This window comes from Caretta caretta, chromosome 7 (assembly GCF_965140235.1).
Source record: "Caretta caretta isolate rCarCar2 chromosome 7, rCarCar1.hap1, whole genome shotgun sequence".
Lineage (NCBI taxonomy): Eukaryota > Metazoa > Chordata > Testudines > Cheloniidae > Caretta > Caretta caretta.
Genome location: NC_134212.1, coordinates 35145050 through 35266292, shown reverse-complemented (window position 1 = coordinate 35266292; position 121243 = coordinate 35145050). Strand labels below are relative to the sequence as shown.

At 42.9% G+C, this 121243-nt stretch overlaps 2 protein-coding genes across 6 annotated transcripts; both read right to left on the bottom strand.

Annotated features, from left to right (window-relative positions):
- Window positions 1–12246: 12246 nt before the first annotated feature.
- Window positions 12247–19545, bottom strand: LOC125639746 (tripartite motif-containing protein 54-like). The gene is made up of 4 exons (XM_048857380.1): window positions 19372–19545; window positions 18033–18191; window positions 16048–16218; window positions 12247–12888 (listed from the first exon to the last, which is right to left on the bottom strand). Exons 1-4 carry the CDS (start codon window positions 19543–19545, stop codon window positions 12247–12249), a joined length of 1146 nt encoding a protein of 381 aa, XP_048713337.1.
- A 24947-nt stretch (window positions 19546–44492) lies between these two features.
- On the bottom strand, window positions 44493–94703 carry PTPDC1 (protein tyrosine phosphatase domain containing 1). Of its 5 annotated transcripts, none has more exons than XM_048858437.2 (11): window positions 94582–94703; window positions 93568–93648; window positions 66194–66286; window positions 62505–62676; window positions 61612–61692; window positions 61270–61388; window positions 60356–60493; window positions 56236–57440; window positions 54558–54743; window positions 51392–51502; window positions 44493–45612 (listed from the first exon to the last, which is right to left on the bottom strand). In XM_048858437.2, the coding sequence occupies exons 3-11, from the start codon at window positions 66276–66278 to the stop codon at window positions 45496–45498; spliced, it is 2214 nt and encodes a 737-aa protein (XP_048714394.1). In that variant the 5' UTR covers window positions 66279–66286; window positions 93568–93648; window positions 94582–94703; the 3' UTR covers window positions 44493–45495. The 5 variants fall into 5 exon arrangements, with proteins under 5 accessions (XP_048714394.1, XP_048714395.1, XP_048714392.1 ...); XM_048858438.2 differs by having other exon boundaries at window positions 93568–93644; window positions 94582–94660; XM_048858435.2 differs by lacking the exons at window positions 93568–93648; window positions 94582–94703 and adding an exon at window positions 83075–83092.
- Between the last annotated feature and the right edge of the window lie 26540 nt (window positions 94704–121243).

Below are 121243 nucleotides of genomic sequence, written 5' to 3'. Positions count from 1 at the left end.
CCCCATTCGCCCTAGGGCCGCCAGCCCCGGAAGCCTTTAGCCGGGCGCTGCCCTGCGAGCCATGGCGGCGCTGCAGCCCCATTACCTGCTGCAGGCTGACCCGGAGCGACGCCCAGGACCCGGATAGAGTCGCTCGTCGCAGCTGCCCTGTGGCCGCTCGTCGCGATGCATCACGGGAAGGGGGGCAATATCGCGTCGCCCCGCTCATTGGAGAAGAGGGCGGCAGGCACCGCCCCCGTTACGTTGCCGGGGGTGGTAGAGCGAGCCGTCCCTCACCGGAGATTCTCCACTCTCATTGGACCGAAGACCGGGTGACACCGCCTTTGTCGAGGAGACTGGTCTCCCATTGGAGGAGAGCCCCGCCGCACACTTGCCTACTACCTAACTGGAAGGGGGACGAGGGTGGCTCCAGCCCCCGCGCCCGCCGCCGAAACTCGGAGGAGGAGCCGAGTTCTCGAATCGCGGCACGCGGCTTCAGCTTCTGTTCCCTCCCCGCTCCGGGAGCCGAAGGGGCCGGAGCTCAGACCCTCCCTCGTGGGGGAGCGGGGTGGGGCGGGGCTCGCTCGCGCGCGCGCGCTCTCGCTCTTTCTCAGTCGCACACAATGCGGGGAAGGGGGGATTTGCATTCCGCACCCTGCTGGAGGCAGAGCAAATCCAGTCTGGGGAGCTGCCCTTCTCCAGGGATGCTGGGACCATTTGTATAGTGGGGGTGCTGAGAGCCATGGAACCAAATAAACCCTATATATAATGGAAACCACGTCAAGCCCAGGGGTGCGGGAGCATGTCCCACGCCCCTAGGTCCCATCCCTCTGTCCCAGTTTTTCCAGGACAGTCTGTGTGCCGTCTCTCATCGTGTTGAGTTGCCCTGTTAAGAGCCAGGTAATTGGGATCATGAGGCACGCTCTCTTTAGCCGAGAGCACCTTGCACTCACTTGAGGAAACAGGACGTTAGCGTCACAGTTCTGAGACTAATAAAAAGGTATTTTCATTGTCTAGCATGAGTGTCCCGGGATCTACTGTTCTGTAAAATCTGTGGCCCTGAATTCCTCCACCTTTGTACGTTCAGAACATGTGTTCATAACCAGAACGGCAGGATTTGTCCTTCGGAGGAAAAAGGAACATTAGTCCATTTCATCAGTCTTATGATCAGCCTTGGTCCAACCTACAGAGCTGGCTCCCAATAATCCAAGCCTTTAATCCAAAAATCAGTTTGAGAAACGGGAATGATTGTATTTTAAATTGGCTTGTGCAAAGAGTAAGTTGTATGCTGATGTGCAGCCCTGCCATTAAAGTAGTTCAAAACAGGAAGAGGAGCTGCCATCACAGGTCTCAGTGCTATGTGGTGATGCTATGTTGCATCATTCTGTATAATGGCAAGAAGGGGAAAATGGGGTCAGAGAAAAAATATATTCTGAGAGAAGTTAACGACTCCAGCAGCCTTGCAAACGTACATGTGCATGGGCACGTACACCCGTGGAGTGTACAGTGCTAGGTAGGGCCACACCCCTCATCCACCACAACTCTATTCTATATATGTAGGGCCCTACCAAATTCACAGCCATGAAAAACACATCATGAACCATGAAATCTGTTCTTTTGTGTGCTTTTATGCTATACTATACATCAGAGGTCCCCAACCTTTCTGATGCAATAGCATATTCTTGTTCCCAGAAAAGTGTGGTGGGCACTGGACAACATGCTGCCGAAATGCTGCAGAGAAGCAGCCTCATCACAAAGTGTCGCTGCCGAGAAGCGGCAATGCCAAGAAGCTTCTCGGCGGCATTTCGGCGGCTGGTTGTCCGGTGGAAGCGCTCCCTTGTCAGTAGGCGGGAGCACATAAATGCCCTGGTGGGCACCATGGCGCCCGCGGGCACCGCGTTGGGGACCCCTGCTATACATATTTCACAGGGAAACCAGTGTTTCTCAAATTAGGGGCCCTGACCTAAAAGTAAGTTGCAGGGGGGTCACAAGGTTATTTTAGTTAAGATCGTGGTATTGCCACCCTTACTTCTGTGCTGTCTTCAGAGCTGGGCGGCCTGAGCACAGCAGCTGCTGGTCTAGGGCCCAACTCTGAAGGCAGCACCCTGTCAGCAGCAGCACAGAAGTAAGGGTGGAAATACCATACCATGCCACCCTTACTTCTGCGTTGCTGCTGGCGGCAGCTCTGCCTTCATACTTTCCCTCTCGGAAGCACAGAGTCCAAGTGTAGCAAAAACTTTTAATAAAAGGAGGGAAGTAACTAAGCATTAATTTGGGAAAACACCACAACTAGGGTTCATAAACATAAACCATGAGCAACAGACCCACCCCGAAGTAAGTTGGGCAATGTCCATTTCCCCTCAGGTTCTTAAGTCCAGCAACCCAAAAGTCCCTTTAACGTTCCCGTCCCTTCTCTGTACCCCACTCACAGTTGCTGTCCTTGGCCAGTGCAGCCCCAGAGTTCAGAGGTTCATCTGCAAAGTTCACCTACCCCATGCAGAGGAGGTGGTAAGAAGGCACCTTACACACAGGCAGTCACTCATCACCCCAACAGCTGATTGTCACGCCTCTCAGCAGGGCTCTGCTCTGGTCCTCTTTGCTAGCCACTCACCAAGATGTCCCCACTTAACACAGCTCTCAGTGATTTCAGCTGTTAGTGGGAAAGCCTCACGGCTAGTGCACACTAGGCAACCTCTTGCAATAAACACACTGTCCCAAAGTAGGTCTAATCCTTAAACCTAGGTATCAGTGATTTCAGCTCCAAAGAGTACAATACTCTCAACTGAATCTAAATTAGCTCATTTATTATACCATGACAAATCAACTGACATCCATAACTCTTCCCACTCATTAAGCTTTGGAATGTATGTTCCCTGTCTACCAAGTGCCATTCAGCTGAGGAAGAGTCCCTCCATCAGGGTATGCCAGGTACGGCTCTGCTGCCCTCGGTTCACACAACAAGGATAACAACGCTTTATTACTCCTGCACAAATAACAAGCAGACTGGGGATCTAGCACCAGCCACAAGTGATCATTTGGGCAAGCAATCCCACCATGCTGAGCACCTAGGCAGGGTGGGTGTGTCCATGCAAACAAGATCAGCTCAAGTCTTTTTCCACAGCTCACCACTAGATGTCAAGGGAGAGCTCATTCAGACTCTGCTTACATTTGTATAAGCATGAATTTTGTTGAAGTTTGGATTTTAGGACACAAACGCTCATATAAATAAAATGACTTGGTGAGCATATTTTCCTTTCTCTGTCAAGGTTCATGTCTGACAGCCCTCATATTGGAATGTAGATAGTGATGAGAGGCAAGGGAGGAAGCTTAAAAAGAAGGGGCTGCTGCATTTTTCACAAGAGTCTGCGGGGGAGGGGTTGTTTGTTTGTTTGTCATCCCAGCTTGGAGTTTCAAGGTAAAACTTTCAAAAGTGCCTACGTGGCTTAGACTCCTAAGTCCCACTGAAAGTCAACTACATTGAAAATGTTACTGATTGCCAAATAATTTCATGATATGTCATGGCTAATTTCTCAGTTGGAGCAGAAGCTCTGGATCTGGAACAGTTTGCCTCATTTCTTCATGTGACTGCAATATTCTGAATCACAAGCTTTTAAGGTGTGTGAATTGTATTAAACACAATTCACACACCTAACTATAAACCTCTGATATTTTGTTTCTCTCACTAATACAACCGGGCAGAATATTTTTCTCACAGATTTGCCCAGCTGTTTAGACCTGCATTAACCCCCTGAATTCCAGCATATGCCATGTCTTTTTTTGCATGTTTCTGGAATTGGAAGAAAATGAAGAATTATGTCCTGAGACCTGTGGAAAGTGGTATAACTCCCTCTGGTGAGATTAAGATGATAGTATCTTGATGAAAGATAGGATTTGATCTTCAATAGAAAAGGCTGGTAATTCAGATACTTTTCTCACTGACATCATGGCTGTGAAGAGGGTAACTTTTAGTTTTGATAAATATAGTTATTAATTGAAATAGTTCAGTTGTTGACTTTAACAGAGTTTGCAGAACTGTATTTAAGTTCCATGTTGAAAATCTGTGGCTGATGTGTGGATTCAGGAGAGTCATGCTTTGAGAAATTTGGAAACCCAGTGTTATGATGGCAAGGTATGATCTTGCTTTATGGGCTGTGAAAATATTGTACAATGAAGCTGCATGAACTAACCATGAACTAACTAACAAGGAACTCCTTGCCTGAGGAGGTTGTGAAGGCTAGGACTATAACAGGGTTTAAAAGAGAACTGGATAAATTCATGGAGGCTAAGTCCATTAATGGCTATTAGCCAGGATGGGTAAGGAATGGTGTCCCTAGCCTCTGTTTGTCAGAGGGTGAAGATGGATGGCAGGCACTGATCATTACCTGTTAGGTTCACTCCCTCTGGGGCAGCTGGCATTGGCCACTGTTGGTAGACAGGATACTGGGCTGGATGGACCTTTGGTCTGACCCAGTATGGCCATTCTTATGTTCTTAAGCTTTACTTTGCTCTTGGAACTTTAGAGTATTGTGAATTTTGGCAGCATTTGTTTGCACACTGTTCTCTCTACACACACACACACACACACACCCCATACTTGAATTTTATCCAAATTCTAGCATATGGTTTTAAACTAGATTGTTTCCTAGGTAACATGGATGTGTTGCTGACTTGATCAGAGTAGCTTTTCCACTGACTAGATGCCCAAAAAGCTACAATTGAAGACTAAAGCCATATTGGTTAAAAAACTGACCTTGTTTGGAGGAGAAGTGAAGGCAGCTATAAAATTAAAATTATAAAATTAAAAAATAATAAATAGCAAATGGAAGAAATTGGAAGTTGATAGTAATGAATATAAATCAGAAGATAGGAATAGTAGAAAACTAATAAGGGAAGCAAAGGAACAGAAGGAGAAATTGATGTCTAGCAGTGTTAAGGACAACAAGAAGGTATTTTTAAAGTATATTTGGAACAAAATGAATCCTGACAACGGTGTTAGTCCATTACTATCGGGAAATAGTACATTTATCAATAATAATGCAGAAAAGACAGAAGCGTTCAATAAATATTTCTGTTCTGTATTTGGGAAAAAAACAGATGGATGTAATCTCATCATATGATGATGGTAACATGCTTTCCATTTCACTAGTATCTCAGGAGTATGTTAAACAGCAGCTACTAAAGTTAGACATTTTTAAATCCCCAGATCCAGATAAACTTGCATCCAAGAGTTTAAAAGAGCTGGCTGAGGAGCTCACCGGACCATTAATGTTTATTTTCAATAAGTCTTCTGGAACTTCCCTGGTGTTCTAAGACTGGAAGAAAGCTAAAGTTGTGATAATACTTTAAAAAGAGTAAAATAGGATGACCCAGGTAATTATAAGTCTGTCAGCCAGACATCAAGCCCAGGCCAGTGAATGGAGCAGCTGATATTGGACTTGATTAATAAAGAAGTAAAGAAGAGTAATATAATTAATGCCAATCAACATGAGTTTATGGAAAATGAATGCATTCAAACTAGATTTCTTTATGAGATTACAAGTTTGGTTGATAAAGGTAATATTGTTGAAGTAATATACTTGGACTTCTGCAAGGCATTTGACTTCATGCCACCTAACATTTTTATTGAAAAACTAGAGTGATATAAAATGCATACAGCATACATTAAAGGGATTAAAAGCTTGCTAACTGATAGGTCTCAAAATGTAATTGTTATATGGAGAATCATCATCAAGCAGTGTGTTTCTAGTGGGGTCCTCCAGAGATTGTTCTTGGCCCTATGCAATTTAAAATTTTTATCAGTGACCTGGAAGAACGTAAAATCATCATTGTTCAAGTTTGCAAATGACATAAAAATTGGGGGAGTGGTAAATAAGGAAGATGAGAGGCCATTAATACAAAGCTATCTAGATTTCTTGGTAAACTAAGTGCAAACAAATAATATGTGTTTTAATACAGCTAAATGTATGCATCTAATGATAAAAAATGTAGGCCATACTTACAGGATGGTGGACTCTATCCTGGTAAGCAGTGACTCTGAAAAGGATTTGGGGGTTAGGGTGGATAATCAGCGGAACATGAGCCCCCAGTGCAACACTGTGGCTTAAAGGGCTCATATGATCCGTGGATGCATAAGAAGGGGAATCTCAACTAGGAGTTGAGAAGTTATTTGACTTCTGTATTTGGCACTGGTGCAACCACTGCTGGAGTACCGTGTCCACTTCTGCCATCCACATTTTAGGAAGGATGTTGAAAAATTGGGGATGGTTCAGAAAAGAATTATGAAAGGATTAGAAAGCATGCCTTATAGTGATAGACTCAAAGAGCTTAATCTATTTAGCTTAACACAGAGAAGGTTAAGGAGTGACTTGATTACAGTCTATAAGTACTTACATGAGGAACAAATATTTAATAATGGGCCGTTTAATCTAACAGAGAAAGGTATAACACGATCCAATGGCTGGAAGTTGAAGCTAGACACATTCAGATTAGAAATAAGGTGTACATTTTTAACTGTGAGAGTAATTCAGCCTTGGAACAATTACCAAGAGCTGTGGTGGATTCTCCATCATTGACAATTTTTAAATCAAGATGGGATGTTTTTCTAAAAGATCTGCTCTAGGAATTATTTTAGGGGAATTCTATGACCTGTATTATATAGGAAGTCAGTCTAGATTATCACATGGGTCCCTTCTGGCCTTGAAATCTATGACGTCCCATGTAGTCATCAGGAAGTTTTGGGAGTATGTTGAGAATAGAGCCCTGTGAAAACAGATCTTCTCAGACTGGGAGCTTTTCTGGTTTTCTCACTCATAAGTGTATCTGAAAACAAGGGTCTCTCTTGGACCAGTCATGAAGGTAAATGCTATAATTATGTGTAATACATATTTTAAGCAGTGACATGGTATCTATGTTCTGTGCCCCTCAATTTTCTGTAAGATCATTAGGCTCAACAAAGGCAGTCCCTGGGAAAACGTGTAGATGCAGCTGGAGTCTCATGAATCTTTGTAAGTGCTTTTCCAGCTTTTAGAACTTTAGGAAAGAAATCAATGATCAATTTTTGGGAGATCAACTTAATCAGACTTGTTCCTAGGAATATTGTAGTATTCCATATTCTGTATGTTGCATCTCTTCTATTTAGCGAAGAAATCTCACTCTTTTTTGACTATACCCTGATTGAAAGAGGAGTGGAATGCTTACATTCAGTTTAACTGGTAGAGGGCAAATGTTTCCCTTTCTTTCTGGTTTTAGAGTACTTTTCATCGTTTGATCTTGTCCTTTGAGTTTTGTCTGGTCTTTATGACCTTTCTAACTCATTTAATACAATTTCCCTTGGAAACCGTGGCCTAGGTCTCATTATCTAACCTTTCTGATTCATCTTCTTTTTAGAGGAGAATGAGTCAGGAAGCATGGAGGTGGAAGAGCAGTGATAGTGTATCTTGGTTTGTCAGTTTTATCATTCTCTTTTATTAGGCTCTGTGCATGAGAGGAGAGAGGAGCTAGAACTGAGGTACCAGTAGGATTTTTTTGTGTCTGTCTCTTTGTTTGGGTACAAGTAGAGAAACTGACAATATATTTGTCAGCCACAGAAAGGGAAAAGAGGGTCTGTGCCTGGGTTTTAATGAGCAAAGCAATAATTCACCTAGGAAATTATTTGTATGATAAGTGGGAGAGGGCAGAGGCCTGTGGGGTTGCTGTCTTCGCCATGCGGATGGGAGGCATTGCTCTGCATGCAGCTGGAAGGCCGCTCCCAGTTCTGCCTTTCACTGAGCTTCAGCCCCAATGTCAGTGGGAACGGTATCCCCAACTCTACTCCTATCCCCAGGCTCCCAGCCTGATGGATTGCCTTGGGCCAAGTACGATAATGCCAGAGGCAGTGACAGTGGGATCTGGCCCCAGCTGGGGTGCGTGAGTGAGTTGCTCCCTGCAGTGTTGATGGTGGGCACCAAACCTGAGCGGTGCTGCCACTCTGTGTGCCAGGTTGCAATGCCACCCACTTAAATTTGGCCCAGCCACCCCACCATCATTTTGGTGCCTTCGCAAACAGGAGGCCTGGGGGAAACTGCCCCTGTCCCAGGCAGCTCTATGTTCAGTATGAGAAACAATAAGAACGTAAGAATGGCCATACGGGGTCAGACCAATGGTCCATCTAGCTCAGTATTTTGTCCTCCGACAGTGATCAGTGCCAGATGGTTCAGCAGGAATGAACAGAACAGGGCAGTTTGAGTGATCCATCCCCAGTCATCCAGTCCCAGGTTCTGGCAGTCAGAGCTTTAGGTACACCAGGAGCATGGGGTTCCATTTTGGCTAATAGCCAATACCAAGGGGAATCTTTTAAGGTTGCCCCTCCCCCCAGATGAAGGAAGCAGTTGAAAAATGATTAATCCATGAAGCTGAGTGTCTGTCAGGGCTGTCTTGGTGAGCAGTTTCAGGTGATTGTCCATCATCCCTTTGATATCGTTTTCACCAATCCCTGCTGTTTAGGGATGAGATAGCTTTCATTCTGGTGTCTGTCCTGCTGCCTGAGCGAGCCTTTTGGTTTAGCCTTAAATTAGGGATGCGTTCATGGTGTTTCTTAGGCTGACTTGACACCTCCCTGGGTGAGGCTGCCATCTTGGAAGTAGAACAAGTTAAGCTCTGATGCCTCTGTTGAGTGCCCAAAACCAAGCTAAAATTCAATCTCTCTCACACGGCAGGCAAAGCTGTGTCCCAAACAGACTGCCTGTTGCCAAGATACCTTTTGTCTTTACACTTGGTTGTAAATTGATACATTTTGCCCTGCATACAGAGGGAGTGGTTTTGCTGCAGTGCCAGAAACTTCGGTTTGGGTTGGATTAAGGCTCTGCTGTATGACTGACAGATCCTGCAGTTCTGCCTGTGGTCACAAGATGGAGTGTGAATACCCAGTAGAGAGACTTGCCAATAGTGGCATTCAATGGTGAAATACAGTCTCTCAGAACCAGTATCCTCACTTCTTGAGCCATGTGCCTTCCCCCTGGCCTACAATAACTCATTACTGGCTTGGAAACAAGAACTGACTCACCGAAGAAAAATAGTTGTTACATTTTATATTATTTTGCATGAGTCACAGTGAGCAAGAGTTCAGTTAAGTGATGTATCTCCCTCGAGGGGTTCCTAACCAAATTTCTGACAGCTAATGTGTCACACAGTCCAATGCCATATATTGGATATTTCTGGAGGGCCCTGTGGGATGTTTAATGTGCCATGCTGATGTCAATGGAACAAAATGCTCCTAAGGAAAAAGGTCTCCTTCTGCTAGATGAATGATGGAGTGGACCTATGGTATTCCTCAAAAATGAAGAGTTCCATAGCTGAAGCGTTTCTTTCCAAAGCAGGAAATATTTATTCAGTGACTGTACTCTACTGAGGCTGTCACTTTGACTGATGGCCATGGCTTCATCACTGACAATTGCTCACTATGTCCTAATTAGAAAGTTTCATTTCTATTGTCTTAGGGAATAGAACTGGTCTGCACTTCATTCAGTCATAAACTACCCTGCTACTGAAGTGTTTGTTTTTTCCTCAGAGAGTGAATAATTTTTTTATCAATTTCTGGTTGGCTGAAGTTCTTGTTTGTTTGTTTTTAAAGAAGGGACAGCTGTTCATCAATCCTGTTGGTCAGCCTGAATTTAATTTTGAGTTGAGAAGTTTACTGTTTAGCACCAATATTTTTAAAATGGTATTGATGGAGGGACTAAGAAATTATAGTTTAAGTATAAAATATTAGGGAAGACTCCCTAGCATGGATTCTCAGCTTGGGAGTCACAATCCACAGGGAGATTGCCAACAATTCTAAGGGTTTTTTTGACCACCCTCCCTTTCTTTATGGCGTGGGTGCCTAAAACTTTTTTCCTTTTCATACATACGGAGGTATGGAAAAGGTCGACTATACTAAAATTAGGCTGGGTACTGAGAAAATCAGCGAATTCATAGGGATGATGAAGAAAATGCAGAGTCTGATCCTCATCTGGTATAAATTGGCACACTGCCATTAACTGCTGTGGAGCTACATCAATTTATACCATCTGAGGATCTGGCTGACGATCTACTTACACAGTCGTATTAAAGAGTATGCAAGATTAGAAATTATTATTAAAACATTATTAAAAATTGACCTAATAACCATTGTCGGGGAGCAGTAGTAAGTGGACACAGATAGTGCTCTCAGTATTCTGAAATTCTCATCACCTATTGAATACAATTTCCAATAGGAATAAAGAGTGCTCAGCACCTTAGCAGCTCACATGTAAGAAAAAAAGTGACTGATGAAAGGACCACAGGAATGGGTGTTAGTCCTAATCTTGTTCACTCTATACAACAATGGCCTGTAGGAGGAAGATGTATAACTTGTCGGTGATACAAAACTCAGAGCTTTGGTCAAACTGCCAAAGAGGAGGAAGAATGGTATCTAGGAGACCTCGACAGGGTAGACATGGGAGGCAAAGCATCTCAAACTAATGAATATGGAGAAGATGTAAATTGGTGACTTGAGAAATGGCTCTACTGTCATTGGTGACACTCAAGATAGTGATTGAGGAAAAAAGGTGGTAGTGTGTGTGAACTTGAAAGAATCTATGGCAGCAGTTAGGAAACCAAGAGCAATAACTTTGAGACAATTGTATGCAAAATAGGTTCATGTTCTTAAATCCCTCTCCTTAGAATTAATTCCACCCTTTTTTGGCACTCCCTCCCTTATGCCCATCCACTCATTTCACAAAGAGCTATAAAAGGGTAACAACTTTTAGACCCAGATCTTTCAAGCTGCTCTACATAGGTGACACACGTAGGCCCATATGAAGATCCGTGGGTTGCTTGTGGACACAGGGGTCTGACCATACAGAGCAGCATGCAGGATTGGAGCTTTGGTCATTACCAGTTCTGGGCCTGATTTGAAATGGCATGCTACAGGGGTAGCCTTTATATACTACTATCAATCCCCTGACTCCTCCAGTCCTCTGCCCACACCAAATAGTGTTGTTTGAGCTTATTCTTTACTTGTTACAATTCTGTACTGTCTTTCGTGAATATCAACTGGTATTCATGGGATGGCTCTCTACAACTCTTGAAACCTGTGGTAAAGATAATGAAGTCCCAAAGTGTGGGGAGGAGAGGGATTCTTACAAATTACTCATATGAAGTTCTGAGACTTGTAGCCATATTTCAAAAGCCTTCCTCTGTAGCATGGGGCACAGGTCACTTGCTGGAGGATTCTCTGCTCCTTGAAGTCTTTAAACCACAATTTGAGGACTTCAATAGCTCAGACATAGGTGAGAGGTTTTTCGCAGGAGTGGGTGGGTGAGATTCTGTGGCCTGCGTTGTGCAGGAGGTCGGACTAGACGATCATAATGGTCCCTTCTGACCTTAGTATCTATGAATCTGTAAGTGTCTGGGTATAAAATTCATGAGCCAATGGAAACCCAAGCTCATAAGCTCAATAATGTTTTGCTCACAGAAAACCCACGTAGACAGCAAGCAGGCATTACCTTGTCTATCAGGAATGCATATATTCTGATTTATTAATTAATATAAGGAAAAAAGGGGGGAATGGACACTGTACTCAGCAAATAAAATGTAAAATCACACATGTTCAGAATAATATACTTGTGGCTCTTGTGTGCTCCAGCAGTGGAAAAGGACGATCAGAGAGAAATACACACTGCGGACTGCCATATATACAGTAGGCTGGTCCCTTTCTTTCTTTCCTGAGACATACATTTTAAATAATGTTGACACTTCCTTCATGGACCACATTCATTTGCATTAATAGGTAAATTTATGAGCAATTCATTGTGCTTGGCCAAATATGGCGAGTCAGAATAAGTTTCCAAGGGCTCAAACATAAGCATTAAACTTCTGATTTTTTTCCAGAGGTGCTGAGCACCTGCAGTTCCCATTGTCTGCAGTTCCCATTGTTTGTGGTTGCTCAGCACTTACAAAAATGAGGCCACAGTGAGAAATGTTATACATACTACAGTTTGCTGCACAGAATCTGTTTCTTCTGCTTAATTTTTCTAAATTAACTTGTAACTTATTCCACCTTCTTTTAGGTTGCTTTCCTACCACAGCCTTCCAAACAATGTTATTCTGTGAAATAATAATGAAGCAATAAGGCACACAAGAGGGTATGTGTCAATTCAACCTGTTTACATTTACAACTATTTTATTTTTTGGTTTGTAGGAAACATAGGCAGCATATATGATTGGCAAATTCCAACAAGTAAACTGCAGGAGATTTTTTTTTTTAGTATTTTACATTTTTGACTCATCTTTCAAGAGTGAAGAATCAACGCTAGTACCTGGTGTACTGCTACAGTCAGGACAGGATGCTTTTGTGAAAAGATCTTGCTCCTTGCTACCTGATTTCTCAAATAAGCCTAATACTCTTTTGCAGAAGGACTGATCAGGACTTTCACCTGAAAAAGCAAAAGCAGGGCATTCTGGCCTGCATGCTTCATACAGGTCACTAGTACTTGCAAACATTTCATCTGATGTAGTAGAGATATACTCCTTGATGTTGATTCCTCTGATCAATTCTTCAAAATATCGTCTCACTGAAATTTTATACTTTGATGGATCCTGGTACAATGACCTTCCTTCGATAAGTTTTTCCATCTTGTTCCTGAGTTTTTTATCCTCTTGAAGAAACTGTACTGAATTTGAATGTTGTTCCAAAAGAGTTTTCATTTGCTGATAAAGCTGCCTGGGGGCTTCACTTTCACTCTCTAGTAGGTGCAGTTTTTCTAATTTTGTTGAATAGTCCTTGTGTAATTTTGTCTTCAGTTCTGCAATTCTGCACCTTATCCCTTTCAGTAAACTGATCCCAACTGTGTCAATCATTACCTTGGTGTCTGTAGTGCTGGATAGGAGTTCACTGATCAGCTTTTCTGTTTCCTGTTTAAAAAAAGTTTATGCAAGGTTTCTTAGTAATGTCCACAAGTAGTATTCAAAATAGTTAAAAGTGTGAGAAGTTATTTTAACTTTCAAACATAATTTCGGATCTAGATATACATTTTAGGCCTTAAATTTTAAAGTGGTTTCAACTTTGCCTCTCATTTATGCTCAAAAGCAGTTATAGTTGTAAATAATTGCGATTACATTTTATAGCACTTTGCTTTCAGAGTTTTGCTAAGGTCAGGCAGGCCCTTAGGCCTTTTCAAGGGCAAATAGTTTCCTGATTGTATTGTGTACAACTCACAGTCTTTAAGGCCACAAGGGACCATCATGATCACCTTCTCTAACCTCCTGCACATTGCAGGCCGCAATACCTCACCCATCCACTCCTACAGAAGGCCCTAACCTGGCTGAATTACTGAAGTCTCAAATCTTGATTTAAAGACTGCAAGTTTCAGAGCATCTAGTTCAAACCCGCAAGTGATATTTGCCCCATGCTGCAGAGGAAGGCAAAAGAAAAAATCCCAGAGTCTCTACCAATCAGACCTGGGGGAAAAATTCTTCCTGACCCTATATGGCAATCCATACACCCTGAACGTGTGGGCAAGACCTGCCAGTCAGACACCAGGGATAGAATTCTTTATAGTAACTCAGAGGCCTCCTCATCTAGAGTCCCACCTCTGGTCATCGGAGATATTTGCTAAATCAATCACCAATGGTTCATATGCCATCGTAGGTGACCTCATAAACTGCCCCCGCCCCCAAACTTATCAAGCTCAGTCTTGAAACAAGCTAGGTTTTTTGCCCCTAGTACTCCTTTTGGAAGCCAGTTCCAAAACTTTACTCCTCTGAGGGTTAGAAATCTTGGTTGAATTTCAAGCCTAAACTTGTTGATACCCAGTTTATATTCATTTGTTCTTATGCCAGCATTAGCCATTAACTTAAGTAACTCATCTTCATCCCTGGTGCTTATCTCTGTGATGTATTTATAGAGAGTAATCATATCATATCTCCCCTCAGCCTTCAGTTTATTAGGCTAAACAAGTCAAGCTCCATACATTTCCTCTCTTAAGGCAGGTTCTCCATTCCTCTGATCATCCCAGTAGCCCTTTTCTGCACATATTACAGTTTGAATCCATCTTTCTTAAACATGGGAGACCAGAATTGCACACAGTATTCCGAATGAGGGCTCACCAGTGCCTTGTACAATGGTAATAATGCTTCCCTAGCTCTACTGGAATTATCTTGCCTAATGCATCCTAGGATTGCACAAGACTTTTTCACTGCTGCAGTGCACTGGTGGCTCATAGTCATCCTATGATCAATCAATACACCCAGTCTTTCTTTTCCTTTATCACTTCCAATTGGTAAGTTCCCAGCTTCTAGCAAAAACTCTTGTTGTTAGTCCTTAAGTGGATGACCGTGCACTTTGTACTATTTAATTTCATCCCATTTCTGTTACTCCAGCTTTCAAGGTCATCCAAATCTTCTTGTGTGACTCTCTATATCCCAGCCAAGTGGAGGTCAGGCATCCACAGAAGATTGAGAAGCTGGGAAGGAATAGGGTTAGCAAGCTCACATGACCCCAAATAGCAAGGGACAAAGTAAAGTCACCAGGGAAGCCTCCCATACCATTAACTCTTGCAAAATTGTCATCAAATTTTGCCAAGCCACATACAATCTACATGCCTACCCTTCTGATGTTGACAATGAAAAATCTAAAGATATTTTAGGCACTCTTTCAGAGGGTCAGTTGGCCCTTCAAGAAGGTTGGGGATCAGCTGCACTGGTGTCAGATTTAGTGTCAGATGAGTGAAGTCACATGACAAATGGTCAGGTGACTAAGGGTAGTCTTTCTAGGAAAATAAGAGCAGCCTGCAGTTGTAAGAGGGAGCCAACTGTGAGGGACTCCAGGGAAAATAGCCTTTGGAGTTTGTGATTTATAAAAGACCAGGAGGGCTCGAGAGTATAGGAAGTGGCCCTGGGAAGAAGCCAGGTGGGTTGAGGCTACTTGGGGGCAGACAGACTAATTGTTTAGAGCTCCCAGGGCCAGGAACCCAAAAGCTTGCCTCCAGTCAAGCAAGCAAGTATAAATATAAAAGGCTGGATTGCTGTCAGTTGAATGTAGTGTTATCTTTGTTAAGCCAAAGGAGGGGCTGGCCAGGCAAACAAGAAGAGTTCCAGACTACTGGATCCTGGAGCCAGTGATTATATGCATCCTGCAAATAACTAGGCTCAGAAAACGAAAGCACACTCTACTGCGTGCACCAGCGAGGGCTGTATATTCTCTTGGACCTGCAAATAAATCCTTTGCTTCAAGGTGTAACAAGATTGCCACAAGGATCAGGTAGGATTCCCATTCCCTCCCCCCCCCCCCACCCAATGTACAGCATTATACATTTGCCTTATAGCTTTTTTGCCTTTCTCTAAGACATCAGACACTGGTCATTGCTGAAGTCAGGATATTGGGCTCGATACTAGTGGTGTACAAACTGCAGGGTTAACGATGGGCCGCACAAACTGAACCCTGCAGGGTCCATTCAGAGAATTTCCAACCCTTCCCTCAGAGTGTGCTCTACCAACTCTCCAGAGCCACTCACTCCTTCCAGACCTGGGATCTATCCAACCTTGGATGATTTTGGGTGGGGGCCTGGCTCCAATTTGCTCCTCCCAAGGGCCTTCAGGTGTACTGGGTGGCCTCTCCCAAACCTGCTGCACCAGGTAAAGACCATGGCCTCTGCTACCCCACTGAGGTTATTCTGGAGGACAGGGTTGCATGTACCTGCTTTGCAAATAGCATCAGCCAAGGTGTGTGACTGTTCATGACTCTGAGTTCTATGATAATACTTAAAACTTCATCATCAAAGTGTTTGATAGGCATTGATTAATTAATCTTCCTCACACTCCTGTGAGGTAAGCTTTATGAACTCCATTTTTCCTATGGGGAAACTAAAGGCAAAGCAGTTATGTGATTTGGCAACATCACAAAAGGAGTCAAGAGTCAGGAATACAACTTAGTCTCACGCTCACACCACTAAACCACATCATTTTATATAACTTAATCCTTTCCTAAGGGCTATCTACCTACACTTGTATCAAACATCAGGTCATGTCATTCTGTTAATAAAACCGAAAGAAAGTGAGTCACTTGTACTATACCTTCCTAGATTGTACTGTGTCTTCAGATTTCTGAAGCAACAAGTCTATATCTTTAATAAAAGTAATTTTTCTTGCTGTGTAAGCTTCAGACATTTTTGCAACACTGTGATGCTCATGGTTTCCAAAGAGCTTGCAGATTGCACAAATTGGTTCATCATCAGTCAGACACATCTGAGAAAAGAACACAGTCATTTTCTAGTACAGCCATGTATGCTTACATGTTGTTAGCTACGTAGCACACTGACCCAGGACATTAGGCTCGGTCTGCTAAGTAAATACTGGTTCAACTGTCGAAAACAAATGTTCAGAATGAAGCTGAGATGGTTGTCTTCAAAAGGGAGAAATTCATGCTGCAGCAACCTTCAGTTCTATTGGCATTCTCCTGTGGAACCTTATTAATCCAAACTCCTCCAAGCGACACACATTAGATTTTCTACCCCAAAAGAAATACTCTCTCCCTACTTCTTAAAAAATTCTTAAGAACAGATCCTGTAAGGAGGTTAATTGTTACTCAAGCTATGTTGCACTTTACGTTCAACAGGCATTTTGCAAGTACTACATACATCACAGTAGTGCCCACCCATAATTAGGGATTGTAGTAAGTGTTGCACAAGCACATATGAAATCACAATCACTGCCCTGAAGACCTTATTGTCTTAGAAGACAAGTAATGTATAAAGTTTGGAGGGGGGAGACACAGATTTTATACACTTTAGATTTATAATTGTCAGGAAACAAAATTACGGAAGGAGGTGAAGTTGAACTGTTCTCATTGGTCCATCAAGTCTTTATTAAATGGTTGATTTCTTATATGCATCATGGCAAAAATAGGTCTTTCGGTTGGAAAAGAACAGTGATTTACAGATTTGTTCATGAAGGGTATTCTGTGCCTGGAGGAAGGCACAGAATTGTCTGTGCGAGAAGCGGCTGAACAGGTGGATATGAGTGGCTTCACTGGTGCAGTGACTTGGTAAGGGATAAAAGCAGACGAGCAGGGAGCGGCAAATTTATTAAGGGCTTGGAGTGTGAGGATAAGAAACTTGAACTAGATGCTGTGAAATAGGAAGCCAGTGGAAAGTTTCTAAGTGGTGGTGTGGCTCTCAAATTAAATGGGCAATGTACATCTTCTGAAGAGTTTTTCCTTGTTTTTTGGGTTCATTCAGTTACTAATTCTCAAACTACAGTAATTTTTAGTGGGTCTCCCAATTGTTGGAGTGAGTGAGGTTTTAGTGTCTCTTGAACTAAATAATTTAGTACTGTTTTGATGCCCTTTTGTCTAATGTCGTTGCAGGAGTGACAGTTGTTGCTTGTTGTTGGGCCATTGAGAAGGTGTGAGAGGTCCAGTGGCCTGACCACAGGAATGAGAGCTAGGAAATCCTGAGCTATTGACTTCAGTGCGACTACTCATGTGCTTCTAGCTAGGCACATGTTTATGTAACATTCTGAGTTGTGGCCTCTGTGGGTAGCCCCACAGAAATCAGTAGGACTGCTTGTGGAATAAAGCACTACTCAATGTGACTACAGGTAGCAAAACTCTGTCCCTAATTAGTAAATCACTTAATCTTTGTGCAGTGCTTTGAAAATGTAAAGCACTAATTAATAATGATCTCTTTTATATAATTATGTTTTGTTTTTGCAGGGTGAATTTCATTTCATGAATTTCATTAGGAGGCTGATAGTTCTTCCAACTGCAAACCACCAACTAGACTCCTCATCTAGATGGAAGTTATCCATTTGGGAAAGAAACAATTCAAATGGTAGGATTTGCCCTTTACTTGTGTTTTTATAGTCTAAAATTCAAATGATGTGGTTTATTCGTCACTGAACATGGTATAAAGGACTAGCTTGTTTAGAATATGACCATTCTGCTACAAGATCCAACCAATAGAATTCATTTTGATTAAGTGAATATTGAACATTTACAGGACAGATTTGGTGTGCAAATAACTAAATAAAGGAAAAATAAGAAATATGTAAATGTATACCAAATTCATATTTTCCCCATGTTCTTCACATATTTGGGACAGCTGGTTTTGCTCCTGGGCACGAATGTTTTCAAGTTCATCCTTAAATTTTTCCAATATACTTTCAACCAGAATATTTCTCGGTAATCCAATTATTCCTCTGCCCCTCAAATATATGACCTAAAAGTGAGGAAAAACTGTTACATACTATTTGAGAGATGCAGGAGACACTTTGCTTTTTTGATAGTTTCATAGCTGTGTAATGTAGAAACAGTGCATCAGCATTCTTCAGTTGTGGTTTATATTAATTTGATCTTGTACTGAAATACAGTACTGCAGCTAAATGATCTAGACAGCAATTTCCTCCTAATGTATACCTTATAAATCTAAGGCTCATGAACATCAGTGGTCCAAATTCTGCCTTTGAATAAGTGTGTGCAAAACCCACATTTGGAACTGAATGTGCGCTCCCACATGCAGAATTAGCCCCTTGTACTTAAGCAGAGACCCTTGCATGGCTTCTGTTAATAGTTAAACAAAAACCCCTCATTCAGAGCTAAATCCTGAAGGCTTGACTGAGGTTCCAGTCCAGGAGCTCTTACTATTTAAATCAATGGGATCATTCATATGAATAAGAGCTGCAGGACAGACTCCTCCATTCTTACTTGGGCAAAACATCATTGAAGTCAGTGGGAGTTTTGCTCCAGTAAGAACTATGTAAAAACCTAGGACCAGATTTTGTCACCATTTTTCACACAGCGTAGCACCACTTGAGAAGTAAAGTATTGCTCCATGTGAATAATGGTAGCAGATTCTGACTCTAAAAGAGGGGCTTCAATTAACTTGCTAAAGTCTATAAAACCACAGGAGTATTATGCTAGCTACAGTCTAAATTAATGCAAGAGAAGGAATTAATTTACATGTGATATAAGCACAAGTCCTGTAGATTTTGAAAAAACAACGTCAAGGAAACATGCTGTTTGACTAAAATCCATGGAAATGTTTAGTTTATGACTTACATTTTATAGCAAGTGTTCCAGCATATCCTTGTTCCATATCTTTCCTTTTAAAACATGTTTGCCAACAATTTAAGTAACATTTTCTGAAAGACTTTAAGAATCGTCCTGCCAGGTTCTTGTGATTGGATCAGGATAGAACATTACATGCTTGGACCTATAGTCTCCATGGGAAGTCACAACCATCTGCTCCATCTTATTAAATTAAACTAGGCATGGCCTAAGGCTTCTTGCAAGTTGGCAATGTGCCCCTTCAGTTGGGAACAGTTTGGGCAGACCCTTGTCTTGCAAATAAAGAGAAGAGCTCTGACTACAGAGAAGATTAAACGAGCGTCTCTACTTACTTTCCTGCACATAGGGCAGCAGAACTGTCCATTGACGTGACTGCAGTTCTGGCGGATGAGGATCTTTTCCAGGCATTGCTTGCAGAAGTTGTGAGCACAAGTTAGGACCAGTACTGGTGGAGTGAACAGCTCCAAGCACACTGGGCAGGAAAGCGCCTCTCCCAAAGCCTCCATGGTACTGCTGCACCTCATGAGTAAAGCCTTCTAAGAGACCAGGTGCAGCTACCCCTTTCTTCCTGTAGCTGGTCGCCATCCAGGTTCTAGAACAACTCGGAAACCTCTGTGACAGCAGCTCCATGACGACAAGCACCAACAATCTGTGCAGCCTTTGAAGGATCATGCTCCTCCAGGTTTCTGTAACAGATGAGGGGGCAGACAACCAGTCCCAGATGTCTCCTTTGGGACAGTGATGTTTAGCTGAGACTCTCAGATTTTTGATTATCCCAAGCACACATATTGTCATGAAAGCACCCCTCATGTTCTCATTTCTCTTGGAATGCTCGAGTCTGTCTTGATTTAAGTCTATAGGTGGTGAAACAGGGTAGGGGTGGACAGCACACAATACTCCAAATTTAATAGATTTGCATCCAGATGCTTCTATTAAAACAAGTTCCTTTTGATTTTTAATTCAGATTTCTCTCCCCTTTCCTTTCTTTGATCCATCTCTGTTAAATTTTCCTTTAGCTCACATTAGAAGCTGCTTGGTCAGACTCTTTCTTTTCACCTAGCTTCCTTTGTAATTGTGAACTTATTTAAAATGCATTCTTTTAGAAAATTGAGTAACTTATAATACTGAAAGCTAGCAACCTCTTTTTAAGGAACATTCAGATTACAATAGTTTCTGTTTTGTGGTCATATACTGGCAGATCTTGGACTTTAATTGAAGCCTTTATGGGCATAATCGTGTAGGATATAAACTGGTCTTTGGGAAGTTTAGACTTGAAATTAGATGAAGGTTTCTAACCATCAGAGGAGTGAAGTTTTGGAATAGCCTTCCAAAGGAAGCAGTGGGGGCAAAAGACCTATCTGGCTTTAAGATTAAACTCGATTAGTTTATGGAGGAGATGGTATGACGGGATAACTTGATTTTGGTAATTAATTGATCTTTAAATATTCATGGTAAATAGGCCCAATGGCCTGTGATGGGATGTTAGATGGGGTGGGATCTGAGTTACTATAGAAAATTCTTTTCTGGGTATCTGGCTGGTGAATCTTGCCCATATGCTCAGGGTTTAGCTGATCGCCATATTTGGGGTCAGGAAGGAATTTTCCTCCAGGGCAGACTGGAAGAGGCCCTGGAGGTTTTTCACCTTCCTCTGTAGCATGGGGCACGGGTCACTTGCTGGAGGATTCTCTGCTCCTTGAAATCTTTAAACCACGATTTGAGGACTTCAATAGCTCAGACATAGGCGAGAGGTTTTTCGCAGGAGTGAATGGGTGAGATTCTGTGGCCTGCGTTGTGTAGGAGGTCAGACTAGATAATCATAATGGTCCCTTCTGACTTTAGTATCTATGAATCTAAAACTCTTGCTACAGAAATCTTTCATATACAGTACCGTAGTTAGGAAATTAGAGTGAGATGAAAAATGACCAAAGGAAATTAAGGTAGTTGTACCATCCTCTTATTACGGTTTTATGTATCTGTGTATGTGCTGAGACTGCATGCATACAGCACTTTTGTTTCTAAACATAAAGTCAGTTAACCTGCCATAATATAAAATGTCTTAATATCTTATCAATGTTTTCTAGAAAATAGAGCAGGGGTCTGAAAGTCAGGACTTGGGTTCAATTCCTAACTGGAACTGACGTCCTGTAGGTCCCTGGGTAAATCACTTTCAATCACTCCACCACAGTTAAATTGGGGATAATAGTAGTTCCTACTTCAGAAAGGTGTAGTGTGGCTTGTTTAATGTTTGGCACTCTGAGATCCTTGGATGAAGGGATCAGAAAGAGTTAACTACAAGTGTTGATTTAATGTCTGACGTTTAGCGCTTTTCAGTTTTTGCTATATCAAAGACTTCAGATGTCTATATAGTATATAGTTGGATAAGAAAGCTGTATAGGGCCAGATTTTTAATGGTATATAGGTTCCTAAAGATGCAGATAGGCAGCTAGGCACTTCTGAAAATCCCACTAGATACCTAACTGCCTCTTTAGGTACCTAAACGCTAAAAACCTGACCTATAATGCCTTTCTTCAGAGGGTGTCAAAGTGCTTCACCTACAAAGAACAGAGTATTTGGCTTAAAATATTATCCCCAGTCTATCACTGAGGCAGAGATTTTAAGTAACTTATACACATCGTAATCAATCAATGGCAGAACCACAAAAAGAACCTAATTCTCCTGACTCTCAATCTCCTTCTGTAACTGTCTCCTTAGTAGTACATATTATTCCTTACATGATAAGCCACCTCCATGGCTGAAAGCAGACAGACACAACAGAAACCAGGAGTCACTATGGTCTGAGAAGCAGAACTGAGAATCCTCAGTTTAAAAAAGGCTTCTGCCACTTGAGCTAAAGGAGAATTCCCTTCAGCTCTCTCTAATGTTTGGGCTTTTATTCTCTTTCTGAGCTAGTCCCTAGAGAGGGCAAAATAATCACAAACACTCAGGCAGACCGGGCCAGGCAGGGATGTACACATACATAACAGCCAGTGCATTGCCCCTTATGGGAGTTAACATGGCAAATGTTCCACATCTTTTATTATGACATTTCCTAGACCAAGCCCAGCTATTGGGACACTGAGCTCAAGTCAGTGCTCAGACTGGCCTCAGAGAGAGCTGCCTGGTGCTATGCTGTATTGCAGGTATTCTGGAAATTCCTGCTTTCTTGGTCTTGAGATTTGGCTTTCAGGCCTTAGGGAGAAGTGCATTTTCTCATGTAGCCAACAACATAGAATTGTATAAGTTCAATATGAATTGTCATAAGCGGATCTCAGTCTAGTTGTTAATGTGTGTTTCAAGTGTTTTTTCCCTGCCTATCTGAAACAAGATTATTCCCACGGGAAATAAGAGGAATAAATAGAAGGTGGCAGGTTAGGAAATTGAGAATGTCCACTGGGACGTTAAGTCCGATTGTAATATAGTTGGAATTTTCTAGTCACTTATTCCCAAACTTTATTAAATACAAAATCCCCTGTCTTGAATTAAAGCCCTTCTCTTTGGATTTAAGGCATGGCCCATGTGATGGGGCTGTGATGCAGCTGGGATCCCAGGGGGAATTCTGGCTAACTCAGGTTTTGGAAGTTAAATTAGGGAGACAGGACTCCTGGGTTCCATTCTCACTTCAACTATTAATTTGCTGTGGTTCTTGGGCAAGCCTCTTATATTAACCGTGCCTCAGTTTATTCACCTTTTAAAACACAGGTAATGCTAACCTACCTGACCTGGGTTTGGATGACTGAATTATTGTTTGGCACCTTGAGATACTTGGACACAAGTTGTTATGTTATGGCCTGATACAAATCCTACTGCAGTCTATGGAGAGACCCTATGGCAGGGGTGGGCAAACTACGGCCCGCGGGCCCATCTGGCCCACTAACCGTTTTAATCCGCCCTTGAGTTCCCGCTGGGGAGCGGGCTCCGGGGCTTGCCCTGCTCTGGTGTTCCAACCAGAAAGCAGGATCTGGAGCTGCTCCGCGCAGCTCCTGGAAACAACGGCATGTCCCCACCTCTGGCTACTACGCATAGGGACAGCCAGGGGGCTCTGCTCCACATGCTGCCCGTGTCCCAAGCACCACCCCCGCAGCTCCGATTGGTTGGGAACTGCAGCCAATTGGAGCTGCAGGGGCGGCACCTGCGGACAGGGCAGCACACAGTAGAGCCGCCTAGCCACGCCTCTGTGTAGGAGCTGGAGAGAGAACATGCCGCTGCTTCCTGGAGCTGCTTCAGGTAAGCGCCACCCACTGCCTGATCCCTTGAACCACCCCCCATGCCCCAGCTCCCTGCCCCAGCCCTGATCCCCCTCCCACCCACCGAACACCTCGATCCCAGCCCAGAACACCCTCCAACGCCCTGAACTCCTCATTTCTGGCCCCACCGCAGAGCTCAAACCCCCAGCCAGAGCCCTCACCCCTCCCCGCACCCCAATCCCAATTTTGTGAGTATTCATGGCCCACCATACAATTTCTATACCCAGATGTGGCCCTCAGGCCACAAAGTTTGCCCACCCCTGCCCTATGGACTATGTTGGACTTTCAGTGAGACAGATAATAAATGCAAACCATGTTACTCATCTAAATAAGTGATGCAGTCAATGTTTGATAGTTAACAGGATATATATGAATATTAATTCTCACTGTCCCTGAGTTTATCCATCTTTAAAATGGAGATAATACCTACTCTGGGTGGTGTGTTTTGTGGCTTACTTATTGTTTTGCACATATTGATCTTTGGAAGCCAGGTGCTATCTTAGTGCAGACACTAATACTATTATAAATAAATATGATGCTTTAAATTAAAAGTTCAATATGTATAAGGATATTTATCAATATTTTTAAAATGTATCAACATATTGATATTTATATTGGGCTTCGATAGACCTTGTGGGCTACTCTCTAGAGAGGGTAATATGTCACAAACACTTGAGCAAGAGAAGCAGAAATGTGCACATAATTAAGTCAGTGCATTGCACTTTTATGGAGCTATTACCTGGTTGTCATGGCATTTATTCCCCCCTCATTATGACATCACCTGACCCAAGCACAGCAATCTATGCATTGAACTCAAGTCAGTACTCAGTCTGACATTGGGAAGAGCTGGTTGATGCTGTCCTGTATGGCAGCTATTCTGGAAATTCCTACTATACTGGATTCAAGATCTGGCATTCAAGCCTTGGCTAGAAGTGAGTGATTCTTTTCTCGCTTTTCCAGTGTAAGAGAACTAGGGTTCTGTTATTTTTGAATTGAGTTGTGGGATGACATGGCTTTCACCCCAGTTCTTTGTGGATATAAGCCTTGTTTTGGACTTGTCCTAAAAGAACTACCGCATTGCCACCTTACTTTACTGGGTGCTTCTACTGGGAATTCCCTTAATTATAACTATTATATGAGATAGGGAAGCAGTTTTACTGCCATAGCCAGCTACAGAGATCACAGCATTATCTGATAAATTCCCCTCCTTTGTCATTAAAGAGCTCGTGACCAACTAGGAAAATAGTCTTCTATTCCAATGTCAATTTTAATCCTCTGTCTAGCTAGTGATAGTAGGTATTTATATAGAACCAATCACCACAGTATCTATATATCTTGCTTCTTCAAAGGATGGTGATAATGAGACAAGATGATGGTCATGATGAGAAACCTAAACTTTCAGCACTGGGCTCCTGGATGGTTAGGATTTAATGGGATTTAGTAGTTCATTCACTCCAACCCCTTGCATCATTTAGGATTCTTCACTGTATTAATCCCACTATAAATCTGTCTACCCTAGTGCTTCTTTAGGCAGTTTACTCCCATTGTTAGGTCATCTCTCTTTAACTGCATAGAAGATAGCCCGAATGTGAATGTCTCTGTTTTTGTCCATTTAAGGTATGAGGATCATGAACTATATGGAATAAATGGCGGCTTGTTGTTAAGAAAAGAGTTTTGCACTGCAGATGTTGTACTGTGTATGCGATGTTGGGAGAGAATGGTGAGTTTTCGGGACACCACAGTTAACCTAAAGAACCTCAGTTGGTCACGTAGGCCACATAAAATGTTCAGAAAGAGCCCTGTAAGCAGTTCTGGTTAAACTGATAGTATATCATATCTCCTCCTTAACCCCTTGACTGTTTTGTAATTGAATGCCTAGGCTCCTCTGAGAAATCCCTGCTTTGTCAACTGTTTTTTCTAGGTGCCTCAGAGACTCATTATGACCTTTTTTACATGGAGTTTGCAGCTAACTGCTAGAGTCATCACATGCCCCCGCATTGCATTACTGATTGGTACCATATTATTTTCAGGCCCTCTCAGACCTCTTGTCTGTGATTTTTACACAGTGATACGTAATAATAAACATACTGCACGTTTCCAGCATACACGAATGCACTCTGACTCCTTTCAGCGTCTCACTCTGGGCAGACTGGCTTTCAGGTTTCTGCTAATAAGATGCAGTGTTTACACGAAGAGGGAGGGAAGGAGGGTTAATGCTGATGTTTCTGATAGGTGGAGTTAATGGGGAAGGCGGTGTTCGTACATGTAACAGCAAAGGGAAATTGTGCAGCTGCAACTAATATTTTGTTTCCATTTCACTTAGGATGGAGACTCCATTTAGGGCTAGTCCATGTATCTGCAGCAAATTTGCTGCTTCTTTTCGGCCCCTCATCTACTTCTTCTTTTCAAAGGAAGCATCTTCGTCAGTTATAAAGGCAGGTCAGCCCTCATTCCGCAGGTAATTCTGGGATCAGCCCTCTTTCCTGAGGGTACAGTACTTGGAGCATGCAGCTATAGAACAGGGTTCCCACCTGTCTGAAAATGTAGATGCAGTCCGGTTAAAAAAAAACAAACACCTCTTTCACAGCCAGAGGTCTGCGTCCTCACTATACCCCAGTAAAGTGCAGGTTTAAGAGACTGAGAATACTCAGGCCTGCCGCCTTGGACCCATTTTTCTAGGTTTTTGAGGCCCCTCTCTAGAAAGAAGGGAGTTATGAATATAATATGCAGCAATCACATCTCTAGTGTGAATACAGCATCCCTCTCTGTATTTCACTGAAACCATAGGGCAGGCTGGGGTGAGGACCACTTCCAATATGATGAGAATGGATTGATATAGGTATTTCACTGTCCACTATGAGGAAAAGGGCCTGACAGCTCCTCCAAAGATCCCTATAATCACTTGTAAGGAGAACATTGCCTAAAATCTGTTGCCTATGGGTAACGTAATGCTCCATCCCTGATCAGATGGAATTTCTTTTCTCCTGTAATGACCAAGGCCAAGAACAATATGTGATGGAACAAAGCACTTGGTAAGGTGGTTGAAAGTCAAACAGGGATTAGGTCGCCATGGAGCTCACTGTTGTTCCTCTGTCTCACCCAGTTAGGTGGTGTGAGAATGTAGGAACATGCTGGAGCCCAGTTTCCCAAATCAGGTTTGAAATTCTGCTGATAAAACAATCCAGATTTTACTGGAAGATAAAAGGGAGGTGAATTAGTAATCTTACTGGGATATGGGGTCATGGGACATTATTAATATAGATTATGGCTAAGGTTAAGCTTTTGTCATCGTTATTTTTAGTAAAAGTCACAGACAGGATGCGGGCAATAAACAAAAATTCACAGAAGCCTGTGACCTGTCTGTGACTTTTACTAAAAATAATGGGGGGGTGGGGTGGGCGCTGACAGGGGGTGACTAAAGCCTGAGCGGGCAAGGGATGAGAGCCTGAGCCCCACTGTGGGAGGGGGGAGTCCAACACCCGCTCCGACACATGCCAGCTGACAGCTGCTGGGCCCCCCACAGTGGCTTAGAGCTGTGGGGCCCGCCGCTGGCTGACAGCTCCGGCCCTGCTGCCCTGGCACTGAAGCAGAAAATGTCATGGAAGTCTCTGAAAGTCACAGAATCTGTGACCTCTTTGACATAATCTTATCTTTAATTATGGCTTAAGTGCAGGAAGGTACAGGAGAAGATGCTCAGCTGGTGCTAATATTTCTTTTCATTCATCTCACTTTAGGATGAGTGCTCCATCACGGTCCAGTTTAATGGGTGACCACCCACTGATTTCCCTATATTGTCTGATGCTTACTTCCTATTGTTGTATGAGGCTTTCCTAGGACAGAATGGATGATCTATCATTGAGTGAGTATTAGCATTCCTTCTGTTTTTGCCTGAGTACTTTTGGGAAGATGTATGTGTTTGTGTGAATAGATACAGGGCTCTGGATGCAGACATGGAATTCATTTGCCAATTTTAAAATGTAAATGCGAGACAACTAATTCTATGCAGTCACTGGGAGGAAGAACAAAATTCTGTCTCACTTAGGGCACTGTCTGACTAATAATAGGCCCCAGTAATTCCTCCTCGTGTCTTGCAGCCCAAACAGTCTGTTCCGTCCCATCTAGCTTCGCCCTGTAATATCTATGGAATGTTTGTCATATTCTCCGCTATCCCTGCCCTTGGATGGTGGCAGTTATGGGGAATGTCGTGTCCATTTTTTACTTATAGTTTTTGTATAGGGGATCTGTCATAAATATAAAGGGAAGGGTAAACCCCTTTGAAATCCCTCCTGGCCAGGGGAAAGCTCCTCTCACCTGTAAAGGGTTAAGAAGCTAAAGGTAACCTCGCTGGCACCTGACCAAAATGACCAATGAGGAGACAAGATACTTTCAAAAGCTGGGAGGAGGGAGAGAAACAAAGGGTCTCTGTCTGTCTATATGCTGTTTCTGCCGGGGATAGACCACGAATGGAGTCTTAGAACTTTTAGTAAGTAATCTAGCTAGGTACGTGTTAGATTATGATTTCTTTAAATGGCTGAGAAAAGAATTGTGCTGAATAGAATAACTATTTCTGTCTGTGTATCTTTTTTGTAACTTAAGTTTTTGCCTAGAAGGATTCTCTATGTTTTGAATCTAATTACCCTGTAAGGTATCTACCATCCTGATTTTACAGAGGTGATTTCTTTACTTCTATTTACTTCTATTTCTATTAAAAGTCTTCTTGTAAGAAAACTGAATGCTTTTTCATTGTTCTCAGATCCAAGGGTTTGGGTCTGTGGTCACCTATGCAAATTGGTGAGGCTTTTTATCCAACATTTCCCAGGAAAGGGGGGGTGCAAGTGTTGGGAGGATTGTTCATTGTTCTTAAGATCCAAGGGTCTGGGTCTGTAGTCACCTAGGCAAATTGGTGAGGCTTTTTACCAAACTTTGCCCAGGAAGTGGGGTGCAAGGTTTTGGGAAGTATTTTGGGGGGAAAGACGTTTCCAAACAGCTCTTCCCTAGTAACCAGTATTTGTTTGGTGGTCATAGCGGCCAATCCAAGGACAAAGGGTGGAATATTTTGTACCTTGGGGAAGTTTTGACCTAAGCTGGTAAAGATAAGCTTAGGAGGTTTTTCATGCAGGTCCCCACATCTGTACCCTAGCGTTCAGAGTGGGGAAGGAACCTTGACAGGATCTAAGACTCAGTCATGTCTATGGCAGATGGAGTTCACAGCTATTTCATAGAGTTGAAACTTGGATCTGCCCTGTTATGTATAATCCTGAATCCCATGACCTAGGACCTATTACATTTATTTTCAGCTACTTGTTTGGATATTTCATGTGAACTCTGTTGCCACACTGAGTATTGAACACATTTTTTTGGATACAGTGGCGTTTGTTCTTTTCCTAGCCACTATTCTTTACTTGCTTAAACAGCCCTAGCCAGGACAGAGATGCTTTGAACTTACCCCTTTTAAAACCATGAATGTTTTTAGAAGTCTCAGAGAAGGAAGCATACAGATTTTACTGACAGATGGGTTTAGGTGTGTGTTATTAGAGACCATAATAGCATATTGGATAGAGGTGCATATGAGAAATGTTCAGCTGTGAATAATATTTTGTATCTACTTTTCTTATTTTAGGACACTGTCTACACGATCAGAAAACTTGGAATCTCACAGCCAGTCACTGGCCCCTTAAGGGTCAGTCTGGCCATGTAATCCCAACCTCTTCCTCCATTCAGTCAGTATTAAAGTTCTTCTTAGGTCAAGCTACATTAAGGATGGTGGAGAGAGGGGTCTCTAAAAGCTCAAAGGCATACAAGGAATAGTGCTTTCAGAAAATATAGGCTGATCCTCTCATTTCAAGCATTGTCAGGAGGCACCATTCTCTCTCACATGGAGCACTGTCTGACTAACAAATATCCCTGACTCTTCCTCCTCCTCTTAACAGTCACATCTACTGCAAATAGCCCCCATCCTTTCCTATGTATAGTTCCAACAGTGCCTTACACAGAAGGATGAAGACCCAGGTCTCTACCTTGGAGATTCTACAATCTCTACGATGTTCTGGTAAAAGGTGTAAAGCCCGTTGCTCCTCTTCCTGCAGTTCTTTGCCCACTGCTTCTGCCTCAGCAGAGGGGCCCCTCTTTGCCTCCCTTAAAACAATACCCATTTTAGTAGGGAAGGGAGGAGGATCAATACAGATAAGGATCAATTATGGATTGACAGGGCTGAAAAGGGGGATTGCTTTGCAGCTGCTGACATTTCAGCTCAGCTCTTTACTAACACATGGAGGCAGCTGAAGACCCCTGTTATGCCCCACACCTGCCTCAGAGGTCTGGGCTGGGGCTTTCCTGAATAAGAGTTGTCCCTCTACTTCCACCCAGTGAGTACTGGGAGTCTCATCCATTCTGTCCTGAGTGAATATCAGAGATGGGAGTGTTGTGTGTGCTTGTACAGAGCTTTGCATGCAGGTGTAAGCGGGGAAATGGTCCCGCTATTATGCGGAACTTCCCTGGCTTATACGCTACCCCGGTGAAATGGACTAGTGAAAGGGTCTGAGTCCTCGCTCCCACTTCCTTTACCCAGAGGTCTGCCTGACCTCGAGGCCTCCCCTTCCACTCTCCTGTGTGGCAGAGTCCACGTAACCCCAACAAGACTGGGCCCAGGATTCCTGGGGGGCTCGACCCCCAACCTTGTCATGGTCACTTAGGGCGGGGGCTAGGGTGTCCCCACTGCAGGTTGCTCTCTCTGCACTGGATGCTTCCCTGACCCATTGATCATTACATAGAGTTCAAAGCTAATACAATTTATTAAACAGCAATGAATATTAAAAAATAAGGAAAAAATGGGAAAAGTTAAAGGAAAACACATCACCCCGTTCTGGCACCGGGACACCACAACCAGACATCTCTGGAATGTAAGGGAAGTTCAGTCTGTTCCTCACAAGTCCCAGGCCTCCTTCTCAGGTCCTGATTGTGCTGCAGGGATGCTGTGGGTCGGACACTTGCTCTGGCGGTGGCCACACACCCTCAGGCTTTAGGTGGCAGAACCCTTCTTCCCAGCGTTGCCCCCACCGCATTGGGGTTATGATCCCCCTCCATGCAAGGCCTCTTGCCTGGGGGCATCTCCCTTCGCTGGGCCCTCTGCCCAAGGTCCCTCTCCCTTTCCCCAGCTGCTCACCGCACGCAGCTCTGGACTTCTCCAGCCCCAGCTGCAGCCCCAGCTCTCTGCCTCAGCATGGCTGTTGCTTTGCCTCCAGCTCCCTGGGCTGCTTCTCTGGCCCCTCTGGCTCTGGTTGCTGCAGCTCTCCTCCCAGGACAGGTCTGCTCTGTGGCTCTGCTCCCAGCATTGACTTGCTCCCTCTGGGCTGCTTCTCTGGCCCCTCTGGGTGCTCCCCAGCTCAGCTCAGACCCCTGCTCTCTCCTTAGCTCACTAGGACCTACTCTGTCTGACCCAGGCAATTCCAGCTCATACAGAGGATGGGACCCGCCCTGGCCTCCTGACTCCCTCATTAGCCTGCCCGCCCTGTCAATCAGGCTGACCTGGAGCATTGGCCGCTCCCCAGTATTCCTGGGGACTGTTAGTCTCAGGGTCCTAATTTCCCATCGGCCCTTCCCCTTTCTTTTGGTACTAGGAACTAGCCAACCAAAAAAACCCCCACTGGGTTTTAGTAAGGGGACAATGGCATGCAATCAGGTAGCCTTCTTCCTGAAAACGAAAATTCAGATCAACTAGACTCTACAGACATTGGGAGGAGGCACCAAACTCTGGTTCACTCTAGGCATTGTCTGACCTATGCCCAGACCCGATCATTCTCATGTAATGGGACTAAATGCTTTGCCTCCCTGCTATTGCCACACTGTTAATATCTCTGCAATGTTTATACATGTTCCTTTACTCCTTGGCTGTGGTATGGGAGACTGCTGCCTTTCTTTTATTATTGACTAGACAACTCCACGGTTAGATGAAATTTATTGTTAAATCAGAGAGCTGGGATTGTGTGCCCAATTCCTCCTCCTTTCCAAACACATCTGGTCTGTGACTGTTGATTCTTTGGGGTTGGGATTAGAGGTTTATGCAGCAGCTTCCTTGGATTGTCCTCTGTGGGCTTCTCTAGAAGGAAGGACATGCATGTCATTAGTCTTCACTCCCTGCAAGAATGCAAGCACTGCAAGATACATTGGCATCTACTGCTGGATACCCATTACTCCTTTACTGGCTTGCTTCTGCCCCACTGTGGGCAGAGAGACTGTGCATTTTTCTCCTGTAATTTATTAGGAGGGAGGATTCATTGTGATCTAGCTGGTATGAGGGGTTCCAGGAATATCTCGGGCACAGAATGAGATTTTTCAGCTTCTACTGAATATCTTATTTCTTTTTCTCTTCTTTTAGGTTTCCCGCTTCTGGCAGTTTATCAGTGCTTAGATTCTTGACTGACCCTGTGATGTCTGAGTACAATCTTTTAATCTGGAAAGAGGCTTAAAGTGAGTATTGCAGTTCTCTTTAGTGTTTCCTTCCTTTAGAAGCTGTTTTTGTGGTGAGAAGGAAATGCTGGGCCAGGACACTATAATTATCTTTTGCTGGGTTTTAAAAAGTGCAGTGGATCATTAATTTCCACTTCACAATCTGGAGAGCTAGTGCGAAAAAGTTGGGTTTCAAGATGATTTTTCTCAATCATAATATCATCAATGTGGTGGGAAGCTGCTTGTCTCTCAAAGGGCCATGTGTCTATTTGTTCTGGCTTCTGCCATTGTCATCCTTAATTAAAGGAAATTATGATGTTCTCCTTGTGGCTGTTATCCTCTAGGACACATTCTGAAAAGGTGAGAGGTATTTAGGTTTTTCCCCAGTGCCTCTGCCTTAGTCACTAGTCACTTCTGTAAGAGACTGTGGAAAAGTGAGATATTGGGGGGTCTCTATTTATTTCCCACCAGTGATTTCCTAAGCAGTTTTGTTCAGTGTCTGATTTCCCGTGTTCAGAGGTATCTTATCCATGCTGAGTCTGGCAGAGGAGAGAGCTGAACTGGCATTTTCTGATGGCAAAACTGGGCAAGTTAGAGCCACGATATGACTGAACTGAGAAAATCAAGTTTGAGGTGGAAGGGTAGGAAAATCTTGTGCCTGAGAATTAGTCTACACTACAAAGTTTTGCTGGGATAGTTATGCCAACTGGGAGTGTAACCCCCACTCCCCTGTCTCTCTTGGAGACTAATCCTGCATTCAGATTGGAAGGATTTTGTGATATAACAGTTATCTGCCTTTCTTCTAGTTCTCTGGATAGTGAGCAGACACCCAAAGATAGACTCAAGAGCCCTCAGCATAGCAACCAGGTAACAGCACAAACACTGCAATAGAAAAATATTTGTTTTACATCTCTAGACTCGGGCATTCTAGTAGCAGGAAACTACTGAGGACAAAAGTTGGGAATCCCAGTTTAAAGCTGCTAATTGGTGAAAATCAGCTAGTGACTAAGTACTGGAAAATACTGCAGTTGAAGTCAAACTTCTGTGGAGTTCTAGGTTCATTAGGGCACAGGATTGAAAAAAGAGAGGGATTAATCCCGTGCTTTATCCTGCATATGGAAACTCTGCAGGTGCTATATTTCACTGGTAAAGTAGTGCAGGCTGGGAGCAAAGAACACCTCTAATATGACAACAATGTATTCATTAAGACTTTTCACTGTCCACTGTGAGGAAGAGGGGACCTGACAGCTCCTCTAAAGATCCAGTAATCATTTGTAAGGGGAATATTGCCTAAAATTCTTTGCCTATGTGTAAGGGAACACCCCATCTCTGATCAGATGCAATTTATTTTCTCCTCTAATAGTGACGAAGATCAACACCAACAACAGATGGAATAAAGCACCTGGTGGGGCGGTTGAAGGCGAAGTAGGAACTGGGCAGCCTTGGGGCTCATTCATGTTCTTCTCTCGCACCCAGTTATATGAAAATGTATGAATATGCATTTCACTTATCAAAATTAATTATTTATATGGGGCCCAGACTAAGGCTTTCCAGACACTTGCTCACCCCTGTTATGACCGAGGCTCATCTTGCTTGTGTGAACACTGAGGCGTAGGTGTGTGTGCATATGTATGTATGACGTATATATACAGACATGGAATAGGTTACCACTTTGCTGAACATGTAAACACAGATTGCACATGGTGTAAGGAGGCACCAAATTGTGTCTCACCAACAGGCACTGTCGATTACGCATCATTCTCATCGAATAGGCGTTCTTTCCTAATTAGTATTATTTATATGGTACCAACATTGCACTAGACATTTAGCGGACAAGTATGTGAGTCAAATACATTTGCCCCAGACAGCTTACACAATCTGTGTACCCAAAGTACAGAAAGATGGGGTGCTCCCTCTCTCCTGTCCACAGCTTTTTGGGGGGGTTGGAGGGGTGGGGGGCTTTCCTGCCTCTGCTGCTGCACTCTGGCCAAAGATACTTCAACATTTCTCCTTCAAAATGGTATCACTGGATTATAATAAAAGTTGGAGGGAAAGTGCAAGGATTCCTACAGATCCAATATCTATGGGGTTTGGGTTGGTAGTGATGATCTTGATAGAAAAGAAGAATTTTCAGCAGCCGCAATATGTCAATTCCACTTCTCTTCTTTTAGGACAAGGGCTGTGTCAATGGACAGTTTATTATTCACAGATTATTGGATATGCACCAGACTGATGTCATAATCCATCAGGGGACTTTCTTGAATCAGAGTGGGGTGACTTTTGTAGGGTGAGAATGGGGATCACATCGGTTATTGCCTCTGTGTAGATAAAGGGTATGTGTAGGGGAGAGGAGCTGTGTGTGTCAGCATGGCCCCGGGCTGCCATGTTCATGGGAATGCAGGATGATTCCAAGACTTCAGGCATTACGAAAGGCACCAAGTTCTGCCTCAGCCAAAATTGTCTGGCCACCACACCACCCCAGCCATGACTTCTCATCACGTCACCCTCCTCTAATGTGGCTAGTCTTTCCCTACCCATATCTTTTGAGATTTTTATCACATTCTCCTTTTCCCCTGACATGTGCAGGACTGCCTCACTTCCCTGCTTTTTCATGTATGGGCGCCAATAACGAGTTGGCTCTTATTTTAGATGGAGATTACTGCCAGAGTCTGTTGCCATCTATGTGCAGTGTTTGTTAGATGTCAATCTCCATGCTTTCTGAACATTGTGGAAATTACATAAAGGTTATTTGAAAAGGCCTGGAAATTGATTCTGTTCTTCCCATTCTGGGACTGGCTATTTACGTAAATCTCTCCCTGCCTTTCTCCTACTCAACACACTTTTCTTGTTTCTTTTGCTCCCTCCTGGACCAAAAAGCTTTGCATTTGCTCCTTTAAAACAATGTGAAAGTTTGCAGGAAGGAAGGCAGATTAATACAGGTTTAGCTGGTGGATGCAATATTAGGGGCATACAAATAGAGATTATAATATTCTCCATTTCTGTTCTTTTCGGATGAAGACAATCAACTTTACCATTTCTGTCCTAGGATCTGCCACTTTCAGGATTCAGGCCCACAACATTGGCAGAAATAGCCTCTGTCCTCTATCTTCACATTGTAGGTAAAGGCATCTCCCCACTTCTGGCATGTGGGAATTTAAGAGGCAGGGTTTTGGGGGCATACACAGAAGGATTCTGTCTCCAAGTGGAGTTTGTTTCCTTTGTTATAAGAAAGGAGGTTAGGAGTCAATTTACAGGAGTGGATGGGTGAGGTTCTGTGGCCTACAATGTGCAGGAGGTCAGACTAGATGATCATGATGGTCCCTTCTGACCTTAAAGTCTATGAGTTTAAGACCTTAAAGACAGAAGTTTAAGTCTCTACCATAAAATTCAGGGATTCTCAATCTTTGTCCTTGTGAGTCATCTCCTCCTCCCCCATTCCCCCTCAACATGCAGTAACAACTCCACAGCCCACTCGTGCCACAACGGTCTTTCAGTAGATTAAAAGCCAGGGCAGGCATTGGGGGGTAGCAAGCACAGCAGTTGCCCAGGGCCCCAGTGAGTCTAATGCAGGCCCAACAAAGCAAAGTTGCTCAGGCTTCAGTTTCATCCTGGGGAGGAGGGACTCTGACTTCAGCCTCAAGGAGCGGGGCTCAGGATTTGGCTTTCTGCCCTGGGCCCCAGTGAGTCTAATGCAAGCCCTACGCTCTGGTTTATTTTGGCAGACCCCTGAAACCTGCTTGTAGCCTCCCCAGGGGGCCCCAGTCCCCTGGTTGAGAACCACTGACTTAATTCATGCAGTTTTCAATGGGTAAAGCCCAGTCCAATAATTATTATTTGTATTCAGTTTTGTTGTTTGGAGAGTCCAGCTCATGGGATTCCTCCATCTAATCTGTTGCATTTCAGCAGGAGGGTGTTGGGGACATTCCTTCCAGTTTCAAAAGACAGAACATTGATGGTAAGAGCTTAATGGAATAAAACAGCTATCTCCTGATTGCATTACAGGCCAGGTTCATGTGTTCATCAGATTATCCTTGAGCCTGGGGATAACATGCAGGCCAGTGCCCATCACATCAGTAAGAAAACAGGCTGGTGACTGAAGAAGATTCAGGTGTTTAAATACAATAGGCAGCAGTAGCTCTATATAGACTCTTCTTTGTATTATTTTCTCAAATAATTTAAAAATGAGTGAGATGCTGATAGCGCAGGGACTATATGCCAACTATATCTATTCCTCCTGCGGGAGAAGTCCTGCCTGAGACTAGGGGGGAAAAGACCACTGCTGGGTGGTCTGTGCTTTCAAAGGCTTCTTTTGGGTTACCGGGGTATGTATGCTGAGGGACTTAGTGGTGTTACAGTCTACAGTTTGTCTGCTCAGCGAACAGGCTCTGGCCGTCAAACGGGGGGTCCTGAATTGTTTGCTGAACTTCTGGGGGGAGACCTGAAGACTGGAGCCAGGCATTTCGCCTCATTGCGATACCCAATGCCAGGGTACACGCTGCAGAGTCTGCGGCATCCAAAGAACCCTGGAGGGAAGTCCGGGCTACAATTCTACCCTCCTCAGCGATGGCCCCCAGTTCAGACCTGGACTCGGACGGGAGGAGCTCTTTAAACTTTTGAACCGCAGACCATGAGTTATAACTGTACCAGCTCAGGATTGCGAGCTGGTTAGTGATCCGGAGAGAAAGGCCCTCCGATGAATAAACCTTTCTCCCAAACAAATCAAGGTGTTTAGCATCTCTTGATTTGGGTGTGGGCCCCTGCTGACCCTGCCTCTCTTTATCGTTCACTGCATCCGCAACAAGGGAACACGGAGGGGGGTGAGTGAAAAGATATTTGTACCCGTTAGTAGGGACAAAGTACTTCCGTTCGGCCCCTTTGGCTGTAGGGGGAATGGAGGCAGGCACTTGCCAAATAGTTTTGGCATTAGACAGGATAGTCTTTAGCATGGGTAAGGCCACCCTTGAGGGACCCTCTGGTGCCAGGATGTCCACCACAGGGTCCTTGTCCTCTACCACCTCCTCCACCTGGAGGTTCATATTTAGGGCCACCCTTTGAAGGAGCTCCTGCAGGGCCCTGTAGTTCATGGGTGGTGGACGAGGATGTGGAGGTACCCGCCACCACCTCGTCAGGGGAGGACAAGGAAGACGCCACCGCCACATGGAAGCCTCCGGATCCTCCAGGATCGGATTCTCCCAAGCCCCGGGTGTAGCCTCCACGAGAGGTGGGGTTGGATCCGGGTTTTGCGAGGGATCCTGAGGTGGGTGGCTGATGGCTGCCTCGGGGAGGTGAGACCCCGAACGGGATAGTGGGGGAACTTCGGGGGGTGGGCACCTTGGGCCTGATGGTACGCCCAAGGGGTCCAGAATTGCCACTGATGTTGCCAGTGGGGCACTGAAGCATCCTGTCTAAGACTTCCTGGCCCAGATCTAGGCACTTCCAATGCCCCTGTTGCTCTGCCTGACCTGAAGGAAGCTGACCTTCACGGGACGGCCAGGGGGTGGTGGCGGCGCGGGACTGCCCCACGGAGGCCTCCTCCTCCTCAAACGAACGGGATGAGTGCTGTGGGGAATGATGAGGGCCAGACGGTGACCGGTGGTGTCACTGTGGGGAATGGCGGCGAGATGCAGAGCGGTGCCGGGAGGTCGATCAGCGCCGCAAGGTGGAGCTCCGCCTTGGTGGAGAGCGGTACTGCAATCGAGGACCTTGCCAAAGCGGGGACCATTGTCCGGAATGGGATCTGGAACGTTGCCACGAACGGGAGTGGTGCTGTGCCGGGGTGTGGTGCCGCGTTGGAGAGCAGTGCCTAGATGGGGTGCGGTGCTGCGACGCAGAGCGGTACTGCTGCATACAGCAGTGCTGATCCATCGAGCGATGACTGGGAAGTACAGCCCGAGGTCGATGCGAGCGGTGCCACCAGGTCACAGATTGGGATCTGGACCTCGAGCGGGACCAGGACCTATCAGCCGATGACCACCTCGAGCGGGAACGGCTCTGAGGGTCGGGGCTGAGAGACCAGTGCTGCGAGTTGGACCGGTGCCGCGAGTCAGACCGACGTGGGGGCATATGTACGGTGACAGGACTCAGAGTGGCGTCGAGACCCCGAGTGACACGGAGATCCTGGTCGGGGGGCAGATGGCCCGAACATAGCCAGTTTGCCTCTTGAAGTTGCCAGGCCTTGGGGTAGTGGAGGCCTTGAGACTGGAGACTTGGGTGCCATCATTTCCATAAGCCCCGTAGCGGCCTCAAAAGTGTCCGGTGTGGAGGGTAGCGTGACCTCTTCCACCTGCAGGGGAGCCCAGGAGTGTGGGCTTCCTGAGAAGACGGGGGCCCGTGGAGGTTAAGCCCAACCAGAGGGTCTGTCAGCTGTAGGCCCATACTCCTCAGCATGCCCTGCCGAGGCTGTGGTTTCCGTAACAGGCCATTGTGGAGGCTTGTCATTGGCCTACTTCTTGCAGGCAACCAGCAAATCGGAGCAGTGCCGAGGGGATTGCTTCTGGGCCCCGGGAGACCACCAACCCCTGGGAGGGTGTGCGCAGTCCGTTTTCGGTGCCGCGGACAGCACCACTGGAGGAGCACTCCACACCGAGGTGCTCGGGGCCGGGTCCTGCTGCGGATGGAGGAAAGACTCCATGAGGAATTGTTTTAGATGAATGTCCCTCTCCTTTCTAGTGCGAGGCTTGAAGGCCTTGCAGATCTTGCATTTATCTGCCTGATGGGCTTCTCCCAGACACCAGAGACAGGAGTCATGGGGATCACCCGTGGGCATAGGCTTGGCACAGGAGCTACAGGGTTTGAAGCCCTGGGACGGCATGCCCCGGAGCCCCACAGGGCACTCGTTGAAGGGGGAAAAAACCCAATCACTAAAGACTACAATTACCAGCTAGAAGAGAATGATTAACTAACAATGGGTAACTATATACAAGGCTAAGCAGAAGAGCTAGGGATTAGTGGAGCACTTGTGAGCAAGAGACCACTGTTCCAACAACCGTCACTGGTGGTAAGAAGGAACTGAAGGGAGGTTGGGCCGGCAGGGTCATATATATAGTGCGCCATACCGGCGCCACTCCAGGGACTCCACAGCCAGCCCAATGGGTAGCTGCTCGGGAAACGTTTCCGACAGCCATGCACGCGGCGTGTGCACACACCTCACTGGAATTGATATGAGCAAGCACTTGAAGAAGAACAATGTTTCATCTTCAAAGTGCTTCAGAAACATCAGCTAACTAAATCTCACAACGTACCTCAAAATCATACATGAGACCTAAGCAAACTCATTCTTCCCCCTGCCCAAGAGGCACATAGACATACACGTAGCATTTTGACAGGTCCAGGGTGCGAACAAGCAGGCTTCATATCTGAGGCATAGTGCAGGCTCAGCTCTGCGTTCACATGCTATTTTGTAGGTAGGGGGGTGGACAGCCAGAAAAAGACTAGTGTAAAAATTCAACAATATTCCCTAGAGCAACACTCTGTTCACGAGAGACACGTGGAGCTGAATATAGGAAGTAGCAAGGGAAACGTGTTGTCCAAATGAGGATCGCTTTTGCTGCCTTCTTCACAAGTAAAGGCTCATCACTTGTGCTCCTGAATGATCCATTTTGTACTTTTTCTCAAGTGCAGGGGTGTTAGCTCAGGTGTCTTAGCCAAGTTCCAATGTAGGTTTTTACAAGCTGCCTTCCTAAAGGAAATCAGCTCCAACAGCACCGTTCCCCCATACTGAAAATCCATATATAAAATAAATTGGGAAATTGAAATCTAAATATTTTTCTGCCTCTTTCTCCTCCACATCCTAAATTGCTATAGTATGTGATAGTTATTAAGAATCAGTGGTTCTACACCAAACAAGAAAAGCATCTCGCAGGAGGGCAACGGTAACTATTTTTCTCCCCTTCTCCAGCCAGGAATATAACCATCAATACAGGCCTCAAACACACACAAAGTTTAAAGATGGATGGTCTGCTTTATGGCCATGACATCTGCATGTGTCAGTTCTAGCTTTCTCAGGCATATCAACTCCTGTACAGAATCCCAGCTGTCTTGTCAGAGACTACTTGGTTTGGCTGGATCTCTCTAATCCTCATTCACACCAAGCACACACATCTTTGCTAGAGAACACTATCACATTCCCTATCCCTCCCTAAGTGCTGCAGGGCATGAAGAACTTCCCAGCAGGCACACTGAGATGGAGGAAAAAGTGTGTGTTAAGTATCTCCCAGCACACTAGCATGAGAAAAGGGAGACTGTGAAAAGTCTCCTGGAAGCTCCTCCACCAGACACCCAAACCAATTCAACCTCCCTCCCCAATAACCAAAATCACCTCAGCTCCCCCACACAGTTGCACCCCAGTGACCAAAATCACCTCAGCTCTGCCCCCCGCCCCGCCCACAATCTTCCCCTCAACCAAAATCATCTCAGCTCCTCCCACAGTGCACCTCAGCGACCAAATCATGTCAGTGCATCCCAGGAACCAAAACCAATTCAACCGCTCTCCTCTCTGCACCCTTTGCGACCAAGAGCAATTCAGCGCCCCCGCATGCACCTCAGTGACTAAATCAATTCATCATCTCTTGTCAATGCATCCCAGCAACCCAAACCCATTCACCTCCCGCCACACCTCTTGCCCCCAATACACACCAGCACTCAAAAATCCAATCAGCTCCCAGGAACCCTGGTGACTGAAAGCAATTCTACTTCTTCCTCCCACAATGCACCCCAGACACCATAAACTAGTCAACACTCCCCTCCCGCCCTCCAGCTCATTCCAGGCAACCAAAACAAATTCAACTGCACCATGCATGCCAGACACTCCCAGAGACCCAAATCTCACACCCTCCCCCCACCCCGCTGCTCTGCACCTCAGTGCCCAAAGCCAACAGATGAGTACAAAAGCTCCCAGCAACCAAAACCAATGCACTTTGGTCTCCCTTGTACCTATTTGTAGTCTCGTATTCATGGCTACATACTGGTTGCTTGATACTTTGGGCCCCTCCTCTTCAACCCCTCACCAGGGATGAGGGAGCCATTAGGGGCTTGCACACACACACACCCCTGGCAGCCAGGAGAGGGGAGGGAGATGCCCAGCTCAACCACCTCTCAGGGTCTTCAAATTTCCCCACCCTCAACCCAGGACTCAAGGGAGGGTGGGTGGTCCTTCACCACCAGGCTTCCCAGGCTGCTGGGAAGGTCCACGCTGGGTAGGGCTTAGGCAACTTCCCTCACTGGCTCCGGCCCTGCCGTGCATTCTGGGGCACTCTGAGCTGTGGGCACTTCAAAGCGAAGCAGGGTAGCATGTGCCTGCTTTCCTGCACGTGTCCCCTGGGGAGTGAGACCCCAAAGGGGCCCACACTGCTATATGGTTTAAAAAGCCAGCATCTATCTCCTTTATCACACAGGCAAAAACTAAAAAGATGTCATTGGCTGGCTGGGGCCAGGAGATTTCCTAGTAGCTAGTTTTAAAATCACAACTTTGCAAGCCCTAACCCTCTCCCACACAGCAGGCACTTCCACTGCATTATGGAGTGTTACAGCCAGCTAGGGTCTGATCACACCTCATATTTCAAGCTACCTTGTAAATAAGCGCCCCCACTCCCCCAAACACACACACATGCTTTTGTAAGCCTTGTGGCCTGGTGTTGGAATAAGCCAGTCTCTGCACTATCTGCTAGTGAACAGAAGGAAGCATAGCAACAAAGCAAGACCTTCATTTGCATATGGTTTCTACCCAGAATTCCTTTAGTAACATTTTGAGAGTGACCATCACTACAAAGTCAGAATTGTTAGGGTAATGGAACTGAGTGCAGAGGGAAAATAAGAGAAATCTTTTTTAAAAAGAATTATTATTGTTGTTATTATTTAAGTTGGGGGAACAAAGAGCTTAGCCATGCGCAATTCTTCTGTTCAGAGGTCCTATGTGCTCCTGCTTTTTCTTTCTAAAGAATTCTGGTTTTGGAGAGGGATTTTTCCGGTAAGACATGCTATAGACTGAGGATTTCACTACAAGAGCTGTTACAGAAAGCTTTGCAACTAGAGATAACGCAAAGGTGGCTCCTTGACCAAGTACAAGTTAGAGAAGGCTTTTTGAACTCCAGTGAGGTCCCTTCAACCCACCACTAACTAAAACTGAAATAAGTCTATGTGGGTTAGGTGGGGGAACCTCAGAACCAGGCAGCACTTCCCAAGAGACTGGAGACAAGTCCGTTCAGATGCACCTCAAGACTCTGCAACTATGATATCCACTGACACCAAACCATGCGTGGCATTTAACAGATGGGGTAAAGGTTAGTTGGTCATCTTTGCTCACCCAGTGTGAGTGTCCAATAGGCAGAGTTAATGGACTATTGCCACAGTTACCATTGGGAAGTGCTTGATTTGTCATTTAGTTACATGTAGTGTTGCTGTGTTTTCTCAAGTTGATGCTGTGTCCCCTTTCCCACTAATAACATTTTCCTTGTTTCATCTTAGACTCCGTGCTTGTAAATGGGGAAGTACTGTCTGTGAAGAGCACAGAGGGAAGGCAGTTAGTGTTTCTAAAAATTGTGGGTAAGGACTCAAGATGGTGGTGTTTGTTCATTTTACGAAGGACTCCTAGCTATTTGAACCTGGCCCTCATTGCTGCCTCATTGCTAGTAGAAGGGTTATACTTCCTATGTTTTCACTGTTGTCTTATTGGCAACTATGATCAGTTCTGAAAATTAAGGACCTAAAAATTAGCTCATTTTAATATATTTTGCTAACTATCTCATGTTTGTTTCCATCCATCTGACCAACAACATCTCCTATCACCACAAAGCTTCACCTCAAGGTAGGTACTGAAATTGGGTTCTGCAAAATGGGTTGTAAAATGGTCAATAAATCAACCTTTTAGAAAATGCTGCATGATTCTGCTGCCTCCTTGAAGCCAACAGGGAAAGGGATAGGATTGAGGATGGCCCAGTACTAGAACAGGAGATGCAGTGCAGGCCTTGAGCTGCTCCTGGGCTAATTAGCTGACAACCCCTGCAGCTCAGCTCCAGAAGCCTCTTAGAAGTTCTCTTCTAGGGCTGGCTGGCTGCCTAGCTCAGAACCAGAGCTTTGGTCAGTGAACTAGCTGTGCTCCTATTAACTCATGACCCCTGGCTCTCCTCAAATCCCACCACTGTCCCAAGCCTTCCCCCCCACATTCTGCTACTTCATAATCTCCAATGCACAACCAGATAACCTCAACTCTTCTACAGCCTACACCCCCTCACCTCAATCTCTGCCACTGTACATCTGCAGATGCCCTTTTCCCCATTATTCCTACTGTATCACGTTCCCACCCCTAATTTCTGCCTGCCTCCCTTCTCCCCAACAGCAGAGTCCACATAAAGTTCAGGGCAAGTACACATTTTCATACAGGTAAACATTTAGAAATGTAACCCGCTTGTCTTTGCTCAGCCTGAGATTTGCATGGGCTTGTGCTGGTGCACAGTATGCCCTCTCTCTCTCCAGAACTATGCTCCCCTCAACCCAAATGCTCACCTACCAGAGCCCTGCTCGCTGCGCATCCTACCCTGACACAGTGTCACTCTTACTGTGTTCATGGTATGGGGCCCTAATGCTCCCTCATCAGCTACCCCGTGATGCCACATTGCTAACGCACCTTTCCTTTCTTCCCCTGTGCCAACTGACTGAGCCCTGCTTCCCAACACCTGTCCTCCCTCTTGTTCCATCAGATTTCTGCTCCTGTATGATTCCCTCTCCCCCATGTCCCCAAATAGAGCCCTACTACCCCCCAAATTTGTCCTCTCTTCCATCTCATCTCTTCCATTTCTGCCATGGGCTTTCAGCTAATAACCATACTTACACTTCCTCCACCCAGTGCTCCCACAATTCACTCCTGGGGCCTTCGGTAGGGGGCACAGTGGTAATTAGCCACACTCCTCCAACCATCCTCTGGGTGTGGCCAGCAAGCCTGCATCCACCATACAACCAATCACAGTGCAGACATCTGGTTCCTCAAACATGGGCCTAACCTTAACATCAATCTCAGAAAGGTTAATATAGCTAATGAATGTAAAAACAACAAGGAGTCCGGTGGTATCTTAAAGGTGCCACCGGACTCCTCATTATTTTTGTGGATACAGACTAACACGGCTACCCCTCTGATACTAATGAACGTAAGTTTAATACCAATGAACATAAGTTTAATAGACTTATTTAAACTTAAAATGAATAGACATTTAAGTTTAAATAACTAATTTGTTACTACAACCTAAACCATTGTTTGGAATGAAGGCTAGGCATGTGATACTGAGGAATTGGATCTGTACTTTATAAGTTTTTGAATTCTGGAAGTTGAAAAGAATTTCTTGTGGAACTGTGAAACCTGTGAATGCACTTGGGTATTATATATGGATGATAAAGGCATGTGAATTGAGGTTAATCTGGATGTTAAGTATTGCCTTGACTGGTGATTTTCTAGAGTTTTAGTTTACAAAGTTTTTGGGTGCGATTCATATACAGTATTTTACTTCCACGTCATGTACACATTTTAAGATCATTCTGTAAAGGCAGGAACTGATTTGCTTGGCTCTGAATTTGGTTTATGGAGTTATGCAGTTAGCATTTATAAATTATTAACATAGCAAACAGTCCTATTTTTAACTGAATATATGCAGTCACTGATGGTGTTGTACAACTCAATATTTTAGAACAAGAAAGAGTTTTTTTAAGGTTATCTTACATTATGAGCTGTAACCCTGAAAATTGGGGAACCAACCTGAATCCTAATCCATAAACAGAAATTGTTCTTTGAGTATACACAGATGTCTTTAATTAAATAAACAGAAAATGACATCTCATTCAAAGATACAAAAAAGCAACACAGTACTTTAGCATCTGCAACACACTTTTTACATTTAAGATTTTCATTGGTTTAATTTTTATAGGTTACTCATGTAAGTTATGACTCAGCGTGAGTAAAAAATGAGGCCTTTGGATAAGGTTTCAAATTTAAATAACTTTTCAAATGAGGTAAACATCTGTAGGTTTCTTTAGCCAGTTGGAAAAGATTACTCTGTCCTTTCAAGCATGTTAACATACAATCAACTTTCCTTTAAAAATAAAATTTCAGAAACCTTTTCTATTAAAATACCTAAAAATATATAAAAGTGGTAAATAAGCAACATACACTGAAAAGTTAAATGCTTGTTAGCATTTTTTTTTTTAGACACATAAGAAAGCAACATTAAGACATGTGGTGATTTACTATAGCCTATATATAAAGGATTTTTTTTCTACAAGTTTGTTTACTACTACAACTAATCTTATTTTAAGATTTCCAAAGAACCCAATAAATACATCAGAATGTTGTCAGTATTTATTCACTGTAAAGTAAAATGAAATATCATTAATGTAAACATTAATACATAAATATTAATACATTAGATCATTGTATAACATGGCACTGACATTGTGGCAATTGTTTAACATAAAAAAATATAGCTTATTGATGAGACTTCTAAATCAATAAATATAGTTTTAAAACAGAGTTCACAATATAAAAGCATATTGCTTCAAACCAAATGCTACAGTACAATCACACAGTAGCAGCTCATTAAAATATCAACTTTTACATCTGTAAATGGAATAAGGCTCACTACAGCTCCCTTTTTTTTAAAAAAAAAAAGTTCTTTAACTAAAACTAAAATTTGGTCAATACATGCCAATTAGCACAAAATACTGTAGCTGGTAAATGAAAGTTAATTTGACAGGATCACTGAAGTCCCCAGCATAACTGTGTAAACATCAAGAAGGGTTATCTGTTTCTTTTTTGGCCTCCTTTCTTTTTGCTTCCAGTGTTTGTTTAAATACTTTTCTCAGAGTATTGTAAACCTGTGGTCCATTTTCAGAATCCAAACTCGTCTGGGAAAAGGGAAAAATTAATTTGAATGTTTTACAGTACTGTATGACATGGCACAATAAGACAGAAAATACTAAATAATACATATTTTAAAATTCCAAGTACCAGATGCATTTTCATATACTTATTTTAAGCCAGGAAATAGGTATTTTTCATAAATCACTACAGGTCTGAACAACTACAGCAGAGTTCTATCTACTGACAGGTTAAAACAAAATGGCAGTTAGAAATAAAAGAGTTAGGAGGAGAGAGGTCATGCTCATGTCTACAGTCTGAATGGCTACTAGCTGAAGAGTGGCTGTGCGTTAGATATGATCCTTCTTTTCAAATTATTTCAGATACTTTATCAGAGGAAGAATGCTGAGTTCACCATCACGAGAACCCACCATATGACTAAATTTAACCCTTCCAAACCTTTACGTCTGCTTTTATAATCACTTGTTTATATGTATATATCCCATTCTCCCCACCACCTGTGTATGTGGATGGAGACCATGCATCCATGGAACACAGGAGGGGACTTCACTTCTGCTACATGTTCCCGTTTGTGTCCCTACCCAACAGAATTCTAGTTCCATGGACAAGGAAGATTGGGAGAAATTGTTAGGCTCTGGATTCTTTCACTCCACCCAAACCTGCAAGAGCACAAACAAATACAATTTGAGGTTTTATTAATTGGCACTACTTTCTCCTTCATGAGAGGGGAATTCAGAAGGCAGTTGCAGCACATGGAGTGCTTGAGAGCATGGGTTATGAAACCACACTATCCAGGGACTAGTTGAAAATGGTGAATCTGGGAGGCAGATTGGAGACAAGATAAATCCACGTGCACAGTACTTGTATGATCTACAGGTAATGGTGTGGAAGCCTTAGTTCCTGGCCAGGGGGACAAAACAGTAATAGTTATAGATTTCACATGTAGCACATGTTTCCTCTGCCCTCCATGGTAACTTGCATAGGAAGGATGGGCCCTACAAAAAATAACCAGTATTTGACAATGGAGCTACATCAAGTTACCCCAGCTGAGGATCTGACCCAGTAAATGCAGAGTTCTCTGCACACTACTAGCTTTACTGTTCATGGTGTGTGGGCATAACAAATGTACATTGTTACTCCTTTTCTAATCTTATTTCACCTAAACCATATTTTGATCTGACCAGAACAGGTTTCTGTTCTATACATTATACACACTGAGGCTCTGTGTTTCTATAGTTAGTGCAAATGAGCTGGGGCTATAGTTTCTATAGTTAGTGCAAATGACCTTCATTTGTAAAACTACAATATTACCAAATATTCCTTCAGAGATAATTAGATAATTTGCAGGCACGGCCTTATTTGATGACAGGAACAACATAGACAACTCTTCCATAATCACTAGGTCATGGGCCGGATAAAAGCATCTTAGTTAGTTTAGATAAAGTTGAGGACAATGTTAATCCTAATTACTGAGTAGGGAAGACTTAACTGGGGGGGGGGGGGAGAGAAGGGGAAGAATCCAAACCAAATCAGACAGTGATGCCAGCCTAATGAGTGAAGTTTAACTTCCCCTAAGGGAGGCTGAAATATGCCCAAGGAAAAAGTATGAGCAGAAAATGAATATTCTGCCTGGTTTTTGCTTGAGACCTACCAAAACACAAGAGGTGACTTACATTACAGTAAATGAAATTTACAATGCTTTTGTCTGTACAGATCCCAGTGTAGGTTTGCATGCCCTATGCATGCAAGTCAAGAATCTTTCAGCCAGCAGTTTCACTTGTGCCCCTCTAAGAGTATAAAGAGCAAAGCAGCCCCAACCACCACTCAGTTCCTTCACTAATATAGACTATCCAGTAAAGAACTCTGTAGCTGGGGGAAAGTGGGTGGGTTGTGGGATCCATGGGGGGGAAAAGCACTTTAAACTCCAGGTACTGTCAGTTAAGTAACCTCTTTCTTCAAGCATGTGTCCACATAGTTCCCACTGTAGATGATTGGCTAACAGCTACCTCTCAAGGAGCTGAGTGATAGGAGTCCTAATTAAAATAACTGTAGCATAGCCTTGCTAAATTGAGTATCTGATCTAGAGGCTACCACAATGAAGTATTGATTGGTAAATGTAGGAAAAGAACTCTAAGTAGCTGCCCTACAAATCTCAGAAATAGGGATTCCCCCTGAAACAAGTTACAGCTCTAATAAAGTATGCCCTAACTCTAGGAGAAAGGGGTAGTTTATTCAATGCATAGGATATCTTCATATAGTCTGAAACCCACTTCAAGAGCCTCAGAGGAAACAGCATGACCTTTAGATTTGCTACCAAAAGCCATAAAAAGTCAATGAGATAGGGATACATGTGAATGCCTTGCCTCCTCTGCACAGCTGCTCCAACTGAAAGGCATTTGGCAAACATACTCAGAGCTGTTGAGAGACTGAAAGGGAGGACTCTGAACTGGCAATACTATCCACTGACCATGAAATGAAGAAGCTTCCTGAGAGCTGGATGGATTGCCACATGGAAGTAAGCATCTTGCAAGTCAGGAGTTGCAAACCAGTTCATGGGATCTAGAAAAAGGAATTACTGAAGAAAAAGGTGGTCATCTGAGATTTGAAGCTCTAGATGAGTTTGTTGGGTCCTCTGAGATCTAATATAGAATACCACCCTCCTTTCTTTGTTGTAATGAGGAAGTAGTGGGAATAGAAGCCCTTGCCACACAACTCTAAAGGCATCATCTCAATCACACCCTGAAGAGTATCTCCTCCTGCACCTGACCATTTTGTTAAGTGTCCCTGAAATGAGACATGGAAGAGGGTGCAGAGTTGGCATAGATTGGTGCTGAATTGAATACTCTTGCTCTATAACTTCTAAGACCCATTGGTTGGTAGTAATTGCAGCCCATGCATCTGCAAACAAGGCAATTGCCAAAGAGCGGGGAGAAAGGGCATAGATCCTCAAAAACTAGCCCACAACTCTTGACCCTGGCATCAAATCTGCAGCCTTTGGTCCTATGATCAATAATTGCACATTAACAGTAGATGGATAGTTCATCTCTTCTTAAAAGAGTTTTTTTTCCTTGTACAATTCAGAAGTTCTTTGTCAGTATGAATATGAAGATGGAAGTCTCTGTTTTGAGAAGGTCAGAGGTTTCGTTTGCTTTTTCCTCTTGTATGCAATACAGAGGCCAAAAGACCAAAAGGTTGCTCTCAAGTTCTTCAGTGCATGAAGCACCTAATCGGATTTCAAGATGGAAAGATCGTGGCCCTCAAAAGGAAGGTCCTCAATCACCCAATTCTCTGAGTGTCCCTAAACTTCCAACTCCCAGAAGCTGGGATTGAACAACATGGGACCAATCACTCAAAACTGCTCTGTTGTGTTCCTTCCCTCTGAAGAATCTGGTACTGAGCCAGATGGACCATTGGTCTGACCCAGTATGGCTGTTCTTATGTTCTTATGGTGCGAACCTCTTTTGGAATTCCTTACTATTGCAGCCAGGATGTTCTGCATATAGTTATTGCAGTAGCCATTGTCCTAGCTGCAGTGTCAGAAGCATCCAAAGACACCTGTAATGCAGTTTTTGTCAGCTGCCATCCTTCCAAAGCTACTGCTTTCAATTTGTCCCTGATGTCCTGAAGAAGTTTTTCATTCAACTGTGAGAGCTTATGCTCTCCTTAACCCTAGATGTAGATTTAGGAGGACCAGGCTGCTTGGAGTTTTCATGAGCACTACTACTACTAAAGACCCAGGGGTCAAGAAATATTCAAACCCCTGGGGGAACTGATATTTGAGATCTGCTCTTTTAGATGTGGCTGAAATAGATGCAGGAGCCTGCCACATATCTTTAACTGACTCAAGAACAGCCTCATCATTTTCCCATACCAATCAACCCTGGGAAACCAGATGCACAGTGCTGGATAACTTGTGAAACCTTTCCTGGACAACTTAGAGGAATATCTAAGATCTCCGATACCCTTTAAGAAGGTTGGAAAGACCTTGAAATTGAGTGTGGAAAGACAGATTGTGTTACAGCTTCATCTGATGAGGAAGATGAATAGCCAAAGGAATCGGTTGATACCCATGTTCCTCCGTAAGATCTTACTCCTCAGTATGAGGTTTTTGTTCAAATTGCTAGACAAGCTCCTGGTTCCATGGTTGGGCTATCTTAGATGGTTCCTCAGGAGATGGTGATCTAATTCTAGACCTAGATCTGGATGAACAAAAAGCAGGAAAATGGTGATGCTTCCACCCTGACTACTATGGCCAAGACTGCATCCCATATAAGAAAAGCATACAATGCCACAATATGGGATGAAATACCAGAATTATGGGATCTATAATGAGAAGGATTCCTTCTTGAGTCTCATTCAGGAGCCAGCATAGGAAAAAGAGAAGAGAATCTAGAAGAAGGGCTTCTACTGTCATGAGACAAAGATGCAGAGAAGTAGAACTCCTCCAAGAGTGGTATGGATCTCTGAGTAGTTTTAACATGCTGCAGAGATACAGATCCCAATCTCTGAGAAATAGATATTGGTACCACAGATGATGGTCACAGGGAGGTTTTCATAATCAGTACCTTTGGTTCCAGTAGCAGAAGGGATGTAGATTCTGTAGACACTCGAGAAATATCCAAGTGAGGAGACTGTGGTTCTGCAGCGATCACTATGAGTTGGAGAATTTGTGAAAGCCGCCAGCATTAAGAGAGGAATTGGTACCAACGTGGGCAGAACCAATCTAAACAGTATCAATATGGAAGTCTCAATATATGGGACCTTCTTATTAATATGAAATATTAAAAAATCTGTGGCATATGGTACCAATGACGCTGATACTAAGAAAGAGGTATTGGTTGCCAGAGACAGACAACATGGTACTGAAGGAGCAAAGTAATATTCCGCAGCCCTTGAAGACTCATGGCACCAATTAGTTTTGAAAGGAGGCAGTTTGAAGACATCAGTGTGATGAATCTTAGGTCTCCTCTTGGCCAATACTGAAGAGTTGAATACCATCTGAAGATCTCTGCTCTTTCCTACCTTGGGCAACAGCAGTTGCTGAATGACACAGAAAGAACTGAAGATATGGCTCAGCATGTTTCTGAGAAGCATGCTCTTAGAGCCAGAAGTCCTGTTAGGTCCCAAAATAGTGTTTCTGATAACAGAAATACTAAACTGGTTTTAAAGCAGCAGCTTGCTTTCAAGAAGAGCCTCCAGAGTCCAAAAAGCTTTTCATTGATTTGACTTTTGCATCAAACATTTTTAAACAAACATGACATAAGCTCTCTACATGTGCTCAGAAAAGGATTTGCAAATTGACCATTTGTCTGTAATATGTGACTCTCCTAAACAAAAAAGATATTTAGCCTGTCCCTAATTCACAGATATAGCTGCCTCAAAAGCAGGGCAGATCTTAAAGCCCGGAGATAGTCTTAGCCATGTAAACCTCCACCTTGGTACTGGGGGAGACTCAAACAAAAGAAGGCTAATTATCCTCACAGTTAAAAGTGTGTGTTTTATTTCTAGTTTGAAATAGTCTAACTTCAACTTCTACCCAGTGGAAGCAGCCTAGCAAGACATAAAAATGAAGCCAGAGAATAGTTCGAAGGCACTATTTTTACTCCATACAATACTCAACACCCACAGTTGACCTGTGTGGAGTATTTTTCTGTGCTTTGGTGAGGACTGCTATGACAAAAATTTAGTACTTTGAAGCAGAGAAGTGTCAGTATAATAACTATTAATGAATTACTAAAATTTTTGGCTAAGACTATTATTTCATCTACGACACAATCACAATTTCATGGGCGAGTTGCTACTTGCCTTAGTGAAAGCTTTAATTGCCCTGGTAAGTAAGGCTTCCTCCACATCAGCTGGTATTGTCTGCAGATTCACTACACAATGGAAAATACAAAGAATAGTCTGATATTGTTCCTAGTGGGTAAAAGAAATATAAAATTATTAAAAAGGAAAGATTTTCAAGGAAAACATTTAAATAATTTTTAAAAGTACTCCAAGAACTGTAGATCACATTACCCCCTCTTGCAATAAAATCCAGGGGAATAAATTCCCCAAGGATTCTCCTGCAGAGTTCTTACATAATTGTTCAATCATAATGGGAAGAGAGGTTCTGTTGTGTTAATTTTGATGAAAAATATGGGCCAAAGGTGTCAACATACCCTGAAACAGTACAATATTAAACAGTTTCAAGCAAGGTTTGGTATACAGAGACCTAAACCTGCTTAGTACCATGGCAAATACACCATTAAAGATACAAAAAGGAAAAACTGTTACAGCATTTGAAATGTAAAGTATTAAGGCTTTCATTTTAATGACCTCTCTTGTTCCCTTTAACTGTAGATAATCTTTAGAAAGAAAAACCCATTTTAAAGTCTTTAAGATGATGATAAAAATGGTAACTGTCCTTTTGGAGAAAACTGAAGAAGTCAGTTGAGAGGGACTAGGACTGTTGTTATTGCTGTTAAAGTCTGATTTCATTTTCTAAAAAAACAAAACAAGACAAACACACACAAGAGGGAAGAGAGAAGAACAGCAAAGATAGAAAATGCAGCTTCTGTCTCTGGTGTCAACTTTTGCTTGTAATCTCACTGCTGGAAAAAATGGCCTTTCCAGCCCTCTGAGACCTGGTAAACTTGTACTAGCATTGTGATGTTCAGGAAATTGCTTTTAGCTGCCTCTTTCTGGCCAGAGGCTTACAGGAGTGTTGTGAAATATAGTCTTGACCAGCTAACCCAGCTCTTATTAAACAGAAAGAAAAAGGAGAGAGATGAAATAAGGAGGGGAACGAAAAGGACACACAATGGGAGTGAGGGAGGTTGACAGTTTCACATCCCAGGTAACATTCGGGGTTTAGCCAAAGTTAGTGGAGGTGGCAATGTCATCTGTCTCCCTTTCTCTGGGCCAGTATGATCAGAATATCTCTCAGGATTAGGATGAAGGAGGCACAATGGTGTCACACTGGATCCTGGAGTTTCAGGAGAGGGTGGGAATGGCAGCCATCATCATGATGAAACTCACTCTTCCCTTTCCTTTCTCTTTCAGTCATCCAGCATTTGTGTCCATCCCAACTTTCCCTCAAAATTTTTTAAGGACTCCAAAAGGGAGTGATGAGTAGAATAATCCATCCTCCTATTTTTTTGTCCACCAAATTAGGCCTAATTTCCAGCAATTTTGGTTCACTAATATCTGGTTCCATACTTCTCTTGTTTATGAGGTATGATCTTAACACAATTCTTGAGTTGTTTCGGTAGGCCCTTTTGTTTGGACTAATTCAGTCTGTCTCCCTTTTGTACCTTTTCCCCGTCAATATTTATTGTTATAGGTTATTGTGACATTTTATGAACTTTCACTCACTTCTTACAACTGAGCTCACAATTGGGGTAAAACTTGCAGGCGCAACTATTACAACAATTCTCCAGCAGAATGTGGGTAGCCTCATGACACAAACCCCATGGATCTTCTGAAACTTCTAGGAGGTCAGGGCTACCCATGCACGGGCTTCCCCCCCACCCCTGCAGTAGATCCAATAGTACTATGGACTCTCCTGCTCACGGCTGTCCACTTAGACTCCACTCCCTGACTGGGGGAAGCCCTATTGTGAAAGGGCACAAAAAAATTATACAGCTCCAGATTGTATTATCTTTTCCTAGGAAAGACTATAGGGCTCAGGGAAGTATATACTCCTAAGCCTTTCTCCTCAATTAACATCCCACTCCCACCCCTGGCCTGCCCAGCTCCCTTTCCAGTGTGGATCACAACCCCACAGAAAGGTCTCTGAGGGGTACCAAAAAGAGTGTCTGGGTGGATGAGGGAAATAGTGTTCTGAAGGCAGCTTATCTCCTCTTCCACATTAGGCTCACCACCAAATCTTGGAGGAGACAATCTCCACTTGGGCAGGCAGCTTTTAAGGGCAAACATACATTACAACAACAAATGTAGGCAGATAAACAACAAATGGGCAAGATAAAATAATTAATTTTGATGATTAGTTTACATTCAAGTATCAAGCAGTTACTTTATCTTTTATTCAGCCAAAATAATAAAACCCTGATGAACTGAGTTCAGGAAGAAGCATGACATTTCAAAACCCTGAACTGAGAGAAGCTGAATGTCATGGAAGTGGACTGCAGAGAAGGCAATCGCTACCTGCTGCTCAAGGAAATGTGGAACTGTGAGCAAAGGGGGGTATTAGAACGTGCCCTACTTTCTACACAAATAATCCAGAAACAAAAAGAACATCCAAAGAACTGGAAAATTTGTCATGTGACTGAGAATTCTAGAACACAAAAACTCTCTTTATAAGGAAATGTTCTGAAAAGATAGAATAGCTAAAAGGATTTATTGCTTTATAGAAAACATAATGCGAATGTTTCAGAGCAGAATGACTTATTCCCCATCATGATCTGAGAATATGGAAGTCCAGAGCTTTGATTTAGGTAATGGAACTTGGCCAGGCTACTGAAGCATTTACTACTTGGATTTGTCAGTTACTCATACCCTCTGCACCAACCCTCTCAGTGCTACAGGATTAGATGTTTGCAGAGTACTTTGAAGATCCACAGGACTATAATGTGGTCAATATTAAGCACTGTTGCCAGATTTGGTGTTAGGGAAAGCTAAAGGGAAAGTGTTTCTTGCCTTTTGTCTCTTTGAATTTCAAGGTGCAGCAGGCTGTGGTACCTCCAGCCAGTGCACATGGAAATCAAGTTTCTATTGACTAGAGTTCTAAGATTTTATCTATCTTGGATTTTTCTAAAGGACCCACCACCAGAGCATCTAAGCATTGATTAAAACTTACTGTGAACTATCAAGATACATTTTCATTTGATTTTTATGAAGCTTGAAATTTGTTTCATTGCAATTTACCTTTAAAAATGTAAATTCCTTGTTTAAGGGCCACTGATGCAAAGCTTGAGTTAATAAACTGTACTTTTCAGTAAAATAATGAATTGACATATACAGTGTTTACCTTTTCTAGTAAGTTAAGAGTTTCTGGTGTTTCTGTGCATTTTTTTGACATCATGTCAATATCCTCTTTGGTTATAACAGGTTCTTTTAGTTGCTCTATCCAGGACCACATCAAGCTGCAAAGGACAAAAGGATCTCTCTCGGCACAAATTCTATCCCAAGCTCCATCTCGAGAATTCAGCTCTTTCTAACAAAAATAAAAATGCACCATCTATTTACTTCTGCTAAGATTGTCTTTGCTTTTAGCAGCACTTGTTAGACTTATGCACAAAGGAGACATTTATCAGCCCCATGAATATATTTCCTCCTGTAATGGGGTTCCCACTCTTTGCTAGTGTACCTTCTCCTGCCTAGAACTATGAGATCTACTTTCCCAGCATTGGGTCACCCCTTCTGTTCGCTCTGCAATAGTCTTTATTCTGGTAAGTTGACCCTCCAGCGAGGTCACCATTTAGTCCACCCCTTTCCAGAATTAAAGAAGTCCAACAGGACCACTTCTTAAGACGGTGTCCAACCCCAGCTTGGGGCTCAAGAGCCACTATACCAGCAGCTGGCAGGGTCCATGCATTACACCAGATTCCAGCCCAGAGAAACCCTAAAACCAGCAATCTAGGTCTAATCAGTCCCTGACCCAGTTGCTGGCTCCCTCTTACCCAGCCTTTTGCCTTCCCTTGCCTGTTTCTGGTTTTACCATGGGAGCCGACTCTGCTCCTGGTGCTACTCCACCCCCTTCTAGCCTCTTGCTAGACTTCTTATGCCAGGGCAGAATCTCAGGGCTTACACTCCTCCTTGTCCCTGACAACTTCCCTCATCCTAGGGAGTGACTGCAGCTCCCTTCTGCTATCCCTCCTGGGTTTACAAAGTGCTATCCCAGCCCTTCCCCAGCTTGGCTTCACTCAATTAATCCTGGTCCTCCCTCTTGCAGGTGAGGCTGGGTAACCCAACTGGCCTCTCAGACCCTTATTAACCCTATCAGGGCTGTCATGGGGTGCACACCCCATCACATCTCCCTTTTACAAAACTATCAACGTTAATCGGCTGCAATGAAAGTGGCTTTTTAGATCAGAAGGGCAACATGAATTGTACAGTCCAGTGCCCTCCAATTATATGTGGAACATATGAAACAGCTTTTGATTCCTATTTCAAGTCAAACGTGTTCAGGAGGATATGGTTTTAACGATTTTAAGCAGTTAAATTTCTACTAAATTATCTTATTCATTTACACACAAAATCCTGTGACTAGCTGTGAGAAAGCTCTGATAGATAACTTGCAGACCTGTCTCTAATCTAAAATCTTGAGGCACTTTTATGTTACCAACAATGTTATGACTATAGCTATCAACTGATTTTAAATTGACTGAATAAACACAAACAGAAAAAATTGTCTACCTTTCTGTTAGATGCTAACAGTAAAGTGAAATTTTGCTTAGGTTTTTGTTTTTTTTAATTGTTTTGTCAAACCTCAGGCCTCTGATTATATAATATTTCCGTTGCAACAAGACCTTTTTATTTAGGTGACTGGCAATTTCAATATCAGAGCATGTCTAATATGTATAATTTATAATGGGTGCCAGAGACTTCTCTCACAAGCTAGCAGTAGGATTTTTGCTGCTGTTTATACTTTAAATATACATGTAATACATACACAATATTGAATAATGTTTTAGAAAAAGTAATACCTGCCACATTTCTACCTTCTGTTTCACTTCCTCCTCTTCCATAAATTCATTAAGATTTGCAAGGGCTTTAGCTGCCAAAATTCTTCGTGCGTCCAGACTTAATTCTGATTGCAAAACAATGTACGGAACTGCTTCCAATAGATCTTTACTATCTTGACTTTCATACCCAATAGATGATTCTTCTTCTAAAGCAGAATTATCAGAGTCCTCCGATGCACAAATTCTTCTGCCATACACATTAGTCTCTCGCTCCTTTCTGTGGCCAATTTCCTTTGCAAAACTACGTTTTGGTGTTCTTGCTTCCCTGTCATTGTGTACGCGTTCAAAACCTGAGGAAAATGTTTTACTACGCTGCACTTCTTTTGGAGATTTTCTTGTATAGAAACTGTTTTGTCCATCTAAACTGAATTTACCTTGACTCCAGAAAATAAATGTACTACGAACTAAGGCCTCTTTGTTTAAATCCAGCTGAGGAGTTTGAACGCCTGCAGAGAGAAAATGTTCCCTAGTGTTCCGCTGCTTAAGTTTGTCAAAGAGTGCTACTTGTGCAGGCACTGTCCATGGAGTTTCTCCTTGTTCCACGAGAAATGCAGTTCTCCTTAAATCTGAGTCACTATAGCTTAGACGTCTTTTTGAATGAGTCAAAGGCTGAAGGCATTCAACATTCCGCCTCTTCCAAAGAGGATCATATTTGTGTTCATGGGAGAAAACAGAATCTTGGGTCTCAAAAGTGACATTTTCCACTACTGAGTGGGCGAATGGCTCTGATGAGTCACTGTTCTGTCTTGTTAACTCTTTATCTAGCTGTGTAGAGTCCAACTGAGAAACAGCCTCTTCAATTTCAGAAGAGAGATCTGGCATATCTAACAATTCCTCCTCTATCACTTGCCTGTTTTCAGCCAAGTCCAATAGCAGCTTGCAAACTAGATGAATAAGTTTTGGCACATACTTGAGATGTCTACTCTCATAACCGTGGAGCAGATGCCTCTGACGGATCAGATACTGGGACAGAGTAACCGCATGTGCTTTGGGCTCGCAGCAAGCAAACACATTTCTTAGAGGGATCAAAAATTGAGTGAATTCTCTTACACACACTAACTGTCCTCTGGTTTGAATAGAATTAGGCCTTTTTGCCCTAACAAAAAGAATTGCTTGATCTGCAGTCATTCTTGTTGCAAAAACTAAGTAACAAGCTATTAAAACACCTAGAAAATTTAAAGACAAATGGTTAACATGTTAATAAATACATTATAAAATAAAAGTTAACACACACACATAAGGATGTAATTTTATGTCCAATTCATAGTGTGCTATTGTGTAACTAAGTATACATGCAATTTTTGCATGATAATACAAACATCGGAGTGCAACAACAACTAGATAAGCACTTGTCTCGATAAGACAGATGAACTGCTTTAGTACTAGGTTACTGGTAATATCCCAGATGGCCAACACTGACGATTCTTGTGCCATCTCCTTTTCCTTTTGCTGCTTTTTCCTCCCTGAATCTCAACGACTTTCCAGTCTCTTATGTTTCCCCTGTTGCTGCTGGCTGCCCAAGTTGATACTGTACCTCTCTCATAACCATACAGCTAAGGGCAGCCTAGAATTCCTCCTTATCTGTAAGGCGTTAAGAAGCTCAAATAACCTGGTTGGCACCTGACCAAAAGGACCAATGGGGAAAGAAGATACTTTCAAATCTTTGGGGGGGGAAGGCTTTTTTGTGTGTGTTCTCTTGGGAAGCAGAGAAGCATCAGGTCAGAAAACTCCTTCTCCTATAAACCATCTTAAAAGTCTCTCATATTACAAAAAATGTAAGTAAAAGAGAGGCAAGGCATGTTAGATTATCTTTTGTTCTGCTTGTGAATTTTTCCTTTGCTGGAGGGAGGTTTATTCCTGCTTTTTGTAACTTTGAAACTAAGCCTAGAGGACGTTCTGCTGTGTTTTTGAATCTTTTGTTACCCTGTAAAGTTATTTTCCATCCTGATTTTACAGAAGTGATTTTTACCTTTTTTTTAAATAAAATCCTTCTTTTAAGAACCTGACTGATTTCTCTATTGCTCTAAGACCCAGGGGCTTGGGTCTGAGATCACTTTGTAACCAATTGGTTAGGATATTATTCTCAAGCCTCTCCAGGAAAGGTGGTGTAAGGGCTTGGAGAGATATTTTGGGGAAATAGGAACTCCAAGTGGTCCTTTCCTTGATTCTTTGTTATATCACTTGGTGGTGGCAGCGTACCCTCCAAGGGCAAAGAATTTGTGATTTGGAGAAGTTTTAACCTAAGCTGGTAGAAATAAGCTTAGGGGGGTCTTTCATGCAGGTCCCCACATCTGTACCGTAGAGTTCAGAGTGGGGCGGGAACCCTGACAACCTGCTAGGTACAGTGGGAAATAATTAAACTTGAATTCCACTGTTAGTTTATCCGCTGGTAAAAGGATGCTGATGTAAATTGTTTGGGAACTCAGTACATAAGACTGCCTGTCTTTCCATGTGATATCATGGACACAGAGATAAGAAGAGGCATGTTACATGGTCTAATTGCAAAGGGGCTAGAGGCATTTTCAGTGAAGGCTTCTCTGGAACTCACTTCCACTCTTGGCCCACCAGAACCAGAATATTAGCCTTCAAATCATACTCTAAAACTAGTTTTCTGTTCCAAGCTTTTGTGGGACAGAAGGATCAGTAGGTAGCACTAGGTGGTAGGAGGGAGGCACTAATGTGTGGATTTGGGATGATGTCATGTTTCTGGCCTTTTATGTTCTATTTTATAAGTTACTTCAATTTTGTACATGCACCCAAAAGTATGTGTGGAAATCTTCCCAAATGAATTAAGAAATCAACATAAGCAATAGCCTTGACAGAGTATGTGCTTGTCAGACAACATGGAGCCTCATTCACCTCCCAATGAAGTAAAGACTCCCATTGATTTCAAGAGTAGTCCTTATAGGGGAGGTTCTATATGCATAAATCAAGGGTATACCTTGTGCTTAAGCATACCTGAGAAAAGCCCTTTTTCTCTAATAGCTGCACACTGGTGCTAATTAATTACTTCTAAAATATATTCAAAATGTAGAAGCATCATTATTACAAAAGGAGATTGGTGAGCCTGGCTTTTTGCTCTCCCTGTTCCCTAAGAGTCTCCTGCAACCTCAGGTGGATTTTTTTTCTTTCTAAGCCCACCTATTTTATTATTTCTTGCATATACAGCTGTTTGTATCTCAGATCTCCAAAATAAGATCTTTTCTTCTGGCTGCAAGGATTTGAGGCCTGCAGCTGTTTCACTGATCTATATCAAAGTAATAGGAAAATGGCTAGGAAGGAGATCAGCCATTGCGGTCATTCTGTGGATATAAAAGGATTTGAAATTGAAGTGGCTACTCAGTGGAAGACAGAGGGAATCTAAGGTTTAGGGCTTTTTTCCCCCCTTTAAATAAGAAATTAAATCTCCCCTTAGCTCATATTAACTTTGTTAAATGCCATCTCTGAGCGGTTAAAGGTTTTTTCCCAGCCTCCCTCCACATTTTAAAAAATGCCAGTTTCTCTCTCAACTGTGTTTGCAGCACAGTTGCATCATTTTCGAACTCCTCACAACGCACAGAGAGCAATGGTGGCAGTTGCAGAGATGGGGCCAGGCAAAGAGACATATTTGGGAAGGGGTCAGAAGTTAAATGCAACCTTTAACATCCTCACACCCAAAAGACAAAGGCTTCAAAGACCAAAGGTCTGAGTTGGGACAGTAACCACAGATAACTGTCGTCAAGACCAGAAAAGCACAAGGTGAATTATTTTCTTAATTGGAGACTATGTGGAGTAGCAGCTGCCTAGACGAGGAGGCTCTACAGTTTCAATACTGCTGGGAGATTGTTACATGGATTCAAAGTTTCTCTAACCCTTTGGTTCACAGCTCATATCTGTTAACTTTGTCCCCTTGCTGCCTGTGACAGAATGACTCTTATTTTTTACAAATAAATGTTGTTTGCAAGTTTAATCACTTTACAGGTATACCTCCTCTAAGAGTGATAAATATACAATTTAAACAAACCTACAATGATTTATATCTGCCATTATTTTGTACCTACAGAAAATAAGTTCACATTAATTTTTGAAGTTGCACACATACCTGTTCGGCCAAGTCCTGCATGACAATGAACAGCTACCCTCCCTTCCTGCAAGGCAAAAGCCATCACTTTTACCATATCCAGTATAGTCGTGAGAGATGCCACGCCATAATCCTTCCATCCAAAATTATAAAAATAAACTAAAAAGAGAGAGAATTGTTTTCTTTAGTATACAATGTTAAATCTTTGGTTCTCTATGCAGAAGAGAAATGAGTAGCCATAAACGAAAATACTGAAAGAATAAAAGTAAGAAGACTAACTATATATATTTGTTTGAAACAGATTATTTTCACATTTCAGAGAGAGCTTGCTGTGAGAATTTCATGGACGCGCTGAGGTAGTTAAGATGTTTCAGACTAAAGCTCAGCTGGAATGGAAAAGTTATAACAAAGCTGAGTGATTCATACTAAAATTACTGAGCTATATATAGGAAAAGTGTAACATTCTGTTTGGGCATAAAAGCACATCTTAATTCAATGGCTCTTAACTTTCGTAAGCAGATACACTCAGTGCAGTATGAAAAAATAAAGATACTGCTGATACAAACCTTTTCAAATCAAAGAAACAGACATTTTGAAAAGTGCAACGTTACCCGCAAACATGTCTGAAACCCTGTTAATATGCTCTACATTATTTTGCTCAGTTCCCATTTATCTTTTTACCAGGCATTAGTCTTCTATCTACTCTAGCTGCTCACTCTACTGAAATTTAAAACACCAACCACATACCTCACCCAACAGTAGCATGAGAGAGGGATCAATGTATTATCGAAGGTTGGACATTGCTAAATTTGCTTTTTTATATTTTTTGTATAGTATTCCTTATATAACTGCTCTTAATCCAAAAGCTGTGTGTCAGAAAATCTGCATTACTGTACTCGATAATTAATGAGGAAAAGCAGCAGGAGTGAACTTACTTCCATCCTCCATGAAAGCTTCAGGAAGGTAGGTAAAGCCACTTTCTTGTTCGAGTGGATTCCCACAGCTAGCATGCTCCCCAGGACGCTGAAGGTTAATTATTGTTTTTATGTCACACCTTAAGCAAGGAACAGAATAGTCACATTATACACAGCCATAATTTCATTAACCCCCATTTTCTGAAGCATACATTTCTCCTAAGTGCAAAATGGAGGCTTACCTGCATATTGCTAAAATGAAAGGACCTTTACCAACAATCCAAATCTAAGTAGGAGGGAAAAAATGGATCAGGGATTATATCAGTAAGATTAGAGCAATTCATTACTAATAAAATTCATTACCTTTGAAACTGTTCAATAATGTTATACTTCTCAATAATTTCTGTTGAGGGTCGAGCCATGGCCACTATGTTATCTGTTATCCTGAGAAAATAAATTAATAATTTGGATGGATATTTCATTGTGAGTATTTCGTGGGTAATCTATGAAAATATATACCTTTTTTTTCATGTTCAGGGAGCTATCTATAATTAGCAATGTGCATTTATACCTTTTTTCTAAATTCTTTCACCAGATAACATGCTTTATAAATCCTACTGAAACAATTACTGGGTAAGTTATATAATAAAATACCATTATTAGAGGTGCTCAGATACCGTGGTGATGAGCATGATACAAAAACTTAGGTAGATAATGGCTACCCAGATCACAATTTCTGTATTCCTATTCAGAGACATATTACATGTTTCTTCTTAACTCATTTTTACAAAATGTCAATATTAATTTAAAAATACATTCCAGTGACCATATAGGATGGAAAAAATGCTTTCATTGGCTCAATACCTAATATTATTTTATCTTCAATAACATGTTTTCATTCATTTTAATCTAAACCAATGAAAATATTTTAATTTAGCTGTATTTAAATTTCAAGGAAAAACTTATGTAGTTTAGAACGTTCATGTAATCTGTAAACAGGCATTTATTATTTTGGATCTGAACCAAAGCCCACTGAAGACAATGCGTGTCTTTCATTGACTTCAATGGGCTTTGTATGAAGGCCTTTATGGCTTACTGCTAAGTATTAATTTTTAACTGACCTTTTATTCCAGTACATACTGTACTTAACTTGGCAGTCTATATTTGGTAGAAAAATGCAATATAAATCTATTACCCTAAATTCTCTAACGTAGCTAATACAATTAAGCTTAGTGAAATTGAGTGCTGCATATTACCAGGAAGAGTAAAGTCCTTTAATGGCTTGCTCTTGGTCACTCCATCGAGCTGGGTTTTCATACTTGCAAGCACGTCCACCACATGCCATCGAACACTGCATATGTCCAGGAATGACATGGCGAAGGCGCTCCCCTACCTTAGTATATTTTGCAGTTGGACGCCTTGAATTTCCTACAACACATGGAAAAACAGAATAAATAAGGTTAGCAAACTATCATCACTACCCTAAAATATAATATAGCAAACTTTTAAATGATTCAATTACAAAAATATAGTATACTAAAGATTTTTCAAGATATTTAAGCAGCAAGGACTCTCAATAAAAATAACATTATTTGCTTATATTAGCGCTGTTATTCATGACATCAACTTGGTTTCCTTCTTCATGAAATTATAGGTACGTGATATCCTCCATGATGAAGGAAATGTCATGGTAACCTTTTATCTAGAAATGTACAGCATGCCTGCACAAATACATATTAAGCTATCTTTTGCTTTAATTATTTTCTGAAACCAAGGTGTTAAACTGAAATGCTCTATAAGTTAAAAATAAAGTACAAATTAAGCCCTGAGTAAGATATCAGTAAATACAATTATATATAATAAAACAATAACCACTATCAAATGATTTTGAAATATTTCATATGTATTTATGTACATCTAAACATCTGAACAAGATTATACATCTTTAGTACATGTTATATAATACATTGCTATAAAACCCAAGTATGATTTTTGGCAATAATCTAAAAATACTTCACTTTTTTTCTCAGGAAAAGTTGCATTCAGCTCTGCAGGGCTTACAGATGATATAGCCACCATAACGCGGTGTGTGGATGATGAGAGGATCTCTACAACTGAGCTCCGGCGCCTTTGGAGTATGCGGAGAAGGGGATCAGAGGAAGAATGCCTCCGACCCTGAAAAAAGTTGCTAAAAATATTCACAGCTGAGCGCCTCCTGGGTGAACCCTCCATGATCGATCACCCCCTTGCAACACTTTACAAATGCTGTAGAAAACAAACTGGATCTGAAATCCAACTTGCTCAATGCTGAAGTTACACAGAGATGTGTATCTTTCTGTATGATCTAACGGTTATTCAGGATAGGCTGAGCGGTCTCCATAGTAACAAACAATGAACCCACTGATGCCAGCTACCCTTGTGGCAGCTAAATTCTATATGAATTGATTCTGCTTGGGACAAACTGTTCCACTGCTGATGAGAATAGTTGCATTTCAAGTAGATAACTCTGCAACTGGACTGGGACTATTTTCCATAAACAAAGTGAGTATTTTAGTAAATTACAATTATTGTACATTCAAAACATACTACACAGTATATTATATACTGAAATACAATCAAAATGTAGTTTGGGGCACTGCTTTCCTATAAATCTGTAAGTAAATACACTGTACTCCCCCACTAATTAGTTTGAAGTGCATTACTTACCTTTTCCCCTCCACTTAGCTGCTCCAGAATGCATGGTTAGTTCTGTAATGATTGGGATTAGTGTAAAAAGAAAAGGAGTACTTGTGGCACCTTAAAGACTAACAAATTTATTTGAGCATAAGCTTTCGTGAGCTACAGCTCACTTCATCGGGCTATGTATATAAATCTCCACACTGTATTTTCCACTGAATGCATCCGATGAAGTGAGCTGTAGCTCACGAAAGCTTATGATCAAATAAATTTGTTAGTCTCTAAGGTGCCACAAGTACTCCTTTTATTTTTGTGAATACACACTAACACGGCTGCTACTCTGAAACCTGGGATTAGTGTGTTGCTATTGAAATTGTTAGGTACATGATGAATTGCAGACTGCTCACTCATGGACCATTCATATCCACTAACAAAACACAATTTGTTATTGAAAACAAAAGGTTTATTTTTTCAGAGCAGAGCTTTTTATTAACCAAAGCTCTTGGCTCTACTGGGTTGAGGTAAAGCAGACTATTGGGAGAAGTAGCCATATAATTTGATTGCTCTAAGTTTCAAGAGGTAGGTATCAGGCTATGAGCTGCCTCCCTCTTTGCTTCCACGCTAAAGAGGGAGATTGAGCTGGACAGAAAGATTACAGCACTCTCAAAATCACAGGGCCAAACCATCACTTGCATGGGGTAAGGACTGTAAAAAACCATTAAAAATAATAGTCATCTTGTCAACAGTCAATATTAGAGTGCAATTTATAGATCTTGACGAGCAGAGTAGAGAAAAGAAAAGATAGAAGAAAAATCAGTATAACCTGACCCAATAAGCATGTTACGCCTGTTGCCCTCTCTTAAGGCCATGTTCTACCGTCAATCTGGGCATGCGATTTCCATCTGATGTCATTAGGACTTGTGTACGTATACCACGGGAAATCGATACTTCTTGAAGTGGAACTTGCATGACAAAACTGGGTAAGTTAAAAGTGGCTTTTTCCAGTTTAAAAACCTCAGGCAATGATCTCTTTCTTCTAGGTGCAGACAGGAAGGACGTTACTAGATTTTGAACAGATGTGCCACTTGGCTAGTAAGGGCATACGGAGAAGTTTGGTGCTGCTCCCAGCCCTACCACTTGCCAGTGACGGCAGGAGGGAAAAAAAGGAACACCTAAAATCTCCATTGGGTGCTGCTGTTGCCCAACAGCTTTTGCTACCCTGTTCCAACCCTAATGTTGATGTCAGGAGGGAGAGGAAGTATTAAAGCCTGCTTCATGGCTGTTGCCCATGAGTGTCTGCTACCAAGCCATGCTCTCCTCAACCAATCACATGCTAATTGAGGATTATAAAATAGCACTCCCCTCACCCCCACTGGGCTACTGCTACCTACGAACCCTTTTTTTAAACCTGACATGTCACTATCAGTTTCAAAAAGAAAAAACTAGCACTTTGAATTAAGTGGATTTCTAGACCTGAAGGGCTGCTAAGGCAAGTTTTTGGGGTGTCTGTTATGGGGTGATTATAGGCTATTTTTAGTTTAACTTCTGACTCTGTTGCCAAGGCTTTACAATTGTCTTGATGTTTGGAATTTTAGGAGTTATTTTTATTTGGATAATTCTTGGGTGCTGAGGTTTAAGTATCATTTGTGATTAAGGTTTTGGTTTTTTTTTTAGAGATGGTTCAAATGCTGGCTACATCCAGTGAATATATATCGAACTTTTGCTCATTAGATATTTTGCCTCCTTAGATGTAATTCCGTATGGATCTTCATAAGTCAGTAACATTTTTCTTCTAGATATGTCAAATTTAAGGAAGTTATAGTGGAGCCAGCAGTTGGTGAGACTGAGAGAGGCAAAATGCTGAATGCCATTATTCTCTCATTGACTTCAGTGCCGTTTGAAGGTAGTCAGCCGAAGTGGTGAATCATAATTATTGCCTGTAAAAATTGTTATTCTTTATTATTTGTTTTCTGTGGCACCCCACAATGTCTAAGCACTTCCCAAACACAAAAGATGGCACAGTTCTTGTCCATAAGAATTTATAACCTAACAGAAACAGAAAGCTAAAGGCAAGGGAAACATGTCAAGGTGGTTACTAGTCATAGCGATGTTTGAGTAACACAATGAATTATTTGTACTGCATATACACACACATTATCCCCACAACCTAGCTATAACAGATGTATATGGCTTTTATTTTTGAGAGATGATTCCTTTTCAAAACTCATCTAAACTTTCTTTTAAAGGGCATATTAAAGAAAATGATTACCTGAACTCATAGTTGCAAGATATGCACTGCTCTTTACCAATGAACAATAAGGCAATTCATTTTGCAGCAAGACCCCTGCAGCCATGGCAGTACCTGTTGAAACAGAAACATGTTTATTGTACATATATCAGGAGAGACTTAAAAAAATCACTGGAGGATAGCTACGCTTTATAAAGATATAGCTGAGCAAGTTACATGCAGTATAGAGTGAGACAGAAGCCTTGGGCAGTTAGATATTGGCCATAGTACTCATTGTTACACAATGGATTTAAACTGCAGGAAGTGACAGTCTGTCCCAGAAAATTCAAGCTCATACATCCTGCAGTTTTAGTTTTGAGTTCTGCTAAATATGGACTTCAGGGCTGGATCCTTTATACAAATATGAGTCATTCAACAAAGGTCCTAGAATATTCAATGCACTGCCATCTTGATTTCAAACTCTCTAGAGTAAACAAGGGATTGTAGAACAGGAAATCTTGCAAGAATGCTTTTTTTTCCCAGGAGAAGCTAATGAAATCATTGTGGCAGCACTGTTTCTGGACTGGAAACTTCATATTTACAATTTCAGATTACTTTGTATTTTTTCAAGAGACACCTATGAATGTGTGCAGTTATCTACAATAGCATGTGTAATCACCATAATTAAGCATACAAATCAGGTGATGGGCCTCAAAATCTCAGGTTATTTTTGACATGTTGGCAATTATGGAAACCATATTTTGTGGGACACTGCTCCACTTAGAAGTCTGGTATCTGAGATCTTGCCAACGTGGAGAAAGGCCTTTTGGTATAACCTAAACTGTGAATTTAAACCGATACAGTTATATCGGTATAAACTCCCATAGGAACTCTCTTATCCCAGTTTCGGAGTATCTTTTTCCCATTTAGCTTGTGTGTCCTAGGAAGTGGTTTAAACAAATAAAAAAGCACTTTTAATCAAGAATAAGAGCATCCACAGAGGAGGTTATATCAGTAGAACAGGTAAAACTTTCCCATGCAGACAAGGCTGAGTACCAAATTCTGCAACAATATTTTTAGGATTCAACAGCACTAAGCAACCTGCCTCAAGGTACAGGAAATTTACTAAGAGGATGTTATGGGGGTGAGGTACTGCAGCAGTCCAAGGCTGTGTGTTTGTAAGGCATTAATTGCTTGATTTTCCTTGCCCACTGTTTAATTTATGCATATTTTTGAATGTTTTTTAAAAATTCAAATGACTTTTAAAACATCCTCACTGCGCATTTATCAGTTCAAATGTAGCACTGTCTGATTTCATGATGAAGTAAATCAGAAGTATCCCCAATGAAGATAATAGGCCTGGTTCTCATTTACACTAAAGCCACTTTACACTGCTCAGGCATTGTTAAGGGTCTTTAGAGTGGGCATAAGTTACATTTACACCCATTTTAAGGTCCCTTTAATGACAGAGCAGTGTAAAATGGCTTTAATGCAAATGCAACCCCTGCAATCTCCAGGTGGCTGTGCTTTGTCTGGACGTATGGGAAAAAATGGGTAGTAGATCCTTTAAGGGGGGAATGGGGAGGATTGGTAATTACCCACGAAAATATATTGGTTACGTCTGTTATTCAGTGACAATGAGATAGACCTATCCAGATGAGGAGAGGATGTATTTCTGGCCAACACGAGAGAGGAAATTACCATTCATCTGGGAACCAGGTTGGCGGGGGGGAGGCAGTCACACTAATTGCTGGTGCCTGTGTAAGCAGGAGTCCAGTGCAGGTACTCATTCCATAGCGGGTCTGGTTCCCTGATAAACCAGAACTGGAAGTGGACCTAATGGGGAAGCACCCCATAAGGAAGCTAGGGAACACAGATGGGGCTCCTAATGTCTACTCCAGCAAGGAGACAACCTCTTTCCCCAGCCCCTTAACTCTTGTACAAGGGGAGGGCAGTGGGATGCCAGCAACAACCAGCTGTGGAGGGCTGATGGCAGCCCTCTACCAGGTGGAAGTGATTAAGGAAGGAAGTATTGCATGGATTACTGCCAGTTACTTCCCAGATGAGTCAATACAGTTGCAGCCTACTTAAGCCACATCTTCTCTTTTTTTCTGTGTGTCCAGGACAATGAGAATCAGGCACAGCGTAACTCCATGTAAGTAAAAGCACCTTAACAAACAAAGAGCCTTTAGAATCTTCAAGGATGCCAAGAAGTGCATTGCATTATAAGGAAGAAAAAAATTAGGGTTATCTGTATCTGAAATGTTTTCAACGCTGACCCTTGACTTTGTTATTTTAGCAGCAAATTCCTTCATTATATGGGTAGCTGACAGCAGCACCTATATTTAGGTAGCCCACCACTTTCCATTTTAAGAGATGCTTGTGCCCTTTTTTCAGTCACTCTAACATTTTCACTGTTTGCAATGGGTCTCTGGAATTCAGCAAGGGGAAAGCCCGCAGGCTAAAGAAATGCCTTTTATTTGTCTCATGAAATTCCATTCAGGTTCAGTTGAGTTATAAACTATTTTAAAAAAATCACCCTCTCCCTTCTCACTTGCATTCCTCAGGAAAATTCTGGCAGTCTGCCAAAATTATAACTGAACACACAAACATTCTAAAGATTTAGATTTATGCTATCCATCGTTTAAAGCAACAGCCTCACCACCACCACATGCGGCAATCGGAACGCCTGAGAGCTGCCAGAGCAGCTGTAGTGGCAGGACGGAGGGAAGGGGGAGACAGCCGAGTCAAGCCAGGCTGGGCTCCACTGATTCAGCACAGGGCCAAGACATCCCATTCCCCATCCCCAGGGCATGACTTGGGGGCAAGAGTTCCCCAAACTCCCCATAGGGGAAGAGGGACAGCCAGATTGGACTCCCCATGTTATCCCCTCTGGCCATCCCATTCTCCACGCTGGAGGTACCACTGTGGTGGGAGGAAGGAATGATTGCTGGGCTGGGTCAGACTCTCCTGCATCACCCCTGGACCCAGCATATGGAGCCAGCCGACCACCTCCCCCCTCCTGCTGCTGCCACCTACTACAATCTGTCCTGTAACTCAAGTGGCCAAAGTCTGCACTGCAATGCTGACAGGCAGGGTTCACACCAGATGATGGTGCATGACGGTTGAGTTGTACATAATATAATTTTTTTTTACCTTTTTCCTCTAACAAAAACAATACCATAGGAAATTACATCCAAAGAACTGTTAAAAGAACATAATTTAGGTTGCTAAGTCAAGCACTTGAAAATTAGGAAATACCAGACTTATGGCTGCTCATACAGTCTTGACTATGCCCCTTCTGAGTATGCATTGTCCGGCTATGCCAGAAGAAAGACAGGAGGCAATGGACATGGTTTAATTAGGCTGTAACTTTATTCACTTAAAATATCCGGAGTATCCAACAAGAAGTTGTACATTGCAGCTGGTCATCATTTCCTTAATAATTTCCACCTAATTTTGAGGGCTGCTGTCAGCCCTGTCCCTTCCCAACCTGATTCCAGGCATCCCATTGCTGGGCCCCCACTGCCCTCCCCTCACATGAGGGTTAAGAGGGCTAGAAAAGGAGGGGAGTTGGCTTCTCATTGGACCAGATGTAGGAACCCCAAACCCTCTTCCTCAGCTCCCTTAAGGGCTGCATTCCTCTAAATCCCCTTCCAATCCATTTGATCCGATAACCATGGCCTTTCCATAACGAGCACCTGCACTGGATATTTGCCCCAAATTTTATATAGCAAGTTGTGATATTGTAACCTAAACCCATGCCCCACCCTACCGGGTCCCAAACCTGCTGTAGGAAGGTGGAAAAAACCACCCTATCTTGGTCAATCTGGCAGTGAGGGAAAAATTCCTTCCCCACCCCCAAGGAAAAGGGCAACTAGCATAATGGCCACAATGGATCAAGAAGAAACCCGGTCCTTTTTCAGATTCCATGGGTGGCAGGATGGATGCTGCCAGACCAATCAAGGTGAAAGAAGGCTTCTCCAGACTGTCCAGGGTATAAATACCCACCCTACTTTTCCAGTCAGCTGAAAGGGTAGTTACTCTACACACCTGGTCCAGCCACTTCCTGCTCCATCAGATAAACTTTCCCTTTTCCTCCTTCTCTGGTACCAGTTGCAGAGGGAGCCCAAAAAGGCTTCCACTCCTGCCAGCTAGACAAGGACCCACTGTATACAGCTATGGTGAGCCCATTATGATCCAGTTTTAACGATATGATCACATATTTTTTCCACAGGACCTTTGCCTTACTCAGTGCACAGAACGGAAAAACAAGGGGTTAGAATTAAGGCTGCAAGGGCAACCATAAATCTGGCATTTCTACCTTTCAAGTGCTTGACTTCACAACCTACAACATTCTCTTTTAACATAGTGTTTTGATACTTAATTGCCAGGGACAAAATAAATGTGTGTGTCAAATGCTAATGACACTCTGATCACTTTATTCTTATACCTCTACTAAATACATTAAATTTATTTTTTTAATATTATTTCTGTTACGACTGGATTCATTTAACACTTACTAAGTCTTAGTTCTTCAACACATTTTGATTCATTAGAACTCTTGTTCATGGTCCATAATGGGAATATCTAGCTGTGATGCAGGCACCAAAACTGCTCATTACAATAGGAGATCTTACTATTAGAGCTATTTAACCACAAGCGAGAAGGCTACTTAACTACTCAAGCTACTGATTGACGCAGTTATTTCTGCTGCAGCTGTTTGAACAATATGTTCAACAATTAAAATAATTCTCTTGAGATGCTGGATAAACGGCACAAATTTGCCTACAAAATAGTTTCTAAACTCGCCCATACACAAAAGGACAATAGAAAACAAACAGTGTATTTTCCAGATGCATGCCACAGGGACACTGTCAAGTTAATCGTACTTGTGAAAGTTTTCTGTCTGAAAATTTGTACTTGCTTTTGTTACAATTAACATATGAGAGTACAGTAACTGAATGAGGTTAAAGGAAAATATGTATTTTTTTTGTTTGCGGGGAGTGCATATAACAGTACTTTGTGCATGCACATTTTCCATACATTCAATTTTGTGTGGATCATTTATACAATACGGTAAAATAAATTAATTAAAAACAAAGATGTGGTGGTAAAACTGCAAAAATTGGCAGAAGTACTCAGGAGGTGTGTTTTCCAAAACTATTTCATATTTTTTTAAGAATTAACTTCAGTTAAGTTTTATGGGATCTCTTTTACTTTTAGAAAAGATCAGTATTGCAAAAAATTGTGTAGCTACAAAACTGCAGAAGGCTAATGAGCTCTTTCTAAATAATATAGCAATGAGAGTTGGTTCATTTGCCCACGAATTTTTTTTACCTAGGAATTGGGCATCCCTGAAATTCTTTTCCAGAACCCAGACCAATCCTACTGCTTTTTCCCATATAAACAGGCCATGGACTTCAATATTTTCTTTGTTTTAGGAGTGCTGTAGTATTTCATTTCAAACGTGAGTATGCTGAATTTACTACATGACAGCTATTCTGAATTCAGCAATGTGAGCAATATTCAGTCTCTGCATTTATTTTTTAAAACAAGTTAAGTGGGATTGTGATTTACTTTAAATACGAAAATAGCTCTTTTTGGAACAAGGGCAAAATGTGGCTCACAGTGAGGAAATGTGTTGTGATTTGGAACAGGAAGTACTATTTAACATTACAGTATTGTAAGTATATACAGTAAAGTGATTCAAGTTATGGATTTTGTTTTGCATTGCTACACAAATAAGGACAGTGCTAAAGTAAAACTAGTGCTTGAGTAACAACTGCTCACTTGGTTCTTATAAATGGCACTGGAGTAGAAAGAGAATAAGGGATTTGTGATTCTCTGTTTAGCTGCTGCAGTTTTCTTTAAGCAGCTAGGATCAAAGTTGAAGGGGTTTTCTGGGAAGAGATTAGCACTTTCTGTTTCTTTCATTTAAAATATAGTTTTATTCCTTAAAGGCCTTATTAACCAGTTTGTTCATTATATTTTACACTCAAACCTGGCACATGCTAGAGAAAAACAAATAAACAGCCAGCATGTTATTTTAGGCCATGTTCCTAATTCTCTTGAAGAGCTAATAAAGTCAGGTCTTGAGGCAATCATGCTATGACAGTAATCAGATTATCTACATTATCCATGTGACATACACCTCTATTGCCATGACAGCAAAGCAGAAGGTCTTTAATCTCAGATTTATGGTTTTATATCTCTCTTTCTCTATCTCTATATACACACACACACACACACACACACAACAGCATCTTAGGTGATCTACCATCTGTTTATAGTTAACCACATATCAACCACAAAAAGAAAAGGAGTACTTGTGGCACCTTAGAGACTAACCAATTTATCTGAGCATAAGCTTTCGTGAGCTACAGCTCACTTCATCGGATGCATACTGTGGAAAGTATAGAAGATCTTTTTATACACACAAAGCATGAAAAAATGGGTGTTTACCACTACAAAAGGTTTTCTCTCCCCCCACCCCACTCTCCTGCTGGTAATAGTTTATCTAAAGTGATCACTCTCCTTACAATGTGTATGATAATCAAGGTGGGCCATTTCCAGCACAAATCCAGGGTTTAACAAGAACGTCTGGGGGGTGGGGGGGGCGGGTAGGAATAAACAAGGGGAAATAGGTTACCTTGCATAATGACTTAGCCACTCCCAGTCTCTATTCAACAGTCTCTCGCTGGAGTCTGGTTTTGAAGTTTTTTTGTTGTAATATCGCAACTTTCATGTCTGTAATCGCGTGACCAGAGAGACTGAAGTGTTCTCCGACTGGTTTATGAATGTTATAATTCTTGACATCTGATTTGTGTCCATTTATTCTTTTACGTAGAGACTGTCCGGTTTGGCCAATGTACATGGCAGAGGGAAATTGCTGGCACATGATGGCATATATCACATTGGTGGATGTGCAAGTGAACGAGCCTCTGATAGTGTGGCTGATGTTATTAGGCCCTGTGATGGTGTCCCCTGAATAGATATGTGGGCACAGTTAGCAACGGGCTTTGTTGCAAGGATAGGTTCCTGGGTTAGTGGTTCTGTTGTGTGGTATGTGGTTGCTGGTGAGTATTTGCTTCAGGTTGGGGGGCTGTCTGTAGGCAAAGACTGGCCTGTCTCCCAAGATTTGTGAGAGTGTTGGGTCATCCTTCAGGATAGGTTGTAGATCCTTAATAATGCGTTGGAGGGCTTTTAGTTGGGGGCTGAAGGTGACGGCTAGTGGTGTTCTGTTATTTTCTTTGTTAGGCCTGTCCTGTAGTAGGTGACTTCTGGGAACTCTTCTGGCTCTATCAATCTGTTTCTTCACTTCCGCAGGTGGGTATTGTAGTTGTAAGAATGCTTGATAGAGATCTTGTCGGTGTTTGTCTCTGTCTGAGGGGTTGGAGCAAATGCGGTTGTATCACAGAGCTTGGCTGTAGACAATGGATTGTGTGGTGTGGTCAGGGTGAAAGCTGGAGGCATGCAGGTAGAAATAGCGGTCAGTAGGTTTCCGGTATAGGGTGGTGTTTATGTGACCATTGTTTATTAGCACTGTAGTGTCTAGGAAGTGGATCTCTTGTGTGGACTGGACCAGGCTGAGGTTGATGGTGGGATGGAAATTGTTGAAATCATGGTGGAATTCCTCCAGGGCTTCTTTTCCATGGGTCCAGATGATGAAGATGTCATCAATATAGCGCAAGTAGAGTAGGGGTGTTAGGGGACGAGAGCTGAGGAAGCGTTGTTCTAAGTCAGCCATAAAAATGTTGGCATACTGTGAGGCCATGCGGGCACCTGAAAGTTGCGATATTACAACAAAAAAACTTCAAAACCAGACTCCAGCAACAGACTGTTGAATTGGAATTCATTTGCAAATTGGATATAATTAACTTAGGCTTGAATAGAGAATGGGAGTGGCTAAGTCATTATGCAAGGTAACCTATTTCCCCTTGCTTTTTCCTACCCCACCCCCCCAGACGTTCTTGTTTAAACCCTGGATTTGTGCTGGAAATGGCCCACCTTGATTATCATACACATTGTAAGGAGAGTGATCACTTTAGATAAGCTATTACCAGCAGGAGAGTAGGGTGGGGGGAGAGAAAACCTTTTGTAGTGGTAAACACCCATTTTTTCATGCTTTGTGTGTATAAAAAGATCTTCTATACTTTCCACAGTATGCATGCGATGAAGTGAGCTGTAGCTCACGAAAGCTTATGCTCAAATAAATTGGTTATTCTCTAAGGTGCCACAAGTACTCCTTTTCTTTTTGCGAATACAGAATAGTCACGGCTGTTACTCTGAAACATATCAACCACAGAATACAGTGCCATTAAGTCTGCATAAATAACGTAGTGAATGGAACTATAGTACAGTAATAGCATACACCTATTGACTAACTGAACGAATCAGCAATATAGTATTGCCCAAGGATGCAAATGGCTCCTGAATTGTGGTATACTGTCTGATACCAAAGACTGAGAGTAATATTGCACCAAAGACAATTATTTTATTGCTCGTACCATGTTGCCAGTCAGCATAGATTTTGAAGATATTTTCTCACCTTCCTGAAGAAAACGGATCCCCAAACAAAAAGGAAATGCAAGTTTTTGCTGGCTGCCCACTGGTCACTATGTTGATCTACACCAGGGGTCAGCAAACCTTTCAGAAGTGGTGTGCCGAGTCTTCATTTATTCACTCTAATTTAAGGTTTCGCATGCAGTAATACATTTTAATGTTTTTAGAAGATCTCTCTCTATAAGTCTATATTATGTAACTAAACTATTGTTGCAGGTAAAGTAAACAAGATTTTTAAAATGTTTAAGAAGCTTCATTTAAAATTAAATTAAAATGCAGATCTTATCAGTTTAGAGCAGTGGTTCTTTACCTGGGGTGCGAGATGCCCTTTCTGGGCGTGCGAGACATACGAGATTTTTTGAGAAGGTAAATCAATGAAACACAAATTAAGCACAGGCACATAAGTACAACTACTTTGTTTCATCAAACCTATGCATTTATTAACATTATACATTTTTAACGATTACTGTAATATACAAAGTTTTTAAGTTTTCAAGTTTTTAAGTTAATTGTAGTGTATTTTTTTATAAGGGGACAGGTGGAGCGTATTAAATTGCTCCCCATAGGAATGTGCTACTTACGGTGTACTACTTACAGCTGCCAGTCCTGATGCTCTGAGCGGCATGGTAAGGGGACGGGGAACAGGGGTGGTTGGATAGGCGTGGGAGTCCCGGGGGGCCTGTCAGGGGTCGGGGGTATGGATAGGGTTCGGAGCAGTCAAGGGACAGGGAGCAGGGGGGTTGGATGGGTGGAGGGTTCTGAGGGGGGCAGTCAGGGGACAGGGGGTCCCGGGAGGGGGTGGTAAGGGGACAAGGAATGGGGAAGGGGTTGGATGGGTCAGGTGTTATGCGGGGGACAGTCAGGGGGCGGGAAGTGGGCCGGCTGCTTGGGGAGGCACAGCCTTCCCTACCCAGGTGTAGTGCATTAAATTTCTCCCCTTAGGAATGTGCTGCTTACAGGGTACTACTTACGGCTGCCAATCCTGGTGCTCTGCATGTAGCACATTCCTACGGGGAGAAATTTAATCCACTGCACCGGCAGACAGAACCCCAGACCGGCGGTGGGTTCTGTCTCAGGTTCCGTCCACTGGCTCCTGCCAGCCGGGGTCCCGGCCGCCGGCCCCGCTCAGCCCGCTGCCGGCCTGGCGTTGCGTTCACCCAGGCCGGCAGCGGGCTGAGCGAGGGCGGCAGCCAGGACCCCAGCTGGCAGCAGCATGCCAGTAAAAACTGGCTTGCGTGCTGCAGGTTGCCGATCCCTGATCTACACTTTTGTTGACTGAACTGAACCAAAACCCCATTATGCTCTATAGGGCTAGACCAAAGGTGAAGTGGAAAAGTACGCGGTATGTCTGCACTGCATCAAGGAATGAACTTCCCAGCCCAGGTCCAGACCAGACTTGTATTTGCAGGGCTCACACTAGCATACTAAAAATAGCTGCGTAGACATTGCAACTCAAGCTGGAGCCTGGGCTCTCATGCCCGCCCACTCACCCACATAAGCTTGGGCGCCCAAGCTGTATCATCTACCCAGCTATTTTTAGTGCACTAGCATGAGCTCCCACAAACACAAGTCTGTGGATTCAGATTGGGAGGCTTGCTCCTATATGCAGTGTAGACGTATCCTATAGAGCTGAGACTGCAGGTGGTACTTTCACTACATAAGGAATAGAATTTTACTTTAGACTGTGAAATCAACTCTCACAAACAAATGTATTAATTAAAATATGTAAACTGCTTTATTTCAGCAACTGCAAGGGTAACTGGATAAGGTGTGCAATGCAACTAAACTAAGTAGCTAATACTAAACAAGTAAAATGTATCATTATTGGAATGCTTTGTGTTTATACAAAGTTGTAGAACTATGAACCGTACTCATTAAGCTTCCTGTGGAAAACTACTAGTAGTTAAACTGTTAAAATCTCTGTTCTTTGTACATGTAGAATCTGTCAGAAAAGAAAATATACGGCTCGCAAAATATACACCATCTGCCAGGTATGGATGATTATCTGTACACGGTTTGGTTGGTATAGATGTCTCTATGTCTTGCAAAACATGGATGGGGCTAAATAAAAGAAGATGTGTAAGGTCTGGTAATAGAGTGAAATTTGTGGAATCTTTTATTTTTTATAAACAAGGGTGTGTGTTTATATGTATAAAGTAGAATTGCGTTCAGACTTTGGAACAGACACAGACTGGAGATGAAAGCTGTGATTGTACAAAGCTGTTCCCCAGACTGGGTAATATATATTCCTTTCTGTATTGTGCTGATTTATCTTTGATTAATAAACTTACAGAGCATGGGTTATATGATTTTTGGCAATATGTATTTGATAACAGATGAGTAGCAGTCATCTGGAATTGAACTAGAATGGTCAAAAGTGAAATAACCATTAAGTTCATTTAAATTTACATTGAGCATTTTGCAGGGCTAATTCCACCACTTACTAATGTCTTATTGAACCAGTTCTCAAATATCTGCCCTGATGACGTTCAGCCACCTTCTTGGCAAGTCTGTTTCACTGCCCAGTTTCTCTTGCTGATAAGACTTTTCTTACTACTTTGCCAAAATGAATAATTTTTTAGCTTCATGTCACTGCAGAGACTATCTTGTGAGACTATGAATAACTCCCTCTTTTCATTTATACCGTTACTCTGAAATTATTTATTCAATGTGTTTATGCCTACAGAGTCTTTTTTAAAAACTACAAAATATAGCTCTTTATTCTCCAGTTATTTTTGTTATAGAATTGGATTATTAACAAATTAATTGTTGAAGAAACTAAAAACTTGAGTAGAACTTCAGGTATTCTTTTAGACACTATTTTTTGTAAGCAGCATTTTTTTTTTCATTTTATAGCACCACAGCTTTCATTAGGTGTTGAGAAAGCATCTCTTGAAGCTTCTCAATGCTATTTCTCAGTAACAGCCACAAAATGTTGCATGTTCCAAATATATGAATCTAAATACTCTAATGCATGGATCCATTTAGGATAATGATCCAATGAGATGCTGCTTGTCACTCTCCCACTCCATACTCTTCAGTACATCCAAGTTACTGAAGTTAGCAACAGCAAAACCATGTAGCACGAAAAGTCCGTCTTACACGTCATAGGACAAATCCTGTCTAGTACTCTACTAGTGCAGAGAGACCATTCTCTTGCAGAGGAAGTGGTGTGATTACTTTGTGCCACCGGGGGAGGGGGAGAAACAGGGGAAGAGTAGGGGGAACCAAGATTGAGAGAGACGGTACAGGGGCATAGGGGCCGACTTCCCCTCTGCCCGGTGGGTGCTCGACACCCACCCCGCCCCGCCTGACCTTTTCCCACCCTGGCTCCCCCATTGCACCCCCTTCCCCCAGGTCCCCGCCCCTGCCCTGCCTCTTCTCCACCTCCTCCCCTGAGCACACCGTGTCCCTGCTCCTCCTCCTCCCTCTCCCTCCCAGAAAGTCCTAAGCGCCACCAAACAGCTGTTGGGCAGGGGAAGCACTGGGAGGGGAAGGAGCAGGGATGTGGTATGCTCAGGAAGGGGGGGAGAAGGCAGCAAGGAGGGGGGAGCTTGGCTGCCCGTGGGTGCAGAACACCCGCTAATTTTCCCCACGGAGTTGTCACCTATGCACAGGGGGGCAAGAAGACTCCCTACTTACAACTATCAGTCTGCAGCAGGAACAGTGCATGTGACTAAGGAAAGAGGTTGGTGATTCCACCTCTATGTCTGTTGTGGGGAAAGAAGGACCATACAGGCAATGGAAGCTACTCCTCTAAGTCCCATGACTGGCTTTGCTGCCACTCTGCCTTCAGTGGAAGAAGATTCCTTCCCCTCTCATCTCTGCTACCTGGGAAGTCTCCCTGGCACCCGGATGTTGTTCAAACTGGGTGTTTCAGAGGAACAGCCGTGTTAGTCTGTATTCGCAAAAAGAAAAGGAGTACTTGTGGCACCTTAGAGACTAACCAATTTATTTGAGCATGAGCTTTCGTGAGCCACAGCTCACTTCATCAGGTGCAGAGTATTTGCCTGAGAATGAGGGAGAGAAAAACGGATAAAGTTTAACATTCTGACTGCCAGAAAAGAATTGCACTGAGTAAAAAAAATGAGAGAATAAGATGTCTAAAGAGTATCCCCCAAGTAATTACCGGTAATATGGCTATTTAACATAAAAATACAAGTAATTATTGCCTTTTCTTACAGAACCTATTTCCAAAACTTGCAGACAAGTTTTTGTTTTCTAGAATAGAAGCATTCCAGTTCTGCCAACTCAGCTACCGCCATGAATAGTAACCCAATGGTAAGGTTCATTAGCATATTTTTGTTGAACTAAATTAATACATAAAGGCCTCTGCCCTGCAAACTCTTATGCCTGTGAGTAACTTTGTACATGTGAGTAAATCCATGGAGTTCAATGAGACTACTCACATACTTACAATATCAGGGCCAGAGTTAGTAGCCAATTTTAAAATCTCTGTTTCAGAAACTCAGTATTTTCAACCTTAATATAAAAAGGACATAATGAACTTGAAGTCTAATCAACTTAATGAGTAAACAGTAGCATCAGACACTACACATCTCCCACAGTCCCTTTGCTGGTTTTTGTGGATATGTTCATATCTCCCTGCTTTTGTTTTTTTAAGGTGGTTGTTTTCTCCCCTGTTGTCTTTCACACATAAACAATAGGCAAAAACAATCTAAGGGCCAGATTTAAAAAGTACTTAGGTGCCTAAAGATGTAGATAAGTGCCTAGTCCCTTTTGAAAATACCATTAGGCATCTTTCTAAGTCTTTAGGCACTAAATACTTTCAAAAATCTGGCCCGTTCCTGCCAACACATATCTTAGATGAGTAATTGCTCTGGTCCTACTGAAGTCAATGAGACTACTCCCCTGAATAGTTAGTCATGTGGATAAGTCTTTTCAGGATCAGGTCCTTACCTGCCAAAACACAGGAAGGAATGAAAGTAACACCACAATGTTCTGTAAACTGCACAAAGTTTTCTTCTCAAATCTCTAAATGTCGTTTTCTCTAATCTCTTTCAGTTATAGCAGCTTTCAGAGTAACAGCCGTGTTAGTCTGTATTCGCAAAAAGAAAAGGAGTACTTGTGGCACCTTAGAGACTAACCAATTTATCTGAGCATAAGCTTTCGTGAGCTACAGCTCACTTCATTGGATGCATACCGTGGAACGTGTAGAAGATCATAGAATCATAGAATATCAGCGTTGGAAGGGACCCCAGAAGGTCATCTAGTCCAACCCCCTGCTCGAAGCAGGACCAATTCCCAGTTAAATCATCCCAGCCAGGGCTTTGTCAAGCCTGACCTTAAAAACCTCTAAGGAAGGAGATTCTACCACCTCCCTAGGTAACGCATTCCAGTGTTTCACCACCCTCTTAGTGAAAACGTTTTTCCTAATATCCAATCTAAACCTCCCCCATAGCAACTTGAGACCATTACTCCATTGAGAACAGTCTAGAGCCATCCTCTTTGGAACCCCCTTTCAGGTAGTTGAAGCAGCTATCAAATCCCCCCTCATTCTTCTCTTCTGCAGGCTAAACAATCCCAGCTCCCTCAGCCTCTCCTCATAAGTCATGTGTTCCAGACCCCGAATCATTTTTGTTGCCCTTCGCTGGACTCTCTCCAATTTATCCACATCCTTCTTGTAGTGTGGGGCCCAAAACTGGACACAGTACTCCAGATGAGGCCTCACCAATGTCGAATAGAGGGGAACGATCACGTCCCTCGATCTGCTCGCTATGCCCCTACTTATACATCCCAAAATGCCATTGGCCTTCTTGGCAACAAGGGCACACTGCTGACTCATATCCAGCTTCTCGTCCACTGTCACCCCTAGGTCCTTTTCCGCAGAACTGCTGCCTAGCCATTCGGTCCCTAGTCTGTAGCTGTGCATTGGGTTCTTCCGTCCTAAGTGCAGGACCCTGCACTTATCCTTATTGAACCTCATCAGATTTCTTTTGGCCCAATCCTCCAATTTGTCTAGGTCCTTCTGTATCCTATCCCTGCCCTCCAGCGTATCTACCACTCCTCCCAGTTTAGTATCATCCGCAAATTTGCTGAGAGTGCAATCCACACCATCCTCCAGATCATTTATGAAGATATTGAACAAAACCGGCCCCAGGACCGACCCTTGGGGCACTCCACTTGATACCAGCTGCCAACTAGACATGGAGCCATTGATCACTACCCATTGAGCCCGACAAGATCTTTTTATATACACACAAAGCATGAAAAAAGTTATAGCAGCGGTTCCCAACCAGGGGTCTGAGGCCCAAGCAGGTTTCAGGGGGTCTGCCAAGAAGGGCCAACATTAGACTCACTGGGGCCCAAGGCAGAAAGCCGAAGCCCCTGCCACCCGGGGCTGAAGCAGAAGCCTGAGCAGCATAGCTTCGCACGGCCCACTGTGGCATAGGTCTCCGGGCAATTGCTCTGCTTGCTATTCCTAATGCTGGTCCTGCCTTTTATATGCAGAAAAACAGCTGTTGCGGCACAGGTAGGCCATGAAGTTTTTATAGCATGTTGAGGGGGCCTCAGAAAGAAAAAGGTTGAGAAAGTCTGAGTTATAGTAACCTTAGATGATACTTTTTACCAGTGTAGGTTAAAGAAAGTCAGAGTAACGTGATCATAAAAAAAAAAATCCCTTTAGCCTATTTCTCCAACATATGAGAAACAATTAAACTTGTCAAAATTCAGTTTTTTAAATCAGGTACTTTAAGATATGCAATCAAGAGTTTTTGACATTAAAACATTTTAAAATATGCTAACAAGTAGCCAGTTAGAAGACTTTCAGCTAGAAGTACAGGTCACTAAAAAAAAAAGCAAATTTTATAATAGAATTGCTAACTCAACTGTAACATCATTGTCAGAAATAATACAAATTTGTAAAGATGCTCAGAGAAGTAATGTTTTTATTTCCACGTTGCATTATTACTAGTGATGACAATTTAAAAAGGGAAAATATTATTCCCTAAGGAGTTTTCAATCTAGGTTAGCAACAAGACACAAGAGGTGGATGAAAAACAGATGGGGAGACGGGGAGAGAAATGGAGGTCAAGGTAACAATAACACACATATGTTTTCATATAGACTAGCCATATGACATTTACACAGTGGGGTGATCCTACACCCGTGGCAAAACATCCAGTGATTTACGTGGGAACAGGATTAGGATCAGTATGTTATGTCTGTACCTGCCTCCGTGCACTTTTTTTTTTTTTTAAAGGAAAAACAATATTCACCATCTGTTTCAGTAAGAACTGAATGTGACTTAATCATTAAGCAGAGTGTTTACACAGGACTGTGGTTGTTTATGGTATATCACAGACATACAAAAGGAACAAAAGCATACAATTAGGCTTGGAAGGTTTAGATTTCTATAGGTAAATGTTGGTAAACACTAATTTCACTGCACAAACATGGACAAATAATATTTCCATTGATGACAACTGAAATTTCCGAATAGGCAAAGTAAAAACCAATACTGTTTGAGAACTTAGAGTTAAAATCCAGTGATTTAGTCTTTTGAATTAGGATTATTACAAATAGACAAGTAAATGAATAGTAAAAACACGTATAATTTGTTAATTTAATTACAGGATATTTACTTCATATATTTTGACATGTGATATTGACCATGTGTCTTCATTAACTTTTTGAATCTCAGGGTCTGTCATTAAATTATATATATATATAATGCTTAAAAATAAATATCAATAATATCCAACAAAATTATATAAAATAAAAATCAAATTCTGCCAAGCCTACATACAATTCAGCAGAACACTGTGTAGGTGTCGCAGCCCTGGGTATTAATTGAAGGTGGGCATAAATTAAATAGCAAGAAATTTCGTGCTAAACTGATGGACAGGTCTAACAATTGATTTAATTAGTATTCTTTAATTCACTATCAGAGTTATTCAGTAAATGCTAGCACGATAGTTTACAGACCTTATTTTAAACTATCTTGAACAGGCTGGCAGCCAATAATTACTATTGGGAATTATAAAGGAACAGGGTAAAAGTGAATACATTAATAATATCTGAGTCACCAGTTTTGTTTGTAGAACAGTTAATCTTGCACCTCATGTTTAGTAAGACTCTCTTTTTCTGATTTGCATGGTGAACTACATACAGAAGAGTGAATTGGATTGTCATTATAGTTTGGAATGCTATACACAACTGAATTTTAATATAACTATGCTCACAAGTGCACATGCTTTAAAATGGGACTTTAGCAATGTCAAATTAATACAAATATCTGTCCTTTGCAAATTTCAACCTCAGAACTGGAGAGAGTTAGCTTCTCATTTTAAATTAGTTTTAACAGGCAATTTCAATAGTTTCAGTTTAATGCCTTACCTGTTACCCAGAAAAAAGATTGGGTGACTGCTGATCCCTTCATTGCTGCAGATTTGACCAAGCACAAGTCGCGTGTTGTATGAAAATACCAGTTTATAGAAATGAATCCTAAATGTTGTTGCAGTTTTTACTATGGTTAATTGGATTTGTAAGGGTAATCTGGGAGGAGCCAATAACAATCAATTTTTTTTCCCCTAAGACTACATGTGCAATACCTAAGGGACTATGCAGATAATCATCCCATAAACTGCTTTCTGTGTCTGGTTTAGATTTTAAAGGGATTGAGGCAAACAGGCTACATTAAACGTGATATTTTAACAACAGAATCCTTTCCCTCTTCCTTCACTCCCATTACGGTCCAACAAAACCTGTTTGTCATTTCTGGTAGGTATTTATAAGATGTGCTTCTTAACCACTGAAGCAATGGCAATGTAGAGATAATTTCGGATGAAGTTACATTAAACAAGGACTCACTAATAAATCAATTTTGAAACAATGAATCACAATGAATAATGTCATACTCAAATCTCTGGTATCTCATCTGTTCTTTTAATATTTTCTTTCTTATTTTCACATAGAAGCCTGGCATATAACTAATGTAGTTATAGCTAGTGTAAGTTAACAGGATCAAGTATTATATGTCTACAACAACATGAAAAAACAAGTGCTTCTGAAGACAGCATACTTAATCAAAGAAGGAAGAGCCTAACTATATGGATTTCTTTGGGTGAGTGAATCAGCAAACAACTAGCGAATATACAGTATGGGAAATATTTTGCTCTATTTTACAAAGTTCATTTCAACCACTGAACATTAGATGACAATACAAAAGGTTTCCACTGATTCTTGCAGCACTTATTAAAAAGCTGGCAATGTTAGTAACAGTTATTGAAAGTTCACCATAACATGACACCCCTTTCTACCCCCCTTCCCTTTACTTAAAAACACAGTAGCCTATATTCACACAAGCTTCTTGGAGATAGGGAGATCTGCTTTATTTACGCAAGCAAATTGACCTGGATACAACTGTTCTAAGGGTTAAGCCCAATTAAGCTTGGAAAATATTGTGTCAGCTAAGGACCTGTCTTAATTTGGCCACGGAAGACACTGAGTTGGTAACTGAGCTAAATTGTTAGGTCTGTTTTTAGAAACATTCTTCTGATGAGATTTAACTGTTTATGATGGCTAATATCAGTGGAATTAGTAAAATTCGGAGATGAAAAAATTCAGCTGCTCCAATAGGCAAAGGAGAGCGATAGGGCCAAACTTTAAAAACTGCCATTTAAAATTGCAAAAATATTGTCCATAGCATCTGCAAACACAAAAACTGATTATACACAAACTGAATTTGCAATCAAGTTGTGTTTTTTCATGGCTAATTACAATATCCAGTTTGTACAAATCCAAGCACAATTGGGCAAAAAGCCCAGCCATGGAAACAAAAATTTGGTCATGGAAAGTTGCATCCACAATTTAGAGGCCCTATTGAGGTCCCTTAAAAAATATGGCCCATTGTTATTCTCAAGTTTGCTTTTTCTTCTTTAGATTTTCCAGTTAAATATTATTTTCTTAGAAAATGGCATGGTAAAAATATTATTGTTTACAAAAATGATGATTGGTTTGATAGTATAGTCCTTGGAGAAAGTGAAGTAAGGGAAACGTTACATGACCATTAAAACCACCCTCTGTGAAAAATAAGTTTGGTGCACTCCATTATATTATCAGACCAAACAACTTTGACTCACAAATGTTTCATTTGTTAATTACAGAGGGAGAAAAGAAATCAATTAAATCCACTGTTTCCGCCCCTCAGGCATTTTGTGTCTCATGAAGAAACTACAGTATAAGCTTGTGTGTCCAGTCAATTTTTTTATTTTAGAAATATCAGTGGCAAATATTCACTGTCCAAGTAAGCAACAGATATTTACCAGGGAAAAAGTTATTTTAATTGTATTTTTTAAACCTCTTTGCTATGTCATTGCAATTCTTTTCCCTTTTGTAGCTGAAAAATATTAAATGAAATGATCCATAACTCAAAAATAAATAGGCATGCATCCGATGAAGTGAGCTGTAGCTCACAAAAGTTTATGCTCAAATAAATGTGTTAGTCTCTAAGGTGCCACAAGTACTCCTTTTCTTTTTGCGGATACAGACTAACACGGCTGCTACTCTGAAACCTAAAAATAAATGTAAATGTTTTTAACTGTATGGCAAATTGTTGCTATCACTTTGGATATTGTACCTAAAATTTCTGCAGACAAAAGAAGACTGAAGTATATTAATAGACTGTGAGGGATGCCCTAATAATTGCCCTAGTCATACTTGTAATTTATTTATAACAGATTCTGGAGGACATATAATTTCATTCTGTTCCATGTAATTAATATGCATATTAAAATACATTTTAGGACTGAAGGTGCTGTATACAGTAGTGACAAATCAGATAGCAGAATAAATTGCTGAGAGGCAAAATCATAAGGCCTTTAACTAAGGAAAAAGAAAAGGAGTACTTGTGGCACCTTAGAGACTAACCAATTTATTTGAGCATGAGCTTTCGTGAGCCACAGCTCATGCTCAAATAAATTGGTTAGTCTCTAAGGTGCCACAAGTACTCCTTTTCTTTTTGCGAATACAGACTAACACGGCTGTTCCTCTGAAACCTTTAACTAAGGAAGTTACTGATGCTCATTTTCATGTTTTCTACATTCTATAATACAGTTAAAGAGTAAACCCTAATTCCATTAAAAAACTATTTGAAGAGGCAAATTATTTCGAACTTTAAGGTCAGAAACTTGGTAAGTTAACTGAGATGCCATATATATCTATAACAAAAATAGTATTAAGTATTTAAGTTGCAAAATTTGAGTTGCAAAATTCTAGCTACAAAACAGTTTAATTTCTAAAAATTAAAAGTTGTAGATAGTTAATATATAAGAACCAAATTCTTTTGTTGTTTAGAAACCTGACCAGATCAGATATTCACACTTCAAAAATAATCGCTTAAGAAAGTATTAATAACATGTCCCCTTGCTTTTTTAGCATGTCACTTTAGGATTCATTTTCTAGAAATACTGAGCACCTCCAGTTTCCATTGACTTCAGGTGGAACTGTGGGAGCTCAGCACATCTGAAAAATCAGTCTCTATAGGTCCTATCCTGCAAACACTTAACCATGTAAGAAACTTCATTTACTTGAGCGGTCCCTTTGAAGTCAGTGAAGCTATTTAGGTCAGTAAAATTATTCATGTACTTAAGTGTTTACAAGACAGGGCCCCTAACTGTAACTAACAAGACTGTCACTACTTTATGGATCCGAATTTGCCAGGTGCTGAGCACCCTCAGTCACCCCTTTGACTTCACTGGGAATTGAAGGTGCTCGGCAGGATCAGGCTTGAAAACACTAAAAATTGAAGACCCATTCACAAGTAAAATTTTCCAGGGTAACACTACCTACCACTTCTTATTTTAATTATGTATGGTTCACCATTGTTATAGAAGTGGTTCCACACATCACCATTTGAGAACTGCTAGTATAGTGTGTATGTCACATACTTAAAATCTCAGCATCCAGAAACTTGGTAAATAAATGATGTATCTTTATGGAATGGTGGGTTTTTTTGTTTTTGGTTTTTTGGGGGGGAAGCGGGGGGGAAGAACGATGGAAGTTAAGCTGTTTTTTTTAGTTGAATACAGATGAAACAGACTAAGTAGTCAGATTTTTTTTAATTGATTTTAAGGCAAAGAAAGGTAATTTCTAAATATGTAGATGAGCTTCTTAGTGAGAACTGATGCATTTTGGAAACTTTGAAATTTTAATATTTGAATGACAGCTAGTGAGCATTTCAATAATTACTTTTCCTCATGATAACATAACTTAGTACTGGCTACCTGTTCATTTCCAGGTACAGTTCAAGACTTGGTGGTCTGGAGCCCAGTTGAGAGCTTGCCTTTTTGCTCTATCCACTTGCAGAAGTTATGAATTGCTGATTGCTCTAGCACTTCCTAGATTTGTATTCTTCAGTACTAAAGGTAGCTCATTCTCAGTTGAAGAACTGAGTGCCCTAGTAACCTGCCAGAGTTTAGCTAGCTCCCTGGTTCAATGGCAGGCCTGTTTGTTCAAAACAATTATTACTTCATTTCTATTTTCATTAGGGCTAGGAGGTTTTGAGCCAGCTGAGGAGTTATTTTTTGGTTTAATCATATTGTTTGCTGTTTTCAAAGAATTAAGGCATAGCAACAGGTGGGATATAAGGCAAATGAATTCATACTCTTGAAGCCTTTAGAACTCAGCAGTTACTATTTAAACAAAAACAAACAAACAAAAAAGAATCCTAAGCACTTTGGAAAATTCTACCAAACTATCCCAACCCCGCAGCCACATGAACAGGCTTTTTAGGTAAGTAGAACAGGACCTGGTCACTCGATGTTTGGCAACTAGTGTGACTAGAACTGTCTACGCTGTCTTAGGGCTGCATTACAGAAGACTTAACATTCACCTGTCCATGACCCCAGACAACTAATTTATCTGCTTCGACCAATGGAAAACTGCAAGTTTAAAAATTCTGACTACAGTTAACACCACAGTTAACGCTCTTCCATAATGCAGTTAAACAGGCAGAATCAAAGCTTCAAACTTCCCTGAAAATGAAAATATATACTAAGGCAAGGAGAACTGAACAAATGTGAATGTCTGATGTATTTTTTAAATGTCCTGTTGTCTCCATTATATCTTCAGCATGTATAAGATATGTATCCCCACAGTTTTTAGGTGTCACTCTGATCTAATAATATAACTAATTGAAAATAAATCTATTTTTAGTGCCATACTGTGGTACTTACAGGATCTTCCAAGTTATATTGCGTTAAAGCATAAAATATGACACACCGCACTGGAACTACACTGCATTTAATATTATGTTCTTACATTGTACCTTTATTTAAGAATGTCAAAATGCTTTATAAAAGGGGGAAAGTCAAACAGAGAGGATAAAGGGACACTGGGAACTTAAAAATCATGCATTATAAACACAAACGTTATCTATTACTATCAACATTAAAGATCCAATCTACTTATCACTTTAGATTTGAGATTTTCAAAGCTGCTATTAATTTTAATGGGACTTGTGTGTCTAAATCTCCGAGTCAGCTTTCGAAATTTAATCCATGCTTTTCATTTATGTTTTGCTTCTCTCTGTTTGGACAATGAAAAGCAATGAAGCCCGCTTTGCTTTCAGGTTCCTAATGTTGAGATGTTTAGACTCAAGTACTACAGGGTGGTGTTTATAAACAAGTGTTTTTATTATAACTTCAAACATTGCGGAAACATTTTTATTTGTTTTAGGATTTATAAAAGCTTGTTTACAACTTTTAATTGTGGATCCAGTTTATGTTGGCACAGCAAGTCGGGGCAGAGTCAGGATTTAGGAAAGAGAACCCAGCTTGGACTCTCAGTCCTGTACTCTAACAAACACACCCTCCCCCCCACCACAATAAAATGCAGTTGTGAGCTAAAAACATGCTTTAGGTGCCTAGTGTAGCCCAAGACCAAAGGCCATGCCAACCACACCATCTGAAATTTATTATTCCACTCAGAAATTGCACGTATTCTTAGTGGTAAAGGATAAATGTATAATCTGAAACAGTACAAATACAGTTTCAAGTTTCAAGTTTTCTATCAAGTGCAATCTTTTTTTAAAGATTCTCCCTGTCCCTCTACAGACAGTCCTATCTTCCCATATTCCCTCCTCTGGGTTTCTCCTTTCCTTCACTATTAATTAAAGTGGTCACCAAAGGGGAAGTTGTAAATATAATGGGATGGTGTAGCACAACAGCGAGAGGATTTAAATTCGAAGGATATTTCTAAAGATGGAGAGTTGTACTGAGTGACTACATACAATGATGTTAAACTTGTGATTGGTAAGGGTGACTAAACTATGCTCTAATAAATTTGTTAGTCTCTAAGGTGCCACAAGTACTCCTGTTCTTTTTGCAGATACAGACTAACACGGCTGCTACTCTGAAACCTAAACTACTCTTGTAAGAGGAAAACATTCTAGGAAATCTGTTCTTAGCTATGAGGACTGAACCATAAGGAAAGTCGCAACTAAAACCTCACCATTTAATCAAAAATTCAGTCTATGGAATAACAGCTAGGTACTAGGTCCTTGGGTGGGGGACGAGAGGAAGAAATACCTCCCTCCGCCAGCTGCTCCCACTGCAGTTCAACACTCTTCCCTCAACCCTACATCACAGTCATCTTGCCCTAGAACTGAGTACAGTGCAAGATGACCCCCATTTTGCGTATGACTACACTATGCTTTTTACAGCAGAGTATAGTATACATATCTGAGCAGCCCCTCTAGCACAGGTATAAACAGCTGTGTTGAACTTGAAGCACAGCTTAGGTGAGTAAAGACACTCTTAAAGGGTATGGGTATATACACGAGCATATGCCTTACACAGCTCTTTACTCTCCCAAGCTGTGCCTCCCTGTCTACACTGCTATTTTATCACTGAAGTGTCCGACTGCTGGAGCCTTTCCCCACTGGACTGAAAGACTCCAGCAGCAGGGAAAGGGTGTGGCAGTCGGGAAGCAGGCTCTGAAAGGCTCAGCCTTTCCCCTCTGCATCCCCCTGCCAGAGTCTTTCACATACATGTAGCTACACAATGCAGTGTGGATGCAGCTTCCTTTTTACTGCAGCATGTAGCTACAAGTACACTACACACTGTTGCTAATGATGTGTAGTGTAGACATTGCCTTTGAAAGCCAGGAACTTCCACGTTCTATTCCTTGCACTGACATTAACTGACGCCATGGACCTGGGCAAATCAGTTGACCTCTCTGCCTCAATTTCTCCCATCCATAAAAGGGGGTAATACCATTTAAGAATACTTTAAGATTAATTGCAGCACTGACTTCCTAGGTCTGTTTGGCAACTTGAAATTTCTAAAACATTTAGCATTTAACTGTCCCTCACTTAGATCACAATTCTGCCATCTGACACTTACGTAATCAACTCAGAGAGCAAGTAGAAATTTGAGTACAATAGCTACTGTCTTAGCAGCAGCGACAACAGACATTCATTGCAATAGTACAAATATAATCGTTCAAGTATTCTTGAAATAAAATTCAGAGATTTTTCCAATAAAAAGTTCCAAAATTTTCATTTGATGTTGTTTAGAAGAGATATGTTTTATATGTGGTTCAAGATATATTATGAAAAAAATGGAAGAAATCAAACACAATGAAAATGTCTCAACTGTGAAAAATGCATCGCTTTTATTCTATTTTCAATTATACTTATTTCAACACTGTAATAAATGGGCTCTAATCCTGCATGGACTCACAGACTTATATAAATTTATACAATAGGGGACAAACCTTTTCTTTGGTACACATTGCATACTTCCATCTGTTCTTCTTCAGATCTCCTATATGGAATGAGGGCAGAATATACAATAGAGATCTACAATTTGGCTCCACAATCAGGATTTTTGCCGATGACAAAGTAATTGATCTCAAACACAGAGTGATGGTTGGCCATACTTCTAGAAGCGAGGGACTTGAAATCACTAAATTTTTGGTAAAGTAAGAGATAAACAGCTTGGTATCTTTGTAATTCTGTGGCCACTCTAAACAAAGAAACATCATTACTTTTACTGAATGGAGAACCCATATATTATGCTATAAATCAAGAAAGCTCCAAAGTGTATGTTTCGGGTCACATTCTCATTCAGTTTGCAATAGCACTTCACTTTTATGACCTGGTTATGGCATGAGATGTTTTAAGGAATATCTCTGGAGTCCTGTCCACCAAAGTTAATTTGCACAGGGTTTAGTTGCCCAATTAACTTTCTGTTGATTTTATATGTTAATTGTCTAGTAGAATTCCCTTCCTTCCATTTTTAAAAAATATATAAATGTGTATCATATGTTGCCTCCCATGTATACTTGGTCTCAATCCAGCTTGAGAAGTGACATCCTGGGAATACAATTTATTTTACGAGTTTAAACTCTCATGAGTTTACAAATCTCAATTTTATTAGCAAATCTATTCTGCAATTGCATGAATTTTAATATTCTGATTTACAAACTGCCATAAACATCACGATTTTTTCCAATGTTATGTGGATGGCTTAAAGAAGTATGATTACAGTCCTAGGCAGTTAAATCAACTGAGCACTCCGCACTTCTCATCCCACTTTCTGGACCTACTTACTGATGTCTATCACAAACTGAGTCATCACTCTCTTAGTTAGCAGTTCAGCTTACTATATAGAGCTTAGAGGACAAACAAGCTCGTGAACCAATAAACTTGATGGATTAGCATCCATTTTAGCTGGATATCAAAGTAAACAAGTTCAACTACATTTTCTTGCCTCATGGTATTACTATAGCTTAAAATGTGTTATACAGAAATATTTTTAGATCTGTAAAGAATCAAACTGCTGATTTTAGAATTTTGTGCAAATATTCAAAACTTGAAAATTTAGTCACTATCAAAAAAGTTAAATAGTTTCACGGAATTACACATGCCCTAAATTCCTTTGCCAATTTTTGTGGTTTTACAATTACAGTTTCCAATCTTTACAGTATTTCTCACTTCTTTTTCTGTAGGAAAAAATGCAGAAAATTGACCAGAAGCATAATTGTGCAGTTGAATGAACACACTTGAAAAAAATCTCTCATCTTTTAGTTGCAATAGCATGAGGTGTTACTTGTAACAATTGTTGGTAAAACATTTTCAGACAGGAGTGACATTTGAATTGAAAGCGTCTTTTTAAAAGAAAATCATTTTGCTTTTTCCACTGTTCATGGAATTACACTAATCTTCAGCAATGTTCCCCATCTGTAAAACCCCAGAATATATTCTCATCTGAAAAATGATCCTGCACACTATTCACAACATGCAAAAGTCTTTAATTTCTACATATCATCCCACTAAACTCCACCTTCCCAACATCCAAAGAATGTATTCTGTCAAACTTTACAGCTTCCCGTCATGATCAATCCTTCATTATTTGTAGCCTTCACCATATTTTGCGAATGTATAAAGTCACCAATACAGTATAATAAACGAGTTTCACAATTGTTAGACATTGCACTAAAACAGATGGAAGAAATATTATCCAAGTGGTGTTATGCTGCCAACCAAGAAATCCAATTATAGGAAAGGATCAACTAGCTAATTACTGTATATCTTAAATTGACAATGCCTGACCCTGAAATCTCAAGTACTATCTCTCTCGTTTACTTTTCCTATGCTGTCTAACTCATGGAGCCTCCATATATGTTTTACAGAAACTCTTGATGCAAAAACTAGATGGAGAAAATTGCTTCAAAATAAAGAGCAACTGCAGACATTTGGCTTACTTCACACGTATTACTTTGGGATTAATTACTCCACAGACTTGGTGCCCAATTTCACTGACTGAGGTGCAGGCCTCCTGAAAACAGATGGTTCCTTCTAAGAAATAAGACTCAAGGGAGCTGTTCAAAAGAAAAACAATTAACTCTACATCATAAACATGCAAGCTAATCACTCTGTTATTTATTTGTTCATCCAATAAACAAAGCGTTAAGATCAGCCTATTGGCAAAAACAGAAACAGAGTCTAACAACAAGGTATAAAAAATTACTATCAGGACTGAGGTAAAATGAAAAGAAAAACGTGTTGGCATATTCTTCACCTCAAATTCAACTGAGGAAGGGACTAAAGGTTGTTTCTCTAAAAGAGCTGGGTAAAATAATTATTGGTTAACTCTAGGAACTAACTGCCAAGAGAAGGAATGAAAATGTTAGAGTATGAAGAAGATAGCCGGTTTCAATTTAAAGTACAGATATAGACTGAAAAGTAATCATATAAAAGAGGTGCCTTCTTATCCAAGGGATCTGCTCAGTGTGTGTCTAATTCACTACAGCATTGTGTGTGCTAACTTCAATGACAAACAAACATTTGTGTTCCTGTTAAACCCCACAGAGGCAGCCAGTACGCTATGGGACTTGGGAGAATAAGCTAGATCCTACTACGATTCCTCCTTCATCAACAAAGTTGTCAGCCACCTTCAGAAAGTTCACCTGAAAAATGGTTATTCCTGGTAATGTGTTGCCAGCCACAAAGTACTGTTTGTTTTAAACACCCAGGTGGAATTAACAGTGCCAAAAGACAAGAATAGAAATTGAGTATGTTTGCTCTTGATGTCACTGAGATAAGCGTGGAGCTGCACAACGCCACATCTAACGTCACTTTCCTGGGCGTAACTGCCACTGTTCCCTCTAAGCTGTGCGCATGCACACAGATCCTAAACCCTGCACACACAGCGAAACACCACACGCACAAAAATTTGCACAGAAGTACAATTTGCACAGAAGACATTTTTTGCACACATGGCTTGTCAAAAATTAGCGGGAACATTGGTAACTGCTCTGTAATGCTTTTTGTTGGTGCTGAATACCTTTCACCAACCAAAATGCTCTTGAACCCATCTCCTTACCTCAACTATGAAGAGCAAAGCCCAGCAGCTTCCCTAGGAAGTGGAATATCAAGCACATTCTTCTTGCTGATCTCTGCCTTCCTGGGCACAAAACAATAACAAAACGTCTAATTACACTTATACACACACTGAACACACACAGGCACACATTTAGGATGTTTAAAACTAGACTGTTCAAAGCAGTCAGAGTTTAATTAGATAGATGAAAACAATCTGTTAGGGCCTGTCACTTCTGTGAATCCCTAAATCTAGAACTGGAAAAAATATCTATTATATTGCCTTCTAATACCAGACTTTCCCCAGCTCCGCTCAATAAAGCAACTGGCCCATGACTGGCTAATTGATCAGACTCAATCTGCGTGAGTGTGTCTGCATGAGTGTGCACACAAGTCCATGTGCTCATACACGGTGCCTAAGCAGGCAAGCATGTCTGTGCGTGCACCTGGGCGCTTGTTCGATGCCGGCCCCCGCACACTCCGTCACGGCAGCCTGGGTGGGGGCCCGGGTGAATCTTCCCACTGCCTGTCTGAAGAGCGACAACCCCCCCCCCCCCCCCAGGAGGAGGGGGACGTCCAGGGAATGATCTGACAAGTGACAGGTCGGGTTGGGGTAAGGACCCGCCTGCCAGGCTGGGCTCCTAGCGCCAGGGGAAGGGAGATGGCTTGGCCCTGGCTTGTTATCACCAAACCCTTTGGATGCCCGTGCCCACCCACGGCACCCCTGTGTTCACGCCTCCCGGCCCACACGGGCTGGGGCTTCCCTGGGCATAAGGGCCCCCTGCCCCTGCGCAGCCTGGGGCAGAGGGTGGTGGCTCTGCCGGCTGAGCGCTGCCCGGGGGGGCGGGGAGCCGCCGCAAGATGCTGCCCCGGGACCAGGGGAGCTGGACCCACAGGCCGGGCGCGGGCGGGGCCAGGAGGCTCAGCTGGGGGAGGGGCTGGGATGAGGGGAGCCGCGGGGGGTGGTGCTGGGGCGATGGCGGCCGGCGGGAGGGGGCGGCGAGGCCGACAGACCCACCTTCCTGCCGCTCCCGCTGCTCCGCTCCGAGGCGGGCCCGGGGCGCCCGGCTTGGGGCTGGGGAGCGGGCGCGGCCCCGCCTTCGGGTCGTAGCGGGGGTGGGCCGCTCGCCGGCCGGAGGCGAGGAATGCGCATGCGCAGACCAGGGACGTCTGCGTATGGGATTAGTGGGGTACCGCAGGTGCGGGGGGCGGAAGCGGGGCAGGACTCGGGGGAGCGGGGGTGGAGGATGGGGGGCAGGCGGGACTGGGGGGAAGGGGGAAGCGGGGGGCAGGCGGGACTGGGGGGAAGGGGGAAGCGGGGGTGGAGGATGGGGGGCAGGCGGGACTGGAGGGAAGGGGGAAGCGGGGGTGGAGGATGGGGGGTAGGCGGGACTGGGGGGAAGGGGGAAACGGGGGTGGAGGATGGGGGGCAGGCGGGACTGGGGGGAAGGGGGAAGCGGGGGTGGAGGATGGGGGGAGGCGGGACTGGGGGGAAAGGGGAAGCGGGGGTGGAGGATGGGGGGCAGGCGGGACTGGAGGGAAGGGGGAAGCGGGGGTGGAGGATGGGGGGTAGGCGGGACTGGGGGGAAGGGGGAAACGGGGGTGGAGGATGGGGGGCAGGCGGGACTGGGGGGAAGGGGGAAGCGGGGGTGGAGGATGGGGGGCAGGCGGGACTGGAGGGAAGGGGGAAGCGGGGGTGGAGGATGGGGGGCAGGCGGGACTGGGGGGAAAGGGGAAGCGGGGGTGGAGGATGGGGGGCAGGCGGGACTGGAGGGAAGGGGGAAGCGGGGGTGGAGGATGGGGGGCAGGAGGGACTGGGGGGAAAGGGGAAGCGGGGGTGGAGGATGGGGGGCAGGCGGGACTGGGGGGAAGGGGGAAGCGGGGGGCAGGCGGGACTGGGGGGAAGGGGGAAGCGGGGGTGGAGGATGGGGGGCAGGCGGGACTGGGGGGAAGGGGGAAACGGGGGTGGAGGATGGGGGGCAGGCGGGACTGGGGGAAAGGGGAAGCGGGGGTGGAGGATGGGGTGCAGGCGGGACTGGAGGGAAGGGGGAAGCGGGGGTGGAGGATGGGGGGCAGGCGGGACTGGAGGGAAGGGGGAAGCGGGGGTGGAGGATGGGGGGCAGGCGGGACTGGAGGGAAGGGGAAGCGGGGGGCAGGCGGGACTGGGGGGAAGGGGGAAGCGGGGGTGGAGGATGGGGGGCAGGCGGGACTGGGGGAAAGGGGAAGCGGGGGTGGAGGATGGGGTGCAGGCGGGACTGGAGGGAAGGGGGAAGCGGGGGTGGAGGATGGGGGGCAGGCGGGACTGGGGGAAAGGGGAAGCGGGGGTGGAGGATGGGGGGCAGGCGGGACTGGAGGGAAGGGGGAAGCGGGGGTGGAGGATGGGGGGCAGGTGGGACTGGAGGGAAGGGGGAAGCGGGGGTGGAGGATGGGGGGCAGGCGGGACTGGAGGGAAGGGGAAGCGGGGGTGGAGGATGGGGGGCAGGCGGGACTGGAGGGAAGGGGGAAGCGGGGGTGGAGGATGGGGGGCAGGCGGGACTGGGGGGAAGGGGGAAGCGGGGGGCAGGCGGGACTGGGGGGAAGGGGGAAGCGGGGGTGGAGGATGGGGGGCAGGCGGGACTGGAGGGAAGGGGGAAGCGGGGGTGGAGGATGGGGGGCAGGCGGGACTGGGGGGAAAGGGGAAGCGGGGGTGGAGGATGGGGGGCAGGCGGGACTGGGGGGAAAGGGGAAGCGGGGGTGGAGGATGGGGGGCAGGCGGGACTGGGGGGAAGGGGGAAGCGGGGGGCAGGCGGGACTGGGGGGAAGGGGGAAGCGGGGGTGGAGGATGGGGGGCAGGCGGGACTGGAGGGAAGGGGGAAGCGGGGGTGGAGGATGGGGGGCAGGCGGGACTGGAGGGAAGGGGGAAGCGGGGGTGGAGGATGGGGGGCAGGCGGGACTGGGGGGAAAGGGGAAGCGGGGGTGGAGGATGGGGGGCAGGCGGGCCTGGGGGGAAAGGGGAAGCGGGGGTGGAGGATGGGGGGCAGGCGGGACTGGAGGGAAGGGGGAAGCGGGGGTGGAGGATGGGGGGCAGGCGGGACTGGGGGAAAGGGGAAGCGGGGGTGGAGGATGGGGGGCAGGCGGGACTGGAGGGAAGGGGGAAGCGGGGGTGGAGGATGGGGGGCAGGCGGGACTGGAGGGAAGGGGGAAGCGGGGGTGGAGGATGGGGGGCAGGCGGGACTGGGGGGAAAGGGGAAGCGGGGGTGGAGGATGGGGGGCAGGCGGGACTGGGGGGAAAGGGGAAGCGGGGGTGGAGGATGGGGGGAGGCGGGACTGGAGGGAAGGGGGAAGCGGGGGGTGGAGGATGGGGGGCAGGCGGGACTGGAGGGAAGGGGGAAGCGGGGGTGGAGGATGGGGGGCAGGCGGGACTGGGGGGAAGGAGAAGCGGGGGTGGAGGATGGGGGGCAGGCGGGACTGGGGGGAAGGAGAAGCGGGGGTGGAGGATGGGGGGCAGGCGGGACTGGGGGGAAAGGGGAAGCGGGGGTGGAGGATGGGGGGCAGGCGGGACTGGGGGGAAGGGGGAAGCGGGGGTGGAGGATGGGGGGCAGGCGGGACTGGAGGGAAGGGGGAAGCGGGGGTGGAGGATGGGGGGCAGGCGGGACTGGAGGGAAGGGGGAAGCGGGGGTGGAGGATGGGGGGCAGGCGGGACTGGGGGGAAGGGGGAAGCGGGGGTGGAGGATGGGGGGCAGGCGGGACTGGAGGGAAGGGGGAAGCGGGGGTGGAGGATGGGGGGCAGGCGGGACTGGGGGTGGAGGATGGGGGGCAGGCGGGACTGGGGGGAAGGAGAAGCGGGGGTGGAGGATGGGGGGCAGGCGGGACTGGGGGGAAAGGGGAAGCGGGGGTGGAGGATGGGGCAGGAGGTGGGGGAAATAGTGATGGGAAGCGAGTGGGACCTGGCAGTGGAGGTGGCTGGATGGCACCATGGGTTTTTCTACATCCAGAGGGAAGAGAACCAGAGTTTTCCCTGCCACACTGTATCACTTGCTCTTCTGAACTTCCCATTTAATCGAAAAGGAACATTATTAACATAAAGGTTATTCCTAAATCCTGCACTTTACTGCTGGGGCCAGTTTGCAAAAGATTTATGTTTGCAGTCCACTCACTTTTTCCCACACTGTCTATTACAAAAGAAGATGTGGTAGCCAGAATTTTCTGATGTATTCACATACCGTCCACAAACATGCCATCTTTGCATAAGACATTGCCCCAAAGACAGGTAGTTCTAATAATTACTCTGAAAATGCACTGACTTACCTAACAGTTTCTTTCTTTTGCTTTAACTAATTTTTGCCCTACAGCCTTTATACTTTCAATCACAATTGCTTTGAAAGTGGTTATAATCATACCTAGCTCTCATAGAGTACTTTTTTATGAGTAGATCTCAAAAGTGTTTCATAATCTTTAATAGATTTATCCTTACAACACCCCTGTGAGGTAGGGAAGTAATATTGTCCCCATTTTAACAGATGGACAACTGGGGTACAGAGAGGCTAAGTGACTTGCTCAAGGTCATTCAGGAAGTCTGTGGTGAAGTAGGGAATTGAACTTGGCTAGTGTTATGTGTCACAGCATGAAGAATCCCAATTAACTATAGAGATAAAAATACAATCAAATGATTAACTTCGTCTCTATGGAGCTATTTCAGTCTGTAGCATCTTGAGCCAGTAGCCAGTCACATTTGAGTCTTGCAGTCATTTATTTCATGAGAATTTTCTGATTGGCTCCAGTAAGGGCAGGATAAGGATCTGAGGGCCTCAGGTGCATTATTAAATATTCACAAGCAAGCACAACTTGATGGCTTAACCATACAGACTGAGAAAGTCCCTGTGAGTTTTTCTCAATTGACTAATATGATTGATGCAGGTTTTCAAGTTGGACAGCAGTGGGAGGGTGTGTTTTTTAGTGGCGGCCCTTGAGGTTTTGCACAAGAGAGTTATGGTAGCTGGGGAAGAGAGCAAAGGGTGTTCTCAGCCAAGCTGTTCCCTGACCCTTACCTTGCCTACCATTTTGTGTTCATGGGACGATTGGTTTGAGGATTTATTCAGAGTGGGAGCTTCCTGGGAGTTCTTGCGGTGCAGAAGAGGGCAGTGTAGCAATATATCGACTGGGGATGAAGGGGTGATCCCAGGTACGTATAGGTCAACACTGGCTAGTGCAGTGGTGGGCAACCTGCGGCCCATCAGGGTAAGCTGACTGCCGTCTGTGAGACATTTTGCAGACGCTGACCATTCCGCGGGCACGATGCCCTGCAGCTCCTAGTGGCCGCAGTTCACTGTTCCTGTCCAATGGGAGCTGCAGGAAGTGGCAGGCTGCAGGGATGTGCTGGTTGCTACTTCCCGCAGCTCCTGTTGACCAGGAAAGGTGAACCGTGGCCACTGGGAGCTGCAGGGGGCTGTGCCCACGGATGGTCAACGTCCACAAAATGTCTCGCGGCCTGCAATCAGCTTACCCTGATGGGCCGCAGGTTGCCCACCATTGGGCTAGTGGCTGCTTCAGGTGAGCAGATTGCAGGCTTACAAAATTGTGACAAAACTTTGTGACACCAGGACAAGGCCTGAAAACAGGGACACTTTAGATTTATTTCTAGGGATGCATGGTTACCCTATTAATGCCTTCTGTCAACCAGGAGAAACGTATAAGGGAAAACAAAGAGCCTCATGAATTCTGTTGTGTCTCAATCATATCAATATAGTTTTTTTCTACATTAATTTATCTCCCATCTGGAGAGGACTTATCTAGTATCCAAACTACAACTAATACTCCTGGGGGAATTCTACGCTACTGCGTGTGTGCAAAATTAATGAGTTGTGCATATTTTTAATTTTGTGGGCAGAAAAAAGCTTCTGTTGAAATGTTGTTGCAATTCTGCCTTTTTCCCACCAGAGGGCGCTGTGGTGCAAGAGCAGCAGCAGCAGCTCCCAGCAGAAAATAACTTCTGCCCTTCTGCCTTTTGCCCAGCAGAGGGCGCTGTGACGATATCACACAACAGATCCCAGCCAGCTAGGGAAGAAAGAGGACCTGCAGAGGGGCTCATAAGGGCTAATGGGGGAAGGACAGACTGGGGTAGGGGCTGAATGGGAGTGGAGGCACAGGGCCCAGGGGGGAAGGAGGTGCAGGGCCAAATAGTGATGGGGGGGTGCACAGCTGCATAGGGATTGGAGTGGCTGGGTGGGGGCACAGAGACACATGGGGACAGAGGGAGCGGGGACACGTACACATAGAGACAAGGGTGTGGCTGGGTGCGGGCACAGAGACACATGGGGAGGGGTACAGGGCCATATGGGGGAGGGGGAGTGAGTGTCTGAGTAGGGGTGGAGGGACACATGGACAGGGGGTGCAAGGACACATGGGGGTGCAGGAACATATGGGGACAGGGGCAGATGTGCTTGACAATGGGAGAGGCCGGGTGTCAGAAAATTAACATTTTCTAGAGGCTTTCTCTGATTCAGAAAGTGTTTTGTAATAGGATATTGTCACAGCATCACGTTTCACGTTCTGAAAATAAACATCTGGATTTTGCCTCTAAGGCAAGAGATCATTATTCTATGCCAATCTTCTAGTCAACTGATAGTATCTCTTCGTCATAAAATGGGCACGCTAGAAAGAGAAATCTGCATGGCTGACATAGACGGTCAGAACTGCTCCCAGGTCTGCCTCAGCTTTACATGTTCATGAGGATAAAGTAACAGGAAAGAATCTCTAGGATTTCTGCCTTCCTCTCGCCCTCAGCCTGCTATTTAAATTATTGTAATTTATTTTTTAAATCACTACTATCCTTAGAATCTTGAAACATCTAGTATCTGCTTGAACTGCCCCCTCTTAGCTTTCCATTGAGCTCTTGTATCTACTCTCTGATGACTTGCAAATTGGTGTGGACTGGCCCGAAGGTGCACTCCGCCTAAACATCGGTATTTAAAACAAATGACAGCAAAAATATTCTCTATATTCGCAAAAAGAAAAGGAGTACTTGTGGCACCTTAGAGACTAACCAGTTTATTTGCGCATAAGCTTTCGCGAGCTACAGCTCCCTTCATCGGATGCAATGAAGGGAGCTGTAGCTCACTGAAAGCTTATGCTCAAATAAACTGGTTAGTCTCTAAGGTGCCACAAGTACTCCTTTTCTTTTTGGGAATACAAACTAACACAGCTGCTACTCTGGAACCATTCTCTATATTGTATTCACAAGTGATCTTAAATCAAAAGTCCCCTGATAAATGAAATTGCAGTGGGTTCCAGATCCTTATTGGGAGGGGCAGTTTTGACTTGTTTATGGAGGAACAGATGGGATGTTGAGAACATAAGGTTCTTTCTTTTATGATAGTTGGAAATGATGTTGTATCATGAGTAGGGCTGTCGATTAATAGCAGTTAACTCACATGATTAACTCAAAAAAAGTCATCGTGATTAAAAAAAATTCATCATGATTCATCGCAGTTTTAATCGTGCTGTTAAACAATAGAATACCAATTTAAATTTATTAAATATTTTGGATGATTTTCTACATTTTCATATATATTGTATTCTGTGTTGTAATTGAAATCAGTTTATATTATTTTTATTACAAATATTTGGACTAAAAATGATAAAAGAAATAGTATTTTTCAATTCACCTCATACAAGTATTATAGTGTAATCTCTTTATCGTGAAAGTGCAATTTACAAATGTAGAAATTTTTTTGCACTCAAAAACAAAACATTGTAAAACTTCAGAGCCTACAAGTCGACTCAGTCCTACTTCTTGTTCAACCAATTGCTAAGACAAACAAGTGTGTTTACATTCCTGTAAATGATGCGTCCCTCTTCTTATTTACAATGTCACCAGAAAGTGAGAACAGGCATTTGCATGGTACTTTTGTAGCTGGCAGTGCAAGATATTTACATGCCAGATATGCTAAACATTCATATGTCTCTTCGTGCTTCGGTCACCATTCCAGAGGACATGCTTCCACGCTGATGACGCTCATTAAAAAAATGAGTTAATAAAATTTGTGAAAGAACTCCTTAGGGGAGAATTGTATGTCTCCTGCTCTGTGGTTTTACCTGCACTCTGCCGTAGATATTTTTAATGTTATAGCAGCCTTGGATGATGACCCAGCACATGTTGTTCATTTTAAGAACACTTTCACTGCAGATTTCACAAAAAGCAAAGAAGGTAGCAATGTGAGATTTCTAAAGATAGCCACAGCACTCAACCCAAAGGTTTAAGAATCTGAAGTGTCTTCCAAAATCTGACAGGGACGAGGTGTGGAGCATGCTTTCAGAAGTCTTAGAAGAGCAACACTCCAATGCGGAAACTACAGAATCCAAACCACCAAAAAAGAAAATCAACCTTCTGGTGGTGGCATCTGACTCAGTTCATAAAAATGAACATGTGTCGGTCCCCACTGCTTTGGATTGTTATACAGCATAACCTGTCATCAGCATGGACGCATGTCCCCTGGAATGGTGATTGAAGCATGAAGGGACATAGGAATCTTTAGCACATCTGGCACGTAAATACCTTGTGACGTCGGCTTCAACAGTGCCATGTGAATGCCTGTTCTCACTTTCAGGTGACATAAACAAGAAGTGGGCAGCATTATCTCCTGCAACTGTAAACAAATTTGTTTGTCTGAGCAATTGTCTGAACAAGAAGTAGGACTAAGTGGACTTGCAGGCTCTAAACTTTTATATTGTTTTATTTTTGAAAGCAGTTTTTTTGTACATAATTCTATATTTGTAAGTTCAAATTTCATGATAAAGAGATTGAACTAAAGTACTTGTATTCAGTGAATTGAAAAATACAATTTCTTTTGTTTTTTTACCGTGCAAATACTTGTAATCAAAAATATAAAGTGAGCACTGTATACATTGTATTCTGTGTTGTAATTGAAATTAATATATTTGAAAATGTAGAAAACTTCAAAAAATTTTTAAATAAATGGTATTCTATTATTTTTTAACAATGCAATTAATCACGATTAATTTTTTTAAGTGCTTGACAGCCCTAATCATGAGGTAGGTTTAACCCTGCTAACCTCAAGATCTATCTAGAGTTGAAATTAGTTTATGTTCTCTGTTCAGTTCCCAGGGGACATGTGCAAAAATAATGAAAAGCACCATTGCAGTTAGCACTAATTGACCTTAAAAAGGCCAAAGACTACACGGGAGATGATGATCACATTCCAGAAGAGAGTCTTCCAAATCAGGACTTCCCCGTTGGCAGAGACAAGTGAAGTTGCTTGACAAATGGGGTGAAGAAGTGTTCTACATAGAAGGAGAAGGAGAAAGTGTTTGTGGAGATGCCTCTGAGTAGAGCTGAGAACAGAGTCCTGAGGGACTGTAACAGAAGGAGGAATGGCACAGAAGAAGAGCCACCAGAAGAAATGCTGACAGAATCTTAGAAATGTAAGAGGAGAACAGGAGAAAAAGGGGTCACAGAAGGCAAGGGAAGACAGGATATCAAGGAGAAGAGAATCATCCATAATATCAAAGTCAGAAAAAACTCAAGGAGGATGAGACTGGAGTGTTGGCCTTGAAATATAGGCAGGAAAAAGTCATCTGATATTTTGGTGAGAGCAGTTTCATTGGAATATAGAGGGTAGAAGCAGAAGGGATCCAGGAGTGAGTCTGAGTTCAGAATAGGTGAAGTTCTGAGAGATAGAATGACAGATCCTTTAATATTGTGGGGCCAAACTCAAACCTGATATTGGTGGATGCAACTCCATTGAAATTGCACCAGCTTACATCAAGTCTGAATTTGGCCCTTAGTGATTTGGATTTTGACATATACTTGATTGGAAATAGTCTTAGATCAACATATGCCATCTTGTGGTAAATGAATATGGTGCACATTTTCTTTCAAATATATTTTTAAAACACTGTTATTCTAGATGATGTAAATTGTATTCCGGGTCTTGCTGGGGGATGCAGAATGGGCACATGGGTCCCTTCTATAGCTCCTGCATCATTTGGAGCCCCAACTGTTCAAATTCCTCAGTGAGCTCTGGCACCTCGATCACACATTCTTGCAATACCCAATGCATTGCCCTGAAAACGTCCATCACTTACACAAGGGTTGCATTTGGTCCAAAGTGCCTTGTGTAGGACATTCTGGAAGCCAAAAATTTCTGCAGAACAGATTTTTTTGTTTTGAGATTTGGGTGCACTAGCAATTTAATAAAGTGTTCTGTTGAGGTTTTAACAAAGAACAGCCCAATGTTCATCAGAGAATGGCTCTGACATTTTGACCCAAGATTTTTTTTTAAATGTTGGGGGCATTTTGGAATATGACTTGGATTCCACTCTCAGATCTGCAGTTGGCACCCGAGTGTGGCTAAAACCACCTTTTTTAAAAAAATCTACTTCTAAGGATATCAGTGTGAGTTTTTTGATACACAGCAGTGCATGCTGCTGCTGTTAGATTGCAATCTATTTATAAATTATTTATAATTGCGGTGTAGTGGTTAGGGCACCATGCTGGGCCTTGAGATTTCGGTTGTGTGCCCTCTGGCACATACTTGCTGTGTGACCTCAGGCAATTCACTTAAATTCTCTGTGCCTGATTCTTGTTTACACCTAGGCTCCTTAACACCATTCTGGCATGTAATGGGGCCTTAAATTAGAATAAGGTCCTCTGCCACAGTTTCCCCATCTACAAAGTAATACCTATGTCTCTTTGTAAGTGTCTTTGAGATCTTCAGAAGAAAGGCACTATAGACGTGCAAAGTAAGAAACTGACTCACTGAACCATATGGATTTATGAGTTTTTGATTTTACCTTTTTCAGATTGAAAAGAATGGAAGTTTTTGACAATCTAAAATATTTAGAAAATGGTGAAACATGATACAACTGATGTAATACATGATTGAAAACCTGCATATCATTTCCATGACATTGCCTATAACTAAACACTACAGTAGAAAGCATGAAGGATTGTTCAGTCACCAAATGTTTCCCGCTGCCTCCCACCCCAAGCACTGGGTTTGTAGTTCTTTATTCTGTGCTCTTTTTCTTAAATTCTGTTTCTCACTGGGGATAGCTGTATCTGTGTTCTTTCCCTGAGTGAATACAGTCCTTGCAGAGATGTTCTTGCTTCTCACTAGAGGTCTTTCATTTACACTGTTTACCCAGACCCATCACACATTCTACAATATATGTCCTGTTTGTAACAAACCTCAGCATTCCAGGAAGGGAATAAAAGAAGGAGGATAGTGGGCAGATGTAGCAAAACTGTGCCAAGAGCAAGACAAAAATAACCTGGGAGAGGCTGCTATTAAGATGATAAATATATTCATGGCAATTATTAGAGTCTAGAGGCCAGATCCTAAGCTGATTTTGTTTGTATTTAGATCAATTCAGTCAATGGTGTTACGGTTTATACAAGCTGAGTTTCTAGCCCTAGAACACTTCCCTCAAGCCAGGTTCCCATCTTACCTTTTATCTCCCTCCAAAGGAGACAAATGGCACCTACTGTATGCTATTGAATGACTTAGCATGATAAGAGAGAGGGTTATCACGCTTTCTCTCTTATTGACTTTTTTCGGCCAAACTTACTGCTTTAAGTTATTGATTTGATTTATTTTCAGTTCTGTGTATTGAATTTCCCTCCTACACACATTTTATGTTGCTTGTTGTAGAGTTATCAGCCATTTTTCATTTCAGGACCCCCAAAACAGTGATTTGGCCTTTACAATCAAACAACAATAAGCATGACACAATGTTTGCTCCTGATCAGGTGAAGAGTTGTTCAAAACCAGATGGTCATCACAGAAATATGGATGTTCCTTGTGCTCTAACTTAAAGAAAAACACTTCTAGGAGCATCTTTCATGAAAGGACCAAAAGCACGTTTAAAACTTTAATTATGTCTCAACCTATCAGATAGGTAGGTACATAGGTAGGTATCATCCCTGTTTTACAGATGGAGAAATGAAGGGGCAGAGGCCCAGATTTTCAAAAGCAATTAGAGATTGGGGTGCCTTTGTTTTTTGAGTGTCTGCATCTTAAAGGGGCCCGATTTTCAGAAAGCTGAGAGCATCAAAATCACCTTTGAAAATAATGGCCAGAGAATTCAAGTGTCATACAGCTAGTCAGCGGAAGAGCAGAGAATTGAACAGGTTGGTCTTGAGAACTTGGTTCACAGCCTCACTGGCACTTAAGCACCTGACTCCCATTGATTTCAATGGAAGTTAGGAGCCTAAATACCTTTAAGGATCTGGGCCTTTGTCTGCTGTTTTTCCACAATACACATTCTTCACTTGGAAACGCATATTACTCTAAAGTGATACCACCCAACTTTGTACACCCTAAATGTGATCTACTACAATTGTTTCAAATATCTGTTTGAAAAGCCCACACTGTATGTAAATGAGTTTAACTGTTTAAAACAAATGCTTCAGTGCTTTTTTTTTTTTTTTTGAAAGAAAGAAAGAAAGAAAAGCCTGCAGCACAAGTGCTTGAGAACAGCCCTACAGTAGCAAACACCATGGAGGAAAACAAATTTTCATGATATTTCAGTTTTTAGCTTCCGATGAGTAATCTAAACCACAGCCTCTAGCCAGTTTACCCTAAACCCTGGCCAGAAAGAAATATATCCCAATGTGAGAAAATATTGTAGTTCATTCCCCTGCTCATGTAATCCTTAGCCTTCCTTGAGATTGCTAATAAGAATGTAATTAGAGCCAATTCCCAGGGTGATTTTTGTGATGTGCAAATTCGTTCACAGAGAACTGGATTGACACCAACAACTCAATTCACAAAGACATGCCTTCAGATGGTGATGATTTTCAATCACTACAGACCGATGCTGGATTTATATCTCTGGCCTAGAAGTAGAAGGGACTATATCCCCATGACAGTTTGGGGAATTTGTCTGTGTGAAACTTATGAATTCTGGTTGACGTTATGAAATTGCTGTTTCATTGAAGGTCTTAATGTATCAGCCATTTGCTATTGGGGCAGATGTCACCTCCCAGACTAGGAGCAATGGAGAGTCAGTCATCTAATTGGGAGCACTTTAGAACAATGCTGCAGCCTAGGGGAAAATCAATTCTATTTGGCTGTCTGCAGGAGGAGGGGTTGGAGCAGTGGAAAAATCCACAGTAGAAAAGAAGGATTGCAAAAAACAAGGTGTTGGAACTGGCTTTTAAAAAACTCCACAGACTCTGGGTGTTTCAGAGAATTCAAAGGGACATGCTCTCTGAGCAAGGGGAACCTTTTGGCTGTCAGACCTGAACAAGCTAGAGGGAGCTTGCTGCAGGAATCAGAAGCGCCTCCATGACCAGGAAGACAAGATTGAGTTCGGAGAAGGGACCTGGAACTCCTGAAGGCACCAACCAAAACCCAAAGGAGGCTCCAGAGGGTGAGGTCTCTAGGGAAGGGAAGTGTGTTTTCTATTTTGCCTAGATCTAGCTCCTGTGCTTTGTCTGAGAGTAAGGAGCAATTGGTTTAGAAATTCCTCTGCAAAGTTGGTGACTTATGTGCTTCAGCTGTCACATGTGTCTCATTAGTTAAATTATAAAACAGAGTACACAGGAGGTGGTGCTCTGGGGAGGCTGTACTCAAGTAACTGGAGTGTCTTGGGGTTGGAGGGGTGCGGGGAGAAAAGATCAGCAGCACTGGTCCTGGGGACCAGGACCACTGAGTCCCTAGAAGTAATACTACAGTCTGCACTCAGGAAATATGCGTGGAAGACGATGACTGTTGCCTGCCCAAATGCAGCGTTGCTTAGAAGCACACAAATTCAGTGCTTGGGTCCAAACACAGCTGCCTGGTGAGCATCCATAAGCGGGAGCTCAGCCAGGACTATGGCAATCCCATTACAAGCCCTTTGGCTCAACCTGTCTCACTAGAAGAGAACTAAGTGTTTCTTGAAGAAAGCAGTGGGGCATATTCTCCATCTCTCCTGCGCTATGTTCAGTGCAGGAACAGGGGAAAGGTCAAAGGTAGCATTAAGCCACCTTTTTGCCTGCAGTATTCTTAGCCCTGCCCAGGGCCTACTGAACAACCAATGTATGTTAGTGAGTCCCCAAATTTGCTCTAAGCCCTGTTCTACACTGCGGCATTAGGTCGAATTTAGCTGTATTAGGTCAATTTAAAAATGACTGCGTCCACACAACCACCCCATTCCGTCAACCTAAAGGGCCCTTAAAATTGACTTCTGTATTCCTCCCCGATGAGGGGAATAGTGCTAAAATCAACCTTGCTGGGTCGAATTTGGGGTAGTGCAGACGCAAATCGATGGTATTGGCCTCCGGGAGCTATCCCAGAGTGCTCGTTTAGACCGCTCTGGACAGCACTTTGAATGCCGATGCACTAGCCAGGTACACAGGAAAAGCCCCGGGAACTTTTGAATTTCATTTCCTGTTTGGTCAGCGTGGTGAACTCAGCCACACAGGTGACCATGCAGTGCCCCCAGAATCGTAGAACGTTTCTACGCTCCCTCTATCATCTCCGTCCCTGAGGTTATCGCAGATTAGAAGACGAAAAAAACCACACGGTCAATGACATGTTTTCCAAGCTCATGCAGTCCTCCCACACTGATTGCCTCCATGCATTAAGCTGTGCCTTTTCAGTGACAGAGGCCAGGAAAGAATTGAGTGAGCACGAAGAGTGGAGGCAGGATGCTGAGGCTAATGGGGGAGCAAACAGACATGATCTGCTGGAGGTGCAGGAAAGCCAATAAGACCACAGACCCCCGCTGCATCCACTGTATAACTGCCTACCCTCCTCCTCATGTTCCATAGCCTCCTCACCCAGACACCCCACTCCAGAGGATGGCCCAAACAACAGAAGGCTATCATTCAAACAGTTTTAGTGTGGCTACAATAAGCAATGTAGCCTTGTCCTTCCCCACCCCACCCGGGCTACCTTGTCTGTTTTTTTTTTTTTAATTAATAAAGAAAGAATGCATGGTTTCAAAACAATAGTTACTTTATTTCAAAGGGGGGGGGGTGGTTGGCTTACAGGGAATTAAAATCAACAAAGGGGGAGGGGGTTTGCATCAAGGAGAAACAGATAACTGCCACACTGTAGCCTGGCCAGTCATGAAACTGGTTTCCAAAGCCTCTCTGATGCGCAGCACGCCTTGCTGTGCTCTTCTAATCGCCCTGGTGTCTGGCTGCTCAAAATCAGATGCCAGGTGATTTGCCTCAACCTCCCACCCCACCATAAACGTCTCCCCCTTACTCTCACAGATACTGTGGAGCACACAGTGAGCAGCAATAACAATGGGAATGTTGGTTTTGCTGAGGTCTGACCAACAGCACCAGCGAGCTTTTAAACGTCCAAAGGCACATTCTACCACCATTCTGAACTTGCTCAGCCTATAGTTGAACTGCTCCTTACTATTGTCCAGGCTTCATGAACCATGGGAGCAAGGGGTAGGTGCGACCGTGTGGTGCTGCCAGCTGGGAGAGCAATCTGAGGCAGAAGCCTCCAGCTCGCAGAAGAGCAGAGTTGCAGCAGAAGCTGAGGAGCCATACACCATGGATGAGGACAGCTAGCAGTCCTACTGGACCATCTGCTGCGAAGGCACCCAGGAACTGCTGCTGTGTAGCAATGTCAGCTGCTTCTGTGTCAAATGCTTGGAGGTCCTGATAGGGCAAGGTACCTCAGCCAAGGCAAAAGAGCAAGAGCCCTGGAGTTGTTACATGTGTCAACCACAGAAGTGCTATGGGGTGTTATAGCGCTGACCAGACTGGAATGTATGGCTGCAAGACTTCACCAGCAACAAAGGACAGGAATATGATGCACCTAAAATCTAAAAAGGCCCGCACATTTCCCAGAGTCGCTACCCTTGATAACAGAACGTCAATGATTGCATTGGCTACTTGGATCACAGCAGCACCCACAGTAGACTTGCCCACAACTGCAGCAGTGACGGTGAGCTGAGCGGGCTCCATGCCTACCATGGTATGGCGTCTGCATGGGTAACCCAGGAAAAAAAAAAAAAAGGCACAAAATGATCGTGAAAGCAATGGCAGACAGAGGGAGGGGCGACTGACGACATGTACCCAAAACCACCCGCAACAATGTTTTTGCCCTATCAGGCATTGGGAGCTTAACCCAGAATTCCAATGGGCGGCAGAGACTGCAGGAACTGTGGGATAGCTACCCACAGTGCACCGCTCCGTGAGTCAATGCTAGCCACGGTAGTGAGGATGCACTCCATCGACTTAATGCGCTTAGTGTGGACATAAACAATTGACTATATAAAATCAAATTCTAAAAATTGACTTTTATAAAATTGACCTAATTTTGTAGTGTAGACATACCCTAACTTAAGCTCAGCTGCAATAGCTCCATAGGGATTGTTCCACAGCAGAAAGTAGACAGAGTATGCTGTATCTTTGCCCTCCCCCAGAATATCCCCAGCATTACCCTAATGGAGAGCATCACAGAAAGCCCCTTTAAATCAGTGATGTTTCCCTCAGGTCATTTTTTAGGCCTAACAGTGTCTTTGTGCTGCTAGAACAGTGTTGAAGGGCTACAGTCAAACACAGAACTGGGCCAGGCTTTGCAAAGTGGCCTTGTAATAGAATTTGAAAGAATGCAGGCGATACAGAAAAGTACATTCAAAATATATTTTGGCCATTAGAAAAAAAGCAACTGAACTTCAGTGCCTTTATCAGAGCTCAGCAAATATTGAGAAAGTGGGATATTTATGTTTTAAAATGAGTTTGCCTTGCCTGTTCTCTTGCCTCTTTCACATCTCCTTTCCATGAACGTTTGTGCCAGTATAAACAAATTTTGAAGCTGCATGTGTATGTATTTGCAGGAGTTTAATTTTAAATTCACAAGCATATGTATTCATGCTGGAAGAGCTCAAGCACTCATCCAGTCAGGGTGTAGAACCAAGACTGTGTGACTTAGCCATACAATTACAACTAACCAACATTTACAGACTTCTTATGAATCCACAGAGTTTTGACAAAAACTGAATGCTTTTGAACAACAAATAAAGGTAAGGAAATCACAAATTGCTCACAAATGTTCAAGCAGCAAGAGAAACTTTTTTTAAAGTCTGATAAATTTGTTGCAGATCATTTTACTCAGCACTAGTATTTATTAATAATTGTTGATTTGTTTGCCAGATTGTGATCAAAAACATTTGGCAGGAAAGATCTCCTCAGGAAAGCGAGCCAGTGGAGTTAAGCTGTCATCAGAGTACATACTGAAAAACTGTTCGCTTAGCTTAGAAAACAGAACATTTGCAGAAATAATAAACATGCCCTCTAAAATTATGTTCCTTTTCCCTAAAATCCCTGCGGGTCACAAGACTTTGACCCTACAGCAGGAGCATAGCACTTCATGAGACTTCTGTCAAAAGTACATAATACAAAATAAATATACTCTAATAAAAAAGTGTCAGTCTGATTGCTCAGATGTGCCTTCCTTACACATTCTGGCTCCCTCTTGAAGATGTGGTACACACGCTGCCATGAAAAGGAGACCCATATGGAGAAGCTATCAAACCAATCCATCTTCCTGAAGTTTCAGTTGTTGTAATTAACTTTTGTTTCATCTCACAAGGAAACACTGTAAACAATAAAGTATGTTATCGTTTGACATGTTCTAATTGAAAAAGTGTAACTTACTAAAGTCATTGTTTCTGTGGGACGCATCTGAATATACCTCTGTTAAATGGGATCTAAAATGCTTTCTTAAAAGAAAATTGTAAAAACGTGTTTTAAGTTTATACAGCGCCTAGCACAATGGGGTCCTGGTCCATGACTGGGGCTTCTAGGCAGTACTGAAATATATATCATAGGTTCTCAAATCACTATGATATAGGCAAAGCCTTGAAATGTAAAGCAATTATTTTGAAAATTAAACGGAAAGGTATTTTACATGCCAAGTCCTGGATTTCTCTTACAGAAGTCAATAGCATCACAAGTGACTTATGCAGAGCAAGGAGCTGTCTTCCTTACAGTTCTCTTCATGGATTTATTTATTGATTTATTTTAATCATCTGCTCTTGCAGGAGAAAGATAGAACTCTGAACTTAGGTCACTGCAGTTAAGTAAAGAGGAAAAACCATGTCAAATATTTAGGTTCACATTGTTCCTCGTGGCCTCAACCAAATCAACTCTGAGATAAGAGACATGATTAATTAGTGGGTGAAATTCAACCCTGTGCAGAGGGTCAGTACAAGCCTTATGTGTCACCAAACTCTGAGGTCCTCCATTTTGAGGGCCTCCAACGGAAGGCTCTGCAGAAGTGCCAGTAGTGTTGTTTTAAAAAGTATTTGTGATTGTTTTTTGTTTACAAGATGTTGCACATGGGGAAAGTTAAGTCCAAATTCTTTTCCTTGCACATCGCCTGAATATCTGGCTGTGCACTAGCTGGCATCATCTTGGGGTGCAGGCAGGAGCACAGAAAAGCATGTGTAGCTGCAATAGAGGTAAATGCTTCTTTATTAATAACCTAGAAGTGACAGATATAGTAAGACCTGCAATATTAACTCCAAGTCCCTTCCAGCATTTAGCTTCATGTGATGGAATGGAATCCTCCTCAACCCAGACTGTGGACCCATTTTAGGGTTACTATGCATCCATAAGGCCCTAAAGCTGCAATAGCTACCAGGAGAACAAAATGTCTCCTCTGTGGAGGGTGACTGGAATTGTGTAGATCCACTAGCTCCCTATCCCACCTGCATGACAGAGCTGAATTCTGTGCTACTGAGGGTATCTTCCCTTCCCCTTGACCAGCACAGCTGAGCTGGTTCCACAGCTACGGGTCTCACCACACCAGGGAGGAGGAGGTGGGACTTGACCATTAGGGCTGTCGTGTGTACCCTTTACTCCCATAGGTGTGTATGGGGTCTCAATTTGAGACATCTTGAAGAGGCTTGATTTTCAGAGAGTGCTGAGCACCTGCCCTCTGAAAATTAGGTCCTATTAAGGTGTCTCAAGTTACTTCTCCACCAAAGTCAGTTGAACTACTTGAAGAGTAACTACTCACCAGTACAGGTAAGGGGCTCACAATCTGGCCTACAGTGATTTAAGATCTTAAAATTGAGATTATTTGTTTGCAAGTCATTTTAGTTCCCCCTTACATAAACACATGTATACAGTGTGTTACTATGCATGTTTTCAGTCTGTTACAAAGCAGCTAGAAATTCTCTAGCTTGAATTCAAATGGTAGGATCACTAGCCAGTCAAGGACTTTCTGGCTGAAGTGGAATGGAAATGTAAAGCCCACCAGTGAGATGGTGTATAGCATAGTCTGCGAGCAAGTGCTGTATCATTATTATTAATTCATTATCATAGCACCTAGCAGCCCTAGTCATGGACCAGGACCCCATTGTGCCAGGCACTGAATGAACTTAGAACAAAAAGACCTCAATCCTTTATCTATCACAGCAGAACAGTCACCTATGGATGGATCATGCAGGTTGTATTCTTGAACTGCAGTGGCAGTAACTTAAGGTAGTTCAGGTTGATGATTACCCTCACCCTCTGAAGGAGTTTAGCAATGCGAATACTCACCGGTGTGGCACCTCCTGCTGGTCATCTTGGGAATTAGCTTTTTCCAGCCCAGAGCACCCTCTGCAGGCCAGTGTCTCACCTGCCACTGGCCCCCTGTGTCCCTCCCAGACCCTGGTGCCCCTTACCCTGGGGGTCTGCCCCAGCAGTACCCCCTCACTCTGGGTCTCCCCTCCCTGGGGAACCCCCAGCCCTCTAAACCCGCCTTGCCTCAGAGGCTACTTCCAGTCATCATGTAACCCTCACTCACTGGGGCAGACTGTAGCGTAATGGCCACTCACCATTGGCAAGGGGTTAGGACCTTCTGCCTTTACCTATCCTCGGTCTCCAGTCTCTTTTGGCATTCAACAGTCTCTTTTGGTGTTCAACAAGGCCTGCAGCCTGGGGGTTTACCAGGCTGGAGCTCCCCAGCTCCCTTTATCCTTCCCCAGCACTGCTCCACCTGAGGTACCTTGCTCCCAGGCAACTAGCCCTTCCCACTCCAGGACTAGAGTAAGACTTCTCCAGCTTCTGGCCCACAGCCCTTATAAGGGCCAGCTGTGGCCTGCTTGGGGCATGGCCCCAGCTCTGGCTGCTTCCCCCAATCAGCCTAGCTGTTCCCAGCTACAGCCCTCTCCAGGGCTGCTTTTACTATTGGCTCCCCAGGGAAGCCTTCTCCCGGGGCTGCTTAAACCCCTTTAGGGCCGGAGTGGGGTGACCACCCCGCTACAAGGAGTAACAGCAACAACCCAGCGGCAGGCTATGTTCTGTGTGTACACATAAAGAAACAAAGACGAGACAGTGCAGCATGCAGGCTTTTTTCCTTCTTGCACATACACTGTTCTCTCATCAAGCACTGCTTGAACGGCATAGTCTCTACATTCCTAATGTTCTATAGTGCCCCCTATTGGAACGCTATTTATTGCAACAAGCTGTGAACTCTTACTGTCTTCATTTCCATGTACGCTATTTGCCACCTGTGTAAGCTAAAGCTGCCCTTGGTAGTTTTAACTCATGCTGTCACTACGAATGACCTTCTCATACATAGTTGGGAGGAGCGTATAACAGTGGTTCTGCTTCTGGCTATGACCTTTTTTCTTGTGGCCATGGCAGCTTTACCAAACCTGGGCTCAGTGCTACACAACCAGGAGTGATCTCTGGGACAGATCTGGAGTGCTGGGCAAATGGTACTTTTGATCAGGGTTGCAAGCTTGAAGACATAATTAATCAGTTAGAACCTTTGTAAAAAATCACACCCACTCTAATAAATGCACTGATTCCAACAGGCGTTTGTAGAACTTAAATTCATTAAGAAGTTTGAACTGTGAGATTGCCTAGGGCAGGTATATCATAAAATATAGACAAATTCTTCACCTTATTCTTATTTCACTCTAGTTTTATATAATCCAGAGAGAGAGAGAAAACTTCATTTGTGAAGATTAGGTTGTGTTCAGTCATAACTCCCCCCCCCCACACACACCAAACACAGGAAATAACATGTTTAACAATTCATGATTTATATAACATGGATCACATACTGTTATACTTGCACTACATCATATCAATTAAAACATTAGTACCAATTACTGAATAAAATACAAAGTCCCAACATGCAGTCTTTACCCCAAATTAGGCTTCTGTACACAGTTCCTGTACTTCTATAACTGCTATCGGATATGATTTTTTTAATTGATATAGTTATGTGGGTACAATCCCTAATGTGGAGGCAGTTATACTAAGATAAATATGCTTATAAGCTTCATTCCCCTTCCCATACAGGAACAAAGTATATTGGTAAAAGCACATTTATATTGTTATAACTGTGTTCCATGGTGGTGGGAGGATTGTACTACTCTATGTTAGTATAATTAAAGTGCTATAACTTTTGTGTGTCGATAAGGCCATCATCCCTATTAATTTTTAATGTAATTTGCTTTCTCATTTTAAATGTATTAATAAAGTGGTTTTTATAGGACTGGAGCGATGCTTATGGTATGAATTGAGGTGTTTTTATATCTTGTAATTTCTGAGGCCTTAGAAGGGATTTCCGCAAGCCACAAACTGAATGAGGGGCTTGGTATTTACAAAAATGTCAACTTTGAAGCCCCTTCCATAAATTGACAGAGAACTGTTATCATTTAAACTCCGGTGCCCAATCATTGAAGAACTAGCTCCTCCAGAGACAATAGGTTAATCCTGAGTGGCTGCTGTTGAGTTACTGCTCTGAGTAGTCAGTCGAACATCAACATCAAAACCATGTGGGAAGAAGACTGGAGGCTTTTAATTTGTAGTCTGCTGTTCAGACAGTCTCAAGAAGCTGGCACTCCAGCAGAGAAGTTTGTTTCCATAGGAATTAGAGCTCAATTGACTCATATACAAATATTCATTTAGTTGTTTGGCTGTTTTGTTTTTTAATTGCAGAAACTTAGCACGATTTGGAAGGAAAAACCATTCAGAGTGCCGTATACTTGGTGTCATAGAGTTGTCTATTGTGGAGTTGAATGTTAAGGAGCTAATTTCACTGTTGCAGATTAGCCGTGGCTCTACTGTTTCTCACCATTGAAGGTATGTTGTTACATGTTTGCTGTGTGACGTATGAGAAGCCATTAAAAGGACTCCGGATTTCGATACACCTTTAGGATTCAGTTGGAATGATGCCCTGATTCTGTGTTAGGAGATGATGGTTGTCACAAGGTGGAATGGCCCCTTTAAAGATGTGGGGTGTAGCCCCATTTGTGACTAACTAACTGCCTCCCAAGTCATGAGATAAATGGTGAACAAGCAGCAGAGTTGGGGTAGGGGTGGTAGGGAGGGATCAGTGGTGGCAGGAGACCTTGGGTCAGGGGAAGGGAGCTTGCCGTGTCACTTAGGCGAAGCACCTAGCTGGAGATATCTGCTGTGTAGTCAACAGCAAAAACCCTCTGAGGCAGAGGCCTCAGGAGGGGGCCTGGTTTACTGTTTGGACTGATGTACTGTGTTGTGTTTGTACTATTAAATGAATCTCTTGGAAGAGGGAATGAAATATTGACACTGGTGTGAGCTCCATTGATGCATCAGCGGGTGCAATGATATGAATGTTTACATGAGTGGGGGAATTGAGGCAGGGTTTGGGGAAACCCTGTTACAAAACTTCCTGTTTTCTCTTTCACTACTACAACAACAGTGACATAAAAGACAGGATTTTCATAGATTTTAAGGCCCGAAAGAGACCTTTGTGATCATCTAATCTGCCCTCTTCCATAGAACTTCCCAAAAATAATTCCTAGAGCATATTGCTTAGAAAAGTATCCAATCTTTATTTAAAAATTGCCAGTGATGGAGAATCCAGCATCACCCTTGGTAAATCTGTTATGCCTTATCTCCAGTCTGAATTTGTCTAGCTTCAACTTCCAGTCACTGGATCATGTTATACCTTTCTCTGCTAAACTGAAGAGCCTCTTATTAAATGTTTGTTCCCCATGTAGGTGGTTGCACACTGTTATCAAGACACCCATGAACTTTAATTTTGCACAGATCTGGCCTGGTTCTTCTCTCACACTGGTGTAAATCAGAAATAACTCCATTGAAGTCAAGGAAGTTACACAGGTGTAAAACTGCTGTGAGAGGAGAATCAGGCACATAGTATGCAATTTCCAAAGTGATAGCAATAGTCCCAAAAGTGTTAATGTTTTCATCATTAGCTGTGCAATTTATTTCCAGTATCACCTCTATGTACAAAACTTTCCTCTGAAACAGTGTATTTTCCTGAGCCTTATCACTTCTCAAACCCCTACAATAGTACACTTCTGTACTGCTGTTCTAAACTGGCATTCACAGAAATTAATCAAACAGACTTTCCACTGGAACATATTTCACTGGAGCTGCATATGGGATGTCCCAGGTGTAAACATTATTATCTGTGACACAGCTGGGATGACTTGCATGAGTAGGGTCAGCAAGAGTTGGACAGAAATGTGTCTTCGGATCTTGACTACAGATGTGTTTTGTCGTTGCTTTAATTGGTGCTCAGCCATGTGACGCACTGCACGATTGGCACCGGAAAGAGTAGGCAGATAGTAAAGGGAGTGACTGCACTGGCTTCTGTTCAGTGAACTGTCAATGTTCCTAAAACTGATCTCCCAGATATTATATATTATATAAATAGCCACCCTGCTATTCCAGTCCAGCACTCGCAATTTATTACAGAGGCCCCAGCAACACTCTTCACAGACTCTTCTGCCCATCCAAAGTCCCACTGAAATCAGTGGGCCCAGATCCACAAAGGGACTTAGGCATTGTAGAGCCGACTTTTACATGCTTTGCCACCCAGTGGAATCCACAAATGCTGGGTTAGGTGGCCAGGCTCCTTACAGGAGGCATTGGGTGAGACAGGGATCCAGAAAAGCCAGCCTGCTAGGCCTGAAGCTGCCTCAACTAGCCAGTAACAGGTGCTGAGGAGCGGGGTGTGTCCTAAGCTGTCCCTACTCAGGGAGTTAGGTGTGTACAGGGCTAGGCAACAACTGAATGGGAGTTTTGAGGATCTCAGTGTTGGACTTAGATGCTTACCTCTTGCTGTAGGCATCTAAATCATCCTGTGGATCCAGGCCCTGGCCTTTCTGCAGGCTTTGGGGTCTATGCTAACAACTCCCAGTTCAGCAATATGCTGACCATCTGACAAAGGAAAAAGCTGCCAGCAAAACAACATAATTCCATTAAATTCCCATGTGACTTAAGGAAAATTGCAACACCAAAAGTGAAAGGCTAGCGCACTAAACCACTTGTCATCAAGTCTCCTCCTAGCAATTGCTTTGATTTTTCTGATTGCACCTGGAAATGCTTATTGTATGCTTATGGAACTTGCTTTGCCTGAGCGATCATAAACAACTAAATAGGAATTTTAGTGATAAACAAGTTCCTTGTATCTGTGAACAAAAAAGGAATAAAAGCCAACTAGGGAGGCCGCTGAGTTGAGTGTCCTGGAAGAACAAGAAAAGATGAACCTATTAAAAGCGGGAGAGAATGAGCAGCATGCCGTTATGTTCTGCCTGGGATGTGGTCTCTGGAAAGATAACAGAGCCCTTCTGGGGCCAGATCATGCTCCCATTGAAATCAATTGCAAAATAAATAAGAACAGAAAATGATCTTCTGAAAGAGCAAAGAACTCGGGTGTTCAGGATGGGTTTTAAACCATGGGAAAGTAAGGATTTGAAACACTAGAACTGCAATGGAACACAAGACATTATCAAAGGTTGATATCTTTTCTGCCACAGAGTTATTCAAAAAACCTGAAACATGTCCTGATATAACATCTGATATATTTTTTAAAAATCTGAATGCCAGGGTGAGAGCATTTGGCACGTGCTCTGACAGCTAGTGATGGTGCCAGATTCCAGAAATGTGTTGGTTTGGTTCAGAGAGCCACACTCTGGTGTGTGGTTTCTTACCTAAATCACATCCACGCCTCCTGCGTCTGCAGCCTTGCACTCAAGCTACCAACGGGTGAGGCTTTGCCATGAGATTCCCAGTGTTCCCCATAAGGGCAGGAAATGCCTCAAGAATAGCAATTTCCCCCACTATTTCAGCTCTTCCAGCATAGTGAAAGCATCCAGGAAGATAAAAAAAATAGTGGGGGTGGGGAAGAAGTGATCTGAACTTTTTTGACCCACCAGGGTTGTATTCTGCAAGCCCCTACGTATCAATTGTGCCCAAAAGTTAGTAAGCACCAGCATGAATGTAGCATAAGGTTCTTATTTTATCCAAACATCCCTCACTACAGCCCATATGTTATACAAGGGGCGGAGGGGCAATCCTGCTCACCTTACTCAGAAGTCTTGGGCACAACCCATGTGAGTGAAGTGATCGAGCTCTGGCCATTTGGTAATCCTCACGTTTTAATTCAAAACAAATCCTTTTGCTTAGTGTGAAAATTAATAGAATCTAGACACTTGGAGTTTTTAGTCTCCACAGCCGTTCCACTTGAAGGGTACCAAAAGCTGTAGCAACAATGGACAGAGCAGAGCACTGTCACGGAACTCGGGAGACCCAGGTTATCTGCCCAGCTCTGCCACTGACCTGCTGGAGACCTGGGGCAAGTCACTTCCCCACTCTGTGCCTCTGCCTCCCCTCCCCTTCTTCGTCAGCTTTGTAGATTTAAATTGAAATGTCCGTGAGGCAGAGACTGTCTTACAATGCATTTTGTACAGCGCCTAACACAATGAGGCTCTGATGTGGGTTAGAACCTCTTGGTGCAACTGTAATAAAAAATAACAATAAAATAATTGGAGCGCTGAAGTTGTCCATAGTGTACACAAATGAGGATGATGGAGAATACAGGGACTGGAGTGTAATAACATACAATCATGCAGTCTGGTTTGTGCTCTTATCAGCAAATTCAGGTTATATACATTGGATCAGGCTCCCGTAGCTACTAGCTCAGGGAGCCTATAACATCACAAACCCAGCAGAGGGAGCCAGAGCCCTTGTAGCTAACAACTAGAAGATAATTTCTGAGTCCTGTAATTGGGTAAACGTTGCTTTTGCATTTCGGATTCTGTATAACCAACAACACCTTTGTAATACACTTTGGTTTCCCCCTCTTTGTATGACAGTGTTATAGTGTTACTCTTCATGCCCCTGTCATTCGGGTTTTGTCAGCATTTCTGTTATAGCTTCCTGTCCTTTTAAATAAATAGGGCTTTATCAGCTGGCCAAAAACATTCTTTTCATCCTGAAACTTGTCACGCAAAGACTTGACATTTAAGTGACTTTGACTAAAATGGCTGGTTCGTGTTTCGGTTTGTGTTTAATTGTTTTAATTAAATACAGAGTATAAAGAAAAACGTTGTGAAGGGAGCCTAAAGAAAACAGGAATAGAACATAACAATGCAAAATAAATCACCTGTAGTTATCACTAACATGGTTTAATAATTAGATATATTGGAATTTGAAAATCTATATTTAAAAAGTCTGAAGTCTAGTTATAAAATAGAAGCAACATAGATTATGCATGAAAAGCAAAATGATATGAATTCCTTAAGTATACTTAAGCTTCACACATAGGTTGAAAACTGTATCAGTCCCTCTTGGAAATGGCAAGTAGAAAGTGCTTTATCTAAAATTAGTCCATGTTGCCTTATTATGTGATGTACCTGGAAGTCTGGCCCTGCTCCTGTTGAGCTCACTAGCAAAATGCCTATTGACTTCAGTGATAGCATGGTTCATCCTGTGGGGGAGATTTTCCAAACATCTAAGGGAGTTAAAAGCTCCCAGCACCCTGATGTGCTTTTGCAAATTCCAGCTCATATGTGCAATCTGAATAAAAAGGCCTGAGCTGCATTTGGGGTGGGGTGGAGGCATGCAGCGGTGCCTGAGGAAAACCTACAGGATCAGAGCCAAAATTACAAATCGTAAGAAATTATAGTTGCTTAAATGATCGTCAGCATTATAAAGATTTTGTCCAAGTTTAAATTGACTGATTTTTAGAAAACATTAGAGCGCTCTCTTTAATAACCCAGCAAGAAGGTTTAAATTCAGTTCTTGCATAGAGTTTGCAGATGACTTCATTCTAATTTTCAAATTAAAAATAAACCCTGTGTACAGACCCTGGACATAAATTGAGGGTTATAATTTGTAGGGCAATTTGATGTTGTTTTTTTCATGCAGGTGGCTTTTCTGATCATGAACCAGTCCATTCCCAGCCCTCTCAAACCTTCAGTGAGAACTCTGGGTGTGCAGGGTTGGACCCATACCAATGTCCATCCTTTAGTGAATTACTTTAAAATATATCTTTCCTAATTTGGACCTTTATGTCACTTGAAATTAGATTAAGATTTAGATTGATCCTTGGTTGGCAGGGATGAAAATGTGTCAGATCTGAGCTGGAGCAGGATGTAGAAGGGAGATGGACCATTGTTCTCCCCCACGTATCCTCCTTCTACCATTGAAGTCAATGGAGATGTAACTTGCATATGCTGAGCACCTGCCCCTATCTATGGGGATCAGAATCCATGACTTGGAGTGGGAAGAGCCATCCCATCTACCCACCCCCACACAGAGATTCCTCACCTAAGTTAATGATGATGGAGTCAGTCCCAATTTTAGGTGCAGCCCCCCATCATGTGAATTGGTTCTGAGAGTAGCACACAGTGGACAAAGCCCTGAGAGCATGGCTTCACCAGACCCTTGCTCCCACACAGGCAAAGGAGTGCTGTGCAGGGTCAGA

Coding starts and splice junctions, on each gene's coding strand:
- PTPDC1 (XM_048858433.2), bottom strand. CDS start 63,480: ATGGAGGGTTCACCCAGGAGGCGCTCAGCTGTGAATATTTTTAGCAAC. Junction 60,494..61,269: donor AGCTTTCATGGAGGATGGAA/GTAAGTTCACTC, acceptor CTCTCTTTTTAG/TTTATTTTTATAATTTTGGA. Junction 54,744..56,235: donor AGAAGGTAGAAATGTGGCAG/GTATTACTTTTT, acceptor TATTTTTGTTAG/AAAGAGCTGAATTCTCGAGA.
- LOC125639746 (XM_048857380.1), bottom strand. CDS start 19,545: ATGGAGGCTTTGGGAGAGGCGCTTTCCTGCCCAGTGTGCTTGGAGCTG. Junction 18,192..19,371: donor GCTGCCCTATGTGCAGGAAA/GTAAGTAGAGAC, acceptor CCTCACTTTTAG/GTCATATATTTGAGGGGCAG. Junction 12,889..16,047: donor ACACAGTACAATCTAGGAAG/GTATAGTACAAG, acceptor TTTTTTAAACAG/GAAACAGAAAAGCTGATCAG.